Here is a 144179-nt window from a genome sequence, read left to right as displayed (position 1 = left end):
TATTTGCCCCTCTTCTAAAGATTTCAGAAAATATATATATATATTTTCTGCAATAAACAAAAATGACACCAGTTTTCTGAGCACTTTTTTTTTGCAGAAAATACATACATACATATATATATATATATAATCTCCATGGCTAGACACAAATTCCCTACAGAGAAACTTCCCACTAATTATCTAAATTTTACACTAACATTGGTGACATAATGTAAGTTCCAAATTTCAGCAACTCTTCTCTTGAATATTTTTATGTAACATATTGGAGGTTGTAGTTTTTCTCATTGGGTAGGTGTTTCCCAATTATAATCTTACTTTAAATTTTCTTTAAGTGTAAAAATGATTTTAATTGATAGTGTCTGTGCGTAAAACAATTTTGGGTAATTAAACATACCTGAATGACAGTAGATCATATTGATTGGTCAGCAATTAACCATAATTAGAAACAAAACAAAATGAAGCAGAAGATAAAATGATCAATTTGTTAATATAAATAGACACACCTTAAGATTTCATTTGTTCTTGAAAATCCTATCTGTCCTAAATTCAAAGGATGATGTCGAATATTATAAAACTATCCTAAACAATCTCTAGCATTCTCTCTAAATTATCACATAAATTATTGTGTATGGAGTAAAGACAACCAGGCTCTGTCTAGGTTTAATGGAAAAGTCCATTCTGAGAGGTAGCTGGATCAATGGGATCTTCAACTATAAATAACATATATTATCCTTCTGAATTTTTCTACCGATTGGTTTATAACCCTTCATATTCATTATCTTGTTTCAAGCTCACAAAATCCCCAGCATTATTCAGAATAGCCATTGCATCCTGTTTTGTTTAAAAAAGAAAAAGAAAAATAAAAAGTGCTCAGAAAACTGGTGTCATTTTTGTTTATTGCAGAGGAAAGTCTAGAACCCAGGTGTTCTGCTGCTACCACATTGCCTTGTACTTTAATTCTCTAAAAAATACACATTGCCTTTTTTGGCTAACAAATAGCTCATACTTCAAAAGTTCCAAGGGCATATTTTTCTTTCAAAATCCTTAACAATTGAAAAATCCATCTGGTCTCTGAAAATTGGTCTCTGAATATAAGGACAGTGCTGGTCAGAAGTAGATTCTGGGCTGGTGGGCTGCAAAAATCTAGTCTCATGTCCTATGCAGAAGACACTTGTGCTACCTAGTCTGATTTTCCATGCAACCCAAGTGCACAGTTTCCAATCAGCTTGGAACCCAAATAAAACCCAAGAAAAATGCTCAAGCAAGACTTTCCCAATGGTTACTTCTAAGCAGCCTGCTCATATGCCACTGCCATCCTTTAGCATATTGCCCTAACTTCATTAAACACTTTTAGGAGTGTGTGTGTGTGTGTGTGTGTGTGTGTGTGTGTGTATGAAAAGTATTTAATAAAACCTTATACTTTAGGCATTATGTTATATTTCCAAGAACTTTAGTCATTTTTCACATTAAAGTCTTGAACTTTCCTAATTAAACTGTGAATATTAAAATAATTCTGTGTAAATAGCAAATAACTGGGAGTGAGTGACATTCAGTGGACATTCATAGTCAGTTATTGACGAACCCTTAAATACACACACACAAATACAATCTCCATAATGTTCCCTACTCTATCGTTCAATACATTTTATGCATCGATTATTACATACTAATGGGCTGTGTAATATCCTTTCCAGATTTCATTGTAGGTATTTTATTAAAATGAATAGATTCAATTATAGAAAAAAAATTAAGTCCTTTCCTACTGCTGTTCATTTTAATTGTAAGTAGTTAAGCATTTATATTTTGCACTCTTTGGTTTGCTACATGTGTGATCTGATTCCCATTGGTAACTCCTTGCATATTACCTTTATATTGTAGGTAGTCCAGGTTGTGAATTTCTGAGGTTATGTTGTACACATTCCATTCTTAGCACATACATAAATATTTGCCATCTTCAGAGTTTGCAACAGGAGAAAATAATTTCATTCATTCATTCATTTATGCCACAAATATTTATTGTTTGCCTACTATGTATCAGGCACTGTCTTAGTCACTGATGACAGATTAGTGGAGGAAAAAAGAGAGAGATAAATATCCTTGCAGTGAAGATGTTCTAATTTGGGAAGACAGACTATAAAGTTAAAAGTAAAATGTATAATATGACAGATGGCGATACATACTAAGAGAAAAGTAAAGCACAAAAAAAGCTTGGAGAATTCCAACGGTAGGCAGATTTTAAATAGATTGTTTGCCATTCCAGGATGGTATCCTTTCTGAAAAGACCTAAGGAAGATGAGAAAGCAAGCCATACAGATATCTTGAAAACACCACATGCGAAGCAAACAGTAAGTGCAAAAGCTCTGAGGCAGAAATGTGCACAGTGTCCTAAGATTAACCCAGAGGCAGGTATGTCAGGAGCAGAGTAAACTAAGCGGAGAGTAAAAGGAGATAAGAGCAGTGTTGATGGCCATATCACTCTAAGCATGCCTGATCTTGTCTGATCTCAGAAGCTAAGGAGGGTCTGGCCTGGTTAGCACTTGAGTAGGAGATTTTAAGATCGACACACAACAATTAATTATATTTCTATATACTAATAATAAACATGCAGAAACTTAAACACATAATACCATTTATAATCACTCCCAAGAAAATAAAATACTTAGGATAAAAGGGCATGGAGGTCATGGTAAAAATTGGATAGGGCCTGAATGCTACTGTAAGGACCTTGATTTTTACTCTAAGTCAGATAGGAAGCCATGACTTGATATACATTCTTTCTAAATAAATGTTAAGTCCAGTGACGCTCTAGACAGAGCATCCCTGCATGGTGAGTAGTGCTGCAGAGTCTCCTGCATGGTGACTCAGTGACCCAGGTGGCCTCTAGTTGTGGCTCTACTATTTCAACACTCAGTTGGCATATTCACTGAGATGGGGAAAGTGAACTGGAAGGTCCACAGGGGACTTTTTCTTCTTTTCCTTCTTTTTTTTCTTTCCTTTTTTTTTTTTTTTTTTTTTTTTTTGAGACAGAGTCTTGCTCTGTCGAACAGGCTGGAGTGCAAAGGCCCGATCTCGGCTCACTGCAACCTCTGTCTCCCAGGTTCAAGTGATTCTCCTGCCTCAGCCTCCCAAGTAGCTGGGATTACAGGCGCCTACCACCACACCCGGCTAAATTTTGTATTTTTAGTAGAGATGGTGTTTCATCATGTTGATCAGGCTGGTCTTGAACTCCTGACCTTGTGATCCGCCCACCTTTGCCTCCCAAAGTGCTGGGATTATAGGCATGAGCCACCTCACCCGGCCAGGACTTTTTCTTCCACTCACAATCCATTGTCAACAACTAATCAGAAGCCCCAGAAAATATAGTTCTCCCAGGGGAAATGGAAAACTAAATTTCATTGAGCACCAGTAATGTTTACTATTTGGGGCAAAGGTAGAAGCAGTAAGGCCAGGTAAGAGAAAATTGCAGTTAGCCAGAAAAGATGATGACAACTGCTTGAACCATGTTGGTAGCTGAAGACATGTTCTGAGTATATTTTGAAGGTAGGAGCAATAGGATTTACTGATCAATTTTGAATGGGGGATTTTAGAGAGGAGGTAAGTTGGAAGGATGGAGTTTCCCATTTACTGAGCAGAGAAGACTTCAGAAGTAGTGCATTTAATGGGAATATCAAGAGTTTGGTTTTGAAACACTGAATCTAAAATTTCCATGGAACGCCCAACTTGAGATGTTGGGTAGATAGTTGGGTATATGAGCGTGGAGTTCAAAAGATAGATAAATGTAGGTATCATCCACATAGTGACAGTATTTACAGCCATATAACATAGAGAGATACCTAAAAAGCATGTGTAGATTGAAAAAAAAAAGAAAGAAACAAAGAAAAAGTTCAAGGACTGAGGGCTGAGATCTGGGGCATTTAAACTTTTACAATTTTGGTAAATGAATAGGACAAGCAAAGGATCTTAAGATAAAGCAACTATGAATCAGGAGTAAAAAAACAGCAATGTGCAGTGTTGCATAAATGAAGTGTAAATAATATATAAAGGAGAGAGTAATCAACATGGCCCAGTCCTCCTAATACACCAAGTTAGATGAGGACGGATAATTGGCCATTGAATTTAGCAACATGGAGGTCATTGCTAACCTCAACAGAAGCTATTTTGTGGAATGGCAGAGAAGAAAGCCAGTTAGAGTTCTTCAGGAGCAGAAAAATGGGTGGTAATTGGAGCAGGATGTGGGAGAAATTTAGTATGTCTGTATGCTGATGAGACCAATCCAACAGAGAGAGAATCGAGGAATACACAGGCAAGGCAGGGGATATTCCTGGGGTGATATGTTTAGTAAAGGACAATAAATGGGTTCTGACACTTTGGTGGGGGGTTTCTCTCTGAGAAGAGCATCATAGTTTCATGCATTGAAATGGAGAGAAGTCAAAATATCTGGGCACAAATGCGAGTAGGTGGGAAACCGTGATGATAGGAACCAGGGGGACATCTTTCTGATAGCTTCTGTTTTCTCAGTGAAATAGAATCAAAGTCACCATCTAGAATTAGAATGAAAGAGGTTTGAGAAGAGAGAGGCAGGCTTGTTGTCTAGCGTGTTGTAGGAGAGTGAATGAACTAGGGGATGGAACACGATTTCCAGACTGCTCTGGGGGACACTTGTTAGTGATCATGAACTTGAAGTTAGGCCAATCAGCATTGCTGGATGTTTTTCTCCAACCATGGTCGACAGCGTAGGTACAGGGGCAGGTGTGAAATGGCCAAAAAGTTCGGTTTTAAGAAGTCTCATTTACATTGATCATGATCTTGCCACTAAAATTCTTGATTATGTTAACCATCTCCTTTCCCACAGATGCTCCGAGACTGGGGAATCACTGTAGAGTCTGCCTTCCACACTCCAGTCTAAATCTACTCGCTCTTTGGTTCCAAACGCATTATCTATACCTAGTTTCCTCTTAGTGCCCACTGCCTCTGCCAGGACTGTTTATCTTATTCCTACTTGACTGTGAAGGATAGGGCTCCAATTTTTCTCAAGTGCTCAGCAGCCTCTGGGCCAGTTTCTCACATCTCCACCTCTCCCTTCATGTTAAGGCCTGTCTGCAGCTCCCAGCCTGGATCAGCACCCTGAGTCAGGGTGTTCAGAATGTGGATTGGAGTGAAGTAGTCCTATCACAGAGACCTGTTCTCTGATAAAATAAGAATGAACTGAACACCACTGAGAGAAGAAGCAAGAAATCTCGGGCCCCGTCTTACCACTCTGAGCCCCATCTGCTTTTCTGCTTCATCCAGGAGCCAATCCAGAGACAGTTTGGATTGCGAGTGACATGGGGTGACAGATTGCATCATAGAGCCTTTGCTCCTTACCTCAAATTAGACCAATTCTTTCACAGTCCAGATGGTTAATGCTGCTGCGAAGACCTCAGCAACATGTTGAGCTTACCACCCAAATAACTTGCTCCTGGGGAAATTTTAGAAACTGTTATCTAAACAAATGGGAGGTCAGCTTATTTAGTTGGAAAAAAAGAGTCTCTACAGAAACATTTGGGCAGGTTTCAGTTTGGGCAAAAAGCATTTCATTCATTTCATTTTAATGGTCTCTGTTGAATAAGCATGAAAAATGTTTTTCATTAGTCCTTCTTCCATATTATACCTGACATGCAGAGGAAAACATGAATTTTTCCTGTGCTTAACAAATATTCTGTAGTGATATGGAGCAGCAGGAGAGATGCAAAAGGAATGGTAATTTCACAAAATGAAAAGGCTTGGGCTAAAACAGCTCATTTATTCCCAGGAAGGAGCAAGACCATGCTAGCACATGATAAAAATAAACTGATGAAATTTCTAATACTGGAGATTATGATTAAAGACAATTTATAATCGGTCTGAAAATGAAATGGGGAGGAATGCTTCATTTTTGTTATTTGCTTCAACCTAATTTATTTTCTCACACCCCATTCATTCAACAGGGGACCCCCAACAGTCTCTCCATAGGTAGAACTTTTTGCCTCATGCCCTGACTAATGCTTATAACCACACAAATAGCTTATTTTGCCAGCTTCTTTTATTGCTATGTCTAGGATTTTAACACTAATGTGATTTTCCTTTATTTTTAATGTTCTGAAATTAATCGTACATGTGTAATATCTAGTTTTGAAATGTAAATGCCTTTGACATTTTGCTTTAATTCCAATGTGAATGGTAATTTAAGGGTTTTATAATAAAGATGAACCAACCTATACAATGAATACATAAACAGGGAACAGGAATATATAAAAGTAAAAGAACGTTTTTGTAATGTGTTCTCTGTAGATTCCACTGGAGTGGTAGAATAGTGTGTGTTCATTTCTAATACTTCATCACAAAATTAAAGATAGAAAAGACCTAGTTCAGAATGTTACCTGTTTAAATAACTTATTTTAGGCTAGTCAGTGGTTGTGAATACCAGTAATAGTAAGTAGAAAAAAAGAAAATGGTGGCTACTTTGACGAAAGAATGAGAAAAGCAAACAAGTAATTGACATCTAAAAGGAATACTTACCGGACGGGCGCGGTGGCTCTCGCCCGTAATCCCAGCACTTTGGGAGGCCGAGGCGGGCGGATCACGAGGTCAGGAGATGGAGACCATCCTGGCTAACACGGTGAAACCCCGTCTCTACTAAAAACACAAAAAAGTAGCCGGGCGTGGTGGCGGGCACCTGTAGTCCCAGCTACTCAGGAGGCTGAGGCAGGAGAATGGTGTGAACACTGAAGGCAGAGGTTGCAGTGAGCCGAGATGGCACCACTGCACTCCAGCCTGGGCAACAGAACAAGACTCCATCTCAAAAATAAATAAATAAATAAATATAATTTTAAAAAAAGGAATGCTTCCCTTAAGCTGACATAAGCAAAAACTTGCTAAAGTGTAACATGGAATTTGCATTGAGCACTAACTATGAGCCCGGGAATATGCTGCATACTTTACCTGAATTGTCTGATTTATCCTCATACAGCTGTATGAGCGCTCCTGTTATTTTTTCTTTATTTGCAGATGAAGAGACTAAAGTTCAGAGAAGTGAAATAACTTGCACAAGGTCACACAACTAGTAAATGGCAGGGGCATGATTTAAACTCAAGTCAATCTGACTCCAGACTTATTTTATACAAAGATAATTTCTTAAAATATGTATTTTTCATAAAAATCTTCTTAAAATGTATAAATAGCAAACAACTTTTAAAATGTATAGAATATCTTCTTAAAATGTACAGAAGAAAAAGAATCTTCTTAAAATACATACAATAGCAAAAAGTCTGATAATAAAAGTGCATACCCATTAAAAGTTAAATGACATCTGATGTTAAAATTTTTTTAGTACAGAATGTGACATAAAATAGCACTTATTTTTCTCCATGAGCTTTGCAGTATGCCCTGATCAACCTTCAAAGGAATCCTCCTGAGTTTACATGAGTTGGAAAATGTGTTTTCCTGGCTCGTTAAAGTGGAACCAATCTCCTCCGTGTGGTAGAGAGAGGCAGTACATGATTCCCTAAGTATTTACCCTGAGGTTGAAATAGCATTTCTACAATTTACTTCGTTCCTCTTAACTTATACCTCTCAGAAGCTCACTGGAAGCATTGGAAAAGGTTAGTACCTTACTTCTAATTCTGCAATTTTGTTCCAAGAACTGGAAGATCCACTCTGGACTGAATCCTATGAGGTACACAAAGGAAAATGATCTCATCTTCTCACTGTGGAGACATCCATTCTCCAACTCTTTGGGGATAATCTGATAGAATGCATTCCTTAGGTTGTTCTGGTGAAGGAGAATTAGAGTAATAGTTTCAGCTAACACAGTCAAATTGCATTTTTCTTCACATGAACTGATGTATCAGCAAAAGACTGACAGTGTTTTTTTTAGCCAAACAGGAAATATAAAGTTATTTTTAAAAGAAACTTGGAACATAAATAGGGAAAATAAGTACATAATAAGTTATAAAGTATTAATAAGCTTTTGACAGTTCATACAATTCTTTCAGATAAAATTTCATTTATTTTGATAATGATCCCTTGAGTTGAGTAGGGCAGATATTATTATATTCATTTAACAGAAAAGACAATGGAAGCTCAAAAAGGTCAAGCCGCTCATCTGGGGTTACATGGATTGAAATTAACACTTCTGAGCTACAGCACAGGTCTTTTGACTCTGTCAAGATTTAATACTGATAAAATGTTTATTATAATATCTGGAAGCTTTTTTGGACAATTATTTCATTAAACAGAGAGCTTTCCTGGGGTTTTTCCTGCAGATTAATACTTCTTACTGCATGTCTACCCACGCCACAATATTTCACAGTATAAAATTCCAATGATAAGACATCATCACCCTTCTTGTCCCTAGGATCACAACAAACATCAGTCAGTGCCTGTGATGTGTTACTCTGTATCTGATATTTTCAAATATTAACTGTTTCAATAATCAGGAAAATGCTAATGAGGTATATATCATTGTTCTTTTTTGTACAGAAGAATCTAGGAGAGGAAGCAATTATCTTAACAATGCTATTAAGTAACTATATCAATCAGGCAGATAGCCTAGCACCCATGCTGTGGTTAGTAACAAAATCAAAGACCTCAGTGAGTTACAATCTCAAAGGTACGTTTAGAGCCAACAAGTACTAATGTACTAAGGAGATTCTGCACAGCAAAAGAAACTATCATCAGAGTGAACAGGCAACCTACGAAATGGGAGAAGATTTTCTCAATCTACCCATATGACAAAGGCCTAATATCCAGAATTTACAAGGAACTTGAACAAATTTACAACAAAAAACCAAACAACCCCATCAAAAGTGGGCAAAGGATATGAATAGACCACTTCTCAAAAGAAGACATTTACGTGGCCAACAAACGAAAAAAAACGCTCAACATCACTGATCATTAACAAATGCAAATCAAAACTACAATGAGGTACTATCTCATGCAAGTCAGAATACTGATTATTAAAAAGTCAAGAAACAATAGATGCTGGTGAAGCTGTGGAGAAATAGGACTGCTTTTACACTGTTGATGGGAATGTAAATTAGTTCAACCACTGTGGAAGATGGTCTGGCAATTCCTCAAGGATCTAGAACCAGAAATACCATTGGACCCAGCAATCCTATTACTGGATATATACCCAAATGAATATAAATCATTCTACTATAAAGACACATGCACACATATGTTTATTGCAGCACTATTTACAATAGCAAAGACATGGAACCAACCTGAATGCCCGTCAATGATAGACTGCATAAAGAAAATGTGGTACATATACAACAAGGAATACTATGCAGCCATAAATAGGAATGAGATCATGTCCTTTGCAGGGACATGGACGGAGCTGGAAACCATTATCCTCAGCAAACTAATTCAGGAACAGAAAACCAAATACTGCATGTTCTCACTTATAAGTGGGAGTTGAACAATGAGAACACATGGACACCAGAAGGGGAATAACACACACCAGGGCCTGTGGGAGGGTGGGGGCCATGGGGAGGGAACTTAGAGGACAGGTCAATAGGTGCAGCAAACCACCATAGCACACTTACACCTATGTAACAAACCTGCATGTTCTGCACATGTATCCCAGAACTTAAAGTAAAATATAAAATAATAAAATAAAATAATGGAATCATTCTTATCTACAACAATGTATAAATTTTAATTAACTAGTTACCAATATATTTTATACAAATGGGCAAAAAATATTTTGAACTTGATATCTCAATAGGTTAAGTCCTAAGTTTTGTACATTTAGATCATAGATTATAATAGTTGATTAGCCGGAAACAAGATATATGAGGGAACGATTAGAAGTTCTGAAGGTTATTCTCTGGAAAAGATATTCTCCCTTAAAAGTCCTCTCTTAGTAACATTTTAATTAGTCTAAGCTTGGGTATTTTAACTGAATTCAGGGGACCATGTTTTATATTTTTCCTAGATGAGCAATTCACAATGAATTAACACTTCTGCTTTTTTGGCTTACACATAAGTTTATTATGAAGTAAAGTCAAGATCTGAGGTAATTATCCAGAAATTTAGAGCCTTAGCTTTCTTAGACATATTCTAATAACAAAATTTTCTGGTATGAAAATCACTAGCATAAAAAGTAACTGAAAAATGTAATCAGTTATATGTTCATCATGTGGAAACATTAAACATGCTGGCCTCACAAATCCTTGACCTCTTGATTTTCCAATAAGTTCCAACTGTGTTTTTAAATATTGTTTCCATCATCCTTTCCACTGGCCTCATCATCACTTGATTTTATTTATTTCGCTATCTCAAATGGGGAAATACTCTTTTCTGACCACAGCCTCTTATCTTTCCATTTCTTCCTTTCATTACCAAACACTTGGGCCTTCCCTTTCCTCGTTATAGTTTCCCAATGTCCAGTTTGAATCGGATGGTGATTTCTTTCTAGTTTAATTTCAATGGAACCTCAAATTGCTCTCCCTTCTTTCACCGAAACTGCAGCATAAAATGTGTCAGGCTGAGATAACTTGTTGGCCAAGTTGTTTGGGTGGTGGCAGAATGAATGGCAATAATGCATTCTGTACACGATCCAAAGCTCTCACCAGGGGAGAAAGCATACAGTAGGGGAGATTTAAAAGCTACAGCTTGAAGTATGTATGTTCTGAAGACTTTGATAGGGAGGGGAAGAGAGAGACTACTTGGGATCCTATTCATTGGCTTGAATAAGGAATAAATAAAACCAGGAGGAACAGGTTGGGACACCATCAAGCAGACGTGGACAAATATGGATCTGTAGCAGTAGATCACAATACCAGATGGTGACTTTATTGAAACCAAAATGCCTTGGCTCTTCAGCCTTCATTTCACAAATAAAAGAATTCCCAAGGGTGAAGTGGAGGATCTAATACACCACTCCATAGGTTGTTGATCTAGTATTTTGAGGAGCATACTAGGTTGCATTACAATACCTCACCTTAAATGTATACAATGGAGTAGCATCTCTTGATGGGATCTTCTCCAGCTGATTGTCTCCAGCACCTCTGAGTCAGATCTGGTGAGATGTGCAGCTACTATAGAGTACGTATGTGTACAGATGCACCACAGAGCAGGACACAAGAGATTCAAACACGAGGGGAATGTCCTTGTTCACAATGAGGGATTACCAGATCCTCTTCCCCAGTTTATAGCCAGGAATGTTGCCTTCCACTGGATCTTCCACACACTTCTGTTTCCACAGATCAATTTGTTCTTAAACCAATCATGACAGTTTAGTTGTATTAAAGCTTCATCATTTAAGTAAAGAGTATGTATACTAATAAAATGTGAATGTGGAAAGAAAGAAAATTGTTTTTATGAGTAGTTAAATGCTTTGAAAAGATAGGTTGGTAAAAAATAATTCCTGATAAATTAGACATTTGTATTAGAGTTCTCCAGAGAAACAGAACTAATAGAATGTATTATAAAGAATTGTCTCATGCTGTTATGAAGAATAAGGCCCAAAATCTTCACTCAACAAGCCAGAGACCCAGGAGAGCTGGTCTAGTTTGGATATTTGTCCCGGCCCAAATCTCATGTTGAAATGCAATCCCCAGTGTTGGAGGTGGGGCCTGGTGGGAGGTGTTTGGATCATGGGGGTGGATCCCTCATGGATGGCTTGGGCAATACTCTTGGTGATAAGTGAGCTCACGCTCTGAGTTCACATAAAATCTGGTCATTTAGAAGCGTGTATGTTTAACAGCTCCTCTCTTTCTCTTTCTCTCTCTCTCTCTCTCACTCTTGCTCTTGCTTTTACCAAGTGATGCGCCTGTGCCCACTTCGCCTTCTGCTGGGATTGTAAGCCTCCTGAGGCCTCCCCAGAAGCAGATGCTGCTATGCTTCCTGCACAGCCTGCAAAACTGTAAACCAATTAAACCTCTATTTTTATAAATTACCCAGTCTCAGGTATTTCTTTATAGTGATGCAAAAATGGACGGATACAAGATCCAATGGTGGCGTTTCACTCTGAAATCCAGCAGGTTAAAGGTCCAAGGTAATCCAGTGTTTCAGCCTGAGTCAAAAGTCCAGAAAAGATCAATGCCCCAGCACAGTCAGGCAGACTGAGTTCCCTCTTACTCAGCCTTTTTGTTCTATTCAGATCTCTATCTGGGAGATTGAATCAGGCCCCCTTACATTACTGGGTTTGTGGGGAGTGCTGGGGAGGTGGGGCAATCTGCTTTACTCAGTCTATAATTCAAATGTGAATCTTATCTGGAAACACCCACCCAGACAAACCCGTAATAATATTTAGCTAAATGTCTGAACACCCTATTGCCCAGTCAAACTGCCACATAAAATTAACCTATTGCTGAAGCATTTCTTTTAAAAAAATTTAATAATTCCTAACTCAGATTCAATGCATGAAAATTATAGATGATGTATTATTATATGTGCAATTTATGGGAAAGAGAGGATAAAAGATCTTTTGAATATGGTTAGATTTACATCCACCTAAAAACATGTCTGTGTTCTGCATTCAAAATAGTGGAGAAGTTTTAAGGTAAAATAAAATGATGTTTGCATACTTCAATTTTTTAATGATTCCACACTTTAATAGATTTTTTTCAATTAATCCACTAAATAATTCTCAGATAATATAAGTTAACAGTGATTCTAGTGTATAAAACCATAAAATTGGCAAGTACAGTCAAGGAAATGAGATACATGAAAGTCAGAACTACTTATGAGGACAGCTTAATTTTGCCTCAAGGCATCATTTTTCCCTGTGCATTCTATATAGCGCCAATTCTTGCTATTTGGTGTTTTAAAGGTCACTCAGAACCTGGAACTATCCATCGTGGCCATTCCAGCCTTTAGTAATGTCAATCATCATATCACTCCTCTCTTACTATTGACTGCTGAACATGTTAGAAAAAGTCATGCAGTGATGGCAGCTGGAATGACAGCCAATCCATGTTATCTAACATCAGCTGCCCATCAAGCCTCCTGGGCAATCATTTATCTGCAGTTGACTCTCACTTCATGCAATTTGTGTTATAAATGTTTCCTGTGTTTCCAACTCCTACAAAACCCTCAAATCCATGTGTATCTTCTTCACTTTCAGCCAATAGGAATCTCGCCTCCTATATACTTGAGAAAGTAAAGACCATATGATATGAATTGTCTCCATTTGACCACAACGTACCTGCGATAACCCTCTTGCTTTCCTCTTACCTCAGAGTTTTCTCCTCTCTCTCTTGGAGATGTCATTCATTTACACAATGTGACAACACATAGATCTCACTTCTGCATCCTCCCCTACATTGTCATTCAACTAACTACTGAATGTCCTCAACTAGATTTCCTGCAAATGCTTTAAACATAGTACCTTTAAATTCTTTAGGATTTCCTTCAATCCTATAAAATTTTGTGGATCTATAAAATTATCTGGATAGTTGTCTTTATTCTCCAATTCATTTATTCAGGTCAAGATAGGTGAACGATTGATTTTTTCTCTCTCTCTAGCACTAAAATTCCATAATCTTTTTACTATGTCGAGTTTAACACCCTATCAAATTCTTCCTCCGGGATTTAATCCCATAATGCATTCACTTTGGCCGTCTTAATCATGAGCTTATTCCTGTAGTAAAATGAACTTGCATTTTCCTGCTTCATCAAATGATAAGCTAATGAAAGATCCTTGCCAACAGAGTTTTTAAATGATAACTGGAACTTGCCAAAATACTCCCCTGACAGAGTCTCCCTTCATTCGGACAGAATCTAAGTTCAACCAGCAGGGGCTCCCTGAAGGCCAGACCTGCCAGCTGGCACCAAGGGCTTCCAGGTGGTCATCTCAGCTAATTGACAACGCCACTGGAGAGACTGCCAACTACACTGACTCATAGAAAGGAAGTTTACCTTTCTTTCAGGAATGGAAAGACGAAATGCCAAATGCAGCAGGTTGCATAGCTTTGCTCATAAAATGTATAATTTTTCAGAATCATTTTTCTTTAAATGCTTTAATGGAAATCCTTGGCAGGCACATACACTAATGATTCCCATATTAATTCAGTCCTCAGTCGTTCCATTTTATCCCTAAACTCTTTGCACCTCTTAGGTAGTGCTATTATTTTTTTGATTATGAATCACATGACAAGGCCATTTTTCCAAAGAAAAGGATATCTCTGCTACATTTGAAAGTGCTCTGTGACTCTTCTTAGATGGCCTGTGCTGAAATTAGTAATAACAGGTGGGATTGACTGTGGAACCATATATAATGTCTTCACGCAATGTTAAATTTTACAGCCCCAGAATAATTGTAGAGAAACATTACAAAGCAAAGAGAAAGTAGAGTTTTCAAAGCTGAGACATCTCTTTTGTCAAATTTATCTTATTAAGAGTGGTTTTCCGATTTGAAAGATATTAGAATATCATTTGTTTTACTGCCAACTTTGATTCTCATTAGATATTCAAAAATTTTCCTCAAATAAAATGTTGAAGTTTAACCTAACCCCCTAATGACAGGGTTAATTTGGCTGCCAAATTTATACAAGAATAGAGAAGAAAAAGATATGTGCTTCAAGAGGGGAAAAAATCACATTCTATTATAATAATGCAGACAAGGAGTGTAGGTTTTGGGTTCTGAAGTCTATGTGAACTCCAGGAGTGGTCGTATTAAAATTCATATCACATCGCAAGTTTGTTTCTACTGAAAACTGCTCTGCTTAATCTGATATCCTATCAGTCAGATTTTAAGCACTTCTCTTACCTTTAAGAATGTGATAAAATGTCCTACTGAGCCATCAAACTGCTTTCATTTTGTTTAATCCCTCAAAATGCTGTTGCTAAGGGAGAAGGGAGCCTAGGTGAAGCCATTCTGTTCATGCAGGTGCTGGCCGCCCAACACCACCCCTATGCCAGATGTGCAAAGCCCTTCATATTTTCCTTGCCAAAGGTAGGCTATTCAAATTTCATAGGCTTAGCAGTTTTACTTCTCCTTTTCTCTCCTTGCCCTCAAGATATTCTCAGAGGGGTTTTATTCAACACCATACCGTGCTGAAGTTGTATGGGTGATACAGTAATTGCATGTAAGATACAGTTAAGGCCTAATGAACATTATATTTATGAAGAATGTAGCTCTGATTTCTAAAAGCACTTTGGTAAATTATACAAATTAAATATTCATTACCTTGTACTTCATTAGTTCACACTTGGAACACTTTTTCTTCATTATGGTAGCCTGGAGTAAAAGCTTTTTTTCTTCTAACACATTTTATTCTGCTATTTTTCAAAAACCCTTTATTTACAGTATTTGGGGAAAACTGTATTTTTTCTATGGGGGCCATAATATTTATCATTTTCTTTTTTTTAAAAAACTGCATCTTTATCTCACACAAAGAAAGCAAATATCTGTTTCAAGTTCTTATTTCAATAGTCAGCATAAAAATGTGCAAACTTTTACCTCTGGCTTTCACTCATCGCTAACTTCCTGCTCTTATTCCTACAAAAGAAAGTTATTTCATTAGGGAGAAACCTTGGCACTAAGCTAGAGGTACTGCAGAGTTATAAAGATGTGTATTTTCCATACTGGAATAACCTTACAGTGATTTATTAGTCATCACGCTCTGAGAAGTTAAAAATCCTTTAAGTGGTAAGGTTGTTTGTCTGAGGTAGGTGATTAATAGCCTTCCTCAGCACATGCAAATTAAAATAGAAGAAGGAATTATGATTGGAGCTCTCCTTTTCCACTTCTAAACACGCTAGTCAGCTAGGATGTATTCTTTCTTTGATGTATTCAGCAAATGTGTGTGTGAAATACTGAAAATGAGTCACCCTCCTAGGAGTTTATCAATTGAATGTCTGTTGCAGGTGGTCATACAGTCTCAAACAACTGAAAACAGGTGACTACAAGATGTACTTGTAGACAAAATAAATGTCTCCAACTTTAAAGCTCTTTAGATTTTGTTCTCTTAAGATGTACATAAATGGCAATTAATGATGGGTTTTTACTAAAGGATGTCAGGGAGAGACCTGAATTGTAAAAGCATTTTAAAATCAGGTTTGAAAAGATAAAATGGTCTCCTTGAATTTTAAGGGCACTTGACTAGAAAACAGGAGACTTGAATTTGAGTTCTGGATGCATCATGTAGTCTTACAATCTTCATAAAAATCCCTTACTCTTTTTAAGCATCAGTGATCGAATCTGGTAAATGGGAATAAGAATACTCACTTTGCCCATTCCTCTGATTTGTAGTGAAGATTATAAAACGTTTTTTAAAAACCAAACGTGAAAGCTTTTACAAAGTAAAATAGGTTAATGATATTAAAAATTCAAATCATGTGCTCCATAATTTCCATACACTAAAATATCAACCAAGACCTGAAACCGTAAAATTTGTAAAAGATAACATTGGAAAAACTCTTCTAGACATTGGCTTAGGCAAAGAGTTTATGACCAAGAACCCAAAAGCAAATGCAACAAAAACAAAAAAATAAATAGATGGAAACTAATTACACTAAAAAGCTTCTGCACAGCAAAAGAAATAATCAGCAGAGTAAAAAGCCCACAGAGTGGGAAAAAGTATTTATAAACTATGCATCCAACAAAGGACTAATATCCAGAATCTACGAGAAACTCAAACAAATCAGCAAGAGAAAAACAAATAATCCCATCAAACAATGGGCAAAGGACATGAATAGACAATTCTGAAAAGGAGATATACAAATGGCCAACAAACATATGAAAAATGCCCAATATCACTAATTATCAGGGTAATGTAAATTAAAACCACAGTGAGATACCATCTTACTCCTGCAAGAATGGCCATAATTTTAAAAATCAAAAAATAACAGATATTGGCATGGATGTGATGAAGAGGGAACACTTTTACACTGCTGGTGGGAATGTAAACTAGTACAACCACTAGGGAGAGTCCTTAAAGAACTAAAAGTAGAACCATCATTTGATCCAGCAATCCTGCTACTGGGTATCTACCCAAAGGAAAAGAAGCCATTCTATGAAAAGCACACTTGTACCACATATTTATAGCAGCACAATTCGCAATTGCAAAAATATGGAGCCAGCCTAAATGCCCATCAACCAATAAATGGATAAAGAAAATTTGGTGTATATATATGATGGCATACTACTCAGCCATAAAAAGGAACAAAATAATGGCATTTGCACAACCTGGGTGGAGTTAGAGACCATTATTCTAAGTGAAGTAACTCAGGAATGGAAAACCAAATATTGTATGTTCTCACTTATAAGTGGCAGCTGAGCTGTGAGGATGCAAAGGCATAAGAATGATACAACTGACTTTGGGGCTTCAGGGGGAAGGGGAAAGGGTGAAAGGTGGGTAAGGGATAAAAAACTACATATTGGATACAGTGTACACTGCTCTAGTGACAGATACACCAAAATCTCAGAATTCACCACTGAAGAGCTTATCCACATAATAAAAAACCACTTGTTCCCAAAAAACTATTGAAATAAAATAAAATTAAAATTAAAAATAAATATTTTTATACTATAACAGTATAGTAAAAAATAAAATAAAATATGGTCTCCATTTTAAAGCATGCAAAGTGAAGAAAGAATAGCAGTCCAGGCAATCATCTTTCTTGAGTGCTAACATGTATTCTATCAGCATGCTTTGGCAGGCTGGTCATTGTATCACTTGGGTGAGAGCTTATCCATGATTCTTTTTGCTTATAGTGTCTATTCTAACTAACTTCTCTTCCATAGGTAACTTAAAGAAAATAATACAGTCATAGGAATAAGCTTTCCGCAGGAACTTGGAAGAAATGACAATAAGTGGCTTTGTAGGTATTAAATCTACTTATGTCAAAACTGAAAGAGTCCAGAGAATATAAGGGAGACATGAGGAAAGGAGGAACGTGGTGACACAAGTAGCTTAGAGAGCAAAGTAGAAAATAGAACAGAGACTATGAAAAAGGTGTTGGCAAATTGTTTTGCTTGCATGTTATGTTGGAAAAGAAGCTCTTGAAAGCAACCAAGAAAAAAGGTAAAAGTAAAAAATCTGCTTCAAAAAACTATGTAAAGATTTGACTGGGGTAGCAGTATTTTGCATGTATCAAAAAAAAAAGTGAGTAAAAGAAAGTCCTAGAAGCCAGAAAAACAATCTGCAAATTGACTCTGACATTCTGAGAATAGGAAAAACAAAAACCCAAAGTATTATCTTTCCTAACCTCTACTCTCTATTCAACACTGAATGTTTCTGTGTCCCTACATGTGTGGAGGGTTTTCCTCATACACTAACCAAGCAATTCTGCAGTGGACACCAGCTGGGTGTCCTCTAATTCAATTCATTCTGACACCATCTACCTGGAAACAGTGTAAGGTCCCATAGGTTGCGGGCTTGGTCCCACAAGATTGCCCCCCACTCCAGATGCCTATTGCAAGCCCCAGGTTGACCAACCAGCTGAAAATAGAGGTTCCCCTAGTGCCTTCCTTGGGTTCAATGTATTTGCAAGAGTGCTTCCCATAACTCAGAGAACCACTTTACTCACATCGAGCCACTTATTATAAAGAATATTACAGGCTCATGTCTGTAATCCCAGCACTTTGGGAGACCAAGGCAGGCTGATCACCTGAGATCAAGAGTTCAAGATCAGCCTGACCAACATGGTGAAACCCAGTCTCTACTAAAAATACAAAAAAATTAGCTGGGCAAGGTGCCAAATGCCTGTAATCTCAGCTACTTGGGAGGCTGAAGCAGAAGAATCACTTGAACCCAGGAGGTGGATATTGCAGTGAGCCGAGATCGCGTCACTGCACTCCAGCGGGGGCAGCAGAGTGAGACTCCGTCTCAAAAATAAATAAGTAAATAAATAAATAATTTTTTTAAAAAAAGAATATTACAAAAAATAAAGCTAAACAGCCAGATGGAAAAGACGTTTCGGGCTAGGCATGAGGGAAGGGCTGTAGAGCTTCCATGCCACCCTCCAGGAACCACCATGTTCAGCTATCCGAAGTTTTTCAAACCCAGTACCTTTGGCATAATTGATTAAATTATTGGCCATTGGTGATCAACTTAACCTTCAACCTCTCTTCCTCTCTAGAAGTTGTAGGGGTGGGGCTGAAAATCATCACCCTCTAATCATGACTTTGTCTTTCCTGCTACCAGCCTCCACCCTGAAGCAATCTAGGAACCCCCAGCCACAGGTCATCTTATTAGCATCCTCCAGGATTTTAGGAGCCATATGCCAGAAGGAAATTGGGACATGTACCAAATATATATTTCACAATATCACTGACATGTTAAAAAGAAATATCTACATTTGTCAGCCAGATTCATTTGTGGAGAGAATGGTAATTGCAAGGAATCAAAGATAATGGGAAAATTGCAAGTTAAATTAATGGGATATATAAGGGGTTTCCTACAGGATAAGAATGACAGATTAGAATAAATATTAGGACAAACTCAAAGTTAAGCAAAAATGCCTATTCCTGTTCCCTACTGATCTGTGTTCATTCCTGGCATTAAAACTTGTTTAAAATTCACTTTATTCAATAAGCCTCTTCAGAAAAATCAGAGAATCATGACAGCTAGATATTTCAGATAATTCATCCAGCCATTCACACCTTGAATCACTTCAACAACATCCCAGCCAACTGGGTGCCTGGCTTATGTGTAAAACACGTCCAGAGATATTCACTGTGTCCTGAAACAACATATGCCACATTTGGTGAATTTCGTACGTTAGAAAAGCCTTCTTTATATTAAGCTGAAATGGATCTTCTATAGCTTCTTCCCACTGAGCCTATTCTACCCTCTTAGGGTATCAAGGCTGATGCACACCTGTTCTGCTCAGTTCTGTATGCCTTACTTTCTCATACTACTGTATTAAACAAATTTTGACACTAACATTATATACTGTGCTATTATAAATTCATCTCCCCTTTCATCCTCACAGTGGTAACAGAGGCTTCCCCCACCAAGCCCCATGTATTGACATTACCACAGGCCCAAGGTTCTATGACAAACACACCCCTTCCCAATTTTCCAAGAAGAAGGGGACTTACACTTGATGAACCTTGTGATGTGCCAGAGATTTGAGATAGATTCCATTATTCCATTCTCTTATCAACCCTACAAAACAAGTTGATATTGACCTCTTCAAAGAGATAGTTTTATTCTTTTATACTTAAGACTGACCATCTACATTATTACTTTCCCAGGTACTGATTTTCTATGTATACTCTTACATTCTCTAATATATATTAATATATATAACATTTATTATATGTAATACAATATATAGTAGTGTTTGTATTTTTATTATTTTTTATATTAGCTCTTCTAGAAGCGTTTTCCAATGCTTTCTTGAATGAGGCAAGATGTAAGTAAAATAAATGGTATTTTAAATTGACATTTCACAGCTGGACTGCCGAAGCTCAAAGAGGGTGAGTAACTTGACCAAGAGATGTTCAGAGTCTGGAAAATGGATTCTCGGTAACTGAACTCTCGAGAATCTGATTTATGAACCCAAAGTCTCATTTACTTCTTTTAATGGAAGGTCGATGTGGAAGAATAACTGATGCCCGTCATTGCACAAAGTGCTCAAAGATCAAGTCACAAATCAAACTGCATATGAGAAGATTGCTTAGTTAAAAGCTCTGAAAAAAAAGTGTCTTTGATGCCAAAATGAAATTTGCATAAATACAAAATAATGGACTGTTAATCTTCTTTGTCTAGGGATGTTTTAAGCTTAGGAGTTCTTCAAAATAATCATTAAAATTATAGCACCAGGTCTTTTAGACATTTTTAAAGCTAGTCCAGATTTTATTTTCCAGATTTCTTATCTCAATGTTACTGATTAGCTACTTACATTTTCAGGACAGTGGTTACTATATAATTTCAAAACTTACTTTTAATTGATTATACCTTAAATATGGTTTTTTTTTTTGTTTAAGGACAACATTTTGCAATTAAAAATACCAGAAAGATATTATCACATCTATTTAGGTAGAACCTTATTGGTTACCATTTCAAGGGATGATAGTTTATGATTTCATTCCTGAATACTATAGCTATGCTTTGTCTTTCACAGGTACACCCTGTGAAAGTGGTGGGATATTTCCCTTGAAGAAAATGGTTGTTCACTGTGTGATGGGAAAAGTTCTGGGACCAGGAAAAATGGGACCCTGGTGTCCAAAGAGGAGGACTTGCTCACAGAGACCAAGCCCAGGGGAGTTAAGTAGGCTGCTATAACGAGGGCACAGTCCTGGGACCAAGAAGGAGCTCATCAGTGGAGCCCATTAAAATGAGAAGGGCCAGGGGCTTCCAGTTTCCCATCCCGCATGGAAGGAGCTCAGAAGTTGCCACTCTGTCTTCACAAGTAACAAGCTGAACAAACTGAAAAATCAACTCTTCTAAGGTCTGTCAGAGATGCAAAGTCACAAGGAAAACCTCTGCCCCCAAAATTGGAAGGAAAGGCAGATACAGGAAATCACAACTTACCAGAGCAGAAAACCATGAGTGGATACCTCTGTGGACACCATTGCTGGGATAGGCAAACCTAAGATGAAATTCACAAATTGCTGGAGGCTCAGTGTGAACAAGCCTGGAAGTTAAAAATAAGGGTTGGGAGAGGGACAGTTCTGATTGGTGGGCTGGGGGTTGCAGGGAGGACCGGACAGACTAGTTCTTTTTTTGAGTTTACCCTACAGCGTCTCTATCAGCCTATGGTGAGCTTCATAGTCCAGGCCACAAGCTCACCAAGAGGCTGAGACCTTGGACTTCGGAGACTCAGAGGGGTGAAGATGGGCGGGATACAGGATAAAAAACTATATATTGTGTACAACATGAACTGTTTGGGTGATGGGTACACTAAAATCTCAGACTTCATGACTATATACTTCATCCATGTAACCAAAAACCACTTGTACCCAAAACGCTATTGAAATTTTAAAAAATAAACTTTTAAAAAAAACTATGACCTAATCAGAGGACTATACAATGCTTCCCTTCTCCCCACCCCTTACCACCACTAAAGGCCTATTTGCTGCAGTTCTTTTTACTTAGTACATTATGTCCTCCTTTCAGCAAGAAATTACAAGGCAAAAAAAAAAAACCCTAGTTTGAAGAAATTGAACAAGTATGAGAATCAGAGTCAGATATAGCAGGAATGTTGGCGTTATCAGACCAAAAATTTTAAAAACTATAACTAATATGCTGAGGGCTCCTAGGGAAGTATGCAAGAACAGATGGGTAAACATAAGCAGAAAGGTGAAAATTCTACAAAAGAATAAAAAAGAAATGCTAAAGGTCAAAAACACTATAACAGAAATGAAGAACACCTTTGATGGGCTCATTGAGTAGATTAAACACAGCTGAGGAAAGCATCTCTGAAATTGAGGATATGACAATAGAAACTTCCAACACTGAAAAAGCAAAAGTTAAAACACAAAACAGAATATCTGAGAATTGTGGGGCCACTAGAGATGTGTGGCATATATATATAGCATATATATATAATGGATATACTGGAAGGGAAATAAGGGAAGAAACAGAGAAAAATTTCAAGCAATAATGACTGACTTACCCCAGATTAATGTCAGGCACAGATCCAGGAAGCTCAGGGAACACCAAACAGAATGCCAAAAAAAAAAAAAAAAACTACACCTAGGTATATTCGATTCAAACCTCAGAAGATCAAAGTTTTTGAAAATCTTAATAGTAGAAGAGCCGGGGTTGATAGGCTCTAGGAGCACCAATTTCTCTCAAAACTCTTAAGTTTTCATTTTCTGTTGTGTAACTCTATAATGGAACTTCTTAGTGATAAATTTGGTTGATTTAAGGGAGAGTTCCTTAGGAAGAAAGAAAGAGATAATGAAAACTGTATAAGCAACTAACAATATCTGTCTCAGAAACTGAACCACAGAAACAACTGGATAAAACAACAAACTAGTGTTTCTCCTGGTGGTTTCTATAAATATTGTTTTGAATTTCAAGTTTTGACAGTCCCCAGTGAATTTTTCAAATTATGATCATAATAAGCCAAGCTCCCAAATGGATACATTATCAGCTATGTAAAATCAGAAACATAATTTCAGAAAGAAATTTCAGAAAGAGAGATAAGTATGGCAATTTGTTACGCTTACATTGATAAAACAATGCAACTAATAGAAAATATACTTCTCTTTCTGTTTCATAATTGTGCAAATGAATAATAAATGAGCATAAAATGGTCCTTATAGCCATTTTAAACTTATTATAAAACTATTACATGTTTTGAGATTTTTTTAAACTAAGGCATGTTTTATATTTAAGATCAGGTTTTTTAGACTCTCAAAAATCAATGAAAATTTCACATTTCTAAAATATGATTCACTAAAACTGATTTGAAATTTAAAAAAATCTTCAACCATTAGACTTCAGAAACATAATAAATTATATTGGCTTATATATCCTCTTTAACTTATAGGAATTGGAAACTTTAAATTTTAAGTCAATTCAGTTACATCAGAAAGCTAATCAGTGCTTTCAACTCTTTCTTTCTTAGTCCTGTCAAAAAACATACGTTATTGAAAGTATTAAGGTCCTGGAGGTAAAATTATAAAATGAATACAGATTTCTCAACTATGAACTCAAATGTGCAAATAATGTCAGTTTGTTTTCTATAATTATGCTTATTTTTATCTTGAACTTCTGATATGGTTTGGCTCTGTGTCCCCACCCAAATCTCATGTTTAATTGTAATTCTCACATGTTGAAGGGGGGACCTGGTAGGAGGTAATTCGATTATAGGGGTGGATTTCCCCCCACAGTGTTCTTGTGATAGTGAGTGAGTTGTTTTGAGATCTGCTGGTTTAAAAGTGTGGCACGTCTCCCCTCGCTCACTCTCTTTCTCTCCTGCTCCAACATGTGAAGACTGTGCCTGCTTCCCCTTTGCCTTCCACCACAACTGTAAGTTTCCTAAGGCCTCCCAGCCATGTGGAACTGTGAGTCAATTAAGCCTCTTTTCTTCATAAATTATCCAGTCTCAGATAGTTCTTTATAGCAGTGAGAGAATGAACTAACACAAACTCCATTCTACCTGATGGCAGCAGCTTACTCTTTGTAAATTCAGAGCAAAAAATGATAATAATAATTCAGGGTTTTCTGTCAATTGACACTTTTTATGAGTAAACTTATACCTCCCTTCCAGTCCCTGTGGTTGTAAACAAGTTTGGGGAAATTTACACAATGGCCCTTACATACTCATGTCAGCTCCTCCAACTGTCCTTGTGTCTGGTCAGTCTCCAGATATTGGAATCTGGAGTATATCTCATTCTTTATCCAGCCTCCATTCACAGATTGCAGGCGGAGTTGCTGCTGCCTTATTCTAACAAATGCAGTGCTACTTCTGGTCTGCAAGGGTCTTCTCTGCTACTGCTGTGTCCCTCTTTGGAGCACAGAAAATATTCATATGCTTTCCAAAACCCCCTCTGGGCCCAAGGAAAAACAATGAGCTATCTCCATCCTTCTCTGACCATTCATATGGAGGTTAACCCCTATGACCTAGGTTAGGGCTCTTAGTCGCCTCTAAGAGGTCTGGATAATTGACCCTTGATCTTACCCAACTGAGTGGGGTTCAGGAGTGTGCTCACAGCAGGCTGCAACTGGGTGGGGAGGCTGAGTCCTCAGGATCCTCTGTACTGTTCTCCAGTAACCATAATGTGCTAATGAGAGCACACCTGGGAGATTCTGGTGGCACAGGTCCAGATGAATGGTTAATTTCTTACATCTAAGAAAAAAATGAAGCCCTTCTTACATATTCACTAGCATCTAAGCTTCCTCTTGCTCAGGACTTTTTCCATAGTCCCCCTCTGTGGAATCTTTATCTTCTTGAGGGTAGGGGGAGAAACCGCTCTGAAAACATCATGCACTTCTCTCACATAGATGTTTTTGGAAAAATCTCTTGGCCATAAATCCTCCAGGGCCATGGATTTTGAGACCAAAAAGGAAAGGCATTCAGACTCAAAATATTGTCTGTCAAACTTTGGTCTCTGCCATGAATTTCAAAATTCACTAGATGATTCAAGGAGTTATTGGATTTTTAAAAATACTCTGAAATTCAAAAGACTACAATTTATATAATTTTTCATATTTTGACTTTTAAATATTTCAATCCAGCCAATTTCATTATGAAATAAACTCTTAGCTTAATAACCAGCAATTGTGTAGATAATTTCCTCTTAATTGTCGGTAACTTCAGTTTATATTTGACATTGTGCTTACTTGATTAGAGAAAGTACACTCTCGTTAAAAAAATGTTTAAGTCAATCTTCTAACTCTTTTTAGCATAAGCTCTTTGCCAGTATTTAGAATAAATCTTTCCAAACCAATGGAGTTTTAATAATAGAAATCAGTTTCATAATACAGCTTGAAAAATACTCCATTGAATCTAATTTTTAGACAATATTCTTGTAATTTTCAGGTTCTCACATAATTAAACTTGTACTCTCACTCCCACTAGTGTTTCTAGTATTTTTGGATTACCTATGCTCTTACTCCTTTAAAGGATTTATTTCATTTTATTTCAGACTAACTAACCTATATACAGAAGGACAAAGCCCTGATTTTCCTATTTAATAAGACTAGGAGTTAGGATTCCTGTACTACAATATAAAAATGACTTTCCCAGTCACTTTATGAGACGTTAATCTCAAAGTACTCTTAACACAAATACACTCTTCCTGCAAAAGAAAAAACATGCCATGCTTATATATGTCATCAAAGAGATTACATGACCATGAACTGTAAATAGTTTGTAGGTGAAAATCACTGCTGATGAGGAAAACAAATGGTAACTTTAGTAAGTAATTCAGCAGCATCTAGGAAAATAGAAAATGTATTTACCCTAAGACTCAGCAAACCCATATCTAGGTAAATATCTCAGAGACTTAAATATGCACATGGTAGATAGACCCTTTTAAGTATGGCATTGCAGCATTATGCCAGTAGTGAAAATGTGATTCATTCTCAATGACTTTCAATAGAGGAATAAGTAAATACAATATCAATATCATAAAGCAGCTAAAATGAACTTTATCAACATTATTAGATCTCAAAAACACAATGTTGTATGGAAAAAGCAAGCTGTAGTTTCAGATTAACATATACAGTATGATGCATATTATATGTATTCTGAAAGCCATAATATTCAAAACAGTGTGGTATTAGCATAAAGACAGATGTATAGACCAAAGAAATAGAGGAGAGAGCCCAGAAAACCCCCACATATATTTTTATAAAGGTGATTTTTTATAAAGGTGCCAAGACCATTCAGTGGGGAAATGGACCGTCTCTTCAACAAATGGTGCTGAGTAAACTGGATATCCACATATGGAAGATTAAAGTTGGACCCTTATCTATCACCATACATGAAAATTAATTCAAAAGGGATCAAAGACCTGGAACTATAAAACTCATAGAAGAAAATACAGGAAAAACGTCTCATGATATTGGATTTGGCAATGATTTTTTGGATATGAAAACAAAGGCACAGGCAACAACAAAAAATGGACACATTGGACTTAATGAATATCTTAATAATCTGTGCATCCAAAGACACTATCAACGGGCAACCCACAGAATGGAAGAAAATATTTGCAAACTATGTGTATGATAAGACAGGGGACCCCCAACTCCCAGTACTGGTCCGTAGCCTGTTAGGAACTGGGCCACAAAGCAGGAGGTCAGCATGGGCCAGTGAGTGAAGCTGAGCTCCACCTTCTGTCAGATCAGAGGCAGCATTAGATTCTCACAGAAGCATGAACCATATTGTGAACTGCGCACATGAGGGATCAAGGTTGCATGCTCCTTATGAGAATCCAATGCCTGATGATCTGTCACTGTCTCCCATCACCCACAGATAGGAACATCTAGTTGCAGGAAAACCAGCTCAGGGCTCCCAGTGATTCTACATTATGGTGAGTTGTATACTTATTTCATTATATATTGCAATGTAATAATAATAGAAATAAAGTGCACAATAAATGTAATACACCTGAGTCATTTTGAAATCATTCCCCTTCCCCATCCATGAAAAAATTGTCTTCCACAAAATTGGTCCCTCATATCAAAAAGGTTGGTGACCATTGTAATAAAGGATTAACATCTGGAATATATCCTAAAGCTCAACAACATGAAAATAATCCAATTGAAAACTGGGCAAAGGACTTAAATAGATATTTCTCTAAAGAAGATATACAAATATCCAATAAGCACATAAAAATATCCTTAACATCACTAATAATTAGGGAAATGCAAATCAAAAGTACAATGAGATATTACCTCACACCCATTAGTATGACTACTATTAAAAAAAAAAAAATAGAAAATAAGTGTTGGTTGGCCGGGCACAGTGACTCACATCTGTAATCCCAGCATTTTGGAAGGCCAAAGCAAGTGGATCACCTGAGGTCAGGAGTTCGAGACCAGCCTGGCCAACATGGTGAAACCCTGTCTCTACTAAAAATACAAAAATTAGCCAAGCATGGTGGCACACACCTCTAGTCCCAGCTTCTTGGGAGGCTGAGGCAGGAGAATCGCTTGAACTCAGAAGGTGGAGGTTGCAATGAGCCAAGATCGCACCACTGCACTGCACTCCAGCCTGGGCAACAGAGCAAGATTCCATCTCCAAAAAAAAAAAAAAAAAGTGTTGGTGAGGGCAATGATGTGGAGACATTGTGGAATGTAAAATGGTTCATTACAGCCACTGTGAAAAACAGTATGGTAGTCCCTTAAAAAATTATAAATAGAGTTACCATATTATACAACAATTCCACTTCTGGATATATATCCAAAAGAATTGAAAGATGGGTCTCTAAGAGATAATTTGTACACTCATGTCCACAGCAGCATCATTCACAGTAGCTAAAATGTGGAAGCAATCTACTTTCCATCAGCATATGAATGGATAAGCAAAATATGGCATATGCATACAATAGAATATTATTTAGCCTTAAAAGGGGAGAAAATGCTGACATATGCTACAACATGGATGAAACTTGAGGACATTATGCTAAGTGAAATAAGCCAATCACAAAAGGATAAATACTGTATGATTCCACATATATGAAGTATTTAGTGTAGTCAAAATCATATAGACAGAAATAGTGGAAGTTGTTGCTAAGGGATGGGACAAGGGGAAAATGGGGAGTTATTATTTAATGGTTACAGAGTTTCAGTTTTATAAGATAAAAAGAGCTTTGGAGATGGATGGTGGTGATGACTGCACAACATGATGAATGTATTTAACGCCACTCATCTGTACGTTAAAAACAGTTAAGGTGGTACATTTTATGTGTATTTTACCACAATGAAAAAAAAATGGGAAAAAACATACAGAAAGAACATATTATTCATGTGTATAGATATATATAGGCATGAATAATAAAAATGAATACTTATCAAATTCCTTCTCTAAACTGTAAAATATTCTCGGTTAATAATATTTTTATTGATGTATTTCAAGCACCTAGAACTCTGCCTGGCATATAGTAGGGACTCACTAAATATTTGGCGAAAAATGCATTTGTGACAGTGACTGGCTAGGATAGGGTCTGGGAGGAAAATGAAGCTAGAAATGAGGAAGAAGAGCAACAACTTTATCTGTAATGTGATATTCCTCTGGTTTAGAGAAAGAAGGGGAAAGAGACTTAAAGCAAAAAGGAAAAAAAGTTACTTTTCAGTTGTTAATTTGTACATGAATATCTTTTATAACCGTCTCTATACTTTCCTGCATTGTTTAACTTTAAAAACAAAGCAGGTCTCACAAACTGTAGCTCACATTTTTAGAAAGCATACACCTTAAAAATTAATAAGAAATTTTAAAGGAAATTTAGTGAGAATACTCTCATCCTTAATTCCAAACTCTCGCCCTCTATAATTACATTCTACTTGTTTCATGTGTATTCATTTTGTTTTCTACTTTATATTGTGAGCAATTCATGTAGAAACTCTCTAGCTTTAATATTTGTCATGTTTCTCCTAATCTCTTGACTCAGAAGTTAGAATATTTGGTTTTAGACTTAGTTCCACATTTAACTAGCTGTGTGACTTTCACCACATTACTCAATCAGTATAGAACTTTGCTTCCTCATTTGAAAACTGGAGATATTGCAAAAGAAGACCCTTAGTGTCCCTCCCATATTTAAGATTTTAGGACTTGATGAGAGTCTTCAAAAAAATCATGAAGAATGCATATAATAAAAAACCTATGCAAGTCTTCAAAAATTTTTTGCACCAAAATAATTTCTTAGTAACTTGTTATAACATGGCTAAACACAATCCAGCTTGAGGCACTAAGAAAAATAAGACATCAGTTTGAAAAGAGCCCCCTGGCCAGGCACGGTGGCTCACCCCTGTAATCCCAGCACTTTGGGAGGCCAAGGCGGGCAGATCACGAGGTCAGGAGATCGAGACCATCCTGGCTAACATGGTGAAACCCTGTCTCTACCAAAAATACAAAAAATTAGCCAGGCATGGTGGTGGGCACCTGTAGTCCCAGCTATTCAGGAGGCTGAGGCAGGAGAATCATTTGAACCCGGGAGGCAGAGGTAGCAGTGAGCAGAGATCATGCCACTGCACTCCATCCAGCCTGGGTGACAGAGCGAGACTCCATCTCAAAAAAAGAAAAGAAAAGAGCCCCTATCAGAGCAACATGCATTTTGCTAACATTAACCCAAGAACAAATATCATAATTAAGGTGCAGTTTGGATGGAAGAATGGTGAAGTCATTGATGCTTTATGAAAAGTTTATGGAGACAATGCCCCCCAAAAATCCATTTCCAAGTGGATAGCTTGTTTTAAGAAGGGATGAGATGTTTTAAGAAGGGACAAAGGCTATAGGGGCAGACCATCCACATCCATTTGCAAGGAGAAAATTAATCTTGTCCCACCCAAACAGTTTTGATGGAGAATCATTAGGCATCCACCTTACAGTCCTGATTTGGCTTCTTCTAACTTCTTCTTGCTTCCTAATATTTAAATAGCCATAAGGGCACCTATTTTTCCTTAGTCAATAATATAAAAAGGACTGCAGTGCCATAATTAAATTCCCAGGACCCTCAGTTATTTAGGGATGGACTAAATGGCTGATAGTATTGCTTACAAAAGTATCTTGACCTTGATGGAGCTTATGTTGACAAATAAGGCATGCGATAGCGATAGACTTGCAGTGCTTATGCTTGCATTAAATATTATAAATATAGCTACTGTCAAGACAAGATAGATAATTAAGGTTTGGATAGTAATGTTTGGGTTATATGTTAAGATTGCAGTCATTCAGCCCATGTGAGCAATTGATGAACAGGCTAAGATTTTTTGCAGTTGCATTTGGTTGAGTCCTCAGTCCCCTACTAGAACAGATAATGTTGCAATTGCTACTAAAATGTTTAGGTCCATTGAGAAGAAAATTTGAAATATAATGGAGATAGGGGCTAGTTTTTGTCATGTAAGAAGACATGTAAGAAGGATTATACCAGATGTTAGTGAAATTCCCTGGGTTACTTCTGGGACTAAAAGTGGAAGGGAGATATGCCTAATTTTATTGTTAAGGCTATTAATATTATTAAAGATGCTACTTGATTGATTGAGTTTATGATTATTCATTGTCTGGAGCACAGTATATCAGTAATAACACCTGTTATGAGGATTATGGATGCAGTTGCTTGTGTAAGAAAATATTTGGTAGCTGCTTCTGTGGAGTGAGGGCTTGCTTTTTTATAGAATCGGGATAATGGCTAATATATTTATTTCTATGCCCATTCAGTTGAGAAGTCAGTGTAAACCTATTATTGTGATGACAGTTCTTGTAAAGATAGTGAAAGAGATGATAAGTTGGGTTACAGGGTTGATTAGTGTGAGAAAGTGTATAAACCAAGATTTTTGGGATATTGACCCTATAGCTTATTTAGCTGACCTAACTATAGGATATGATGTATTAGGTAGCATGGAGAATTTTTGATTCTCAGGAATACACTCAACTCCTATAATTCTAGAAATAAGAGGGTTTAAACCTCTATTATTTACTCTATCAGAGTAACTCTTTTATCAGACATATTTCTTATGTTTGAGGTGGAATACTAGATATTATGATGGGCACAGAGATACGTTATTTGCAAAGTGCTAGTGTGAGTGGTGAGAAGTTTTTTCACAATATATGAGCTGATCATAATGAAATAGAGGGTATGATGCTGGAATTCATAAAAAGAGGGTCGTTAAAAGGAGGATTTTGCTGACAAAATTTATGGTGTAGAGTTCTGGTATATGAATATCATGTACTGCTCCTAGGAAGATACTAGTGATTAGGGCATTCATTATAATGATATTTATATATTTTGCTATAAAGAACAGGGCAAATGGACCGGAGGCATATTCAACATTAAATCCCAAGACTAATTCCCCTTCTGTTAGGTCAAATGGGGCTTGGTTAGTCTCTGCTAGGGTGGAGATGTATCATATTATAGCTAGAGGTCATGATGGTAGGAGTAGCCAAATAAACTTTTGTGTTACGATGAATGTGGGTAAATTAAATGAGCCACTTATCAAAAGAACTGAAGGAGGATAATAGCTAGGGTAATGACATATGAAGTTGTTCGGGCTACTGCTGGTAGTGCGCCAAATAGAGCATATTTTGAATTGAATGCTCATCCTGATCCTAAGATAGACAGCTAGGCTTGATGTAGCTAGTATAAATAAGGGACCTATATTAAGATTAAATAGGGGGTATGGTATGGGGAGGGGGATTCATACAAAGAGTGCAATACGTTGGAGCAATAATATATGGGGAATGACAGATGCTAATGGTCATAGTGGTTCTTTAATAAAAAGTTTTATTGCATCTGCAAAGGGTTGAAATAGTATGTACTGACCTACACTGTTAGGTCCTTTGCAGAGTTGTCTACAACCTAAAATTTTTCTTTCAATTTATTTGAATGAAATAAATAAATTATTTTAATTTCATTTTCCATGAACTTTTTAAAATCCCTTTATATAATCTACATTTTCTTTCAGTTCTGAAATTTGATGTGGATTTTCCCATGAAAATCCATTACATTTGTTTTGTACCTTTACTACAGTGTCAAGCACACTCTCTCCCGCAACAATTACAAAGTACAAAAAAAAAACCACAATAAATGTTTGCTGTTTTATGGTGAATAACTTCACTTTAGGGTGAATAGCTTCTAGAATGCCAATTAAGGTTCTTAAAAGAATCAAGTCTAATATCGCTTCTGTGTATTCATAAATGTTGCATTTGCTTAAGCCACAAAATTATGAGAAGAGACTGTTCATTGGTTTGTTCGTTTATAGCAGGTTGATGGTGAAATACATAGTTCTGTCTTAATGCCGCAATATATTGATATGAACACACATATTGCCTGTCTCTTCACCCATGCCTTTGAACAATCATAGATCAAATGGCATCTAATCCATGAATCGTTCTCCCTCTCCCCTACACGGTCCTTTTGAAGCCAGTGTAAGGTAGACCTGTTTCTGCGTGACTTTTGAGTTCCATTTCAACAGCCCTGCTTGAAAATCCAGTTACTATGGTGATATGTACCACTGCAAATAATCTCCTCCTCAACAACTGAAGTTATACCCTACTCAGTAAAAGTGATATCTACGGCTTAATGGTTTAGCAAAAGGCCGACAGATCTATGGTCTTATTTCCAACTGAGAGATTTTTAATAAGTAGTTTGAGCTCCTGGAATCTGAGAAGACTAAACAGCCTCTGTCTAAATTTAGCAGGATCAATCTTAAAGGACATTTCCTGGACAGATCAAATACTATATTCATCAGAATATGGTGTATCAGCATGCCGCCATTTGACCCTTTTCTGAGGCAGGAGGCAAAAACAGACTGTCCCCTGAGTCTTTCAAAAGAAAAGAAAACTGACATCCAGGGAATGGACACCTCTCCCCAGTGTCATTCTCCTGTCAAAGGCCCCCATCAGTCCATCCCCAACTCAGCCAGGTGCTCCCCCAGCAGGACTCCCACCAGCACTTCGAGGCTGTGGTTTTAGCTCTTACTCTCTAAAAAGGTAGGGCCAGTGGCAGGAGGGCAGGTTTTCTATCACTGCTGAGATGTGATCTTCTTGGCATTCTGGTGGCATTTCCAAATGCATTTTCCTTAAATAAATATTGTTCTAGACAAAGATTAGGTTCAGTAACAGCATATGTCAGAAGCTATATAGGATTGGAGTTGACTTGCACATTAATACCCTCTATGTTCTATTTATATGACAAAACCATAATGCATTCTCAGTTCTGGACAACTGTCTTAAAGTAGAACTTCTGTAAAACAAATTTTTATATTATATAACTTTGTAAACTGCTAAAATATGAATACTTCAAAGGATAGAAATGGCCTCCTTCTTCATATGCATCCAGCCTTCCTAGCATAATAACAGGCATGATGCTTAGTAGTGTTTTGGGTGGTGAATGAGTGGGTAAGACATTAATAAATTTAATTCAAAAGTCTTCTGTATGGGAACATTTTAAAATATGTGACACGTATTTATCACAGTTCATCTTCAGCTGTTTTTGGGAGAGATGTTCCCAAAGCCTAGGTGTAACCACTAGTCAAGCCCTCCCATAAAGGCACTAACAAATAAGGAAAACAAGAAAGCTATGTGTTAATAAAGTGAACCAGTAAGAATTATTATTACAATCTCAGACTGAAAATTAACAGGGTCACAGTCTGCAAATAAGAACATCTGATGACATAAGCAGTAACATCCTAAATTCATATCTGCTCTGGGGTAACTACACAGCTTGAGGCAAAATGCAGCCTGCTGGCAATTCTCTGGTGTGCACCGTTGGTAATAAGGCTGAATCAGCAAATATTTTTATCATTAGATCCTTCTACCTTGGAGACTATAGTTTTAATTGTGATCTCTGTTTGTAATTACTAATCAAAATGTTATGAACCAAATCATTATCTCTTAATAATATGGCACTGTATTTTTGACTCTGATAAAAGATTTAGTCCTTCGCTCTGTGTGTGTGTGTGTGTGTGTCTGTGTCTTTGTGTCTGTGTGTGTTTGAGGTTGGCTACAAAGTCTCAGTTAACCATGAGTCATTGTTTATTTGAAACCCTTCCTTGATTGCTAAGTTGTAAATAACTCCAGATCAAAATGCTGAGAAACTCGTTACCTAAGCTCAGTGGCCATTTTCCCGCCTCATTTAGAGATGATCACAGTTTCTTTTAATCTAACTTAAAAAAAATGCTACTGAATATCAAATTCATGAATTGTATTGTTTTCCATCAAATCATTTTGCAGAGCATATTAAAAATAGGGTTCTAAAGCATAGAGTTAACTTGATTTTTCTCCTTCCTTAGATCCCCAAGGAGCCTACCGTCCTAGTTTTCTTTCTTTTTTCTCTTTGCTGTCTCTTGCTGTGGTTGCTTTTCCTCTAGTTTCATAAATATAAGTGTTACTTAATGCTCTGTCATATAGCTCAGTTCTCCACATTTTTCCCTGTGTGATCTCAACAACTGCTCACCTCTTCCACCATAGCACTGTGGACATGACTCCCCAAATCTGCATCCCTCACCCTACGTTCTCTTCTAAGCTCCAGGCCTGCCAGCTATAAATCTTTATTAAAACACTATAAACAATATGTATCTGTTTAATAAAATACTCTGAACAATATGTATCTGTTTTTCCCGTCTTGCCCTCAAACAATCTCCTCTTGATATTTCTTGACATTATAAATACCTCTTTTAGGTGCCATAGCCCCAAATCTCAGAATTATTTTTCATTCCTTCCCCTCCTTGTATCCCACATCAAATTAGTTCCATCCTTCAGGTTATTTCTAGAGTTTCCTATTTTTTTCTTCCTGGTCTTTTCTAGTCGAGCTGTCATAATTTTAACTCCCATCACCTTCCACTTGCTGTATTAATGTGACTGGTCACCGAATTCTTTACTCCAGTTAACCAAACTAGCACTTCTTAAAGTGACTGATGCGCTTAATATACAACACCATATACAGCATTGAATTTTTAAGTTTTTCCACCGGTTGTAAATGTGTGTGCGTGTGTATATGTACATCTCTATTTAAACCATCTGGCCGTTAGAAGTTTTCATGTCATTTATTCCAATAACTGGAACTTTCATATATTGCTGGTGGGAATGTAAAATAGTATAACCAGTTTGAAAAACTGCTTCATAGTTTCCTATAAAGTTAGATGTATAACCTGCCATATGTCTCTGCCATCCCATTCCTGGTATTTACTCAGGAGAAATGTTTTAAGTCATTTTGCTAGTCACTGTAAAGCATCAAATTAATCAGTCATTAAACCAGTGGTTTTCAACATATAACAAAGATGCATGCACGCATGCACTTTTGTAATGTTTCATAGCTTTTAAAATCAAGCATTTTAAAGTTCTTGGAAGAAAAACAGAACTCAGAGAATGGTATGTTTGAGGAAAACAGATCCCATCCCCTCTAATTACATTAAAGAAACAGGCAGGACAATTTTTTAAGTGTACAATACATACAGATTGCTAACCACAGGCACACTGCACGACTAATCTCTAGAACTTATTTTGCATAACTTTATACCCATTGAACAGCAACTGCCTCTTTCCCCTTACATCATCCCTTGACAAGCACCATTCTACCTTCCATTTCTATGAGATTGACTATTTTAGATACCCCATATAAGTAGAATCAATCATTATTTTTCCTTCTGTGACTGGATTATTTCACTTAGCATAATGTCCTTCATGTTCATCCATGTCATAGCATATGGATGGATTTCATCCATGTTGTAGCATAGGAAGGATTTTCTTGTCTTTTAAGACTGAATAATATTCCATGTTGTCTTTATCCATTTATCCATTGATGTGCTTTTAGGTTGTTCCCATATCTTGGCTATTGTGAATAATGCTACAATGAGCACGGGAGTCATATATCTCTTTGAGATCTTGATCTCAAGACTTTTAGATATGTAACTCGAAGTGGAAGTGCTGGATCATAAGATAATTCTATTTTTAATTTTGCTGTTTTCCGTAAGAACTGCTGCATTTTACCTTCTTTCCAATAGTGCATACAAGGTTCCCAATTTCCCCACAGCCTTGCCAAAACTTATCTTTTTTTTTTGGGTGAGGGGGTAATAGCCATCCTAACATCACCTTCATTTTCTAAACAGCTTTATCGAGGTATAATTTACGTACCATAAAATTCAACCATTATAAATACAAAATTCAATAATTTTAGTAAATTTATGTAACTGTGCAACCATTCTAAAATCCAGTTTTGAACATTTCCATCACTCCAAAAGTGCCATCGTTCTTTATTACAGTTAATTCATGTCCAAACCCTAGTCCTAGGCAACAACTGATCTGCTTTCTTTATAAATTTGCCCTTTCTCTACAGCTTATAAAAATAAAATTCCACAATATATAATCTTTTGTATCTGCCTTCTTTCACAGAGCATAATGTTTTTGAGAGTACTCCATATTGAAGTGTATAAATGTAGTTCATGCCCTATGCCCTTTAACTTCAGGATATTATTTCTTTCTTTCTTTCTTTCTTTCTTTTGAGACACAGTCTTACTCTGTCACCCAGGCTGGAGTGCAATGGCGTGATCTCAGCTCACTGCAACCTTCGCCCCCCCCCAGGTTTAAGCAATTTTCCCTGCCTCAGCCTCCAGAGTAGCTGGGATTACAGGTGCCCACCACTACCGCACCTGGCTCATTTTTTGTATTTTTGGTAGAGATGGGGTTTTGCCATGTTGGCCAGCTGGTCTCGAACTCCTGACCTCAGGTGATCCACCTGCCTCGGCCTCCCAAAGTACTGGGATTACAGGCGTGAGCCACTGCACCCAGGCGTAGAATATTATTTCATCATATGCATATACCTTGTCTGATTTTCTCAGTCACTAGTTAATAAACATTTGGGTTGTTTACAGTCTTCAGTTATTGTAAAGAATGTTCCCATGAACATTTCTGTACCGGTCTCTGTGCAGATGTATGTTTTATTTCTCTTGTGCCTATTCTTAAGAGTGGTTGCCTTCATTTTTGATAAATATTTTTACTAAATAGAAAATTCTAGTTTGACAGGTTTTTCTTTTCTTTATTTTAATGATGCACTGCAGTCTTCTAGCTTGTGCCCTTTCACAGGAAAACTCTGCTGCCATTGTTTCTGTCTACATAAAGTGCCTTTTTTCCTCTGGCTGTTTCTAAGATTCTCTCATAATTAGTTTTAAATCATTTGATTATGAAGTATCAGTGTAGTTTTCTTCATGATCCTTGTGCTTCAGGTTTGGTGACCTTCCTTAAACAGTCAGTTTACCTTTTTATCAAATTTGAACACTTTTGGCCATTATTCTTCAAAATTTTTTGGCCACATCTGTCTCTTGCATCTCCTTCATGTACTCAAAATACATGTGTATGTGACTGCTTAAGGTTCTCTCAAGCTCATCACTAATGGTCTGTTCAATTTATTTATTTATTTATTTATTCATTTATTTATTTATTTATTTATTTTCAGACAGAGCCTCACTCTGTCGTCAGGCTGGAGTGCAATGTCACGATCTCGGCCCACTGCAACCTCTGCCTCCCAGGTTCAAGCAATTCTCCTGCCTCAGCCTCCCAAGTAGCTGGGACTACGGGCATGCGCCACCACACCCAGGTAATTTTTGTATTTTTAGTAGAGACGGGGTTTCACCATGTTGGCCAGGATGGTCTCGATCTCTTGACCTGGTGATCCGCCCGCCTCGGCCTCCCAAAGTTCTGGGATTACAGGTGTGAGCCACCGCGCTCAGACAGTCTGTTTAATTTTTTTTTTTTTTAGTCCTTTTTCTCTCTGTGTTTTATTTTGGATAGTTTCTGTTGCCATTTCTTAAAGTTCACTAATATTTCCTTCTTGAAGATTTAATCTGCCTCTTATTCCATCCATGTATATTTTGTCTCAGATATAGCTTTCATCTATAAAATGTTGAGCTTGTTTTTTATGTCCCATGTCTCAACATGTGTTAAATCTTTCTGCTAGTTTCTTGAATGTATGAAACACAGAATTCTTTTTAATAGCTTCAGCTACAGATTCATTCATATCTTTCATTTCTGGAACAGATTGACTGATTTTTCACCTAATTATGGGCTATATATTTCTGGTTCTTTGCAACCCTGGCAACTTTTAATTGCATGCTAGTCCTTGTAAATTCTACCTTTTAGAATATTCCATGATGTCAGGGAATACGTTTTTCCTATTTTCCATCTTTGCATCTAGCATAGTTGCTGACTCAGCAAAGACTAAAATATTTGTTGAGTAAGGATCCTAAAAGAAAAGAATGAAACTCAGCTATCTATTTTCCTTCTATTTCTACTGGGGCAAAAGTTAGTATTTTTTAATATAATTTTAACTTTTATTTTAAATTAAGGAGATACATATGCAGGTTTGCTACATGGGTATGTTGCATAATGTTGAGGTTTGAAGTATGAATGATCCATCCTATCACCCAGGTAGTAAGCATAGTACATAATAAGCAGTTTTTCAGTCCTTCTCACCTCCCACCATCCCCACTCTAGCAGTCTCAAGTGTCTGTTAATCCTATCTTTATGTCCATGAGTACCCAGTGTTTAGTTCCCATCTATAAGTGAGAACATGCAGTATCAGGTTTTATGTTCCTGCATTAATTCACTTAGGATAATGGCCTCCAGCTGCATCCATGTTGCTGCAAAAGACATTATTCCTTTCTTCTATGGCTGTGTAGTATTCCAAGGTGTATATGTACATTTTCTTTATCCAATCCACCACCAGTGGGCACCTGGGTTGACTTCAGGTCTTTGCTATTGTGAATAGCACTATGAAGAACATAAGAGTGCATCTGTCCTTTTTGTAGAACAATTTATTTTCCTTTGCTTATATACTCACTAATGGGATTGCGAGTGGAATGGTAGTTCTGTTTCAAGTTCTTTAAAATATGTCCAAACTGCTTTCTGTGGGGGCTGAACTACTTTGTATTCCCATCAACAGAGCATAAGCATTCCCCTATCTCCACAGCCTCACCAGCGTCTGTTAGTTTTGTTTTGAGAAAAGCCTAGCTCTATTGCCCAGGCTGGAGTGCAGTGGCGCGATCTCAGCTCACTGCAACCTTTGCCTCCTGAGTTCAAGCAATTTTCCTGCCTCAGCCTCTGGAGTAGCTGGGATTACAGGCGTGTGCCACCACTCCTGCCTAATTTTTGTATTTTTTAGTACAGATGGGGATTCGCCATATTGGCCAGGCTGGTCTTGAACTCCTGGCCTCAAGTGATCCACCTGCCTAAGCCTCCCAAAGTGTTGGGATTACAGGCATGAGCCACTGCACCCAGCCACTCTGTTAGATTTTGACTTTTTACTAATAGCCATTCTGACTGATGTGAGATGGTATCTCATCATGGTTTTGATTTGCATTTCTCTAATGATCAGTGATGTTGAGCTTTTATTCATATGATTGTTGGCCACATGTATGTCTTCTTTTGAGAAGTGTCTGTGTCCTTTGCCAACTTTTTAATAGTGTTGTTTGTTTTCCTCTTGTAAATTTAAGTTCCTTATAGATGCGGGATATTAGACCTTTGTCAGATGCATAGCTGGCAAAAATTTTTTCCCATTCTGTAGGTTGTCTGTTTACTCTGCTGGTGGTTTCTTTTGCTGTGCAGAAGCTCTTTAAATAGCCAGTGTCCAGAATGGCATTCTCTAGATTTCTTTTTTATTTTTAAGAGATAGAATCTTGCTCTGTCTCCCAAGCTGGAGTGCAGTGGGATGATTTAGCTCACTGCAACCTTAAACTTCTAGGCTCAAATGATACTCCTGCTTCAGCTTCTCTAGTAGCTGGGAATAGGTGCATGCCACTACACCTGGCTATTTTTTTTTCTTTAATTTTTTGTAGAGATGGGGTTTTGCTTTGTTGCCCACATTGTTCTCACAAACTCCTGGCTTCAAGCAATCTTCCCACCTCAGTCTCCCAAAGCACTGGGATTACAGACATGACCCACCACACCCAGCCAAAATTAATATTTTTATAATGGTAGTGCTAGAATTCATTTTAGAAAGGAACTATCTTTGTTAGCCTTAAGGATAGAAATTGAGACTCACAAAGCATGAGTTAACAGTAAACAAAGCAATAATGGACACAGCTAAATTTATTTTTATGATGAATAATCAGGGAATTTGAGGGTGGATTTTGAATGAAGAAAAAATAGAAGAGGGGAGAAAGAAGAGATAAACAATTAAAAATGCAGTAGAGAGTTTGAATGACATTTAAGATCAGGAATGATTAACATTTAAAGTTCTTTGCATTACTAAGAAGTAAATCTGACACCTCTCCAAAACTTCAGTAAAGTCTGATGCTTGCATGTCTCCTGAAAGTGTTGCTGGTTGTTGTTGTTTTTGCCAAAGAAATAAATGAAGGACTAAGTCCTATATTTGCCCTATTGACAAAGCAGGAATAAAAACATGCAGAAGGCATACAAGAAAACAAGGATTCAGTGGAGACCGATAATGAAAGCCAAACGGATGATGAGAATAAACTTTTCCTTGCCTCAATATTCGTCAGGAATTTGAGGGAAAGGCATGGAAATTTTATCGGGGCATGAATTACTGGTTCAATTCAATTTTATTACCACTTAAACAGCTAAAAAGATATTGCTGTGCATAGATTTCTAGATGGCATAGATCTCTCTACCAGGCAACACCTTCTCATTTTCACCAAAGGCGTTTACTTTTACTATCAGCATTAAAAGCACCCATAATCATTAATTTGTCCACAGTTTTACTTTTCAACAGTCCTAATGTACACTCTTTCCATTCCTCTTCCTTTTCAGATGCTGCCTCTGCTCACTACCATCTCATCACAGGCTTTTCTGCCTACCAGATGGTGGTGTGTGCCTTTCCTTCTTTGCATTCACACTCCCTACAGTGAGCACTGCATAAACACTGAATACAATAAACATTTCAGCTGCTCAAAAATTGTTCTAAAATTTATGGCAGAGTCCTTTCCATTTAGGAAAGGCAGCACACATGTATTAGTGTGACAAAAGACATAGTAAAATAACAATACCAATTAACAGGGCTAAAATTCGCAACATTCCTTCACATTTTGTTTTCTGCACCTCCCCCCACCTTCATATTAGTAGAAAAACCAAGGATGCTGGGAATGTAATAGGTCTGTTAACCATGCTGGTTGTCAAGAGATACTGAGCCTTGGTTAACCCTGATGACCTCTCCAAATGATAATAATTAACACCTTTGAAGAGAGAAAGTTAAGTACTCAAACAGAGTGCTTAACATACCAGAATGAGTAACTCTTGACATGGAGTTGTGGAGGATTTTATTAGGGAAAGTCTCATAGATGAGGTGCCATATGAATTGCATCATGAAGGAAAAGGAAAAAAAGTTTGCCAGACAAATAAAAAGGGGAGAACTATTCTAGGCAGAGACAGTACTGCATTCAAAGACTCACAAACGAGAAGAAACTAAACATCTTTAGTGGACAGCAGGAAGTTGAAAAATTCTGTTAACATGAGGAGAGTTTATAAGGGCAAGTTGTTAAAGAACCTATCCCAATGACAGTTCTCGGAAATCCCCTTTAGAGAGTTTGTTCAGGCAGTGGTGTGAACCAATTATTAAACAAATAGACAAACAAAAATAGGCATTGTAAGCTTTGCACTTTCGTCTCTGGAATTTCTCCAAACTACAACCTCATTGCCCACTGAAGATAATTCCAGGACCCTGGAAAGTCCAGACATTACTACCTCATTCTCTCAGGCTGCCCTTTGTATCAACAACTTGCCTCATCTCATGACTCAGACCCCACACTGATCTCCTTGACTTTGGGTATATGCCTTCTGGTTCTGTTCACCATAATCTCTGGAAAGAGCTTTATGCCCTCCTCTCACCACTCTCACCCTACACACACACACACACACACACACACACACACACACACACACACACCCTACCTTAGGTTACAAAGCAGTTACCTTCTGTGTCTCCACTTCCCAAGCTGGCCTCATTACACACTGGAGTCAGACAATTAACAGTGAAAAGTCAAAGGATGTTTTTAAGCAAAAGAACAATGTGCTAGAATTATCAAGAGTACTGACATTGGACATTTTTCTTATTAAATATGAAAGCAATAGTCGTTAAAAAGTTGGAGTTCAAAAAAAATAGCCAGATAAAATTTTAGCAAAAATTCTCAGATAATTGGCATATGAGTGGCGAGGTATTACAAACTACTTAAGGGTGTAAGAACGCAATAAAAATAGTAAGCTCTTCAGATTTTTCAGAATTAAATACTTGTCTAAAATCCATCTTATTCCCCCCTACCATTCATCTATGTGAATTTTATTAACCAAAGTAACACATAAAACGGAGGGAAAGAGACAAAGAAGGAAGGATGCAGTGCAAGATAACAAATGAGTACTCATTACAGGATTGCAATGCAAACTAATGTTAAAACCTAAATCTCCATAGCATGAACTTCGGGAGATTTGCATGGTATCAAGAAATCATTTATTATTGGTTTTTCTGCACTTATAGATAAATGAAGCCAGGAAAATCTCCATTTTCCCAGCTGCAAATTTTCTGAGTATTCAGCTATTGAGTTGAAGAGTGTTGTTCACTGTAACTACTAGTTTTGAATATAATATGAATAATCAGCATGAAATAGCATTCTTGGACCCCTCTTTGTAATCAACATGTCATTGTTACAATATTATGGTACCCACATAAAGTAGAGTCTCCTCATTCTAATTTTTGAATGTGTTTAAAGAATAAATTATAATAATTTCCAAAAGCATGAAGGACAGCTTTGTGAGATTGCATCTTTCTCCTAAAAATGATAAGAAATTCACTAATGAGTCCTTTAGACAGAGTCCATTAAAGGTGACAGGACAAAGATCTCTTGGAGACTTCATCAAGTGGAGACAATATGCAAAATTAACTCAGTGTCCATTCGGCTTCCCTGTGCTCAAACAGGAAATGAGGTTTGAGTGACGACTTTATTTAGTGAGTCAAAGGTGGCTGAAAATTTTATGAAATGGTGCAACTCACATGCAAAACAGAGCAGATATTTATTAGAATAATTTGATGTGGTACAGTGAAAAATGTGAATAATTCTCATTAGATATCAGTTAATAAAGGGCATGAAATATAAATCAGCTGCAAGCTTGATGTGCATGAAGTTGACTTTTGTTGGCAATAGTAGCCTTATCACTGTATGTTCATTAATATGGATCTCATTTATTGTCCTGTCTCCTTTTATAGTCAACTCATTTGAAATCATAATAGTTCCTATTAGTTAGGCTTCATTTAAAACTATCACTGATTGTTTAGACATCCATCCTTAGAAATGTATTTATAATTGCAATTCTTGGGGCCCAGAGATTTTGTTTCAGTCAAGAACAAATTTTTATTTTCAGAAAATGTGTCATATACACAGACATACAAAACAAGGGTTACTGACACTTGGACAACTCAGAAGATAGAATTCTACATTTTAAAAGGGTTAGGGGAAATATTTTCATGTGAAAAACCATGAAGGCATGTGGCCTAAAATCCACTGTGGATAATAATGCACATGTATAAATTTTATGATAAAAATACAAACATTAATATTTTATATATATTGTTTCATTGTTATTTAACATTATTATTAAAGAAACTAAATTTTTAAGAAAGAATATGAAGACAAAGTCTAATTTTATTAAAGCCCTGCTATTGTAATGATGACAAGACTCAACATTCACAGAATAATAACCAAACATTTACTAAATGTTTTACATTTTTTCATATCTTACCAATACATAAATTCAACAGATATTTGTGTATATTTAGGTTGTTTTGACAAAATAATTATCCTTCTATAACCATATCTAAATTGTGAATATGTTAACCAAAATAGTACTTTTTAAAAAATAGGGTGTAGCTGGCAAATTCAGTATATTCTGGTTTCCATTATTTTAAAATTAAATGCTTAATATGCTTGATGTGAGTTCCACTTTGGGGTACTTCCGTTATTTGACTATGGCAACCCATGTGTCTCGTAAACTAGCATGTTACAGGAAACAAGCCCAGGATACATAAGCCTAGGAATTACAATGAATCACCTTCACAGTGGTATCCCCAATCATGAGAGTCTGCTTCCCCAGCTGTTTAACCATCAAGAAGTTTAGATCAAACCAGTTATCTGATGAGTGTCCCCCAGTCCAGACTTTTTCAGTTTTTTCCTGGTATCATTGTACTGCTTCCTCTAGCTCCAGTATTTTTTTTTTTGAATAGGTAGTGAATTCAAGTTAAACACATTTGGCAAGAATATTTTCTAAGGGATGCTGTATACTGCACATCACATCACATTAGGAGGCCCTTTGTGATTAGCAAGCCATCTACAGGTTGACTGGTATTACATGAAATCATTTGCCTAATGGATTAGCATCCATTGATAATGATTGCTTGAATCAAATAGTTTATTAGAGGGTTAACAATGATTTTTAAAGCTACATAATTCCTTCTGCATTTCAGGTGGCATTCTTCTGTAAAGTTTCCTCATCAATAGATCTATTTGCTGACCCCGAACTACAGTCCTACGAAAAGGGAGGATAAATACTTAATTCTTTCCTTTTAATTACCAACTTCTAAAGACGTTGATTTAATAGTACTTTCCAATAGTGGCAAGTGAAGGCTTATTCTTTTTTTTTTTTTTTTTTTTTTTTTTTGAGATGGAGTCTCGCTCTGTCCCCCAGGCTGGAGTGCAGTGGCGGGATCTCGGGTCACTGCAAGCTCCACCTCCCGGGTTCACGCCATTCTCTTGCCTCAGCCTCCCGAGTAGCTGGGACTACAGGCGCCCACCACCATGCCCAGCTTATTATTATTATTTTTTTGTGTGTGTGTATTTTTAGTAGAGATGGGGTTTCCCCGTGTTAGCCAGGATGGTCTCGATCTCCTGACCTCGTGATCCACCGGCCTCAGCCTCCCAATGTGCTGGGATTACAGGCGTGAGCCACCGCACCCGGCCTGGTTTATTCTTTTGCTTTTTTGTTGTTGCTGTTAGTATCAATATGCACTTGTGAATTTTTATATATTCAATGACTTTCACTTCATTGCATTATTTGTTATGATCAAACTTTTCAAATTCGGTCAGCTGCGGTCCTTTCAAATTGGTTCCCATGTCCTTTTAATATGCTTTTGTTGATTACTTTCTCACTTTCTGGTACAGAATATCCTAAACTTGGAAACAACTCTTTCTCCAAGAATTTTTTAGTATCAAAGGTATTTAGAAACCGAAATGTGGGCACTAAGAGCTTCAATGTTCCTGAGGTATCAGTGATTCTAGGTTTTCATCAGTGGGCAAAGCTAAAAACTACATATTTTTCACATCATGGGTCCATATCAATATTTCCTATTAAAATTGATCATTTCAAGGTTATTTCATTTCTTTGATTTTTATACTTATGTCCCTTCTCTTACACTTCGAATTTTGTTTCCTAACATTATATTACTCTTGCTCTACACTACAACAGTAATAAACACAGTTTCAAAATAATTATGTCAATACTAATAGTAAAACTGACTGAAGTTTAATATTTTTACTGTTTTGCTTCTTTATTTTTGTTCTTACATACCAATACATGTATGCAGAGTTCTAAAATTGTTTGAAATTATTATTTTCTCTCTGTATGGTTATGGTTCCAATTTGGCATAGAGCTGGGTTCATTTGTTTCTATTTGCATTCACTTCAAAGCCGTGCCTTAGCTACAGCGACATACTGTTCCACTGGGGGACATAGCATGGTTTGCCCAACTGCAACCCTGTCAATGTCCATCTGCATTGTTTCCAATTTTGTGTTATTACAAACAATTTGCCTTTAATTCAATTTTCACAACACATCTTCGGTATTATTGCCTCCATTTTAGTATTATGAAACTGAGGCTCCGAGAAACTGAGAAATTTGTCCAAGTTTGCAAAGCTGTCTGAAGCGAAAATCTTGCTGTTAATTTCTAAGTACAGTGCCTCTTCAGCATTCCCCGTCACCACACCCAGTGACCATTTTCTGCTATCCCTTGCTTCCACACATCTCTGTGAATAAGAACAAACCAATGGAAGGACAAAGACAAGTCACCCCATGCATCCTTGGATCCAGCTGAATATTGAAGAGGGCCTGGGCAGGAGAAGGATTATCCAGTGCTAGAGCTAGCTGAACCTCTGCTCCTTCCTAGCCCCATCCTGGTACAAAAAATAATTCATTCTACACCTAGTCATGTGCTTAATCAAAATGCCACATATAACTGCCAAAGAAGTGGGGTTTAGTGTGCAAATCCTTTGTAAGAAAGGATAATGATCATATTTGCTTTGGTGTCAGTGTGCAGGGTGATATTAAATAATACAGTTTTATTAAAATTTTAATATATTCAACAGTGTGAGATCCACCCATAAAACACCTACTTTGGGTCTCAGTAAAATACATGAAAAGACAATAGATTATCAAGAGTTTGCCTTTGAAGCTCTAATGAATTGTCTTGATCTTGGAGTATTTTTGCTCCACAACTTTGAAGTGACCACTCAAATGCACTCAAATGTCATTGTTTAAAATGTAGCAAGAAAAGCCCGCCCTGCTATATAGGAGTGGCTTGCTTCTCTGGAGAGGGAAACTTTGGATGGCTCCATGAGAGCATTCTGGGGGTTTGGGGGATAAGGATAGGAAACTGATTTCTCCTCTGCATATAGAAAGAGAATGAAACTCTTTTCTGTTTGAATTTACATTTAATTTTCATCAAGCTGACTTTGTCCTGGAAGTTGTGGATGTTACAAAGTTTTCACCTCTGGGACCTATGATGACAATCCATCTCTTTTCCCCATATTTAAAGGCAGAATTGGCAGCATTCTCTTTATTTCATGAACTGCTTTTAAATGACATGCAGGAGAAGAAAGACACCACAGTTAAATATATAAAAATAAATTTTCTTGGCTTACTGGGGTAGCAAACAAATATCTATGAGTAATGCCCCTATATCACCAGCTAGCAAGGCACTTAATAAAATCCAAACAACTGTCACACACAGGTTATAAGGTCATTCCTCACATATAAGATAAACTAGAAATCTATCCAAAGGATAGAATCAGGGTGAATGTTATGAAGTTTGCTGTAAAATAACAAATGAGTTTCACATGTTATTTCATTTCCCAAGGGCACTTTGATAAGCATACACACATATTGTCAATGCATGCTGGGACCTCAGCGCATGTGGCAGACACAGAAACAAGCAAGTTCAAAACCATAAATGTCATTTAGTAACAAATTAAACATTTGTCACAAGTGACAGCACAACAAATAAGTAAAAAACACAGTATACTTTTTGGCTGCCAACGATGTGGAGAATGATGGAAATGCAAAATATGAAGACACTGTCCTTCACGAAGGTAATGATAAGGTTTCTATTTATAACACTTTTATAACATTTACATTTAAAAGAGTCACAGAGGCTTGAACTTATCAGTATGGTGAATGAATGAATGAATGAATGAATGAACAAAATTAAATGCTGTAGGAAAGTGAGCGTGTATGGGTTGTGGAGAAGAAATGAGAATTCATAGACATGGTTTAAGAAGCAACTAACCAGGCCAGGTGCAGTGGCTCACACCTGTAATCCCAGCACTTTGGGAGGCTGAGGTGGGTGGATCACCTGAGGTCAGGAATTTGAGACCAGCCTGACCAATATGGTGAAACCCCGTCTCTACTAAAAATACAAAAATTAGCCTGGCATGGTGGTGGGTGCCTGCAGTCCCAGCTACTTGGGAGGCTGAGACAGGAGAATTTCTTGAACCCAGGAGGTGGTGGTTGAAGCGAGCCAAGATAGTGCCACTATACTCCAGCCTGGGCAACAGAGCTCAAAAAAAAACCTGGGCAAGCCTGTCTCAAAAAAAAAAAAAAAGAAGCAACAACCGTATTTCCAAATGAAGTCTAAAGCTAAAGAAACCACTCATTTTTAATACCTCTCAAAACTGTCAGTATGTGCACAGACGCACAGCAGAAAAATCCTAGCCTAGTGGTATTTAAGCTTCAGTGTGCATTAAGATTCACCGGGAGCGTCTGCTAAAAATGTAGATTCTGATTCAGGCTCAGGAATTCCTATTTAAATGTCTTATGTGATCCTGAGAAAAAGTGGTACAAAGAGAATTTTGAGAAACACTGTTCCCTGCCAAGTGGCAGGCCTGCGGAGAATGGTTTGGTTCCCCCCTCCTTTTCTCTATGAGCTTTCTTAGATAGTAGTTTTTGTTGTTGTTGCTTTGTTTTTACTGTCAGTAACACACCTCACCGTCCTAACACCATAGCTGAGCTCATCCTTCTTATAGGGAAATATTATTTTTTACCTCAAAATTCAAATTTGAAGTATATTTCAAATTAGAGTCTTTGCCAAAAACACCGATATTTAAATAGAGAAAAGTAGTGGATCTGGGGTTTTTATTCTGTGATAATTACATGGAACTTGTGGGGTAGGAAGAGCAGAGAGTAAGGACTAGAAAGATGAATTAAGACTTTACTTCAAATAAAGACACTGCAAAGATGCTGGAAAATATCAATATATAAAAATATTTCTCTGGGTATTAAAACTAAAAATGCATATTAAGTTTGCTAGATAAAATATAGGATGGCCAGTTAATTTTGAATTTCAGATAACAAATACATTTTTAGTATACATATCAAATTTAACTGGGCATCCTGGATTTTTATTGGTGAAATCTGATAACTCTAATGCTTATTACACAAAGCAAGTGTTAAAAATTACTTTACTGTGTGGCAGAGAATGAAAAGCATGGATTATGTAGCTTTGAGCGGATCATTGACATATTGAGGCCTGACTTCTGCTTGAAGAAAACCTTGCAAGATATTTCCCGTGCCCTGGGAACCACCATTTATATCAAACCTCTGAGAAATTTCCCCAAAGACTATTTTACTCAATCAATATGTCAATTTGCTCCCAGCAAGAACCTCTTAATACCCCACAGACCTTTTAAGTGAAAGATTGTAGAGGGCAGTTCAGTGCACATAACTACATTCGTTTTCTAAATGTACATAATTATCTAATAACAATGCTGTATATATTATTTCTCTTCTTTCCCATAGGAAACTCATTTGTGCCTTCTGGCTTTAAACATTAAGTTCTGAGTTTTGGGGGTTTTTTTGTTTGTTTTTTATATCTCTAGTTTTCTCAAGGCATTCTATTAGTTTAGTTCTTTACAAGGGATTTTTGTGGGGTTTTTATGTTGTTGTTTATTCCCTAGTACTATTCACGTTTTTGGCCAGATAGTTATTTGTTGTCAGGGCTGTTCTGTGTATTGTAGGATGTTTAGCAGCCTCTCTGACCTCTATTATCTAGATATCGGAAGCACTCTCTAAGTTGTAACAACCAAAATATCTCCAGACATTGCCAAATATCCTCTAGAGGACAAACCACTCCTAGTTGAGAATCACTACATACAAGAATAGTTCGTAATTTGGTGCAACTTGACTTTTTTTCTTTTTAAAAAAATGGAAAAACATAATTAATCTAAGGTCTCTCTTCTTTTTTTTTTTTTTTTTTAAAGTAGGGACATGGTCTTAGTCTGTCACCTCGGCTGGAGTGCTGTGGCACAATCATAGTTCACTGCAGCCTCAAACTCCTGGGTTCAAGTGACTCTCCTGTCTCAGCCTCACAAGTAGCTAGGACTACATGTGTCCAGCTAATTTTAAAATTTATTTTTATTTTTTGTAGAGACAAGGTCATGCTACGTTGCCCAGGCTGGTCTTGAACTCCTGGCCTCAAGCAATCAAAGTGCTCCCAAAAGGTGTGAGCCACCATACCCAGCCTACACATATTCTTAACAGAAAATTTTGTAAAAATTTTTATAGATTTAAAATTTTTAAAAATATGCAGTCAAGTATACCCAAAAATGCGTTAGGAAAACTATCAATAAATGATATCAAAATAGACCAATAAGCAATTCTTAAAAATAGGTCACCAAATAAACTCTATATCTACTAAATAAAATTTCCTAAACTGAAATACATAAAAACTGTTGAGAACAATCTTGGGTATTTATCAATATTGCATATTAATAACCTAGTAAACTGAGGTAATAGAAATAAATCATAAAGGAAAAGACTGAAAGATTCAGCTCCATAGACATTAAATATCTATGTAATATAAATTAAAAAAATGAAAATGAAAATACTGCAAAAATATATCTTACTAATATAAAGGATGTATATGGTGGAATAAAAAGGTATATAGCTATAATTTAGTATATAGTAGATGCCCTCCCAGCTGAGGCTATTGGGATAGCAGTTAGTGAGTTAATCAAAAACTTAAAATTCAAATTACTCCTAAGTACCTTAAATACTTTAACTTAAACCATGTAAATGCAAAGTTATTAGCAATCTTTGATATAGAATCAACCCTTTTATTTTGAATATTAGTTCATTGATAGGTGTTCCATACACACTTTCTTTCAGAAACCACACCCATAATGCATCTGCAATGATTTCCTGCACATTATTTTTTATTGAGAGTTTTTTAAAATCTGAGAGCAAAGTTATTTTCAATGCTTATGTCTTTCAATCTGTTGCAATTATCTACCCATCTTCAGTTCAACAGCATGATTCTCTCGTTAATTAATCTTTATTCCATCTTTCTGATGCATTCAACTTAGTTTCTATAGAAATGCCTCTCTTTCCACACTCGTATTTCACTACTTTAAATAATATAAAATTGAACAATAACTTCACATTACAAACCAGTTTCAAGCAACATGAACAAGTGAGGGAAAAATACAGCTGACTCTTGGTAAGAATACAACAAACATACTTTAAATAGAACTGAGGCAGGAAAATAGGATCTGGAGGCAGGGAACCTAAGGTAGATTCGCACTGACTTCTAGAACTAGATCAAAAGGAAAACCCCAACTTTTCACGCCCAAGTAACAAAAGAACAGAGGCTACTCCCTTTGCAACCCCCACCTCCCCCGCCACACACACACACACACACACACAAACACACAACTTTCTGTACTGTAGATGAGAAATGGAAAGTACATCTGATTGGTCCACTCCCACAACCAAGCAGACATTTGCATGGGGTGTAACGTTGTAACTTTAGCCTCTGATTGGTTGACCAATCAGACTGGTTGCAGGCCTCTACTTCATTTACATAGGGTGTAAACCAAATAACCAATGGGAAACCTCTAGAGAGTATTTAAACTCTAGAAAATTCTGTAACTAGTGCTCTTGAGCCTCTATGCCTCAACCCCGTCCCACTCTGTGGGGTGCACTTTCATTTCAATAAATCTATGCTTTCATTGCTTCATTCTTTTGTTGCTTTGTTTGTGCCCTTTGTCCAGTTATTTGTTCAAAATTTCAAGAAACTGGACGACTTGTAGTCAAGACCCTCCAATGGTAACAGACTGCACACTTGATTTTTTTTCTTTATGAATTACGCTTTTGATGTCAGATCTGTGAGATTTTTGTCTAACCTAAAGTCACACTGATTTCCTCTTACAATACCTTCTGGATGTTTTACAGTTTTTATCTTTACACTTAGGTCTATTATCCGCTTTGAGTTAATTTTTGTATATTGTACAAAGAATTAATGGAATTAAAAATTTCTGCTATTCAAAATCGCTAAGAGCATGAAAAGACAAACTACAGACAGAATTTAATGTTCAGCTTCTTTCAGCAATTTGTGTGTGATTTTCATCCATGTTGTTGCATAAAGCTGTAGTTCACTCATTTGTATTGGTAAATAGTGGCCTATTGTGTGACAAGACCACAATTCATTTCTCCATTCTATTGATAGGCTTTTGGTTGTTTACAGTTTTGGGTGCTAAGAACGTTATTTCACATGTCTTTTGGTGCATAAGAGAACACTTTTTTTGCTGTTGGATATGTTAACCAGGATTGAAATTGCTGGGCCATACATAGCGATGCGTTTGTAAACCAGCTCACTGAATAAGAAAGCCTTGATTAGCATTTGCTAACATCTGTGATGTTAATACTCCTACCATGGCCAATTTCCAGCTACCAATAATGTAATGACCCACTCACAGAAGCCCTTTTAACAACAGCTCTCATGAGCTGCTCGGAACTGGCTCCAACAATGCTGACTCAACCCACCATACAACCCACACTTTACCTGTTCTTGACTTTAGCAGACGATGTCAAACTGTTTGTCCAAATGATTGGATGAATTAATACTCCACCAAAAATGTATGTGTTCCCCTCGTTCCATAGACTCACCAACCCTCAGTATTGTCAGTCTCTTCCATTTTGGCCTTTCTGTTGGGTCTGAATTGGTATCACTTTGTGGCTTAATTTGCTTTTCTGTGGTGACTAATGAGGTTGAACAACTTTTCAGATGTATCACAATGGCATTTGGATATCCCCTTTTATGTTATGCCTACTCTTGCACATTTTTCTATTGGGCTTCTGTCTTCATGGATTCACATATTCTGGATATGAGCCCCTTGTCAGTTTTGTGTGTGTCAAATACCTTCTCCCACTCTTCTTTTATATTTTGACTGTCTTGTGTTTTCTAATAAACAAAAATTCAAATTTTAACTTTGAATTTAAACATTTTTCTCTTTATGATTAGTACATTTTATGATTAGTACATAAGCAATGCCATGTTTAAAAAGTATTTCTGGCCAGGCACAGTGGCTCATGCCTATAATCCCAGCACTTTGGGAGGCCAAGACAGGAGGATCACATGAGCCCAGAAGTTTGAGACCAGCCTGGGCAACATAGTGAGACCTTGTCTCTACAGAAAAAAAATTAAAAACTAGCCAAACATGGTGGCATACACTTGTGGTCTCAGCTGCCTGGGGAGACGGAGGTGAAACTATTGCTTGATCCCAGGAAGCAGAATCTGCAATGAGCCAAGATCACATCACTGCACTCCAGCCCGGGTGAAGGTCATAATGATATGCACCCAAATTATTTTCTAGAAGTTTTATTCTTTGTCCTTTACATTTGATTTTATAATTTATGTGAAAATAATTATTGTATGTAGTATAAAAACGGACCTTTGTATTTTTCCTAGATGAGTAACCAATTGTCACAATACCATTTGTTGATGAGCCCTTCATTCTCTCAGTTCTGTAGCTCTACCTTAATCATAAATCAAGTGCCCATGTCTGTTTCTGGGTTTTCAGTTCTATTCTACATACTTGTTATTCTTAATTAAATACTACATTGTCATAATCGCTGTAGCTTTGTAATATATCTGATATCAGCTAGATCAAGTTCTCCCATATTATGTTTCTTCATTACCATTGCCTAGTGCCAGGGCTCAGAACATGATACCCCCAACGTATGGTGCCTTGGCATGCTGAGTACTTCAAAGTGAGGGAAATCAAAAGGGTCACAGTAGCAAGATCTTTCTGACCTTCTCCTACCCTTCTTTCTCCTGTGCTCCCATTTTCCCTAAGGCAGGCCATAGAAACTACGACTCTTCTTCCCCAAAGCCAACCATAAACAGAACCATAAACAGACGTTGCTGGGTGCCCTTGCCCCCCACCTATTGCCATTAAACCATACCCTTTTGTCCAATCACATTTCTACCCAGCTACGCATTCTTCATCAAACCTAAGCATAAAAATGGACAGTTTTCCCTGAATCTTTGGGTCTTCATTTCTGAAGGCTCCTGTGCTGTATAGAACTTTGATTAAATAAATGTGGATGTTTTCTCCTCTTAATCTCTCTTTGTCAGATTTATTCAGACCTAGCCAGACACTCTAGGATGGTTTCACTCCCTACTTTAGTCTTGCCTTTTACATTTTCATTTCATTTTAGAATCAGCTTGCCAAGTTCCACAGAGGAAAAAACAAAACAAAACAAAAAAAAAACAAAAAACAACAACAACAAAAAAGAAACATTGGATTTTGATTGGGATTTTACTGATTCTGTAGATCAATTTGAAAATAACTGACACCTCTAATACATTGAGTATTCTGAATAATAAATGCTCCACTTTTTAGATTCTTTATTTCTCTTAATAATGTTTTACAGCATCATACATGGAGGTCTTACAATATTTTATTAGATTTATGCATAGATATTCAACATTTTTATTTTATTATAAATGTTACCTTTCAAATTCTTTTTCCTGCATATTTCTGTAATTCAGATATAGTCTATATTTTTCTAGTATATAGAGATTAAGCACTTATAAAATAATTTAAATTAATTTAATTATAATAATTTATCCATATTTTCTTTTAGATTTTTAGTTATATAATTATCGTCAAATGATGATAGTTTTATTTCCTCTTTCCAATCTTTATGTCTTTTTTTAACCTTATTGCACTGGCTAGAACATTTAGAACAATATTCAACAGAAGTGATGACAGTGGAAACTCTTGTCTTGTTCTTGATCCCAAAGGGAAATTTTCAAATATTCTTCATTAATTATATTTTTGTAGATTTTTGAAGATATCCTTATTAGCATAAGAACATTTTCTTCCATTCCTAGTTTGTTAAGGGTTTTTATTGTTAGTATGTATTAAATGTTACCAAATTATTTTGCTCTTTTCTTCTAATGCGGTAAATTACACTGATTTTTTTAAATGCTAAACTAAACTTACATTCCTATAATAAACCCAATTGGTCATTATATACTTTTATTACTTTTTATACTTTTTTATTACCTTTATTACTTTTTTATTACTTTATATACTTTTCATTATATTATATTTACACTATATACTTTTGAAACCTAGTTTCAGTCTGACTATATATTGTTTAGAAATTTAACATCAATGTTTATTTAAAAAATTGGCCTGTAATTTTTTTTCTTTTAATGTGACTTTTAGGCTTTGATATCAAAGCATATGCTAGTTTCATGAAATTATTGGGATTGTTTCTTCTATTCTCTGCAAGAGTTTGTGTAAAATTGGTGTTATTTCTTCTTTAATATTTATTAGAATTAGCCATTAAAACTATCTTGGCTGGAGTTCTCTTTCTGGTTTATAATCACAGAATCAATATCTTTAAGTATTATAAATCTCTTCTAATTCTCTATTTCTTCTTGTACCAATTTTGGTAAGCTAAATTTTTTTAGGAATTTGTTTATTTCATGTAAATTTTCAAATTTATTGTCATAAAGTTTTTCATAGTATCCTACTAGAATATTGTTAATTTCTATAGTATCTGTAGTAGTGTCCTTTCTATTTTTTATTCCTATTACTGATTATTTGTTCTGCCATTATTCTTTACCTGAGTAGTACAGTGGGGGTTATAAATTTTATTAGTTTCTTAAAAAAGCTGTCATTGAGCTTAACTGATCCTTGCTGTTGTATGTATTGTCTATTCAAATTAATTTCTATATTTATCTTTTTTCTTTTTCTACTTTCTTCTGACATAATTTGATGTTTTTTCCCTAATTTATTATTATGCATTCTTAGCTCATCAATGTTTAGTCTATTTTCTTTTCTAACATACACATTTAGGGCCATACTTTTTTTGCCTCTAAGTTTAAATATGCAGCATTTTCTTTTTAATTTAGTTCAAAATATTTTCACATTTCCATTGATTTGTGTTTTAACTCATGCATTGCTTATAATTGTACTTCTTAATTTACAAAAAATGACAGTTTTAAATTTTTGTTTTATTATTTGCTTATTGTTTAATATCACTCTGGCCAGAGAATGTACTCTATAAGTGTTTAAATATATTGAAATGTATTTTATAGCTCAGATTATAGTGATATATTATAAATATCCTTTGTACTTACTTCAAAAAGAATATGAAATCTCCAGATTTTGTGAACAGTGTTCCACATATGTCAACTTTGCTAATTATCTTATTCAGTTATGTACTTTCCTTGCTAATTTTCCATCTGATTGTTCTATTATTTAATGAGAGGAACTACTCATACAGCAGTCCGTCCCCTTATCTACAATTTCTCATTCTGGGGTTTCAGTTACCCATGGTCAAACATGGTCTGAAAATATTAAGTAGAAAATTCCATAACTAAGCAATGCATAAGTTTTAAACTGTGTGTGCTGTTCTGAATAGCATGTTGAAATCTCACACTCACCTCCCCACCTTCCCAACTTCCTCTTATACAGGACATAAATCATCCCTTTGTCCAGCCAATCTGCTCTCTATACACTCCCCGTCACTCAGTAACCAACTCGGTTATCAGATCTACTGTTGCAGTATTGCAGTGCTTGTGTTCAAGTAACCTTTATTTTAATTAATAATGGCCCCAAAGCACAAGCAAAGTGGTGCTGGCATATTGTTATAATAGTTCTATTTTATTATTAGTTATTGTTTATCTCTTACTGTGCCTAATTTATAAATTAAACTTTATCATAGGTATGTATGTAGGTATAGGAAAAAACATAATCTATATAAAATTAGGTACTATCTGTGGTTTCAGGCATCCACTGGGGGTCTTGGAATGTATTCCCCATGGATAAGGGGGGACTACTGTGTATACTATTTCCATTGTTTTTTGTTCCTTTCAACATTATAATCCTCTACCTACAATTTTTTGTCTTCCGCCTTAAGAACACTTTTTCTTACTTTCTTTAGTGTATATCTGCTGTCAAATAATTACTTTGTTTTTATTTATCTAAAAATGTATTTTGTCTTTTTTTGGAGTTGTTTATGGAATTTTTGTTGCTTTCATTGTTACTGTCTGCTTTGCATATAGAATTCTTTCAGCACTTTGTAAATATTTTATTATCGCATGCTTTCCATCGGTTCTACTGAGACGACAACTATCAACCTAAATGTTGCTTTGCTGAAGGCAATCTGTTGCTTTGTTTTCCTTATCTGCTTTTAAGATTTTTGTATTTGTCAGTTGGGGGTAAGGTCTCATCTGCTATCTCTTTAAATATTGCTCTGTCTCATCACTTCTCTCTTTTCCCACTGAGACTCCAATCACATAAACATGATACCTTTTCACCCTCCTCTGTGTCTCCTAATCCTTTCTTCTGTATTTTCCATCCTTGTACTTCTCTTTGCTTTATTCTTGATATTCTTCTCATCTATATTCCTGTCCATTAAATCTCTCCTCAGTTACTTCTAGTCTGCTATTTCTCCATCTTTATGCTCTTAATTTTGATTATTACATTTTGTAGTATTAGAATTGGCATTTAATTCTTTTCCGTGGCTTCCAATTCTCTAAAAAAAAAAAATCATTCTGTATTTTGTCATCAATTACAGGCATATGTATTTTAAAATACACGTTTAATAAACTTAGTCCTCCAATATCTGAAGCCGATATTTATCTGTTTTTGTTGTTTGTTGTTTCTATTTAGTTCTTTCATGATTTATTGTCATCCTGCATGGCTGATTTTTCTCTATTGTATACCAGATAGTATTTGCAAAATTATTTATAAAATTCACTTGAGTCCAAAAATTTGGTGATTGTTCTTTAGAGAGAATATATGTTGCTTCTGTTGATTAGGGGCTCTGGCAATCTGAGCCCACCTCTTTTTAGTTTAGAATTAGACAGGATTTGCAGAGAATCCAGGCTTTCTCAGGTTTAATTCTGATCTGTTTTCTATTCTTGGAATGCAACCCTATGGGATATGGGTCAGGATTTTCACTAGGGCCCTTTTACCTTTTTTCCAGGCCTGAATTCAAATTCTTACTTTCTTTGAAGGCTATCCAGAGCAGCAGCCAAGCTCTCAGACTCTGATTTCCTTTTTCTAGAAACAGCAACTCAACTCATTTCAAGGAAGGCAGCTTCAAAAAGAGAACTCACTTCCCCAGGTCTTGGTCCTTCCTCCATTCTAGCCTGATTTAACTTTATTCTTTTCATGGCTCTCTGACATCATCACTGATAACATTGTATGTGTGCTTTGGAGTTTTTGAGCCCAGGGGAGGCTGGAGCCTGCTCCCCTCAATAGTTCATAAGCAGAAAGCATTATTGTAACACTACTGACAGTGGGAGCTGAAGATGAGTTCTTCCCCAATTTTCTTTGACCACGTAAAGCCATGTTTTCTCTTTGTCTTCAGTGGAAGAATCTCCTAAATTATTTCATACACCATTAACAGAAGTAGAAGCCAACTTCTTTATGGTTTATGCCTTTTTGGTTTCTTTTGTTACAACATTTAGGTTTCAGACTAAGGAAACAGTTACATATTTTACCCAATAATTATATTTCTTGAGAAAAAATGATATGCTCCATAATATTTATTTAGCATTTTTACATGGCAGGACAATATACTGAGGTATGGATGTGAGCCTTATTCTCTGAGAACTTAAAAGAATAACATTTTCTTTCTTTTCCTCTTTCACACAAAGGACATGCATGCCTGTATTTTATAAATTCTAATCTCTTCTCGGGGTGGAGCTCCACGGGGCTTAACAAGCTCTTTTTGGTCTTTTTATTTCAGAAGCTTCCCTAAAGTCATCCCCACCGAAGCCTTGGTTTGAGAGGTCTTGGTTTATACAAGAAATAAATTAAAATTATCTGACAGAGGATGGAAATGGAAGCTGGAATCACCAGGCAATGGAGTTAATCCTAGGAGACTTCCAGGGCAGGTTTGGGTTTGAGGTTTTTTGGATAGGAAAACTAATTGAGTATAATGTGAAAACTATGCACATGGTTGAGTATAGTCCTCAAGAAGTGACAAAAACCTGGGGGAAGCCAAAGGAAGGTAGTGATTACATGTCAGAGCTGCCACCAATGGGCAGGGCTTTCATGAATGGGCTTTACTACTGCCATTCAGAGCTACCATAACTACAAGACAGTGAGGACCAGCCCTCCACATTGGATTGTAAAGAAAAACAAAAGGAACAAAAGTGAGATGGAATTAAGGAGCTGGTTCTCCATTTTCTTGAGTCATATAGGCCCCAGGTTTCTGGTAAAACCAGTGAAAGTGACAGAAGCTGTTTGAAAAAGGGCTGAGATTGGATTTCTCATTAACCTTCACAGGTGGGAGCCCTAGCCATATTTAATTTGATTTAGAAAAATAAAGAAACATGACCTTTCTTGCACTGGAGTGTCATGAAACCATTCATTTAGGTTAGACTCATAATAGTAAAATATAGAAAACAACCTAAATGTCAGACAGCAGGGCAAAGAGCAGTCATGATATATCAACTCTACAAAATTGTACGTGGCTATTAGAAACTGTAACTATTCAGAGTATTTAGCAGTAAAAGGAATGTTTGTGCAACATTTTCAATGTAAAGATAAAGCAAAATTTCATCTATTTAGAATAGCAATTTTTGAGAAATTGTGTAGAAATAAAGATGAAGTCTAGAATAAAATAGAAAAGAATGAAGATTTGATACTTTGGGTGACATATTTTGGGTACATGTATTTCCTCTATGCTTCATTTATTTTTACTATTATTATTATAATATTTCTTAGCCCAAAGTTAAGTGATTTTTATTTTTTAATGATACATGATCAATTCATTTGCAAAGATTCAGTACAGCTCAATTCTATTATATCGTTGATCATTAATCATTCATTTACTCAACAAATGTTTATCAAGCACTTACAAAGGCACCAAACACAATGCTAGTTGATATTATTACAGTGGCAAATAAAACAGAGCAAATCCCACATCAACCACATGCTGAGAGAGAGGTAGACCTAAACAAAAGCACAAATATGTATTTAAATCAAACTTTTAACTCTCTTAATCAAATTACTCCTTGGTAAGAATGACTGGTGCATAACACTCTTCAGGTAACTTTGGAATTAATATTTAAGCTGAGCTTTGAAGAACGGGGAGCCAGGTGAATAGGAAAGGGAAAAGACAGCCTTAATGGAGATGCACCAGGAAGCATCAGGCCCTAAACTTTGGAGATTCAGAAGGGTGGGAGGGTGGGAGTGGGGTGAGGGATGAGAAATCACTTAATAGGTACAATGTACACTATTCAAAGTCCAGACCTCACCATTCCACAATATATCCATGTAACAAAATTGCACTCGTACCCCCTAAATACATAAGTATATATATAAAAGAAAACTTTTTAAAGAAAGTATCAAGCCCCATTTTGAAACTAGCAGAAGGAGCAGAGCACAATAAGAAAATGAGAGCTGCTTACTGGATAACATTTCAGTGGTATGCATCATGTTTTTGCCAATGAAATATTAGTTGAAGTGCAACCTCCATGACCCTGCACTCTCAGACAATTCTACTTCCTTTCATCTATGAATTGGTCATTGAAAGAGAGTTTAATAACAGAACTATGTGTAGGGACTCATAAACACAGTAGACAGGGAGTCACAAGGGACAGTGCAGTACTCCAGGACAAGTAGCAGTAGAGGCTGTAGGTAACTCCAAGCATGAAGGAGTCCAGGAAACAGCAGCTTCCAGAACCTGGAGTGAGTATCACCTGGAGAGGGCCACCTGAAAGGGGCTGTGTCCCTAGGGCCCTGGACACATCCAACTTGAAGCAACCCCAAAGGGAGGGAATAACTACTTTCACTTTCCACTCTTTCCTCCCTCTAATCTCCTGTTGTCCTCCATTGGGCAAACCCAACCAAAAGCCAGAAGACAAGAGACAACCAAGATATATGCCAGGCAGGCCAGCCTCCATGGCACAAAGCAGTGGGGAGAAGGATAAAGAGTGGATCTGGAAAGGCAAATGGAAGATGCCCAGCATGGATAGTAAGTTGACTCAACTTGACTTCTTGGCTTTGCTGTTTGATAAAGAACCTGAAGAAAATGGCCCAGCAGCCATGAAGCCAAGCTCCAGAAGAGTCACTGCACTGTCATTGTATCCTTTGCTGGCCACATCCAATCCAAGATCTAACTGGTTGCTACTGATTTCAGAGATGAAAGATCAGGAGAGAGGCGGTCGTTGTCACCTCTACTTTTTCTTTCCTTGGAACCCCTTATATTGGTTTCCTTTCTGTGAACTAACTCTATTCAATTGGCCTGCATGACAGGTTGGGGAGAATTAGGATAAACTGATGCCCTCAACTTATCCTTCCAACAGAGGGCTCACTGGAGCACTCCAAAGTTCTCTTTACTCCTAAACTTGGGGACATAAATATCTTTACCTTTTGCTATCTTCTTAACAGTCCTCCTCTCAACTATTATGGATGCATTTTCCCTTCATCTTTACTTACATAGATTCCAAAGTGATTTTACTAGTTCATACCAGGGTACAAAAAAAGCCCATTCAGCTTTGAATGTCAAAAATTAAATGATTATATCAGTTTATATTAAAAATGTATCTAATTTTAATATACTCAAATGAGTTGGCAATAAACATGATCCCTATACCCCTTGTGGAAAAAAACAAGAACAATCCCACAGCAACTGCCATTGTTCCCCCAGGAAAAAAAAAAAAACTTCTCCCCCATAACTACAGGAAGAATTTGACTCCTTGAATAGAGTTTTCAGAGTTAGTCAGACTGCTGGTTCCCTGAAGGGAATTTGCAAAATATTCACAGAGCCACATTCAAAAAAACAGGTCCCGTCTGGTAATGAGCAATGATTTCTTAAATAGAACACAAAAAGCACTACCACAGAACGAAAATATCGATAAATTTTATCTCAAATAACTTCCATTATTGACAGATTCTATTAAAAGACTAGAAAGACAGGCCATATAGACTAAGAAAACAATATTGGCAATCCACATAGCTGACAAAGGACTTGCATCTAGAATAGACAAAGAACTTCACACATTAATACAAAGGAGATTAAACAATAAATTTTTTTCAAAACATGTGCTATAAAGATAATTTCCAAAAAACCTAAAATGACCAACAAATATATGAAAGGGGGTTAAACAACAATACTTGTCAGGAAATGTTCCCTAATTAGAACTCAGGAATATACCACCAATTCCTCATCATAATGGCTACATTTTAAAAAGAATAACAGTACCAAATGTTGGTGAGGATGTGGAACGACTTGAACTCTCTTAACAGTACTGGTGGGAATGTATACTGGAGCAATCACTTTGGAAAATTGGCAATATTCATGAAAGCTAACATATGCCTGCCGTATGATCCAACAGTCCCAGACCAAAGTATATATTCAAGAGAAATGACTGCGTATATCCATCAAAAGGCACATTCAATAATATTCATAGCAGCTTTATTCATAGTAACCTCAAACTGAAAACAACTCAAATGTCCAACAAGAGAATGGATAAATGAGCTCTGGCATTTTAATATACTGGAATGCTACTCAGGAATAAAAGGAAATAAGCTGTTACATGCAACAATGTGGATGGATGGCACAGACATTATACCAAGTGAAAGAAAACACAAAAGCTCATATAGTATAGGATTCGTTTATATGAAGTCAAAGAAAAGGCAAAACTAGTCAATGACAACAGAAGTCAATATAGTGGTTATCTCTGGGGCTGGGAGTATTAACTGGAAAAAAACACAGGGAAACTTCTGGGATGCAGGAAATGTTCTCTATCTACATGGACTGATCATGATGGTTGTATACATATGCAAAAATACCTAGAGCTATATACTTAAGATCAGAGCACTTTTTGTCTATTAATATGTGTATGTTATACTTCAATTTTAAAGAGTGAAACACAGGATCGGGTCCCACTCCCTGAATTTCCTCAATCGGGACAGCCTCATGTGGATACAGCAAAATTAAAATGAATGCACTTTGTAGTTCCCTGGGGTGAAACTCTAACATGACAGACCACCACAAATTCCAAGGGTAATTGAATTGACTCAATGCTCTCTCATAATGAAATTCTGCAAGTTTGGATTTAGCTGAGAGCACAGAGAGACTCCAAAGGAGCTGTTAAGAAGGATGGTTGAACAAGCTGTTATATTCCTTTTTGAACATATTTTTTAATGAAATAGGTGTTTTAATACCTATCTTTAAATGAAATAGGTATTTAAATGCACCAGTTAGGTAGGTCAATGGAGATCCATTATTGTCTAATAAACTAAATCAAGGACTCTACAATAGGAAAGGATAAGAAAAAAATTTTTGAAGGTGCTTTGTGCTCATTTGCAGCCAAATTCAATAGCTTTCATGCAGAAACCCAGGGGAGTTTTTATTGAATTCAATCCTTGAATTGTTTCTAGCTAACGGGCTCACTTCTATTTACAGCATTATTTTCTATTAAAGGACAAGCCTGGAAAGTCAAAGAATTTAGAGCTACTGTTTTACTTGAATAATCAACACTTCCTAGGCTGCCTTTATCGTTCTGTTTTAAAAGGATGAAAATCAAACAGATTGCTTTTTATCAGCTAAGCTGAAATCTTCCAGGAGCAGAGATTTACATAAATATATATAGATGGTAACTATAAAAATGTAATCAGCCATGAGAGGAAGCCAGTTATGGTCATATGATGGAAACTACTAGAATCAGGGGTTTCTTCATGCTGAAAGATGGTAAAAATGAAACTCGGTTATAAACTCAGCATCCTCCAAGAGAGTGGATCTCACTTGAAGACATTTTGACCTAATAATGCAATCAAAATATTGGACTTAACTTACCTTCTAAATACTGAAACAAGTTTAATTTAAATAAGCAAAGCTCAAAGTAAACCACCTCTAGTCATGCACTAATCTAGAAAAAAAAATTAAAGAAAAATTCAAACAAGATTTCATTTTTGCCAAAATCTGTCACCTTCCCACTGAAACCTAAAAGCTGTCAAAAATCACATCCCTGAACATTTCCTTCGAGAGACTTATCTAGGTCTTTATATCAACACCTTCTTTTTATTTTTAAGGGAATTATGCCATTATAAAGTGCAATCAAACTCTGGGTTTAAGTGACATTTCAGAAGGAATATGCAAAATGCCAAAGTGGACATGTATCAGGACTTCAAATTCTGTCTTTAGAACATAGAATAGTTTTTACTTAACTGTCAAAGCTGGAACTAAAATATAGATCTGATAATTCTCAGACTATGGCTTTCTCTACAACCACAATGACCCTTCCCCCAAATGTCTCCACCATCGACCCTGAAATTTCTGCCACGTTGAAATGCAAAGAGTATCTGTGATAAGGAATTTATTGAGGCATTGCCCAATGTTATACCCTGATCAACTTCAGGAAAGCAAATGGTTCTTGAGGCATTAAAATCTATTGTTTTCCAAGAGTGGGTGTCTGACCCTGGACAGAATTGAGAGTAGCTGCCATTAGGAAGGTGAACAAGTAGCTCCATTGTCTGAGGAAGGAGGTGCAATCAGATATTTTTGTATTTTTAGGATCCAAAAAGAGATACCACCAGACCCTCATGGAAGAGTAGAAGAAGGAAAAGTAGCTGAGTTCTGGTGGATCCTGGCCTGTGCTCTGAAGCCTGAGTATGACTATGGTTCTGAAGGTTCTGTGTACATGAACAGAGACCTTGTGTAAATAGTCATTGAGTCTGTGACAGTAGCTATAATGGAAGGCCCAGCTTGATACTACACTGTACCCTGATTATGTTATTATTAAATACTATTGCAAGACTATCATTATTATTATTTTTACTACTGCTGCTTGTTCTAGACTATCTTTCGTCAGCACAGAATCACTACCATTTCTTCTCAGGAGAGCAAGCAAGAACTACGTTTTCCAAAATGCCTTTCATATATGGTTTCAGGTTAGCATCTGCTAATGAGAGACACTTACATGGGACTTCAAAGGTGGAAAGAAGTCACTGTGCTCCAGAGATAGATGCAAGCAGATGTGAGCTTCTTTAAGCAGCTTCTAGAAAACCTTTTAAGAACTGCCCTTTTCTTTTCTTTTTTTTTTTTATTATACTTTAAGTTCTAGGGTACATGTGCACAACATGCAGGTTGGTTACACAGGTATATATGTTGGTGTGCTGCACCCATTAACTCGTCATTTACATTAGGTATATCTCCTAATGCTATCTCTCCCCACTCCTGCCACCCCACAGCAGACTCTGGTATGTGATGTTCCCCACCCTGTGCCCAAGTGTTCTCATTGTTCAATTCCCACCTATCAGTGAGAACATGCGATGTTTGGTTTTCTATCCTTGTGATAGTTTGCTCAGAATGATGGTTTCCAGCTTCATCCATATCCCTACAAAAGACATGAACTCATCATTTTTTATGACTGCATAGTATTCCATGGTGTATATGTGCCACATTTTCTTAATCCAGTCTATCATTGATGGACATTTGGGTTGGTTCCAAGTCTTTGCTATTGTGAATAGTGCCACTATAAATATATGTGTGCATGTGTCTTTACAGCAGCATGATTTATAATCCTTTGGGTATATACCCAGTAATGGGATGGCTGGGTCAAATGGTATTTCTAGTTCTAGATCCTTGAGGAATCGCCACACTGTCTTCCACAATGGTTGAACTAGTTTACAGTCCCACCAACAGTGTAAAAGTGTTCCTATTTCTCCACATCCTTTCCAGCACCTGTTGTTTCCTGACTTTTTAATGATCGCCATTCTAACTGGTGTGAGATGGTATCTCATTGTAGTTTTGATTTGCATTTCTCTGATAGCCAGTGATGATGAGCATTTTTTCAATGTGTCTGTTGGCTGCATAAATGTCTTCTTTTGAGAAGTCTCTGTTCATATCCTTCGCCCACTTTTTGGTGGAGTTGTTTGATTTTTTCTTGTGAATTTGTTTGAGTTCTTTATAGATTCTGGATATTAGTTCTTTGTCAGATGGGGAGATTGCAAAAATTTTCTCCCATTCTGTAGGTTGCCTGTTCACTCTGATGGTAGTTTCTTTTGCTGTGCAGAAGCTCTTTAGTTTAATTAGATCCCATTTGTCAATTTTGGCTTTTATTGCCATTGTTTTTGGTGTTTTACACATGAGGTCCTTGCCCATGCCTATGTACTGAATGGTATTGCCTAGGTTTTCCTCTAGGGTTTTTATGGTTTTAGGTCTAACATTTAAGTCTTTAATCCATCTTGAATTAATTTTTGTATAAGGTATAAGGAAGGGATTCAGTTTCAGCTTTCTATGTATGGCCAGCCAGTTTTCCCAGCACCATTTATTAAATGGGGAATCCTTTCCCCATTGCTTGTTTTTATCAGGTTTGTCAAAGATCAGATGGTTGTAGATGTGTGGTATTATTTCTGAGGGCTCTATTCTGTTCCATTGGTCTATATCTCTGTTTTGGTACCAGTACCATGCTGTTTTGGTTACTGTAGCCTTGTAGTATAGTTTGAAGTCAGGTAGCTTGATGCCTCCAGCTTTGTTCTTTTGCCTTAGGACTGTCTTGGCAATGCAGGCTCTTTTTTGGTTCCATATGAACTTGAAAGTAGTTTTTTCCACTTCTGTGAAGAAAGTCATTGGTAGCTTGATGGGGATGCCATTGAATCTATAAATTACCTTGGGCAGTATGGCCATTTTCACGATATTGATTCTTCCTACTCATGAGCATGGAATGTTCTTCCATTTGTTTTTGTCCTCTTTTATTTCGTTGAGCAGTGGTTTGTAGTTCTCCTTGAAGAGGTCCTTGACATCCCTTGTAAGTTGGATTCCTAGGTATTTTATTCTCTTTGAAGCAATTGTGAATGGGAGTTCACTCATGATTTGGCTCTCTGTTTGTCTATTATTGGTGTATAGGAATGCTTGTGAATTTTGCACATTGATTTTGTATCCTGAGACTTTGCTGAAGTTGCTTATCAGCTTAAGGGGATTTTGGGCTGAGACGATGGGGTTTTCTAAATATACAAGCATGTCATCTGCAAACAGGGACAATTTGACTTCCTCTTTTCTTAATTGAATACCCTTTATTTCATTCTCCTGCCTGATTGCCTTGGCCAGAACTTCCAACACTATGTTGAATAGGAGTGGTAAGATAGGGCATCCTTGTGCCAGTTTTCAAAGGGAATGCTTCCAGTTTTTGCCCATTCAGTGTGATATTGGCTGTGGGTTTGTCAGAAATAGCTCTTACTATTTTGAGATACATCCCATCAATACCTAGTTTATTGAGAATTTTTAGCATGAAGGGCTGTTGAATTTTGTCAAAGGCCTTTTCTGCATCTATTGAGATAATCATGTGGTTTGTCTTTGGTTCTGTTTATATGATGGATTACGTTTATTGATTTGCATATGTTGAACCAGCCTTGCATCCCAGGGATGAAGCCAACTTGATTGTGGTGGATAAGCTTTTTGATGTGCTGCTGGATTTGGTTTGCCAGTATTTTACTGAGTATTTTTGCCCTTTTCAATGCTTCAGATTGTTAACCGTGCTAGAGGCTTTCTTGACCTTTGTCCTTAGAGCCTTTCTAAACATTGCATAAGACTTTACTTTCCTTATGAAAATCTTTTGTATTTGAATACATATAGTGTCTTATGTTTTATTTGACATTTCAAGGTTATGAGATGAACTTCTGTAACATCATGAGATGTCGATTTTTCTTTATGAAGCAATTATACCTTCAAATTTCATCATTTGCAGTAGTTATGTTCCCTGAAGTCTCCATGAACATGGAGTTAGCAAATACTGAACTACTGCTCCTAGGAGAAATACAGGATTAGGTTCCTGTGAGTCTCTGGTCACATGTACATCAAGCAATCAATATATAAGCTCGTTTTATGTGTGTTTCTGTTTTAAAATATATTACTTAGTATATATCATTGTTCAATTAACATTTAAATCATGGTAACCGCACTATAACTCATGCCTAGATGAAACTTATCTAACACATATTTTCTCCAGAAGGCATATCACGGGCTTAGAAACACTAAACAGCACTTCAGCCCTACAGAGGGGGCTGATAAACAGCAAAGTCACCAAAAAAAGTACAAAACTGCCCAAAAAAAAAAAAGTGGTACTATAAAGATGACTTGTTTATAGTATGAGAGCTGAAACAAAAAGACAGAATGTCGTCTTGTTCAGTCTCAGCTAGGAAGGCATGTTTCAGGTGGCTCACATTTTTTATTGCTCTGTGCATGCTCAGAAATAATTGTGAAAGCACCACAACTATTGATTTGGGTGTTACAAATAAATTTTAGCAATTAAGTGAACTGGCAACTATGGAATCTGCAAATAATCAGAATCAACTGTTTTTGAGAAATTAAATGACTTCCTTATTGACACATTCAAGCAGTGACAGAATTAGGACCAGAATCGGTGTCTTCTGCTTCCAAATCCATGTGCATCCTAGGCAATTTTGGTATGTATTTTTTCTTCTATTTTTATTTGCATCCTGCTGAGCCAAAAAGCAGTGCTTACTATGTTTCCAGCTTTAAGAAATGAATTCATAACAAAATTACTCTGGAAACAAACAAATAAAAGAAGGTCACTCAAGGCCATTCACTGGGAAAGCATGTGGACAGCAATCAGCAATGCCACAGATCTGAGGCAGCTTTTTTCACTGTTCAATCAAGGAATGAACAAGGAAATTACAAATTAATAGGAGTAAGTTCATGCCAATAATCCATTTATTGGCCCATAGTTTCATAGGTATCCAGTTTATTCTACTACTAAAAGACGTACATGCATAACCAGTTTCCCCAGCAAATGGAGAGAGAGTAGGCCAGAAATTCCCCAAGCCCACCAAGAGAAAAGGCTGGTGGACTGTGGTTCTCCTTCATACCACATGTAATTAATCTAATCTATACATTATTCACTACAGCGCCTAAAGCAGGACCACAATGTCACTCACATTTTCTTCTAGTTCTTATCATCCATTCCCCTAAAATCAAAATAAAACTTCAGTGTTTTTTATCAACTAGTAACATGGTAGTTAAGGACACATTTATTATTTTGTATCTCTATTCTGTGGAATTTCAGAGAGCTATTTTAATGCTTTGGGGTCAATTGCACATATAAAGTATTTAGAACCAATTGCATTCCAGCTCTCTGATAGTTGAATACTAAAGGAGATCCTGTCTATCCAGCTAAAACCATTTAAAATCTGTGAAATGCAATGGGATGAATCTGTCTAGAACCAAAAGAAAACCTATATTTATAGCAGCTGATTTATTTTGTTGATATACAGTATGTACTGTGGTTTATAATTTTTAAGGCATGTGAACTGGGACATATTGGATATTACAGAAAGAGTGAGTTGATGATTTACAAGACTTCATATCAGGCCTATTGACCTTCTCAATAAGAAAGGTTGGTTGTCGTAACAGCACTGAAAAATGCAGCCCTCGGGAGTCAATTTAATGTAGAATAAACTCTTTAACAACCAGCAAGATGGCCGTATCAGCTGCTCCAACTGCAGATTATGCTGCTGCTGTAAAAAGCACCTTTTTAAGAAAAAATGCATAGGCCTTATTTTTGAAAACATATGTTTCTCCCTTCAAACAAACCAGCACTTTCTCCCACATAGGCACCCTTGCACTATAAGAATATCAGGTTTCACAACAACAACAAAAAGATGTGAGGAGGGAAAAGACCACACCCCACCATCAAAAGAATGCTTGCAGCTATTCTCTTAGTGTTCTTCTAAAAATTAATCATGCACCACAAAACAAAAATGTAACTGTGTGCCCTTTATTCTAATTAAATATGTTTTTCTCATCCTCAATGCGAATGATATTAGTCCGTGTACAAGCCAATACAATCAATCAATAGACTTAGCAATTGGTGATACTTCATGTTAACACCCTCCCTCTGAAACTGATCTTTTGAGAACTAGATGCTTCACTTAATTACTGGAGTCATATGTCAAGGGAATTCCAAAACTAGTCAAGCTAAGCATAGTAAGTCAAGTAACTCAAACATAGTAAGTCAAGGTAAAAAATAATAACAATAATAATAATTCTAAATGTGCTTTTCTATTAGCACAGATTTTCTGGCAAATTGTTTACCTCATACCACTGAAAATGAAAGAAAAACAGATACAACTTGCTTGTTATTTGCCTGTGTTTTTTGGTTTTTTATTTTCTCTTAGTATTCCATAAGCAATTAGCTGAAATCACTCAGGGGAAAAAAAGCAGGATAAGACACTATTGAAAAAGTAAAGCTTTAAAAATAAAAAATATTTGTGTTTATGAAACCTGATCTTACTCAGCAGTCGAGACTGAATCTATAAAACAGTAAAACAATGGGAGGCCAAGTGAAAACCTTAAACAATAGATAGGGCAGTCTATTATCTGCCAGGCAATTAGTTTGATTGAGTCTTCCTACTGTGCCAATCGTTTTGATGATAAAAACAAAAAAAAAATAGAATTTTGTCTCAAAGTTTTTCTTTTATTTGTAAACCCTCCCAAATATAACTGTCTCCTAAAACCTAAGCCATTGTATAATGTCATCTATTTGTGTCACTGTCTCCCTATGACTTTGTGAAGTCTTTGACAGCATGACCATTTCTTAGTAATCTTTGCATTCTCCAAATCTGGTATAGTATCTGGCACATAATAATCATTCAATAAATACATTTTGAATTGAATTAACTGTAAATGTTCATGTCCTTTAAATACTAATAGTCTTCAGTAGCCAAATGCTGATAGTCACCAAAGGGTTTCTGAAACCCAAGTGTCCTTTTAAAAGTATCCAGTAAGCAAAAATCGACTAGTATTTAATCATTTGACGTATATTTATGGAGCAACTACTGTTTGAAATCATTCTAATTGGCCATGTGGAGGATTAAAAAAACATTAAAATGTAGCTTTTGCTTTCAAAATTTATCCCTGCCTTTACTCAGAGCAGGGATATAAAGTTTAAAATCTAGTAAGGTAAAGAACACAAAGACCTGAAAGTCACACAGGAATGCATGAATCATGCCTGGTGCAGAGTACAGGTAAGCATCACCAAGGCGCACAGACAAAGAAGGCATTTCCTTAAGCTGAAGACTGGGTGACTAGAAAAAAACAGGTAGCAAGTAGGATTTGATGTAAGTCATAAGGGGGAAATTTGCTATACTTACTAAAGAAAGGAAAGAGATGAGTCGTTTGAAGGAATTTTATATCATCTCACCAACTTCCCTTTCCCCTTTGCACCCATTTTTAATCAGGCCTGAAATGGAATGGCAGAAGGAGAGTATAACACTATGGTAAGGATGTAGGTGAAAAATGTATGCTGTGCTGGTTGTGTGGATTCTCCTTCAACCACCGCACTGGTATAAAATGTCCATCATGGCACTGCCTTCATGGCAAGCTCTGCAGGGTTGGAGAAACTCTCTCTCTGTGCTTGCTGGAGCTGGGCTTCCTTCAGCATTGTCCTGTAGCTCCCTGAGGGGTCTTCTAAGGTCTACTTTTCTAACATGAATTCTGGTTACAGAAAAGCTTCCAGAAAGGCAAATAACATAAAATGTGACGTTTTGAAAGATAAAGTACATGCATTCTAAAAATGTTTCGTTATAGTTTGGACAAAAGCAGGCTGGCAAATACATTCATAATACATCCTACAATACAGTTTTACAGAACATTTTTTGAATTGGGCACAGAAAATATTTTCTTCCCAATTCAACTACCTTAAATCAATCTGTCTCTCTTCCCCTCTCTCTCTGTCTGCCCCCCTCTTCCTCCCCCCTTACCTCCCTGTCCCCCCTCCACCCCACACACACACACACACACACACACACTCACAGTCATACAAACACATCCAGATTTCCTGGAATGAACATCCAAGGATTTCTACAAATTATTATGAATCCTTAATGACATAGTAATAAAAAAAAAGACAGGAAAAGTGGGAAGGGCATTTGATTACTTTTTAGAATGGTCATCTCCAAAATATTTTAAGTTCTGCGCAAGTGCACTAACTGATATTTAAATTAATGTTTAAAAGCTCTTAACTCAGATTTCATCTAAGATGGCTCTTCTACCCAAAGAAGCCAGGTCAATTTTCATGATGCATGTTACTAGACATTCCTTCTGGGATAGTCTGACCTGATTTTACTTGATTACCTGATTCTGGGTTTGAAACAAAGTTATCTTAAAATAGCGCCTTGAAGTAGCCCTAATGACAGAGGGTGAACCCATTCCAAAAGGGGCCTGAGAGCATAAACGGCTTTGAAGTCTCCTGTTTCATGAAGTCTCCTGTTTCACTCATTTCTTGCTTATTTTAATATAAAATCAATTTTCACTAGAACTTGGGGGAAAAAATGTTCCTTAGGATGTGCTCTATTCTACCTTGCATACAGAGATACCGTAGTGTTTTGTGGTCATCCCAAGAGCAAGATCAACCTTCCTCCAAAAATTGTCTAGGATGTTGAGAATGATGACACCACATCTCACTAATAGGGTGTGAAATGTTGATTATTCACATAAAAAGGCTTTCTGGGGAGAGCAGGGCAGCTGGTGGTCCAAAATGATTTTAACAAAGGAAAAGGTGAGTGGTTTGGGGTTTTATTGTGGTTAGGGAATGGGGCCAGGTGAAGGTTTCCACCTGAAGTCCAGGTCTTAGGTGGTGTGAACTTCTGGCCAACCCAAGAGAAGGAGAATAGGGGCTTTCTGATCATCTGCCAGATTTGGAGCAAGAGAGGAAGAAGGAATGTTGAGGCTTAAAGGATATCAACAGTCAAGTATCAAAAATGGAGTCAGATTCTTCATTAAAATTCACCCTGAAGTTTGATGGATGATGGAAATGTGTCACGTCTCATTTATTTGAATTGGAACTGGCTTAAAAAAAGCCGTTGTGGTGTTCTCTGAAGCCTGTGGCAGGAGGTCAGGAAAAGTCCAGCACTGCGGATTTTTAGAAGTGAAGTGACTGCCTTTGGGGATGAGTTTCCCACTACTGCTATAACCAGTTGCCACAAACTTAATGGCTTTTAATAATTCCACAAATGTATTACCTTATAGTTCTGGAGGTCAGAAGTCCAAAATCAGTCTCACTGGGCTAAAATCAAGATGTTAGCAGGGATGGTTCCTTTTGGAGGCTGAGGGAAAAGTCCGTTTCCTTGCCTCTTCCAGCTTCTAGAGGCTGCCTGTGTTCCCTGGCCGTGCCCCCTCCCTCCACCTTCAAAGCCAGCACTGCAGCCCCAGCAAATCTCTCCCTGACTCTGACCTCCTCCTCCATCTCCACATTTCTTTCCCTAACTCTGACCTTCTCACTTCCCTCTTATAAGGACCCTTTTGATTATATTGGTTCCATGGGTAATTAAGGATAATCTTCCCATTGCAACATTTGAAAATTAATCACATCAACAAAGTCCCTTCTATCAGGTAACATATTCGCAGATTCTGGGAATTAGAAGTGTACATTTGTAGAAGGCCATAATTCAGCCTAGTGTACTTCATAACCATCAATCATGTCTTGAAACTTAAAGGGGCTAAAAAGTGTTTTGTTGAGGCTTTGTATTTTGGCTTTAGTATATGCAGACACATGCGTAAATTTAATTTATATTTGGGGTATCTGTGAGACAAGAAACTTTTAGAGGTTTTTTTTTTTTTTTAATCTCAAAAGGGGAGGGCCTTGGATATGGAATTGTTGTTGGTGGTGCTTAGATTAGACAACCAGATTATTCTCAATTGTTCAAAAGTCTAAAATTATACAGGTAGGGCTGATTGTCGGCCAGGGTATCCTCTAGTGCAGTGGTCCCCAACCTTTTTGGCACCAGGGACCAGTTTCATGGAAGAAAATTTTTCCACAGATGGGGGGAGGGGAGGGTTTTGGGGTGATTCAAGCACATTACATTTATTATGCACTTTATTTCTATTATTATTACATTGTAATATATAATGAAATAATTATACAACTCACCATAATATAGAATCAGTGGGATCCCTGAGCTTGTTTTCCTGCAACTAGATGGTCCCATCTGGGAGTGATAGGAGATAGCGACAGATCATCAGGCATTAGATTCTTATAAGGAGCATGCAACCTAGATCCCTCACACATGCAGTTCACAGTATGGTTCATGCTCCTATGAGAATCTAATGCCACTGCTGATCTGATAGGAGGTGGAGCTCAGCTTCACTCACTCACCCGCTGGTCACCTCCTGCTGTGTGGCCTGATTCCTAACAGTTACCAGTCTATGGCCTGGGGGTTGGGACCACTTCTGTAGTACTAGGGTAATTTCCTGAAGTCAGGGCACTGTGCTGACCTTTGGGTCTTGTCCTTGAACAGGGAGGTCCCAGTTAGGGGGTGGACAGCAACAGGTGGCCAACAGGCTCCACTGTAAGTGATAGCACTGCTACTACTATCACTGGAACTACCATCCAGTGGCACAACCATCCAAAAGTGCACAAACTCCCTTTCTGATTATCCTTTTGGTCCCAAGGGCTTCCCAGGTAACCAATGGGCCCAGGAGAGGAGTGACCTCCTTTTGTGACATTGTACCTATCAAGGAACTGAAGATGGGGGAAGCCATTTACTCCTGTAAGTTGAATATGCCAGGAGGCCCAGAATTTACTCTACTCTGTAAATCTCATTTTTATCTCAATGAGAAGGGCTTTGTGGCCATGACAGCCTCCATGACCCAAGACATAATGGGCAGCTAGCTGCAGAGAGTCACAGGAACCATGGGAGCCTCCATTTCCAGAAGCGCCTAGTATGTGGCCAAGAGCTGTCATTCCAGCAGTGTGTTATGTAGGCTGAAAGGGCAGTTTCTTGCACCCATGAACAACTTATGGACTTCATGATTGTACAGAATCTCCAGGAGCCTTGAAAGAAGCTTACCAAAATATCTACAGGGAAGGAATCTCTGGGGGGCACTAGTGTATGTACTGCAATTTGGATAGATTTTAGAGCCTTTTGTTTTAGGGGATCCCAGTCAAAATGGGCTGATTTACAAGTAACAGTATAAAAGGGCATAAGCAGAACTTGTAAATGAGAAATATACTGCCTCTAAAACCCGCAAAGACCTAAAAAATGTTGGGCCTGTTTTCATATTGAAAATGCTGGGAGGGACAAGAATTTCCTCTGTTTAATTTTAATTAATTCAATATTATTTTTAAAGATGGGATCTCACTATGTGCCTAGGCTGGAGTGTGGTGACTATTCACAGGTGTGCCATCATAAAGCACTGCAGCCTCCAATCCTGGCCTCAAGTGACCCTCCTGCTTCAGTTTCCCAAGCAGCTGAGACAACAGACACACAGCACCATACTCAGCAAGAGTATGCTTCTTTCTTTTTTTTTTTTTTTTGAGACGGAGTCTTGCTCTGTCTCCCAGGCTGGAGTGCAGTGGCACAATCTCAGCTCACTGCAAGCTCCGCCTCCCAGGTTCACACCATTATCCTGCCTCAGCCTCCCGAGTAGCTGGGACTACAGGCGCCCGCCACCAAGCCCGGCTAATTTTTTTGTATTTTTAGTAGAGACAGGGTTTCACCGTGTTAGCCAGGATAGTCTCGATCTCCTGACCTTGTGATCCGCCTGCCTCAGCCTCCCAAAGTGCTGGGATTACAGGCATGAGCCACCACACCTGGCCAAGATTTGCTTCTTAACAGTGTTAGGGATAGAACATGGAGCATGTCAGGGGTGACCAATAATTAGTTGGAATTTTACTCAGCTGTCCAAATTCTGTACTTCGTGTGAATCAATGGCCCATCCCTTTTTATGAGAGCTCCTTTGTGAGTATTTGTAGATCCGGTATGAGTGTGCTAAATGATTCTCCTTGGAGGAGAATGTCATCAGTATGATGTCATACCTGCATTCCTGGAGAAAGTTGGATATGGTTGAACTCTTGCCAATGATGATTGTGTACAGTGGAGGTCTGTTGATATGCCCTATTAGTAACCAGGTAAGCGCATATTGTGTCCCTTCAAAAGTGAAGACAATCTGTGGTGAAGAGGCTGTTCAAACAGGCACTAAATAGAACAATATCAGCCAAATCTACAATAGCGGAATATTTTTCAGTTGCTGATTGGATGGAGTCAGTAATTTTAGTAATATGTCTTTTTTTTTCTTTTCTTTTTTTTTTTTTTTTTTGAGACGGAGTCTGGCTTTGTCGCCCAGGCTGGAGTGCAGTGGCGCAATCTCGGCTCACTGCAAGCTCCGCCTGCCGGGTTCACGCCATTCTCCTGCCTCAGCCTCTCCGAGTAGCAGAGACTACAGGCGCCCGCCACCACGCCCGGCTAATTTTTTGTATTTTTAGTAGAGACGGGGTTTCACCATGGTCTCGATCTCCTGACCTCGTGATCCGCCCGCCTCGGCCTCCCAAAGTGCTGGGATTACAAGCCTGAGCCACCGCGCCTGGCCTGGAAGTCTTAATCATGATATCATAGCATTAAGGCTGTGGTTAACGCTATGAGTAACATTCATTTTACCCAATGTTACCTACTATTGGGTAGCATTCATTTTCATCAGATTTGAGCACTGGCCAAGTTGGACTATTAAAGAAGAGGAAAGTAGGAACGATGGCTTCTTCCTTTAGTAGGTCTTGTATGATGGGTCTTAATTCCTGTAGTTCTTGTTTGAACACGTGGGTCATATTAACTATTTTAACTGAGACAGGAGACAACAAGGTTAGCTATGTAGGGTTCCATTTTGTTAATTGTTAGTGCCAAAGACTTATTTTTATTTCAGTTTGTTACTCAATGCATCAGATCATTCATGCCCAAATGCTCACTATGGGATATTTTAAGACAATAGACAAATGAAGCAAAATACTACTTCCAGTGGTTAAGGTGAGGCATACCCGTTTGCCTTTGCTTTATGCCTGCTCTTTGAAGTCTGTACCGCCCCTGCAAGTATACGGGGTGCCTTGTTTAAAGCAATTTCCAGGTATAACTGTAATTTGATCCCTGATGTCAATTAAGGCCATGAAAGTTTGTCAATTGGCACATGTCAGCAGATGTTAAGGTTAATTTAAAACCATATTGTAGAGGTACAAAAACCAATTGGCATCCTTTTTACCTATTTTAGTTTTTGTTTCCTTCCCTTCTATCAAAGTTTTTGTTCTGTTTTATTCAAATGGTTACTGGATATACTTTGCAAGAGAGGGAGGGTCCTTCCTACCCTACTCACATTTACAAATGTCTTCCTCCAGAGAGTACCAAATTAGTGTCATCAGAGTTATGGGCTTTCGTCATGGCAATTATTGCTTTCCTGGGTTTAGGGACCCTAACCTTAAGTTGGGTTTGAATTAACTCCTTATCATGTTGACAAGTTGCAGCACTTGATTAAACCCAGTCTTTGTCAGTCCATTTTACAATTTCATAGTTGTTCAATAGGGCAATGGAGTCTTCAGGCCTCTCAAAGGCACAGAGTGAAGCATTTGTAGCTACTTTTCATAAGAGTCTGTACCAAGGGTGCATTCCCTTAAAACCCTGAGGATTATGACCTTTTTAAATGACAGAGACATAGGTAGCAACAGCGGAACCAGCATTTTGTAGAGTCCTCATAAACCACCAGTTTTTTGGAGAGTGGACCCCAGCACTCCACCTAGTGACGACTCTTCCTCACGTCAGTGATCACCTGTTGAGCCCATAGATTAGAGAAGGTGTAGTCATTCTCCTGAGCAGTCTGTAAAACAAGGGCCAATGCCCGCTTGAGACATGCAACCAATGATCATAAGCAAAGAGTCATTCCCAAATCTAGTGTTGGCCACTGCTTATGCTGAAATCCAGGCACACAATTCAATCCAAGACTCATGCAGAGATCCGAGCCACAAGGCATGGCCCAGAGCCACCTTAAGGAAGGTGCTCACCTCATACTCCTGTCCCTAAATGACAATTATCAAAACTTCCAACTTAGGTCAGTGAAATCCATGACAGAGGCTTGGTTGGAGTTAGCAAATGTAGCATAATGTTACACAGCTCAAAGCTCATGCCAACCAGCAAGCAACAGCTAAAAGTGCAAGCTCTCCAGTAGGCAGCAGAGCCAGTTAGCAAGCCAAGAGCAGGAGAAGACCCCCAGGTGGTAGCAGTCCAGATGGTGTGGCCTAGACCACCTACTCATAGCACCAATAATTTTGTGGTTGCCCTTAGACAGCAGGATCAATCCTCCACCCAAAATTGGCTCAGATGTTGAGACTGGTGATATAACACACACTCCAAGAGGGTATGAAAAAGGTTGATTATTCTCATAATGTGGTTTTCTGGGGAGAGCAGGGCAAGCACTCAAGCTGCTCTGAAATGGCTTGGCTGGAGGGAAGGATGAGTAGCTTTGATTTTTATTATTGTTGGAGAATGGGGCCAGCACAAAAGTTGCCTCTCACAAGGGAGGGCTTGCATAGTTTAACTTCCTACTGGTGCCAAGGGAAGGAGCTCATGAATTTTCTTACTGGCTCGTCCAAATGTGGGGCAAGAAGAGAAGAGAAAGAAATGGGCCTCAAAAGCAGTCAGTAGCTGAGAAACAAAACAGAAGTCAGACTCTATCAAACCTAGCTTAAGAACTACGATATTAAAACCTTTTCTTCGTTTATTCAGTAATAAAAATTTTTCCCCTCATTTCCCTGGAAAAGTAATGTCTAAGGGATCTATCCTTTGATTCCTGAATCTCCAGAAATATTCCTAGTGCCAGGAGCAGAGATTCAATCTCTACATGTGCAAAAGATAAATGATTAGAAAAATATCTGAAGGCTTCAGCAGAGTGCAACTCGGTGATTTTAAATACCCCAAATTGATTTACCCTATGCTTAGGCTAGAATCAGGAGTAATTAGGAATTGCTTTTGCACTTTTTCTCAATCAAGAGTGAATACATTTTTTTAATTTTAAAAGGAAAGTTAGAAACTTACTATTTTTTGTGATCTAGAATCTGGATGCAAAAGAATACAAAAACTTTGAGAGAAATAATACATTTTGTTGTCATTAAAGCAATTACCCTTCTCAGAGGGAAAAAAAAAAAAATAACTTTCCAAATTAGATACCTCAATAAAGACAGAAAGTTGGTCTGTAAAGAACACAAGTCTTGTTTTTATGCCATCACCGACTCTGAGGGTTTCCAGCCTAATTGTTTTTGATTTTTTTCTTCCCAGCCAACTTAAAAGATTTCTTCACAATCAATGAGATCAACTATCTGGTCAATTCAATGTAGTTATTATGAAGGCAAAAACAATGAATTGACTACATTTTCAATCCAGTTTTGTTATGGGAGATATTTCAGTCAGAGAGACATGCTTATAAATTTTCTTTGAGAGGAAATCTGGGTGGGAAAAGAAACGACGGTGTTAGCCAATAAATGTTGCTTTTCAAACCTGCTGAGGCTCCCAGATGATTTATCACTGTTTGAAAGCTTTGGGCTATTTTATAAAGGAAAATGTATTTTCACTTGCAGTTGTGTAAAAATTTTTTCAAAGTCACATTTATAAAACTCATACCACCTGAAACTAGAAAACTAAAGTACTCTGGCCAATCAATAGCTAATGGCCTTAACCAACAAGGAAGCCCTGAAGGATCTTCTGCTTGTCTCATTTCAAAATGTTGAATTTCACATATCAGAGATCTCCAGATGTTGGCTTCACATGTGCCTTTCTGAAAGGAGTCCAGCTGAGGGTGGGTATTTGAATGGTGTCCATAGAAGTCTCCCCAGTATTCCTGGAGTATTCACCCCTATCTGATGAGGGAAAGATGAAAAATAGCCCTAGGAAATCAGCGACTTTGGAAGGCACTATTTTAAGAGTTTCTATGTCATGGCCTGTGTGGTTTGCAGAGATAAAGTGGCTCTGATCACCCACAGCCCTGTTGAGTTAACAGGCCTGGTGAAGGGTGGAAGATACTGCAATGAGATACTCCATGGAAGGGCAAAGGAATGTAAACCAATTCGTCACGCTTCATTTTTAAATCAATGGTGAGATTTTTAAGTGAGACAGTACAGCATTTAGCAAGCCTGGTTTCTAACAGTAGCTTCAGAGAAAACTTCAACCCCTTAAAATGAAGCAGTCCCTAATATTGATCATCCACTGACAGTTCACTGATATTCCATGGCTTACCCTTACTAGACTTACCCCAGGTAAAATCTATCGAAAATCTTCTTGACCTCCAGAATTTGTGTAAAGAGGCCACTCCTTCTGTTTGAAAAAGGAAAAGCCTCCAGCCAGAAAATTTAAAAGGACATGTGAAAAATGGCTGAAGTGAGATTTTTAAGCAGATAAGCTTCCTCACTATTTCCTCTGCAAGTCCAAGTTTAGAAATCCCCTTCTTATTCAGTAATACATAATTATTGAGCACCTACAATGTGAATAATGTGAGGCCAGGCTCCATGGAGACACACAGATGAAGAAAACATAAAGGCAGAAGATGGTGAGTCAAAGTGGGGAGAGGAAAGAGATGTGCTCTTTTGATTCTTTTATTCAGTTTATTAGAAATAATGACTCATGAACTCATGGCTATTTTAAAAAATTTGTTTACTTAATTCTATGGATTAAGGCTTAACAGTGTTATTATTTATTTTGTTGCTAAAATTATTTCAGCTTTGGCCATTACAGGTTCCCTTAGGCTGGTTCCTGTGTTCTTTCAACAAGCACCCCTCCATCCCACACTCTTCTTTTTGGGTGTGAGCATTTCTTTATTTTCTGGCACCACAAGACGTTCCAGCCTCATCTTATCTTTTTCTTGCACCAGCCCTGGAATGAATCACTTCTTTAAGGAGCCCGTTTTTCAAATTTTATTTTCAATTGAGAGATAATAATATTCATGGAGTAAAATGTGATGTTTTGATACATGTATACATGTGATATATATACATACATTTTGATACATGTATACAATGATCAAATCTGGGTAATTAGCACATTCATCACCTCAAGTATTTATTATTTCTTTGTGAGAACATTTACAATCCTCTCTTTTAGACATACATTTTCAAATAGACATTATTATGAAGTATATTCACCTTGCTGTGCAGTAGAGAATCAGATCTTACTCCTCCTAGCTGTAACTTTGTAGTCATTGACCCATGTGCTCTCCTTTCCCTTTCCATCTCCCGCCCCCACTCTCCCAGTCTCTGGTACCTACCATTCTATTCTCTACTCCTACAAGTTTGACTTTTTCAGATTCCATATATAAGGAGAACATACAATATTTGATCTCTGTGCCTATCTTATTTCACTCAACATAATGTCCTCTAGGTTCATCCATGTTGTCACAAATGACAGAGCTTCCTATTTTCTTGAGGCTAAATAGTGTTCCATTGTGTACTAATGCCACATTTTTGAAATCCATTCATCCATTGATGAACACTTAGGTTATTTTTGTGTCTTCACTATTGTGAATAATATTGCAATAAACTTGGGAGTGCTGATATCTCATTGATTGGCATATTGATTTCAATTCCTTTGGGTATATACCCAGTAGTGGAATTGCTGGATCACACAATAATTCTATTTTTACTTTTTTGAGGAACCTCCATACTGTTTTCCACAATGGTTGTACCATTTTATATTCACACCAGTAGTACAGAAGGATTCTAATTTCTCCACATCCTCATCAACACTTATTTTTTCTGTTTTATTGATAGTAACCAACCTAATGAGTGTGAGGTGGTATCTCATTGTAGTTTTGATTTGCATTTCCTTAATGATTAGTGAGTATCTTGAGTATTTTTTGAGTTACTAAAAAAGTTGAGTATATTTTCATGGGCTTATTGGCCATTTTTTTTACCTTCTTCAGAAAAATGTCTACTTAAAAGTGCTTTGCTTGTTTTTGAATCAGGTTGCTTTTGTCACTGTTGTTGAGTTTTAGGAGTTCTCTATATATTTTGGTGATTAATCCTTGTATTAGTCCGTTTTCATGCTGCTAATAAAGACATACCCAAGACTGGGCAATTTACAAAAGAAAGAGGTTTATTGGACTTACAGCTCCACACGGCTGAGGAGGCCTCACAATCGTGGCAGAAAACAAGGAGGAGGAGCAAGTCACATCTTAAATGGGTGGCAGCAGGCAAAAAGAGAGCTTGTGCAGGGCAACTCCCATTTCTAAAACCATCAGATCTCTTGAGACCCATTCACTATCACAGGAATAGCACAGGAAAGATCCACCCCCATAATTCAATCATCTCCCCCTGAGTCTCTCCCATGACACATGGGAATTGTGAAAGTTACAATTCAAGATGATATATGGGTGGGGACACAGCCAAACCATATCAATCCCTTATCAGAAATATAATTTGAGGCTGGGTGTGGTGGCTTATGCCTGTAATCCCAGTACCTTGGGAGGCCAAGGCGGGTGGATCACCTGAGGTCAGAGTTCGAGACCAGCCTGACCAACATGGAGAAACCCCATCTCTACTAAAAATAGAAAAAATTAGCCAGGCATAGTGGCACATGCCTGTAATCACAGCTACTCAGGAGGCTGAGACAGGAGAATTGCTTGAACCCAGGAGGCAGGGGTTGCAGTGAGCCAAGATCACGCCATTGCACTCTAGCCTAGGCAACAAGAGTGAAACTCCGTCTAAAAAAAAAACAAAAAGAAATATAATTTGAAAATATTTTCTCCCAACCTGTGGGTTGCCTTTCTAGTCTGTTGATAGTGACTTTCAATGCACAAACTCTTTTAATTTTCATGAAATTCAATTAGTCTATTTTGTTGTTGTTGTTGTTGCCTGTGCCTTTGGTGTCATATTCAAAAAAATATTGCTAAATTCAATGTCATGAAGCTTTTTTCTTATATTTTTTTCTAAGAGTTTTATAATTTTATGTCTTATATTTAGGTGTTTAATCCATTTTTAATTGCTCTTTTTATATGGTGTTAGGGGCCAAGTTCATTCTTTTGCATGTGGATATCCAGTTTTCCCAGCACCATTTGTTGAAAAGACTATCCTTTTCCCAGTGAATGATGCAGGCACCCTTGTCAAAAATCATATGATCATATATACTAGCGTTTATTTCTGGACTTTCTATTCTATTTCATGGTCTATATGTTTGTCTTTGTGTCAGTACCACACTCTTTTGATCACTGTAGCTTTATAGTAAGTTTTGAAATCAGAAAGTGTGATTTCCACAGCTTTGTTCTTCTTTTCTAAGATCAGTTTTGCTATTCTGGGTCCCTTGGGATTCCATATAAACTTTAAGATGGGTTTTTCTATTTCTCCAAAAAACAAAAAAAAAGGTATTTTTTATTTTGATAGGAATTGCATTAAATCTGTAGATAGATTGCTTTGAATAGTATTGAAATCTTAACATAATTAAATGTTCCAATCTGTGAATATGAGAGTGTTTTTCCATTTATTTATGTTTTCTTTAAATTTGTTCAGCAATGTTTTACCATTTTCATTATACAAGCCTTTCCCTCCTGGGTTAATTACTAAGTATCTTGTTTTTTTATGCTATTGTAAGTTGAGCTGTTTTCATAATTTTCATTTCAGATTGTTCACTGTTACTCTATAGAAATGCAACTGATTTTTATATATTGACTTTATATCCTGCTACTTTTCCAAATTCATTTATTATCTCTAATATTTCCTTTTGTGAACTCTTTAGAGTTTTCTACATATAAGATCATATCACCTGCAAACAGATAATTGTACTTTTTCCTTCCCTAGTTGGATTTTTTAAATTTCTTTTTCTTGCCTATTTGCTCTAAATAGAACTTCCAGCACTATTCTAGAAGTCACAAAAGTGGGCATACTTGTTCCTGATTGTAGAAGAAAAGCTTTCAGTCTGTCACCATAGAAGATGATGTTTGCTATGAGTCTTTCATATATGGTTTTTATCATATTGAGGTAGTTTCCTTCTACTTCTAGTTTGTTGAGTGTTTTTATCTTAAACGGATCTTGAATTTTGTCAAATGAATTTTGTGCATCAATTAAGATATTCAAGGCTTTTTTCACCTCTAATCTGTTAATATGGTGTATATATTGATCAATGTTTGTCTATTGAACAAATCCTTGCATTCTACAAATTAATCCCATTTGGACATGGTATATAATCCTTTTAATATGTTGCTGAATTCACTTTGCTGCTATTTTGTTGAGGATTTTTACATCAATGCTCATAAGAGATATTGGTTTGTAGTTTTGTTCTGTAGAGTTTTTGGCTGGCTTTGATATCAGGGTAATACTGGCCTCATAGAATGAGTTGGAAAGTCTCCCTCCTCTTCAATTTTTGGAAAAGTTTGAGAAGGATTGATATTCTTTAAACGTTTTGTAGAATTCACTAGTGAAGCTGTCAGCTCCAGGGCTTTTCTTTGTTGGCAACTATTTGATTACTGATTCAATCCCCTTAAATTTATAGTTCTACTTAGATTTTCTATTTCTTCAGAATTTCGTCTTCATACGCTTTGTATTTCTGACAATTTGTCCATTTCATCTAGGTTATCCAACTAGTTGGCATACATTTGTACATAGTACCCTCTTATAATCCTTTTTATTTCTGTAGAATAGGTAGTAATGTGCCCACTTTCATCTCTGATTTTAGTAATTTGAGTCTTCCCTTTGTTTTCTTATTCCATCCAGCTAAAGGTTTGTCAATTTTGCTGATCTTTTCAAAGAACCAACTTTTAGCCTTATTAATCTCTCTATTGTTTTTCCTATTTTTTAATCTCTTCTTTAATTTCCATTATTTCCTTCCTTCTGCTAGCTTTGGGTAGTTTGTTCTTTTTTTCTAGTTCCTTAAGTTGTAAAGGTAGGTTGTTGATTTGATGTCTGTCTTGTTTTTATAATGTAAGTATTTACAGCTATAAATTTTCCCATCAGCACTGCTTTCACTGCATCCTGTAAGTTTTGGTATATCGTGATTTCATTTTCATTCACCTTTAAGTATTTTCTAATTTATCTTCTAATATCTTCTTCAATCCATTTATTATCTAAGAGTGTGTTGATTAATTTTCATAAATTTATGAATTTTCCACATTTACTTCTATTATTGATTTCTAACTTCATCCCATTATGGTCAGAGCAGATAATTTTTATGATATCCAAGACAATTTGTGGCTTAATGTGTGGTTTATCCTGGAAAATGTCCCATGTGCACTTGAGAAGAATGTGTATGCTGTTGCTGTTGGATAGAGTGTCCTACATATGTCTGTTACATCTAGTTGATTTATTATGTTGTTTAAATTATCTATTTCCTTAATGGTCTTCTGTCTCATTGTTCTAGCCATCATTGAGAGTGGGGTATTGAAATCTGCAACTATTATTGTAGAACTGTCTATTTCTCCCTTCAATTTTTTCAGTTTTTGCTTCACACTTTTGACTGATCTATCATGAGGTACATAAATGTTTATAATTGTTGTACCTTCTTGATGTATAGAGCTTATTAAGACATAATGTCTTTCTTTGTCTCTTGTAAAAAAAGTTTTTGAGACAGTGTGTGGCTCTGTCACCCAGACTGTATTGTGGTGGTACAGTCTCAGCTCACTGCAACCTCTGCCTCCAGGATCAAGCCATCCTCTCATCTCAGCCCTCTGAGTAACTGGGACTACAGGCACATGTCACCATGCCTGGCAAATTTTTGTTTTATTTTGTTTAGTTTTGTTTTTTGGTAGAGACGGGGTTTCACCATGTTGCCTAGGCTGGTCTCAAATGCCTCAGCTCAAGCAATCTGTCTGCCTCAGCCTCTCGGAGTGCTGGAACTAATAGTTTTTGATTACTATTTGCATGGAATATATATATATATATTGTTTATCTTTCACTCTCAGTTATCTGTATCTTTTCATCTAAAGTGAGTCTCATATAGAAATCATATAGTTGTACCATGTATTTTTATACATTCTTCTCATTTCTGTCTTTTAATTGAAGAGTGCTATGGTTTGGAAATTTGTATCCCTCCAGATTCATGTTGAAACTTAGTCCTCAGTGCAATCATATTAAGAGGTAGATCCTTTAGGGTGTGATTAGGTCATGAGAGCTCCACCCTCATGGATGGAATTAGTACCTTTATAAAAGGGCTTGAGGAAGAGAGTTCATTCCTTTTGCCCCTTCTGCCAAATGAGGATGGAGCAAGAAGGTGCAACTCCTCACCAGGCACTGAATCTTCTGGTGCCTTGATCTTGGACTTCCCAGCCTCTAGAATATTGAAAAATAAATTTCTATTATTTATAAACTAAAAATGTCACCAGTATGTGATATTTTATTATAGCAGCAGGAATGGACTAAGAGAGAGAGTTTCATCCATTTACATTTAAAGTAATTATGGATAAGGAGAGACTTCTGTCATTTTGCTATTTGCTTTTTATATGGCTTATAGCTTTTTTTGTACCTCATTTCCTGCATTACTGTCTTCTTTTGTGTTTAGTTGTTTTTTTGTAGTAAAATGTTTACATTCCTGTCTCATTTCCTTCTATGTATATTTTATAGCTATTTTCTTTGTGGTTACCATGGGGATTACATGTAACTTCTTAAGGTTATAACACTCTAATTTGAATGTATACCAGCTTAATTTTAATAATGTATGAAAACACCACTCCTTTACAGCTCCAGTCCCACCTCTTTCAGTTGTTGATGTCACAAAATTACATCTTCATACCTTCTGTGTTCCAAAATAAAAATTAATTTTCTAAATGTATTAGTTTCTTAAATTATGTGGAAAACAAAATGATGTGGAGTTACAAATCAGAGTTACAATAATAACATCTTTTAGGATGATTTTTAAACAGATTAGTTTCTTAAATTACATATAAAGAGTGGAGTTAGAAACTATTATTACAATAATACTAGCTTTTATAAATGCACATGTATTTAGCTTTATTTACTGAGATCTTTATTTCTTCATACATCTTCAACTTACTTTCTAGCGTCCTTTTATTTCACCCTGCATAACTCGCTTCATCATTTTTTGCAGGGCAGATCTAGTGGTAACAAAATCTCTCAGCTTTCATTTATCTGGGAATTTCTTACCTTCTCCTTCACTTTGGAAAAACAGTTTTGCTGGATATAGGATTCTAGATTGACAGTTATATTCTTCTAGCACTTTTAGTATATCAGCATACTGCCTTCTGGCCTCCAAAGTTTCTGATGAGAAATCTGCTGTTAATATTGTGAATCTCTTTTATGTAACAAGTCAGTTCTCTCTTGCTGTTTGCAAGACTCCCTTTTGTCTTTGTCTTTCGACAGTTTGAATACAATGTGTCTCAGTGTAGGTCTCTTTAAGTTAATCATTCTTGGTATTTATTGAAATTCTTGGATGTTTATATTTGTGTTTTTCATCAAACTTGAGAAGTTTTCAGTCATTATTTCTTCAAATATTCTCTTTGCCCTATTCTCTCTCTTCTCCTTCTGTGAGGACAGGGTCTTTTTTGCCCACTCTGACTTCTGCAAACAGTGTGCAAGCTGCTTCAGGAACGTGTGGGGATGGGTAGCTGCCATTATGCTAAGGGCTGAAATTAACCACCATTTGCCTACTATTCAAGCCTTCCCCAGGAAGTTGCAAGTCTTCAATAGGTTTCAGAGTTCCAAAACGTTACATCAGCCAGATTCTGTCAATGAAACTGCTGTCTAGGTGGGGAGACAGATTCCTGGTGCTTCCTACACCACTGTCTTCCCAGAATCCTATCACCATGGCTCCTTTTATTAAAGATTTGTGTTTAGAAACCAATATCTGGCAGCTAAACATTAGAGTTTCTTGGTTGTCTTGGTATATAGAGCTAGAATATGAATGTATATATTCTAGCCCACTGTATTAGCCTGTTCTCATACTGCTATAAAGATACCATCTGAGACTGGGTAATTCATAAACAAAAGAGGTTTAATTGACTCACAGTTCTGCATGGCTGGAGAGGCCTCAGGAAACTTACAATCATGGCGGAAGGTGAAGGGGGAGCAAGGCACATCTTATATGGCAGCAGGAAAAGAGAGAGAGTGCACAGGGGAAACTGCCACTTTTAAAATCATCAGATCTTGTGAGAACTCCCTCATTATCATGAGAACAGCATGGAGGAACTGCTCACATAATTCAATCTCCTCCTGCCAGGTCCCTCTCTCAACACATGGGGATTATAATGGGAGATGAGATTTGGGTAGACACACAGAGCCAAACCATATTATTTTGCCCCTGGCCTCTCCTAAATATTATGTCCTTTTTACATTTGAAAACCAATCATACCTTCCCAACAGTCCACCAAAGTCTCAACTCATTCCAACATTAACTCAACAGTCCAACTCCAAAGTCTTATCAGAGAAAAAGAAAGTCCCTTCTGCCTACGAACCCATAAAATCAAAAACAAGTTAGTTACTTCCAAGATACAAAGGGGGTACAGGCATTGGATAAATGTTCCCATTTCAAATGTGAAAAAAAACGGCCAAAACAAAGAGGCCACAAGCCCTATGCAAGCTCAAAACCCAGCCCAGCAGTCATTAAATCTTAAACTTCCAAAATCTCCTTTGATTTTATGTCTCACATCCAAGGCATGCTGATGCAAAGGTGGGCTCCCATGGCCTTGGGCAACTCCACCCCTGTGGCTCTGTAGGGTACACCTCATGCAGCTGGCACTGAGTGGCTGTGGCTTTTCTAGGTGCAGAGGGCAAGCTGTCATTGGATCTACTATTCTGGGGTCTGGAGGACAGTGGCCTTTTCTCACAGCTTTACTAGGCAGAGCCCCAGTGGGGACTCTGCGAGGGGGCCCCAACTCTACATTTCCCCTCCACATTGTGCTAATAGAGGTTCTCCGTGACAGCTCCACCCCTGCAGCAGACTTCTTCTTGGACATCCAGGCATTTCCATACATCCTCTGAAATCTAGGCTGAGGCTCCTAAAGCTCAACTCTTGTCTTCTCTATACCCCAGGCCCAACACCACATGGAAGCTGCCAAGGTTTGTGGCTTGCACTCTCTGAAGCAACAGCTTGAGCTGTATATTGGTCCTTTTTTTAGCCACAGCTGGAGCTGGAGTGGCTGGGATGCAGGGCACCAAGTCCTGAGGCTTCACAGAGCAGCAGGGCCCTGGGCCCTGGGCCCAGCGCACAAAGCCATTTTTCCCTCCTAAGCCTCTGGGCCTGTGATGAGAGGTCTCTGATATGACCCGGAGACATTTTCTCCATTGTCTTGACTATTAACATTCAGCTCCTCATTACTTATGCAAATTTATCCCCCCAAATTTTTTTTTTCTATCACATGCTCAGGTTGCACATTTTCTGAAACTTTATGCTCTGCTTCCCTTTCAAACATAAGTTCCAATTTCAAACCCTCTCTTTGTGAACATATTTAACTGAACACTTTCAAAATAAGCCAGGTCACATCTTGAGTGCTTTGCTGCTTAGAAATTTCTTCTGCCAGATACGCTAAATTATCTCTCTCAAGTTCAAAGTTCCACAGATCTCTAGGGTAGGGGCAAAGTGCCACCAGTTGCTAAAGCATAGCATGAATGATCTTTACTCCAGTTCCCAATAAGTTCCTTATCTCCATCTAAGACCTTCTCAATATGGACTTCATTGTCCATATCACTATCAGCATTTTGGTCAAAACCATTCAACAAGTCTCCAGGAAGTTCCAAACTTGCCCACATCTTTCTATCTTCTTCTGAGTCCTCCACACTGTTCCAACCTCTGCCTGTTACCCAGTTCCAAAGTTGCTTCCATATTTTCAGGTAGTATCTTTAGAGCAATACCCCACTCTGCAGGTACCAATTCTCTGTATTAGTCCATTCTCACACTGCTATAAAGATACTACCTGGGACTGGGTAATTCATAAACGAAAGAGGTTTAATTGACTCATAGTTCTGCATTGCTGGAGAGGCCTCAGGAAACTTACAATCATGGTGGAAGGTAAAGGTGAAGCAAGGCACATCTTACATGGTGGCAGGAGAGAGCATGCAAGGGAAACTGCCACTTTTGAAACCATCAGATCACGTGAAAACTCCCTCACTATCATGAGAACGACACGGGGGAACCGCTCCCATGGTTCAATCTCCTCCCACCAGGTCCCTCCCTCAACACATGGGGATTATAATTGGAGATGAGATTTGGGTAGGGACACAGAGCCAAACCATATCACCCACCCATCCACATATACTTATATTTATATTTCCATCTGCGTGTGTGTATAGTAAATTTCATTAGTTTGTACTGATAACTAATTTTAATCAAACACCACAGGATTTATTTTAGCCTTAGTATAAATACAACATGATTTATACTAAGTTCCAAACGACAAGCTCTAATTTCTTCCTTCTTTCTCTTTTTTTCCCAACTTATATTTTAAGTTCAGGGATATGTGTGCAGGACGTACAGGTTTATTATAGTTTAACATGTGCCATGGTGGTTTGCTGCACAGATCATCCCATCACCTAGGTATTAAGCCCATCACTCATGGGCTATCTTTCTTGATGCTCTTCCTTTTCCAAACCCCAACCCTCTGACATGCCCCAGTGTGTGTTGTTCCCCCAAAGTGTAAATGTGTTCTCATCATTCAGCTCCCACTTATAAGTCAGAACATGCAGTATTTGGTTTTCTGTTCCTGTGTTAGTTTGCTGAGGATAATGGCTTCCAGCTCCATCTATGTCCCTGCAAAGGACATGATCTCATTCTTTTTTTATGGCTGCATGGTATTCCATGATGTATATATATGTACCACATTTTCTTTATCCAGTCTATCATTGATGGGCATTTAGGTTGGTTCCAACCTACTACTGTGAATAGTGCTTTATGTGTGCATGTGTCTTTATAATAGAATGATTTATATTTCTTTCGGTATATACCCAGTAATGAGATTTCTGAGTCAAATTGTATTTCTGCCTCTAGGTCTTCAAGGACCACACTGTCTTCCACAATAGTTGAGCTAATTTACATTCCCACCAACAGTGTAAAAGCATTCCTTTTTCTCCACAACCTTGCCAGCATGCTCATGGATAAGAATCAACATCATGAAAATGGCCATACTCCCCAAAGCAATTTACAGATTCAATGCTATTCTCATTAAACTACCCCTGACATTCTTCACAGAATTAGAAAAAGCTATTTTAAAATTCATACGGAACCAAAAAAGAGTCCAAATAGCCAAGACAATATGAAACAAACAAACAAACAAAAAGCTGGAGGCATCATGCTACCTGACTTCAAATTATACTACAAGGCTACAGTAACCAAAACAGCATGGTACTGGTACAAGAATAGACACATAGACCAATGGAACAGAATAAAGAACCCAGAAACAAGACCACACACCTACAATTATCTGATCTTCAATAAACCTGACAGAAACAAGTAATGAGGAAAAGATTCCCTATTTAATAAATGGTGCTGGGAGAACTGGCTAGCCATATGCAGAAAAATGAAAGCTGATCCCTTCCTTACACTGTGTACAAAAATCAACTCAAGATGGAGTAAAGACTTAAATGTAAAACCCAGAACTATAAAAACCCTAGAAGAAAATCTAGGCAATACCATTCAGGACATAGGCATGGGCAAAGATTTCATGATGAAGATGCCAAAAGCAATAGCAAAAATTGACAAATGCGTTCTAACTAAACTAAAGAATTTCTGCATAGCAAAAGAAACTATCATCAGAGTGAACAGAAAATCTACACAATGGGGGACAAATTTTGAAATATATCCATCTGACAAAAGTCATCTAGCATCTACAAAGAACTTAAATTTACAAGAAAAAAAGAAACAACCCCAGTAAAAAATAGGCAAAGGACATGAACAGACACTTCTCAAAAGACGACATACATATATGACCAACAAACATATCAGAAAAAGCTCAACATCACTGATCATTGGAGAAATGCAAATCAAAGCCACAATGAGATACTGCCTCACCCCAGTCTCCTTTCTCTTAAACACTTGTGGAGCACCTACTGTGTGGCAGACACTGTTCCACTGTCTAGGGATACAGCAGTGAAGAGGAAAAAACTCTACTTTTAAGAAGCTTACAGTTCTGTGGCAAGAGAAAGACCATCAATCAATCAAAAAATAAAAAGTCAAAACACATTAGCTATCAGACAAAGATAACTGCTTTGAAGGAAAATAAGCAGGACAGAGGGATAGAGGTGTTTGGATAAAAATACAGTAGTGAAGTCTCAGAAAGTTCTTTTGGAAAAGCAAACACCTGAAAAATGTAAAGACTGAGCCATCTGGGTGAAAGCACCAGGCGGAGGGAGCAGTCTGGAAGAATTTAGAAGAAAAGAAAATCACTTACAGATTTGTTTCCAGGGAAACTTCACACAGAAGGTGGGGTTTAGCTAGGCTTAGAAATATGGCAGGACTCTGACACATGGAGAGAACAGGAAGGGAATTCTAGATGAGCAGTAATAGAGCACAGGCAGGGAGGGCCAAATAAGTCAACCCATCTATCTGTGAAAGAGTTCGGATAAGGCTAGTAAAGCAGTTGGAGAAGGTTATGAGGGTTTTGAATGCTGGACTAGAGTAGTCCTTTCCCCAAAGGCATTGGGGAAATCATTAAAGGAGCCTAAAAGCAGAATACACAGAAGTGTATATAGTTTGAGACCATACCCTTTTATTGGCAGAAGAAAATCACACATATGTACACACAGATATGTAAGACCACAGGAATACACCCAATGGTAACACCTGTTATTTCTGGATGATGAAACGGTGAGTGATTTTTATTTTTCTTTATGCTTTTTATTGTTGTTGTTGTTGTTGTTGTTTTTGAGGCAGAGTCTCGCTCTGTTGCCAGGCTGGAATACAGTGGCACGACCTTGGCTCACTGCAACCTCTGCCTCCCAGATTCAAGCAATTATGCAGCCTCAGCCTTCCAAGTAGCTGGGACTACAGGCACATACCACCACTCCCAGCTAATATTTGTATTTTTAGTAGAGACGGGGTTTCACCATGTTGGCCAGGATGGTCTCAGTCTCCTGACCACATGATCCACCTGCCTCAGCCTCCCAAAGTGCTGGGATTACATGCGTGAGCCACCGCACCCGGCCTCTTTATGCTTTTCTGTATTTTCCAAATCGTCTGTAAATTATCATTGTTACTTTTATAAGCAGGAAAAAGTGAAAGAATAAGCATTGTTATCATCAGAAAGGAAAAATTTAACATGGGAATGGCCCAAGGGAGTGTTTGGAAAAAATTAAGTGAACAGTGGATACCAATGGACAAGAAAAAGAAAGAGAAGCTTACTCAGTAGCCTTTGAGCCACACAATACAAACTCTTTTCTCTTGTAAGGTCAGCCCCAGTTCTGTATTTGAGAGTAAGCAATAGAGACAGCTGTGTGTATGGGTGACATTTCTCTACATTTTGCTCAGCTGTTGGCAGCAGCCCTACTTTCTCTCTCCACAAGCAGAGAGAGGGAAGCTGCTAAATTGCAAAAAGAAGAAAATCCAAAATCCAAGATGCATTAAGATACAGTTTGTATGTTTGTTCCTTCTACATATTTGGGTGTCGCAGCTCAAATCCAACCTAAAAATAACAGGAGAAGGAGCATTTTTTTGCGAAGTGAGATATAAGCTCCACTTTGTGAAATTATTCCTCTGGGAATGTCCACAGAAGCTATCATCTTCTTTCACATAATCCCAGGAAATGAGATGGCATGGGAGAAGATGTCTTTCAAGGGATCTGTCCAGGAATGAAGGGCACTGAATTAGCAAGTCTTTGTTTCCAAACCTAAATCAGCAGTGCCCAAAACTTACCTTCTGTTATGGACTGAATTGTGTCTTCTGTTCCCACCCCCCAAATTTATTTGTTAAAGCTCTAACCCTCAATGTCATGGAATATGGAGATGAGGCCTTTGAGAGATAATTAGGTTTAGATGAGGTCACCAGGGTGGCGCCCTTCTGATGGAATTATGCTCTTCTAAGAACAGAAACCAGAGAGCTTGCCCCCTCTCTGCCATTAAGGACACAGACAGAAGGCAGAAGTTTTTAAGTCTGGAAGAGAGCCCTCACCAGAAATCAACCATGCTGGCACCCTGATCCCAGACTTCCAGACTCCAGAGCTGTGAGAAATAAATGTCTGTTGTTTAAGCTACCTCAGTCTATGGCGTTTTGTTATGGCAGCCCAAGCAGACAATGACAATTTCTCTCCCTCTGAGTTCCTCGTGGACCCACTGTTTGCACCATTACTTTAACTGCATCCTAGTCTGTCTTACAGTCTTGTGTGTTTTAGGGGTAGATCTAGAGTCTCTGCTATGTTAGTGTTTTGAAATCAGGAACTATGTCCTTAAGTTCTGCTACCTTCTGTATTGGCCCCCAAAGAATTATACATACATTCATCACTCAGTCAAAAAGTATGTGTCAAGTAACTACCATATACCAACCACATTGATAAACTCTGAGGACTAGAGAGATGACAAAAAAGAAGTTTTTAAGCGTTGAGCAGCAGAGCAAACAAAACAGGTACATACATAAACAAACCTAACAAATGCAATAAGCACAATTCTAGTGGCAAGTGAAATGCATGGGCACACAAAGGAAGGAATGACTCTTTTACCTGGTGTCAACTAAAGAGAAAAAAAATCAGACTATTTTTCCTTTGTTTGTTTGTAGAGACAGGGTCTTACATATTGTCCAGGCTGGTCTCCAACTCCTGGCCTCAAGTGATTCTCCCACCTCAGCCTCCCAAAGTGCTGAAATTACAGGTATGAGCCACCATGCACCGATAAAAAAAAATCAAGCTTTTAAAGATTTAAAGCTAATTTTATTTAAAAGTCTTACTAAGGACTATAGACTGAGGCCTATAGCCCAGAAGCAGCCCTTTAGAGAGGTTGTATCAGAGGTTCTATCAGACTGCGCCAGCCCAGTATTTTAGCAGTGGGCTATATAGATAATGAAGGTTTAGTGTGTGTAAAATCATATCAAACTTGTTCAGAAGTTACAGTAAAGAGGAATCACATCAAGGGTGTAAGAGTATATCTGGTTGTAGATATATACATTTGGGTGTAAGAGTATATCCGGTTATAGATTATAGAGGCATAATCACTAACCTTGTCAGACATTATCTTACGCGTAGGAAAAGGCAAGAACTAGGGTCATTTATCTTTTAAGAAATATAGTAACTCAGGCAAGAGATGTGGGGCACCGTGTGCTCTATCCTGTTTGGTTTGCAAAGCATCTCTCCAGAGAACTGCATGTGGTCACAGAGTCAGAGTCTTTGTGAAATCACACTGGCAAGCAGAAATGAGCAAATATGACTTCTTACCTATGCTACTTTGTCTCACACTGGGAAGTACAGATGACTCCCCAGGTGAGACGGCATTTGATTGAGAGCTTAGAACAAGAGTTCCACAGATGAGGAGAAGAAAGAAGCTTTCACTCCAGGCAGGAGGAACAGTGTGAGGGTGAATACAGAGTATGGTAGAGGAAACAGAATGGTCTGGTGTAGTGTATGCGAGTGGGGAATGGGAAGAGGGGTTAGAAATGTGGAGAAATCAGACTAGACAAGTAGGTTAGATGCAAATCATGAAGGACACTGATTCCTGAATGAAACCCTAAAGAGCTTCTACCTAATGTTCTAAATCTTAGTCTGCTCTCAGGGATTTTTAAGCAGGGAATGAGTGATCTAATCTGCAATTTGGAAAATAATCCCTAGAAAAAGAAAATAACATAATATCAGAAATAGAGACTCTAAAGGAGAATAGTGAAGAGACTGTCGTAATGGTCTAGCCAAGAGATAACAAAAGAGGAACAAGGGGAGGGACAGAGAGAATGGAGAGGAGGGCAGCATCATGGAGCCAGCTGAGTGTAGAAACCATGTCTGGAATTCAAGCAATTACCACTGTTACATGATTTTCCTCTAACACATTCTGTAGCCCTGAGCAAGAAAGGGTAACAAACCAGCCAACAAATGGGAGGTTTTTCCTGAGTGCAGGATGAGAAAGGCAGGTGCCACTGGAAATCACCGGGTTATTGGGACTAAGAACATTGGTGAGAAAATCCGGATGGGAGGAAAGGAAGAATCTAAAGGAATAGCAAGGACTCACAAGAACAGATGTCCAATGAGGCTAAAGAATGGGTTACAAAAAGAAAAAGAAGGCAGAAAAAGGATTTCAAAATTCAGGATTTCAAAGACTGAGTCATTTTATATGTGACAAGGCTCCAGGTATAGCTACTTGTGATTAAATTAATTCATTAATGTAAAAAACAACAGAAAGTTCTTAGATGAAATAATTTTAAGGAACTGAGAGATTCAGTTGTTAAATAGGTAATCAGAATGGACATTGAAGTCAACCAGGGTAATGACATGGGCTAGAGAGAAGCAGCAGACTGCAGGAAAACTGCTGCAGTCCTCAGAGAATGGATGGGAAGGCTAAGGAGGCATATAGATAAAGTTCTATATCAGTAAAGGAATTCTAATTTAAACAGTTTCAGAACTGCCAGGAAAGCTGCAGAACAAAGGCCTGAAAACATAAGAGAAGCCAGGAAAATGCAAGTCCTTCCTCCTGACACTAGAAAATCTCTGCTGCCAAGGCTGGGACTCTGCTGCCAACTTCAGGCCTGGGAAAACCAAGACTCCAGGAGCTCTACCTCTAGGATTCTTCCAAACATCTCACCATGTCCTCTGATACCTCTGTAGTCATCTGCCACAACCTACTTCTGAATAAATCCTACATTCCACCTTTCTGTGCCTGTACCCAAGAAGCCAAATGTTGATGGAGAAGACCACAAAGGTAGTTAACTGGTCAGTACTGCCAAAAACAAACAAAAAACCAGGCAAACAAAAACCAACCACATTTCTTTAGTAGACTCATATTGCCCTCCACTACGCAAACATTTTATGTCTCGCTCACTCTCTTCAAATTTATCATAGCCCAACTTGACAGTCACTCACTGCTCATGACCTTGGTTATACTCTAAGGAAAAAGAAGACATCACATCTGAACACATACATCTGCCAACCCCGAAACTACCAACTTAAAAACACATGTACTCATCCTCTTTCTCCTATTGCAATGGGGGGAATATCCCCGCTTCCATTAAAACACAGCTGCACACATCCCTTTTTTTCTTCTCAGAAACTTGGCTTCTTCCATTTCCCCCATCATTAACTTTCCCTAATCTGTACTGGTATATGTATCACTCATTTTTAAAAAGGGTATGTAACACACACACACATACACACACATGCACATTCCCATATCCATTGCCATCCAATGGCCCATTTCTCCACTTCATAGCCAAATTTTGGGGAGAAAAACTGTCTACTGAGGCTCTCCCTACTTCATCTCCCATGCACCCTCCAAGCCATCATGTACCAACCTCTATCCCAGTCCCACTGAAACCCACTTTGTCAAGGTCATCAAAGATCTTCATGTTGTGAAGCCAATGGAAACTTCTCTTTAGGCTGAAATGTTACATGAATTGAACATTTCCCATCAATGCATAAACCATCTGTATGCTGATGAGTCTCACATTTATATCTCCAGCTTAGATCATTTCTTTGAGCTTTAGAATTTACTTTTTATTACCTAGTTGATACCTTGCCTTGGATGTCTCACGGACTTCTGAAAAAGCCCCCCAAACTGCCCTTCCCCTTCCTGTGTCTTCCTCTCCTCAGTAACTGGTATTATTTCCCACTCAATTCAAGTTGGAAACATAGGGAACATTCTGTTTTTCATTTGCTTCACTCCTGCCATCCAGTCTCTTCAATTTATAATATGAATGTATCTAAAGTCTGTGTTCTCTGCTCACCTCTACTGCAACTCCCTTACTACAGCCTGTCATCTCCGTCCAAGGCAATAACAGCATTTTCCTCACTTGTATCCTTTCTTACCTGTCTCATTCTCCACTTGCCTGCCAGGATGAACTTATTATAATAGAAATTGGATCATATAAGTCTGTCCCTGAAATCTTCCATGGATTCCTATTCCAAATGCACGATTCTGTCTCTCCTCTTCTCTCTGACTTACATCTCAAAAGCACTTTCTCCACACTCGCCAAGCTCCAGCCACAATAGTGGTCATGGTCATGCAATTTCTAGAAAAGACCCACACTACCTCGCACCTCAGGACTCTTATCTATGTTATTTTTTTTTTGGAATGCTCTTTCCTCCCTCTTTAAGTGGACAAACTCTTTCTCGTGCCTTATGTCTCAGCTGAAATTGTATTTCTAAAAGGACTTCTGCAATCACCCCAAAATCTGTTGGTCTTAGCTTCTTGTTTGTTTCCTTACATACTTTTATTATGACTTTAAGTTATCGTATTTGCTTTTTTATCTGAATTTCACTCATCAGAACATAAGCTACCTGGGAGCAGGAGCTATTAGAGTTATATCTTTATTAGCATAGTGGCTAATATATTAGTTTCTCAACATTTTTTGAAAGAATGAAACTAATCTTCAATTTTATGATATTGAGAAACATATGCAACCAACTTTCAGTTAAGACAAGGATGTAGAGGGAAGAGGAAGAACAATGAAAGCAAGTGAAGATAATAAACAAAAATTAATGACCCCTTACTACATATTGAGTGCTATCTCTTGACCAGATAGCAGAGGTGCAGATGGAAGCAAAATGAGATTTAGATTGGGGCCAAGGAAAGGGAAGAAATGAACAGGAGTTTCTACCTTCAATTGTCATGCTAATCACAGGGATAGTTGCCAGAGAAGGAGGGAACCTGATAAATGAGCAAGAGATTGACTGACATGACTGACCAGCCTCAGAATTTCATCTGGAATTTTACTGTTGAATCATGAGTTTCCCTCCAGTTGTTGGGGGAGGAACATGGGCTGGATGAGGAGTTGTGTGTACAGGCCACATTCAGATATACTTTTCTGAGGTGGGAGAGGCATACCTGACTGGGCACAAAAAAGGCAAGAGGAATGGATAGATCAAAAGCAAAGACATTTAAACCCCAGCCCAGAGTAACTGCTCAATAAATATTTGTGCAGCCCTTAGCACAATGAATGTCCTTAGTAATTCTGAGAAAATCTTTCTAATACTGCAACTGACCTTTCAAAATTAAAGTTGCATGGTTCTAGGTGGCCACATAAACTCACCTTTTAAAAAATCAGCAACTAAAATTTTTGCTTTGAATGATTAACAATACTTTGTTTTCCATTTTTTTTTTGTGCTGACAGTATTTCATCAAGCTACAACTTACATACAGCCATATGCACATCCTTGGTGTACAGCTCCATGAATGCTAACATATGAATACACTGCCCAGCTCAAGAGGACAAAGCAATACTAATACCTCCATTGGCTTCAAGCTGAGAAACAAAAAATCCTTGTGCTAGATAATGCCCATTATCAGTGCCCCTCTCCACCCTCAGTCTAAGGGAGCCAAGGTAATTTTGGTGTGGTTGAGTTAATGGCTGGAATAGAAAAGCCATTTCTACTAAAGTTATCTTTACAATGTCAAAAACACAAGGGATATGTATTGCTTCATTCTTTTCCAAAAGAAGTGTCAGCCATGATAGTTCTATATTTAGAGGAAAATAAGAAAAACATTATTATGCTTTGGAGAGTAACTTGTGACCCTGCTTCTCTGAAAGGCATTTTCCTTGGTTAGTTAGTCTGTTCCTGAAAACCACTAATAACCCAATTCTTCCGATTTGCTTTACTCCTGTGTCCCTCCAGGGGAACACACATACAGTCCCGTCAGGTATGAAATCAGAGGGACCAGAGCCTCAAAAAAATCTGTTCTCACACTGCTTTTGCTTACGTGCCTCCAACTCTCAAGGGATGGTCTATGGTTTCCATGGCAATACCTGGCAACAATGCTGGGCAGCCTTCCAGGAGCTCTGTTTGGAAGCGATGGGGCTAAAACGCGTCTGTCAGAGGTAATAAAGAGTTCTCTGTGTGAACATTTCTGTCTGACTGCTCCACTCAGACACCTGCGCAGGTTCAGAAGGTAATGAGCATGGAGCAGGGTGGGAATCTGGGGTGGGGTGAGCCTGTCGTATGGACAGTCTTTAGCACATGTCATGATGGGGCCACGATCCTCACCCAACTGGGTGGCTTTGACCAGATAATAAGTTAAAAGCTGACACTGTGTCTGACCTCTGAAGTCTTTACTAAAGACTACATCGATTCTCAGACTCATCTTTAAAAGTTGAATTTCTCATATTTTTACTCTCTGCCATCTCTAATAAGTTCCTTTTGCTGAATTTCCCATTTCTGTTAATGCTGTCACCATCTTCCTCAGCACGCAAAGCTTCAGGTTGAGGCTTCAATCCATTCTTCAAATTGAATCAAAAAATCCTCTTAGTTTTTCATTCTCATTTTTTTCTTACGTCTATCCTTTTATATCCATTCATTCATTCATGTATCCATTCATTCAAAATATACTTATGAGCCCTTACTATTGACTGAGGATGCAACAAAGAACAGAATGGAAAAAAAAAGTTCAGTATCTTTGGATGGGCTTAGAGCATAGAACCAGTTGATAGGTTATGACTCCCTATTGTGACAACTCAAGTCAGATTTCTATCCACTACACTAGGAATTTTTCCAGTTATAAAGATCAAGTAATACTCTGGTAGGCTGCCAATCTCTTTCATTTCTATGGATAGGTGATTGATTAGCCACCACCAAAGACCTTGTAGATCTAAGTATCCTGACTATCAATATATCCCTGTTGCTATTAACTACTTCTACTTTGATGATACCTTTTTACTGGCAATTAAATGCTAGTGCTTGTGCTCTGCCCCCGTAGGATCCCTTCATCCTCATCACAACGGCAACATCTCCCACTATCACCCCAGCTTAGAGAGGCAGCCACTGCTGAGTTTTTATAGTATGCTGCTGCTCCAATCACTGCTTTATTTATGATTTCATGAAATGAGGGTGTCATGGGGTCATCAGGGAATATCTGCTACAAGAAGAGGCTCTCAATATTCAGATATCCCAGGTGACATGTTCTGTGGCAGGAAGTCATTTTCCCCAGCCATCCAGAGTGGCAGACAGAGAGTGTGGAGGAGCTTGGCAGCAGGGAATCACACTTTCCAAGGCTGAACTGACAATTGCTACTACTAAGTGTCTAACCTGCCAAGAGCAGAAACCAAAAGGGAGCCATTAATATACTATCATTTTTCCAGGAAACCAGAGAACCACCTGGTAGCTGATTACTCATATTGAAACTCTTCATCATAAAGGGCAGCCAGCCACGTGTGCTCATTAGAAAGTATATGTATTACAGTACAGATTTCTCTTTCCTGTTATGTTTTTGCCATCTCATTATCCTTGGACTTATATTACATCTTATTCATCATCATGGCATACCCAGACAATATTTGCTTCTAAACAAGGAATTTATTCCATGGCAAAAGAAGTACAGCAATGGGCCCATGTACATGGTCTTACCATGGGCCACATCTCCCAGAAGCAGCTGCTCTGATCAAATGGTAGAATGGCCAATTAGAGGCCAGCTGGAAGAGAAAACCCTGAAAGGTTGGGGTTCTATCCAATAGAGTGAAATACATGCTTTGAACCAGTGATCAATGTGTGGTGCAATTTATCCCACAGCCAGAATCAAGGGGTAGAACTTGGGAATGGATTCTCCTACAGCTACACTAGCAATCCACTGAGATAATGTTTGTTACCTGTCTCTACACCTTTGAGCTCTGTTGATTTAGGAATCTTCGTTTACAAAGAGAAAGTATTCCACGTAGGCGTAGATGACCATTCGAAGCTTCTAATGCTACTAAACCAAAAGGCTAAAAAGGAATTTTATACTGGCTGGGAAAATTGGGTTCTACTACTCAAGAAGACAGAGAAAACTAGTCCCAGAGCCTGTGGTCTTCTAAGGGTGTCTCTTATACTCCTCGGTGCAACATTTTGGAAAACCATATCAACTCGATAAATGCAAGACCTCTGGGAATTCAGGCCCCTTAAACAATGAAGGCTTTCAGGTAAGAAGTCTTGGCCGGGTGCAGTGGCTCACACCTGTAATCCCAGCACTTTGGGAAGCTGAGGTAGAGGAGAGCTTGAGCCCTGGAGTTTGAGATCAGCCTGGGAAATACAGGGAGACCCCCATCTCTGAAAAAATGGAATTTTAAAAAATCTATCAGCTGGATATGGTGTGTGCACCTGGGCAACAGAGCAAAAGCCTGTATCTTAAAAAACAAGAGAGAGAGACTCTACAAGCTGAATTGCTAGCTTACAATGAATGTAACATCAAATAGACAAATAGACAGTGGAAGAGGAGTTGATATTAGTGATGACCTCATGAATAATTATAGAAATGTGACTCTTATGAATGTCTACCTTTGCTTAATTTGTGTGTGTGTATCTATCTATCTATCTATCTATCTATCTATCTATATATATATATCTAATGTTAATTCGTTTCTTCCCCCTCCTTTTTTCCCCTATTATTTTACTTAAGTTCTACTGTTCATGATTAAGTTTATAACTTCATCTTTAGTTTACAGAGTATTCAGATAGATATGTAGATATGCATATGATTGTTACAGGAAATCTCTTTTGGTTATAAGGCAATACAGTCTTCATTTGTATGAGGGATAATTGCATCTTATTAGGCAGAGCACGGAGCTCTTATAATTGGTTAGAAGGATGGGGACTGATGCTGACTAACCAAGAGGATAGACAAGACTAGTTATTTGCCTACTTTCTCTGAGCTCCAAGTCCTGCTATACTTTGCAGTGGTGAGCCTAGACTAGCTTGCCAGCTGGCCCTCTATTAGGTTCTGCTAATGAGAGGCACCAGAGGGATTGGAAGGTGGGAAGAGGAGAGAAGGGACATCCCTTCTGTTTCTAGTCCCTTCTGGCAATGCTCCAGCAGCCACAGATGGCTGTCTCAGCCTCCGGGTTCTTCAGTACTCCCAGTGCCAGCTTTTCCATGCCCCTGCAGAGGCACCTGCATGCATGAGGCCCAGCACTTTTGGGAGTTCAGTGCTAGCCATGCCATCCTTCCCCACCCATGGAGCCAGGCCCTTCCATTGTCTGCATTCACCAGATCATGCCCTCTCCTCAGAGGCATAAGCACCCATTAGGCCACACTCCTCTGGAGGTCCAGCACTCACCTGACCTTGACCCTTCTTGGGATTCTGATCGCCAACACTGAGGGGTCCCCAGATTCTGCTAACCCAGCTCTTCCTTTCTCTTTCCTAGTCCTAGATTAGTAACTGATTCCTGTGGTTATGCATGTCAGTCACCTCAGCACTTCTTCCAATGGTGTGCAATTAATGACATCTATTCCCCTTTGCTTTAAATATCCAGTTTGTCAGGTTTCTTGTTTATGGTATTTTTTCCCCCTAACTGGACCTTGTTTGATACAGAGAAGAGCAGGTTTGGAGGGAAAACTGATTAACACCACTATTCATGCATTGTCGCTCCGTTCATTCATCCATTCACTCTTCCACCTATTAAATATTTCTTGAATTCTTATTGGGCACTCCACTAGGCTTTGAGATAAAAAGGTGAATAGGCATGGTTTGTCCCAGCCAGCAAAGATTTCCTTTAAGGCCTAGGGGAGGAAGCAGGCCATCCAACCAGCAGTAGCCAGAGAGTGCCACGGTGGAAGAGGAGCACTGACCTCAGTCAGGGGTTGAGGCAGACTCAGAAACAATTCCAGAAGCAGTGGCATCTGCACACACAATGCATGAAGGGAGGAGATGCTCCAGGCAGAGAGAACAACAGGGTTAAAGAAAAATATGTTTGAGGTAAGGTGGCAGGTTTAGTCCTCTGATTGTGATGGAGCTCAGATTGCAGAGCATATGACGTGGAGAGGAAGACAGATGAGAAAGCGGAAGTGGGGAAGACAGCCGAATGAGAGCCTGGCAGCTCCTGTAAGCCACAGCGCCTTTCCCTCTCCTGTCTCCTCTCTTGCTCCATTCGGTGATCAGTGTTGGGCACACATTGCTCCTCTGACCTGTGGAAAGGAAAGGAGTGTGGAGAGTGTCAACTCCTCAGCCTCAATCCAAAAGTCCCAATAACAACTGTTTCCCAGTCAATCATCTCACCTCTAGGTTGCACGCTTTCTTGCAAATTTGGCTCTGCACTCCAATTTCCTTCTAGAGCTCTTATCTGGGCTCTTTTCCTCTCAGTCTCCCCACCTTCTTAATGAACAGCAATTTTGTTCTCTCAGCTTTTTCGAACCCATCTCATCACCCCCATCAAATTCACCCATGCGGTTACCAGGGCCCACTCTCCTTAGCAGGCACCAGATTATATGCAGCAGAATCTTTTCTTATCATGGGATGAATACAGTGAATAACATGAGTAGGTGTCAGAAGTGTGAGTGAAAGAACTGCCCCTGCTTGCTAGGGCCACATTGAGGTTGGAGGTGGGAGGAGATGCTCTTGATGACCTGGCCTGTATTCTCAGTGCCAGGAGGAGTGTGCACCCATCCAATCATTATTTAGTAAAAATATTTTTGTAAATAAAATACAGCCTAAGTACCTTGAATAATTTTAAATTCATATCAGATGCAGCTTTTGAAGTTATAAGATTCTTTGACTTATGCGAACAATGTAACCCATGTATAATTAAAAATTTTTAATGGAATTGTATCTCCCACTGATTGCCATGTTTATGCTCTCTGCATATTCCCACACAAACTACACTCTGGCACCAATATCTGAGCACTGTCATAGCGTCAAAATGTGTAGCCATCATTCTATCACCTCAAATCCAGAACACACGCAAAACTACACAACTATCCTGTCAATGTTATAAAGAGAATCACAAAAGGAAAATGCAAAATTATGTGTGTACAAAAAAAAAATCTATTCATGTCACATGATCTCACATTTAGTTTCCCTCTCTCCACACACTCTATATTATCATGTAATGGGATAATGAGTACATTTTTGAATTTTCCAAATTTTCTACAATGCAACTGTATGCCTTTTATAGTTATGTGTTAGAGCTTTTACAAGAGTTATTCAGATACCTGGGAATATCTGGCAAACCAATGGACCTAGCCTTTCTGATGTGTATTTGCACAAAAAATTGAGAAGACTTCTTAGAGCCAAGAATGATAGGAATGATAGTTTTGATCCAGTACACAACCCTTGGTCATCAGAAAGGAGGGATGGTCCTGATCACATTCTAAAGTGGGTCTCTTGGGTATGTCTGTGACTTTGGTTTCATATCTACATTCTCTGGAGAAAGAGAGGTAAGGTAAAAGCTAACATTTCTGTATGACTAAACATCCTTTATAACTTCGGGGCTCAGGTATCACACAAAACAAACATTCTTCTCCTATTCACGACAGAACTGCTTTGACACCTGGAAGAATCTGGCGGGAGATGGTGGTGCCCAGCAAGAGGATGTTGATTCTAAAAGTCCCAAAAATGCTCACCTGCAAAGAGAAATTACTCTCTGCAGAAGCAGCAGTATTGCACCATGGTTCTTGCAGAAGAGGCAAGAGTGCCCACTGGGCAGAAAGTGGTGCCAGTTGGACCCAAAAGTGGCATCCAAAAAAAAAGTCAGGCACAAGGCTAAGCCTGGCAGACTTGGTAAACCTGAGGGAGGAAGACAGTGACAGAGGAAGATGAATAAAACCCCCAAGCCATCTGGCAATATGTGAGACACTGTGGGGATGCCCAGGATAAAACCGAAAGAATTTTGAAGAAGCTGGAGCAAGAGTTAGAGGTGAGAAAAATACATCTCAGGGTGCCTCACACAGGGTAGGCAATCAAGATTTTCCTTTTAGAAAGGTGGGTTTAAATGCCAGGAGAGAAGGTATAGAGTAGAATAGAATAGAATGGAATGGAATGGAACGGAAAGGAACGGAACAGAATGGAATAATGACTCAGTTATAAATGTATTCTCTCCATAGCGTTACAATCTGTCTTGAGTAAATTTCTATCTGCTGGTCCTTGCTCCGTCCTCTATAGCAAGCGACTCACTTGTCACTATAGCAGGGACTTATTGAACTATGTTTTATGGCTTCCTGGGATTCAATCAGAGGTGCCTCAGAGACAAAGTGGGGATTTGGGGGAGGGGCTCTGGTGTGGTTCCATCCATGATTGTGCTTGGGGGAAAAAAAGGATTTCTCAACTTAAAACAAAGTCACTGCTCTATGGCAATATCATATAAGACAAGTCATCCTTCAAAACAATAACCCTTCAAATATTTGGAGACAGCTGTCGCATCTCTGCTTGTTCGTTTCTCCTGAGGCTAAACACGTCAGACACCTGTTCCTCAGCTAAGGCGCTCCAGGTCCTTCATCCTCCCGGCTGCTTTCTCCCACTGCCTTCTGCTTAGTACCTGTCCTTTTGAATATGTGTGTGGCTGGATAGAAATTCACGGACTTTGACCCAGATATGCTTTTTTAAAAATCGTTATTATCATGATCATGTGAGAAAAATTAAACTTTCCAGATAAATTCAACTTCCAATTTAAAGTACACACTGTTCTGCTAGAACACCTGTTTCTATAACACCAATCACTCACACACAATTGATCGACAGAAAGATGATGTCAGTATAATGCAGAAGTTGCTTTGGTTTATATGTGGTTTTCACTGACAAGGGAAGAGGAATTAGCAGGAACAGCATTATATCTATCAGCAGGAAAGGACAATGCCTCAGTTTGACAGTTGTACAGGCAGGAGTGTTTTAATCTGCATTTTAATAAAATAAAAAACGAGCACCTACTAAAGAATTGTGGGTTTTTTAAAATAAGCATCTTCCTAGCGGGAAACAGTAGCTCATGCCTGTGATCACAGCACTTTGGGAGGCTGAGGCAGGCAGATCACTTGAGGTCAGGAGTTCAAGACCAGCCTGGTCAACATGATGAAACTCCATCTCTCCTAAAAATCAAAAAATTAGCCAGGCGTGGTGGCATGCGCCTGTAATCCCAGCTACTCAGGAGGGTGAGGCATGAGAATCGCTTGAACCTGGGAGGCAGAGGCTACAGTGAGCCAAGATCACACCACTGCACTCCAGCCTGGGCTACAGAGCAAGACTCTGTCTCTAAATAAATACATAAATAAATAAATAAACCAGCATCTTCCCCAAGCTCAGAACTCCCCTTCCACCTGCCTTGTCTCAAAGAGCAACCTCATGTATTTGCACTCCTGTTTCTCAGATGTGTTACGCCCTGAAGCAACCCAAAGCCACTGATTTGCCTGCCTGCCCGACAGTCTGTGTTAGCCCTGAGATACACATGATTGCTTGGTTAGTGCTCTCATTACCCAGTCATAGCAATTTTTGAATAGTTTGCCCCTAATCTTATTTTGCTACAAAGCTTGCTACTCTTCCTGAGCAGTTTTACAGATAGCAAAGTCTTTTGCATGGAGTTATAACAGAAAGGCCTATAGTTTCCTTCAGGCCAATATTCAATCAGTTCAAAATTTAAACTCTTCATAAGAGTGTTTCTCCACTCTCAACCCCCTTCCCCGACACTTCCCAAAATGGTTTGTAAATTCGGAGGCAGCTTATGTATCCTAATGGCAGTGGGAATACAAAAGGGCCTCTGATCTCATTCGGTACCCTGAGTCTTCCCTGTCCTCTCTTGAGATGTCCCCATCCATCTAGTCTCAGGTCCTCTGGGCTGGTACTGGGCTGCCCCCACCTTCCCTGGCATCTCTAGAGATTGTACAATCACCTACTGCTGAAAAAAAAAAAAAAAAAGTTTTTTTTTCCTACAGCTTCCGGTTGCAAAGTCCTGGCCGTGTTCTCTCCTCCACCTGAACTCCGAACCTGCCTAAAGCATGGGCTTCCCAGCCCTTCTCCACTCCCCCAGGGAAAGAGGCAGGGCTCTCTGTTTACATGATTCAGCCTATGACAGGAAGAAGGCAATGAAGGGCACTATTTTAGGCCCATCAATCTAGCCACCTCCCCACCAACGCTGCTCTTCTTCTCTGCACTGTATAAATGAGAGCATGGCAGGGACTTTTGCTCTCTTATCCTCCACCTCCCAAGGTTTGGCTTCTCCTATAGCTCTATGTGCAGACTGCCATGCCTGACACTTAATACGTAAGGGAAACTTTAGAAAATGGGAAATCCCTCTGTGTCTCAACACAGCCTGGTTTTCAAGATTATTATCTCTTTATAATTTCAAGAAAAATCAAATTTGAGTCTCAAAATTGAAAAGTATTTCTCTCACTATTGTAGGCTGTTATTTTCTCTTCAGCTGAAGCAATGATTATCAGTGATTTGGAGCAGAGAAGCTGTGGTTCAAGAGGGAAACTAGGAATGTTGAAAATCAAGATAACTTTGGTTTACCATTTTTAACAATTTCATCAAGTTTTCATGTGATGTCCAGAATTAAACATGTAGGCTGACCAGCAAAGAGTTCAGTGGGACTAGAACTGGGAATGAGTCAAACTCTACGAAGGAAATTCCTTTTTTGTTAGCCCTATCATGGGTTTGAATCATGCAACTGAGTTAAAAGGCTGTTGGAAAAGAGGAGATGGGATCCATCCTTGGTTCCCCAAGGTCACACATCGGCAATTTCTGCACCAAGAATGCTGTTGGGAGAGCCCTGTCTGCTCTTTTCATCTCTGTGAGGGTCTGCCTCTGCCCCAGCTGTGGCCCTAGTAATGTCTCTGTTGCTTTTACTTATCCTATTACCTTATGCCTCTAAGATTTTTTGCTCAAAGGAGTTCCCTGCAACTACCAAGCACAGGAAATAAATGGCGCCGTCTTCCTCGACAGATGGCTGGGCCCCAAGCCTCACCACACTGGACGCCTTGACCAAGGAGGTCCTGCTCCTGTCATTACGAAGGCTGACTCACACCGCTGAAGTCATCCTAACAGGCTGCACTGCCCCCACAGAGCACCTTCTAGTGCCTTGCCCTCTCCATTCCTACGCAATGTGATAAAATGCTCCTGCTCTTTCTTCTCTGTAGTCAATTAATACACTTCTGGAAGAGGGTTTCACCTCCAGAAAGGGATACACCAAGTGGCAAACATACCAAATTTCTCTGCCCTGTGTGCACATTTCATCATTTCTACTATATCTAGAGTCTTATGTACCAATGGTAAACAGAGAAACCAAGAGATGAAGGTGGCAAGGATGGGGCGAAGATTTATCCAGGCCTCTGAGCAAGTCCGGAGCTAATGTATTCTACTTTTGTAAATCAGTTTCCCATAGACAGTTCTCCAACCTACAGCTAGATGTTCATTTGAAAGTGCAAATCCTGTCACATATCACTCCTCTCCTCAACACTGTCCAAGGCTTCTCTTCAATCTCACAACACAATTAAGTTCCTTACTCTGGCCTGTGAGGCTGTACATCATCCAAATCTGCTTCTATCCCTTACCTCATCTTCTACTCAGTACACCTCGCCACACCGGCCTTTTACTGCTCTGGGATTCCCCATGTTTGTTCCTGCCTCAGGACTTCTGCCCTTTATTTTGCCTCTTCCTGGAACACACTGCCCTCAAAACAACTCACTGCTCACTCTCTCACAGTAAGGAAGAATTTCCAAAACTTCTTTGGTTCATGCAATGAAAGTTCAGCAGTATTTTCATGTCTACTGTTGGGCAAAAGAAATACCGAACAGTTCCGTGTATTAAGGAGTTCAGTCCACACAACATAGTAAGCATTTATGGCCATTTAGAAAATGATATGCATAAATTGAAATTTAAAATAATATTTTAGCCTGGGCATGGTGGCTCACACCTGTAATCCCGGCACTTAGGGAGGCCGAGGCGGGCAGATCAGCTGAGGTAAAGAGTTCAAGAACAGCCTGGCCAACATGGCGAGACCCTGTCTCTACAAATACACAAAAAATTAGCTTGGCATGGTGGTGTGCGCCTTTAGACCCAGCTACTCGGGAAGCTGAGGCAGGAGAATCTCTTGAACCCAGGAGGCAGAGGTTGCAGTGAGCCAAGATCATGACAATTCACTCCACCCTGGGGGAGAGGGTGAGACTCTGTCTCAAAAATAAATAAATAAATAAATAAATAAATAAATAAAATTTTAATTTTCTTTATAAGTAACATAATCACTTACTGCATTAATTTCCTAAGACTACTTCCTAGCCTATTCTTATGGTAACAAATTGCCATAAACTTGGTGGTTTTAAATAACAGAAATGTACTCTCTCACAGTCCTAGAGACCAGAAGTCTGAAATTGAGGTGTCATCAACGGCCCGCTCACTTCAGAGGCTCCAGAGAGTAAATTCATTTCATACCTCTGTAGCTTCTGACGGTTGCAGCAATTATTGGCATTCCTTAGCTTGTAGCCAGATCACTCCAATCTCTGCCTTCATACCACTTTGCCCACTGTGTGTGTCTGGGTCTAATCTCTCTCTGTCTCTTATAAGGACACATGTGATTCCATTCAGATAAGCCAGGATAAATGCATTCTCTCAAGAGCCTTAACTTAATTACATCTTTTGCCACATAAGGTAATATTCACTTTTTCACCATATGAGGTAACATTCACAGGTTCTGGGAATTAGGAAGTAAATGTATTTGTCTCTACACATAATAATCTCCACGTTTTTTCTGTCTCTACATGTACTAGTGGGTTGTATGCACCTGTTAGGCACTGCACAATTCCTCAAACTTTGAAATCACGTTGGACCCTGCCACCTTCATCTCTTCCTCTTGGCTTTCAGTGTGTACTCACTCATTACCACAGCAACAACAAAAACTCAGCTTTGCAAAGATAAATCACCATTGAAAGGAAAGTAGCATAATCTGATGTGAAACTGTGAGAATGACCTGAAGCTAGTAGTTTGTGCAGTATCTAACAGATGTTGAATAATACTGCGTTTCCCTCAAAACTCTGAAATATCTGGTAGCAACCCTGTGAGTTCCTCGGAAGACAGTTTGGAAACTGTAGGTTTAAGGTATTTGCTCAAATATCATTCCTCAGAAAGACTACTGCTCCCAGCCATTTTCTCTGCTAGTTCACTCTACTTTATACCAACTGAGCACTTAGCACCACCTTATATTACATTATAAATTTGCTTATATCTGCTTCTCTACTATGATGTAAGTTCTATAAAAGCAAACACGTTGTCTTCCCCACCATCACTGTACCTTCACTCCGTGATGCAGTGCCTGGCACAGAACAGGCACTCAAAATGCTTGCTGAATGAGTGAATAAGTGATATAAATGGAGACCTGGGGTCTCCACATCACAATACATAAAATACTGTACAGGTAATAGGTCTCTTCCATGTGCCTTTCAGGTACATATTTCCTGACTCTCTTCAGCTTCAGCGATGTCCAACCCTTTGAATGAGAGGAACTTTTTGCTAATCTGTGGTGATGGAATACACAAAAATTACGCACTGACCCTTTTTTTAAGCTCAATCAGCCATCCTTAGTGTATTTTATGTGAGGCCCAAGACAATTCTTCTTTCGGTGGTCCCAGGGAAGCCAAAAGGTCAGACACCCATGATCTACATCTTTAAAAAGTATATGATCTCTCAGTGCAAAATATCTTATAGTTCTCTTTTAAACTTTTATTTTAGGTTCAAGGTACATTCAAAGTTTCTTCAGCAAATAAAATGTATTTCTCTGAACTCTACAGGTCAGTGGTTGATCTCACAGTAATAAAGTAAAAATGTAAGAATACTGACTTACGGTTGTCCTGTCTGTACACCACCATTCTGTGACATTAGAGGGGCAAAATTTAAGACTCGATGAAAGAAGAGTTGGAAGTTCATGTTAAAGGGGAAATAAGAGAGACATGCATGCTTCTATGAAAGGTGAGAGGCTCTGGCCGATTTTCCCTGATAGCCTCCTTTCTCTGTCCCTAAATATGGAGACTTCGGGACATTTCCGTGTCCTAAATATGGGCCCGGCCATCAAAGAGCTTGAGTCTGACATTCAGATGCCTGTGTTCTCTGGAGCTAAAGTGAGTTTTCATAAAGTGCAAAAAGCTAATTAATAACTTACATTGTGTTAATTTTAGCAGATAATTTCATTTCAGGTGAAATAATTGCCCATTTTTTTGGCTAGTCTTCGTTTAACTGGAACCAATATCACAGGAAGGAGAGGGGAGGCCTCAGGTCAGGAAATGACAGACTTGTGCATTCATCTTTTGACTCTCTTCCTCCATGTTCCCTTGAAATGGCAAAGGGAAAAAAAACGTGTAAAAGAATTAACTGTTTAGTGACAAAATGAAACCAAAATGGGATTTTGCCCTCAGAAGTGAACTCTCGAAGCCCAAGAACTGGGCTCGAACAAAAAGAGTATGTCATCTGCCTGAAGAGGAAGTCAGGGTGCTTGGCGAGGGAGCTGGGTCCTGAGAAAGATGCCAAGTCTGTGGTAACTCTGGACCTCCAGGAGAGATAATAATGAAACCTAATGAAACAAAATGGGAGAAGAAAGGCAGCTTGGGAGTGAAGCCGACTAAAGCACTCCATTCACAGAGTCAAGTTCCGCTATTCAGGGGCCCCATAAGGAAAACTACTGTACTGATGTGTGCCCCCAACCACACAGACTCCACAGCCAGGCCTCTTCAAAAGCAAAGCCTTCTGGGTGAGCAGCCACCCACATCTACCTGTACTAATCATACAGTTCTCCACTCGTGAAAATAAACAAACAAAAGAGCATCTAACACCCAGGGAAATCCAAAAGAATAGGACAAAGACCAGGATGTACCACAGAAACAAAAAACACTGACTCCTAGTGGAGTCATTTCTCCTATGGAGAAAACAGACTTTTAAAATATTTAATTGATATCCTAAAAAATATTCAAGAAGACATTTTATCCTTAATATAAGGATAAGCTGCCACAAAAAAGGAATAATCCAAGAGCTTAAAAAATTAGAAATTTGATGGTCAACTTAAAATAATGAATGTGCTAAATGATAATATGAAGATAGTCACAGAGTTAGAGATACATGAAATAAAGTTTAAGAAATCCTCAGAATGGAGAAAAAATGACAAAATAGTAGAAAATGTAAGAGAAAAAAGTAAAGGGTGATACAGTTTAAATGTTTACTATTCATTTGATAAGCTCCAAAACAGATGATGGTATTGGGAAAACTATGAACACAAAAAAGAAATAATAAAAGGAGATTTGCCTTAGTTGAAAAGGCCAAGGTCTTAAGATTCACACAACTGGCCGTCTCCTATTAAAATTTCAAGGCAGAATAAACTATAGATCTAAGAAACTTCCAAAGAGAAAAAGAAAACAGGCTAACTGCAAAGGAAGAAGCCACAGTCAAAACTAAAAAATAAGGAGCAAAGTCCAGAGATGAAAGTTCTCTTGAATCTTTCATACAATATTATGAACAAAGTGTGAGGATTGTTTTAAAATGTTTTCTGATGTGGAATATCCCAAAGCTTACAATTTGAAAAAAAAGAAATGTATACCAGCAAAAGTTTAAAAAATAAATAGCATCTCACAAAGAAATGACATAGTATATGAGGAACCAGAGAAATTCTGACACAAAAATAGTGAAGAAAGTGAAATGGAAAACAAAACAAATTTCTTTGTCAAACTTTGAAAATTTCACTTCCAACAGCAAAAATCTAACTTGCTTAATTATTTTACCATCCACCTGCATCAAATTGTTCTACTTAGTTCTGTAGTAAATAACAGTTACATAATTATAATATTAAACATGTTAATTATTTTGTTTATTTGAGAACCATAGAATAGACAGAATATAAAAGATTTATTTATAAGTACAGAACTGCAGAACAGAATGTAAATGTTATAAATAATGTACAATAATAAAAATCAGGAAATAGATGGGAAACACTAGATGACAGTAATGTAAGTGCACTAAATTCCCCATTTTCATAGGAAAGTCAAAATATAATGTTGATAATTGATAAATCAAGAAATAGAGGCATAAAAATATTATTTCAACTTAAGAGGAAACCTCCAGAAACTCTAAAAACAAATAGTGCCCAACACAGTTGCCTCTGGGAAGTGAGTCTAGGGACAGGGAGTGGAGAGACAAGGAGATTACTTTTCTATTTGATACTCTCCTGTACTGTTAAAACTATTTACCATTCGGATTCATTAGTTCTAGTATTTACTAAAAAAAAATGTGGAAAAGGAAACATTATACATGAAAAGCATATTCTAGATCCTGAGGGCATATATTTTCACCATTTAAACTGAAAAATGAAATAGATATCACTGTCTTTTTAAATTTTTGTTTTTACAAATTCTGAGTTTTCAGGATAAAGTTTTGGAATCTTTCCAGCAGGGATCCAAGTAGCTCTGGGTCTGCTACACCTGGTTATTTAGTAGCTCCGCTGTTATTTGCTGCTTTGGATTTAGAAATGGAAGGCATTGGCTAAAATATGAAGTGATCCGGAAGAGCAGGTTAAAATTGATATGTAACCCTTTGTCAAAGGGTTAAAAACACATACAGGCCAGGCACAGTGGCTCACATTTGTAATCCCAGCACTTTGGGAGGCTGAGGTGGGTGGATCACCTGAGGTCAGGAGTTTGAGACTAGCCTGGCCAACATGGTGAAACCCCATCTCTACTAAAAATATAAAAATTAGCTGGATGTGGTGGAAGGTGCCTGTAATCCCAGCTACTTGGGTGGCTTAGGTGAGAGAATCACTTGGACCTGGGAGGCGGAGACTGCAGTGAGCCGAGATTGCGCCATTGCACTCCAGCCTGGGCAACAAGAGCGAAACTCCATCTCAAAAAAGAAAAAAAAATTACATACATTGATCAATCAGATCAGCTAATGAGTCACAAGGACAAAATGAATTCTAGTTTTCATTTGGAGACAAGTAAAACAGTAAAAGGGGAAAGCCAGTCCAGAGAGAATGCCCTAGCAGGGACCCACAGGATGCCATAGAGTCATTTGGCATCTAAAGAGGAAAAAAGGAATGAAAGAAGTTACCTGTTTTCACAACAGTGTTTTGGGTGGGCCCTGACTATTGATGAAGCTAACATCTTATCCAAGGTTTGAAAGTCAAGGTTTAGATCACTCCACTAAAGATGTCATAGACTGTACTACCCAGTCCTCTACTACGAAGTTTTATGCAGACATCCTCAGGAACCAGGGCAAAAGTAACCAGTCTAGCCAGGCACAGCAGGATCCATAAAGACCAGAGGCCGGTATGTTTGATAAACATCAAAGCTGACCCAAAAACACATTTAACAATGAATCTTTTGTAAGAATAAAGACTATCAAGTACACCACATGAGGTATTGAAATACTATTCACCCAATATTAGGTAATTGCTCAAAATGTCTTGAGGAATAATAATATTTACTGACCTTCTAGTATGTTGATTTTAGGTATAATTGTGTAAGGTCATTTGCATAGAGTTCTTTTTAGTTTGTAGCTTCCAGTGTTTTTTTTTTTTCTTCTTCTTTTAAAATTCATTTCAGCTATGTATCTGGCAGTGACTAGGTGTACACAAACAGCTAGGTCAATCTGAGGGTAACACTCAGCACAACAAGAAAACAGGTGACAAACACAAAACAAGGGTGTGAATATAAATAACATGAGGTCACTTGAATGAGAGATTTGTTTTTAATTTTATCATCCATATTTAACCCAATGCATCAGAAAAAGAAGTGCTGGAAAAACTCGATTCTGAAATTTCTAAAGCAAAAACTGCACCTTGACTTAATGGGCAAGGGAAGAAATCTAAAGGCATCTTGCTATCAAATGCAAACAAAAAGGAGACATTCCCTGAGCCATCAATAAAGTGACAACCCAGGTAGGACTGGTCAGGGCTGACTGCTACAAACCCCTCAGCCTCCATCCAACTCCTCAGGCCTCATGTCAACCTGTAATAACATTCTTCCACCACTTCACAGTTGCCTCTAGGGTTCATTGGAACCCTGCTTTCTTTTTTTAGTTACTTACTCTGGGAACTCACCTCCCACCCAGATCACCTGCAGGAATTCTTGAAAAACAAATAAAATAGAATATCTGATTGGCAGACAAAATTTTGTCAATATGACAAAATTTAAAGAGAGAGCAACTTTTGTTCCTCTGTTGTTCCTATTTCCTTTGGTTTCATGTTGAAGGTAAATGGGACATTTTTTTTTTTTTCTGTACTGCAAGGATAGCATAGTTTTGAAATTTGCTGCTGCTAGATTGAATACTTGCTCAGTTTCTCTGACTCTTTCCTCTGACAATAGTTCCACTCACAGGATCTGAATTTCTATATCATATTTATTGGATAGTTCACCACAATGCCAGTATCTCGTGAGAACACAAGAGCCCTACTAATTACAGATCTAAAGCATTCATTAAACTATTCTGAAACATGATGAGTACCACTCTATAACATAAAATAAGGTACAGTGTACACATGTATGCCTGCTTATTTAGTGGTAATATAGATTTCGGTGTGCACTTGTCACTCAATTTAGGTTCTCATTATTGTCCTGCTTGCCCTAATTCAGTGATGTATCATCTTCTTGCATTTGTCTAAATCAGTTCAGCAGCAGATAAATCAAAGCTTTTCTTGCCCTTGCCCTTCCAAGCTGTTCAAATCATCCATCTGACCATGGAAGAAAGGACATAATCACTTGCTTGGAAGGAGAAAATATCTACATTAACTCTACAGCAAACCATTCCTGCATTAATGTGTGCAAATATGCACGTAGTGTGACTGTGTGTGCACTTACGCATACACACTAAAGCCACAGATCTTGGAACAGAGTCTGAAAGAAAACCATGAAAGCTACAGAATGCTGCTCTTTTTTTTTTCTTTTTGAAAAGAGAAAAGCAGGTTTCAATTCTCTTCTTTTAAGAAGAGAGTATATGTCCCAACATTTCAAAGGCCATATAAGATCCTATTTTTATATCCTCCTGAGCTGTGGGAGCTAAAAATTAATTGGTTCTCTAACTGGTAAATCCTTTGACAGACAATATAGCCTGGAATTCAGAGTCCTAATACGTTTTTTTCTTTGTGGTTCAACAGAGAACCATAAACCAGGAAAGATGTCCTGGGTAGACCTAAAGAATGTGGCACTCCCTCTTGCCTCTTTTAATTCTTTTCCTCAATCCACCTCCACTTTTTGATATTTTATTTTACTTTCTTTTTGCCTTTGGACATTTATCTCTTCTTCTAGGAAGTATGTTATTGGAAATTATTTTTAATGTAAGTAGCAAGAGTTATGACTGTGACAGAGAGGCTAAGGAGTGGCTGGAGTTTCCACCACAGCCTCCAACTGCCCTGCAGGAATATGCAGCTGAGAAATGGAGGCATCAGCTCCACTTCCAACATTTCTCTCTGGACAGGGACTATATCAGCTCTTCACTCTATGGCAGCATTAACTCTGTTGCTCTTAGAGCATTTGCTGGCACGTCAAAAACAAAACCAGGGCATTTGTCTCCTTTCACATTCTGCAGAGTATCATGCAAAACTCCATTTTTTCCAGAAATAATGAAGTAAATAGACAGGAGTCTTCTTGTGTTGTATAAGTAATCAAAACTTGCTTCTCTGAACTAGTTTTACTGTACATTTGTGCCTAGGGTAGAATCTAAGTTCAGCACTGTAAACTTTCTAGTAGGATTCTGAATTTCTCTGGAGGCAAGAGGTAGCCGAATGTGGTTATACCTTCAATTATTTCCATTTATAATTTTATTTAAAATAGCACTCCTCTCCCCACCCTGCTTATTTTTTTCATTTTTAACATAATTTTTTGAGCTATGAGCCTAATTTTTTAAAAGTTGGTTGATAAAAGTAATGTCATATATTAGGTTGGTGCAAAATTAATGGTGGTTTTTGCTTGCAATTAATTTTGTTTGCACCAATCTAATACTTTGCTGTGTTTGTTTGTCTGTTTTTTGTGACAGAGTCTCGCTCTGTCACCCAGGCTGGAGTGCAGTGGTGCGATCTTGGTTCACTGCAAGCTCCGCCTCCCAGGTTCACGCCATTCTCCTGCCTCAGCCTCCCGAGTAGCTGGGACTACAGGCGCCCACCACCAAGCCCGGCTAATTTTTCGTATTTTTAGTAGAGGCGGGGTTTCACCGTGTTAGCCAGGATGGTCTCAATCTTCTGACCTTGTGATCCGCCCACCTCGGTCTCCCAAACTGCTGGGATTACAGGCATGAGCCACCGCGTCCGGCCCTCTAATACTTTGTTTAGAGTTTCCATGTAATGTGTCTAGGAGTATAGTGCTGGGTGCACACACACATATACACAACCACATCACACCAACACATGCACTCTCTCTCACTCTGGTTTTGATTCTTTGCGGTTTCATCAATGTCCCTAGGTTCACTGTCTCTGTAGTATTTTGTCTTATACTGATTTTGTCTCCACTTTCTTGTCCTAAGAAATAATGTCCTGATGTTTCATTATGCATCACTCAGAGGAGAGAGAATCTGATAACCCTAGAGGTTCATTTCCTCCTCTGGTTTGGTAGTTTAGGAGAGAGCTGGCTTAACAGAGAACAATCTGATAGAAAACACTGGATTCCAGAAGGTTCCTCTTTCAAATAAAGCCATTTCTCTGATCAAGGAGCATCTGGGATTACATAATGGCATAGATGTAAACTGCTCCAGCAGTCCCTATGTATGTGCAGTATCACAGGTCCGGGATTCCTCTCCATGACACGTCAGCCATGATACATGCAGTCCTCCCCTGTCCAGCACAAGCCATGGTATGCTGAAGTTTTGAGGAATTGTGTGCACCCTGCTACTTCTCTGCTTATAAATTTTTCCTCAATAAAACCTATTGTATATTTTCATCACCAGTGGCCCTTGCAGTGCATTTCCTGATTCCCCCTTGCACAGCTACTCCAATCTCTAGCTGGTGCCTCTTTACCTGGCTTGTCCTCACGAGGTCTTCCTCATAGTCAAGAGAGATGGTTTATAAGCCACATTATACAAGTTTCTCAGGTTAGTGCCAAGGCAAACATAAGCATTAATGTTCACCTTACACAATCATCTTGTTTCCAATACAGTTTTCTGATAACACCACTTGCAAGTGTATCATCAAGGCAAGTCCCATTCTTATAAGAACTTGGGGGATTGTGAGCCCAGAATGGATGAAGTAGGCAGTGTAGTTTTTGCCCTACCATAGCCATGTGCAGATTAAAAACATTTGGCTCTAGCTACTCAGATTTCTGCCCTAGTTCTCCTTTCCCAGTTGGCTTGCTCTCCTCTCCTAGGGCGAATGTATGTGTGTTGGGGGCAGGGTAGGATGATAGAATATACTAGTTGTGACTCTAATGTTATTTCAAATCATCAAAGCAGGTATTTAGAACAATCGCCAGTTATTGCCTGCTGGATCTAAAATTGAATACTCACCAAGGAATATTGTAAATAACCAGGCAGAACAGGAGGTCACAATGTTATGGTTCATTCTCCTTTATGTAATAACCCCAATTAAAAACCATAATTAGAGATGTCAAGCATAAAAATAAAAAAAAACAAGTAATAGTCTATTTTTTAAAAAGTTTAAATAAAGGTATCAGCAACTCACCAAATATTTTATATACTAAAGGGAATTTAAGAAAACAAAATCCCTTATTCTTTATACATTTCAATGAAATCTTACAGCAGCACATGTTCTGCACAATTTAGTCAGAGATCTCAGAGGATTCAGAAATATAATCATGGGAAGAGTGCTGTTTCAGAATGGAGTCTTGACAAGCAGTGAAAAGAAAATAAATGGATTACAACAAGCATACCAAAAAGGAAAAATAATGTTAGATAAATTTCCCCAAGAAACTAGTGATAAAGGGATAGATTTTCAACTGTTTTCTTTTTAATCTGCTTGTTTTTTATTTCCAAATAACATGTTCAGCTCAAAAATAAAAGATAAAATCAAATAGAATTATTTGCCAGTTTATTTCAGGAAAGCTGAGTATTTTAAAATAGCAATAACAAACGATACTATATTTCAGGGCTTAGAGTTGGTTTATTAAGAGGTTCAAGTTATAGGCAACTAAAAGCAGGGGTGGAGACAAAGGGCATGGTACATTAATAATACTTTGTAAATAGCAAGCTTTCCTAATGGGAAAATAATTTAATTAACATAAAAGTACTGAACAATTAGTGGTCCTTATCTGGCTTAGGACCCACCAACTCAATTATGGCCAGTAAGCCCATTAGTTGAGTTTAAATTTTAGAAACTTCAGAAACTGTTTAATTTTTCTCTTAAACCTTTGAGAAAAAGGACAGTCTGTTGTGTACAATCAGAATATACAATCACTAGCAGGAGCCTAATTGACTATATTCTGCAGAGAGGAATGTGATTGAACTTCAGTGTTTACTGAGTGTGAACACAAAGCAGCAGGTTAGGGAGGGCAGAGCCCCAGCCTGCATTTTCATTTCTGTATGGTACGGCTGAAATGTAGCATTGATGCCTACCAAACAGGGATGAATTCTCCAGCAAGGGGTGGAAAAATGTGGGGGGAGTCACAGTGGATGCTTTTTTTTTTTTTTTAACCTTGAGAGGTGAAGATTTGGAAGACAGGTATGACTACCTCAAAAAATTCTCCACTAACACAAGCCACTATGATTTCCCTGCAGCTTGTTTGAGAGCCATCCTGAAGGCCCTCACAACCTCTGTTGTAACCCTGGTGTAGAAATCACTGGTTGGATGGCAGGAGCCAATGGAGAGAGTGTTGGGGTTTGTGTGCACAAGGGTAGATAAAGTGTATGTAAAACCTTCTATTGAAGAAAAATGGCGTGAGTGTCACCACTCTATAATATCAGAGAGCCTTGTCTGCTGTGCTGAAGATTTTGGTTGTCCCAAAAGCATCGGTAGCCACTGAAAGGTTTATGTGATGTGACTCCATCTCGTTGACGATTTATTGGGTGTGCAAATAAGTAGTTTAACACATTTAAGTCTGCCTGCAGATGTGCCATTGGAATTCTGCCATGCTTCATGGAGGGCCGAGAAGCCCAGGCTGCCATCCCTTTAGGCAACATAACATGTGCTGCTTGTGGAAGATAACACGCCCACAATAGATGTTAGCAAATACATCCGTGCTCCAGAAATGGAACCTGAGGAACAAAGCCCATCTGGGTGTCATTGCCATGCATGATTAAGAAAATCAGACACAGCCATGATAATGGCCACCAAAGCACTTCAGAAGCCTATCCACATCAAGAACACATGACAGGCAAGATTGCAGAGCAGGTGGGACTCCCACAGGGACAATGCTGGCCTCACTTTGAGCACTCCACCACCCTGACACCTTTATGGTGACACAACACAACATGTACAGGATCTTCCCAGCCCCTCTTCAAATCCACTCCACCATTGGCCCATGGTCTGGAAATGGGGCCATTTTTCATAAAAATTGAAAACTGCTTTTCTGAAAAATGGAAGAATCAGAAGAGTAAAATTCTTAAATCATAGGGTTTCATCTTTCAAATTCAAGCTAATTAACAGCAATCCTGTAACAAAGTTGCTTTTCTACTTGTCATGATTTTCTTACACAGTTCATAAGGATTGTTTGGATTACAGACAATAGGTACTGTTTTTATATTAGCTTGGCTAATATATATTTTCCTGATCATATTTTCCCTTATATTGACTATGTAAAATTCGTGTCTTTCATGGTTTTAAAAATTAATAGCAATGACAATTGCCTTTTCCAAAAATCTCTTAAATATGTGACACTGTATCTTAAAAATATTATCAAAGACCAAGGTAGCAGTTTGAGCACAGTTGCCCAGTAGTGACAAAGTATCTGTTTTCGAGACAGATCTTCCCTCTGTCACCCAGGCTGGAGTGCAGTGGTGCAATCTCAGCTCACTGCAAGCTCCACCTCCCAGGTTTAAGTGATTCTCGTGCCTCAGCCTACCGAGTACCTGGGATTACAGGTGTGCACCACCACGCCTGGCTAATTTTTGTATTTTTAGTAGAGATGGGGTTTCACCATGTTGGCCAGGCTGCTCTCAAACTCCTGACCTCAAGTGAACCACCTGCCTTGGCCTCTCAAAGTGCTGGGATTACAGGCATGAGCCACAAGTGTCCAGCCCTAAATTCTCTTTTCAACCATGCTCCAACCATGGCTCTGTCCTTGGCTCCCTTAGTCTAGTTTCAGCAAGAATCAGGCCAGGTCATTTTAGCAAAAATTCTCCACTCTTGACATGTGATCAAATTTCTCATGCCCCATCCTTGATATCTGATCACCCTGGCCTGCCTTCATCAAGAATCCTGTCAAGTTGGGTTAGCTAGAATCCTCCCTCACCCCTGAAGTTTCCTGTTAGTAATTTTCCATCCACTGACCCCCACCCTGTTCCTTGACTATAATTCCTCACTTGCCCTTGCATTTGGAGTGGGCCTCATCTGTCTCCCCTACTGCAAAACCCCCATTATAGTAGTCTCCTTTGAATAAAGTCTTTCCTACTCCCTTTAACAAGAGGCATTTTCTTAAATACTAGGACTCTTCAAAATTCATGCTGAAATGGCCAGAAAAAAATGCTTAGAGAGAAAAATTTTCACCCTTGCTGCAAATCAGGAGTAGCTTCACATATAAACTAGAAATTTGGATGAATTTCAATTAGACGCAGTTCCTGTGGTGTAAACTGGCAAAAGAGAATGACCCCCATTAGTAGAAGTAGGTGCTGTTGTATACCACCAATGCCAATACTTGCAACAGCAAGTTTTGGAGCTAGGGTGAGCTCAAAGGGAATGAAAAAGGTAATGGAGAAGCCTAGCCCTTTGGCTTCCTCTGGCCTCTATGGTAATATGAGCCCACCAATCAGAGAAACAGGCATGACAGGACCTTTCTCTGGAAATACTACCTGTGTGAATGGCCTTGTGAAAGCCTCCCGGCTACGGCTGTTATTCTGCAGTCTCCCAAATCCCCCAAACTGCTAGACCAACAGATGGGCAGCTCCTGCTTTTTTCCTTTCTCTAGATTCTGGATCTGGAAGTCTTTCTATAAAAAAAAATTGGTAGAGAAACACACCTATGTTTACAACCCATCCTAATCCTACTTTTTAAAAAGTCAGTAAAAGTACAGCCACTTTGGAAAACAGTTTGGTCGGTTTTTATAAAGTTAAACAGGCTGGGCATGGTGGTTCATGCCTGTAATCCCGGCACTTTGGGAGGCCAAGACGGGCAGATCACGAGGTCAGGAGATCGAGACCATCCTGGCTAACACAGTGAAACTCTGTCTCTACTAAAAATAAAAAAAAAAATTAGCCAGACGTGGCAGCGGCCATCTATAATCCCAGCAACTCAGGAGGCTGAGGCAGGAGAATGGCGTCAACCCGGGAGGCAGAGCTTGCAGTGAGCCGAGATCGCGCCACTGCAGTCCAGTCCAGCCTGGGTGAAAGAGCAAGACTCCGTCTGAAAAAAAAAAAAGTTAAACATAAACTTCACATGGCCCAGCCATCCCACTAGACCCATGTATTCATCTCCATGACTACTGTTACAAATTACTACAAATTCAGTAGCTTAAAACAACCCAAATATATTATCATACAGTTCTGTAAATCACATGTTCAAGCACAGCTCTCACTGGGCTAAAATCAAGGTGTTAGTGTGCTGAATTTGTTTCTGGGATTTCTAGGGGAAAATTCATTTTCTTTACTTTTTTAGCTTCCAGAGAATGCCTGTATTCCTTGTCCCTTCTATCTTCATTTCAAAGCTAGCAATGGTGGGTCAAGTCCTTCTCAAGGAGCCATCTCTCTGTCTCTCTACAGTAGCCCGGGAAGGCCCTCTACTTAAAAAAAAAAAATTAAATTTTAAGTTCAGTGATACATGCACAGAATGTGCAGGTTTGTAACATAGGTTAACATGTGCCGGGGGGGTTGTTGTACAGATTATTTTTCATCACTGAGATATTAAGCTTAATGCCCATTCATTATTTTTCCTGATCCTCTACCTCCTTCCACCCACCACCCTCCGATACGCCCCAGTGTGTGTTGTTCCCTTCTTTGTGCCCATGTGTTCTCATCATTGAGCTCCCACTTAGAAGTGAAAACATGCAGTATTTGGTTTTCTGTTTCTGTGTTAGTTTGCTAAGGATAATAGGCCCTCCACTTTTAATAATTTATGTGATTAGATTGACCCAGCTGGAATACAGGACAGACTCCTCACTTTAAGGTCAGTTTATTAGCAACCTTGATTACATCAGTATTAATTCCATTTTGCCATACTGTGTAACATAGCCACAGTTTCCCAGATTAAGGAATGGGTATCTTTGGGGGGTCCAATGTTCTGCTGCCACAACCTAAGAGAAATGAAAATAAATATCCACACAAATAGTCATATTCAAATGTTCATGGCAGCTTTATTCATAGTAGCCAATAACTGGAACCAATCTAAATGTCTACCAACTGGTGAATGAATAAACAAATTGTGGTATACTCATACAATAGAATACTACTCAGCAATGAAAAGGAATAAACTACTCATACACACAACCACATGAATAAATCTCTAATGAATTATGCTGAGTGAAGGAAAACAGACACAAACAGCTATAAACTATTATGACATTCATATGAATTTCTAGGAAAAGCAAAACCATAGTGACAAGAAGCAGATCATAAGTTGTTAGGGGAGAGAGAGGGAACTTACTGCAGAAGGATGAAGAGAACTTTATGGAATGATGAGGATGTTGTATATCACAAGTGTGGTGGTGATTAACACAATTGCTTACATTTGTAAAAACTCATCAAGCCGGCTGGGCGTGGTGGCTCATGCCTGTAATCCTATCACTTTGGGAGGCCGAGGTGGGTAGATCACAAGGTCAGGAAATCAAATCTTCTTCCAACACATGGCTGGACTGGAGTCTCCGTGAATCTGCTGTGATTCTGGAGGCTTTCCGATCCACCAATTGTTCATTGCTCAATTAAACTCTTTTAAATTTAATTCAGCTGAAGTTTTCCTTTTATCACCATAGATAATACACCGTGAATGTCTTGAGCAGAAAAACATACATATGTATGCAAGACCTTTTTGGACAGTATTGAGAACTGTATACTTGGCCTACAAGATGGCACGACAAATTTTATGTATCCATTTGAAATAATTAGTTTGGAGACTGGAAAGAAAAGTAGAAAGGGACATAGAGTTTCATCATGGTTTTCAACAAGGAATGATTTTGCCCTTCAGGGGACATCTGGCAATATCTGAAGACATATTTGATTGTCACAACTGTATTAGATGGGGTACAAGAAGTTTGTACAGGGTAGATCCAGTGATGCTGCTAAGCCTCCTACCGTACACACGACAGCTCCCTGCAAGGTATTATCCAGCCCAAAGTGTCTACAGTGCTGAGTTTCAGAAATTCCAAGTTAGACAACACTAAAGTTTTATGTAATTATATCCAGAAATCAAAAATATTGGGGGAATTTTTTATTTGTTGGATATATAATATTAGTGACTCTGCTGTGAGATCACTAGCAGGTAATTGGGTAATCCTGCCAACATTTATATACTACTTCCAATGACCACACTTTACAAGATTTTGAAGGACTCAAATGTCTACACTAACATCAGATTAAAACCTGGAAAGATTGCTTAGCTCAGTGCCCTGCATGCTGCCTGGAAATGAGATAATTGGATATACAAACAGGAACGGTAAGAAGGAAGATCTGTCTGATTTGTCTCAGATGTGATATTTATCCTACAATTACAGATTCAGAGGTGAAGAGGAGGAGAAAGAACACATCATTGTCTAGGGACATTTTCCAAATAGTATTTATAGTTCCCTGCAAGTAACCTTTTGCTTGGTAGATAATAAACTTTGTGCAGCTTGCTGAATCTGTCATTAAACATTTGCCTGAAGATCTGAGTGTTAATATCAGTGACAGGGTTTCCTAAACATGTCACATTTCCTCTGCCTGTCACGAAGAATTATAGCTTCTGTGACCCTCACTATAATAGCAGCTATTTGTGATATTTTAACCTAATGTACAGCCTCAGAAGAAAAACAATAGGAACAATAAAACATCTGCCAGGAACTTGCTTGAAGGAAGGGATTCTAAGTGTTAAGAGGATTCCAAATAAAAGAGCAAAACCTTGGGTGTCGAATACTACAAGATCTGAGTTCATTAACTTCCCTGTAATGTATGTCTTGATTATTTCCACATCCCAAAGGGAGAAATTCTAATTCACCTATGTTGGCTTTTTTTGGTAAAATTGTAGGCAAAGCCAGAAAATGTAGAGCTTAATTTTGTTTTTCTACCTTTATAGGCTGGGGCAGGAGAGAGGGCATACTATAATCAAACACAAAGGATTCTCTTTAATGAGAGTTTTATTCTTCTGTATAGATTCTTGCCATGGCTTGATTTTTGTTTTGTGGCAGGAACAGAGGGTGGCAGGGGAATTGGCTGTTTTCCTTTTTAATGAGAAACCCAGAGTCAAAACTATCGTCAGGATTTCTCCTTTCTTCCCCTCCAGCCTATCAGAGTCGAATGCTCACAACAGGCTCAGGAGCAATGAGCACCAGCTTTGTAAAGACCAAATCGACTAAACAAAATAAACCGTGTCATTTCATGCTAATTCAAAGACTCATTCCAACTGCTGTGTGATGAGGAAGCCAAGAACTGAACTGTAACCCAAACACAAACACATTGCATTGCCAGGAAATGGCTAATGCGGCCTCCCATTACACAGAGCTTTCAAAATGTTTTAAGCGTTGATGAATACATCATTTTGGAAAGAGTTCAAACATATGCAGCATTAAGTCTACAAATATATCTTTCTTACAAAAATAATCCCACTTGCCTTTGAATGTGAATGGGGAAATGGAGCATTGGAGTCGAGGCCTGGAACTAGTGTTTCATCGTAATTTGCTCATCCATTGGGCTGCCTAGTTGCTGTAGCCTCATCAGAGCATCTCCCCCTCCATCTATCTCCCTCTCAGAAAAGCAGCACAGCTACTCTAGAGTCTTACCTTCAAGAATGAGAGCTACATTGCAAATCTCTTTAGAGTGCTCTGCGCTGTCATAAGCTTCAGTGGTAAAGACCCGAGTGTTTTAAAAGTCATTTTTGAAGAGAAAGAAAGATGATTCCCTCCTCCCATAGAAGGGATACGATGAAGACTGAAAATCCCCTTTGTGCCCATTTGTGGGACTGTACAGCAAAATCCGGATAGGCTATGAAACATAGTTAGGCTCCAGGTACTAACCATTTGCAAAAATAAAGCTGCCCTTAAAAATGGAATTGGTCATACGTGAATCAGCTTAACAAAAATATTCCCTCACCGGGGCCCAAACACTTATCAATACCAGCCCGGTTCGTTTGAGCTGAACTCTTGACTTATGTTAGTCTCGACCTAGACAATGAGATCTATTCTCAAAACTCCAAAACACCCAGGAAGGCCTTCTTCCTAAAGGGCTCTAACTGGTTACTGTCAAAGCAGTGGGAAGACCGCAGCCAGGGCCCTCTGCTGGAACTGAGTTAGCCATGCAAGTTAAGGGCTGCTCCTGCAGTGGAGGGGTGAGAGTTTCCAGGGATGTCTATGCCAGCTATTTACCTGTTTTTTCTCAGCTCTAAGTTCATGCTTCTATCCTTTGCTCTATGAAGCCCAGGCCAGAGCTCTGCCTACTGGCTTCCTATTAAGCCCGGATGATGTAAGGAGCAAAAATGAAACCAGAAGGCAGGAGGAGATAAAAAAGACTTCTTTCCTATTATTCCAACATGTTCCTGTCAGAGTCACTCGAGCAGGGGCTGTGGGTCTAGCATCAGCATGTGACTACAGCCAGCTTCTCAGCCACTCTCAGACCAGCCTTGGCAGCCTGGGTCCGGCGGCTCATCAGAAACCTGAATACCCACTGGATGCGGCTTGCATTCCCAGCTCCTAATTTGGGGCGATTCCTTTAGTTTTCCTCAGTTCCAAGGGTGGTAGCTATTTTTTATTATTATCTCAGTTTTGCCTTTATGCTCTTTGAGCCCACTAACAGCTGTGTAATGTATTTTCTATATGAAATCCTGACTGTCGGCAATTCCTCGTACCACATAAGGTGCTCCACTTTCCAGGCTGGATCCTGACAGTAAAGCATGGTGGAAGGTGAAGGTTTAGAGGAGGGAATGGTGGGGTGTTGGGAAAGTAAAGGAAACCTGGGTCTGTAGAGAGGTCTGAGTCTTCCATCTGATGATCAACTAGAGGTGAGGATTAGACCTGCAGTGTCCAATTGGGCAGCCTTTAAAACATGGCTAGCCTGAGCAAAAGACTGAATGTAAATTATTTGTCGATAATCGTTTTGGTTATTGAAAAACTTTTTAGTGTGTTTGGAACAACTTAAGTAAGTGAATCTACTTTTTTAACTGTAAGTTTTATGAAATCTATGTAGATAGCAATTATCTCTGATGAAATGTTACCATACAAAAAGATATGCTATGAATAAAAAAGAATGTAAACACCTCAATTTTTTACAAGAATTTTATGTTGAAATGATACCATTCTGAATATAGCATGTTGAATTAAAGGTATTACTGAAGTTAATTTCACCTTTTTTAACTTTTTGAAAGTGGCTACTAAAAATTTTAAAGTTGCATCTGTGGTTTGCATCATACTTCTACTGGAAAGCACAGCTCTAGGCTCTTATTTCTCATACCCGCAATGTTCATGTTTTTCATCTAAACACATTGTATTTGTTACTGTTCATTTCTTAGCATATAACAAAAGCCAACTCTGGATAGCTTAATAAAAACAAATTGCAAGATACACAGACAACAACAGCAAGCAGAGTTGAAACTTGAATTAAGAACAGTCCTATAAGAAAGCCTGAAGCACACGGCACTAGGCTGAGTTTGGTACCAAAGGACTCAACCTCTACATACTTTCTAACTTCCCAACACGTTATTGTTTGGCCAGATGGCGAGCCAAATAACAGAAACACATAAATAGCAGAAACCAGATAAAAGACTATCCCTCTATATTCAGTCTAACAATTGCAGATAATTAGCTTATGATGTCTGAATCATTCAATATGCTTTCAAATTTCACAACAAAGCCATCCACATGATTACAACTCATTTGTTATAAGTCACGGTTCGCCAGTAAAATGGGAGTGAGGATTCTGGATTTGAGGTTGTGAGGAAAGAAATATAGAAAGATAGCATCAGCAATGATACCATACCCTTAAATCGTATGTTTCTACATATTTCCACAAGACAGGCTTCCTATTAAGGTTGTCTATTTTCTAATTACAAGAAAACTAGTTTTATACATAAGTTTTCTATGTTATAGCCAATATGTCTCCATTACAATTCTTTAATTTCTGTAACAACATAAAGACCAATCAAGTAATATGCAAATTCTTATTAAATGTCTACTATGAAACAAAGCACTGGAGGAGGGGATATGGGCATTGAGGAGACAACAATGTGTTCTTGGCAAGAAACTTGCAAACAAGAGAAAGAGAAAATACAGAATACTACAACTTTGGCTTTGGAAGGGACTTTGGAGGTCACCTAATACAATCTTCTAGTCTGTGGATAATTCAACCCCTGCAACTCTCCCCAGGAGTGTTCAGCTTCTGCTTAAAGCTGCTTAAACAGGGAAACAGAATTCACTGCCTTAGAAGCCTGTCTATTCCATTTTTGTACTGCTTTTATTTTTAGCCAGATCTTTGTGCAAAATCAAAAAATGCACCATTACAATTTCTACTCACTGGTCCTTTTTCTTTCTTTACGAACAATAGCCCTTCAAGTATTTAAAGTCCCTATCATATCCCCTGTCCTTTTTTTATGGACGGCATTGCCATAGGATGCTTTGTGATGGAAAAAAAAAAAAAGAGTATTCCATGGTGAAATAAACTTAGAAAAATAGAGTATATTCTAATCCTGTCTTGAAAATACACTTTTTGTTCCTTGAAACTATGAGCATTCTAGCAGTAAGAAAACCCATCTACCTGCACTACAGCAAGCACTTTCCAAACCCATTTGACCACAAAAATCTTATTTCTCCCAATTTCACCTTAACATCACACAGAATTACAGTGCAATAGAAAATTTAGCACTTCATTTTTCATTCAACAAATACTCATTAAGCACCTACATTGCACCAGGCTTTGTGATATGTGCTGGGATCACTACAGTAGATAAAAATGATTTTTGACTTCCCAGAGCATAAAGTCTAGTATGAAAGATGAACAATTAAATGAGCAATAATATAAAAAGTCAACATAGAAATTGCTGGGGAAGTGCAATTTTATGGGAACACACTTTGGGCACTGCTGCTGTGGGCTGAACAGCCTCAGATTTTCCCTTGGTTCTTTGGACAGCATGGTTTCCAGACTCTGCCCTTCTGGTCATTGCCGTTTCCCTACTCTGGTTTGTCGACATCCCTCAGAAAGAGGACCCAAACTAAACCCAATACTCCAGGAATGATTTGACCAGGAGCGCCTCAGACAAGCACTGGATGAGGGGATTTGGGTGTTTGTTTAGGACATCGAAATTTTCTTGATGCAGCCTGCTGTACAAATATAGAATGCTAAAAATAGGCCAGGCACGGTGGCTCTCACCTGTAATCCCAGCACTTTGGGAGGCAGAGGAGGGTGGATCACTTGAGGCCAGGAGTTCAAGACCAGCCTGGCTGACATGGCAAAACCCATCTCTACTAAAAATACAAAAATTAATTGGGTGTGGTGGTGCATGCCTGTAATTCCAGCTACTCCAGAGTCTGAGGCACGAGAATCACTTGAATCCAAAAGGTGGGGGTTGCAGTGAGCCGAGATTGTGCGACTGCACTCCAGCCTGGGTGACAGAGTGAGATTCTGTCTCCAAATTTTTTTTTAAATGTTAAAAATAACAAAACAATAGCTTATTACAATAAAATGAGATATTCCAAAAAAGTTTATTAATGATAGACCAAAGAAAGCTAATTTCCATTGTGAGAGACTAGAAAAGGCTTCAAGAAATATTTGAGTTGAATCTTGATAAGAAAGTAGAATTTGGATAGGAAATTCCTTCAGAATGTTCACAGAAACATAAAAACTAAATGAGATCTGGGAAACTCAAACTTGACTATGGGCCCCCATAAGCTGCTTAGAAACACTGAAAGCAAACTCACAGTTCAGAAGCAAATTTGTGGCATCTAATCATAGATTCCAAGCTTTACAATGAAAACACACGGCATATTAGAGGATTTATGTTTAGGGTGGCATTGACTGACCTTTCAGATGTCCTCCAGAGATCAAAGAATCTGCCTCCTCTCACCTAGTGAAATCTAGCTGGGAGTAGAAACCGAGACTGCTCATGTTGACAGTGGCTCAGGATGGGAAAGGAACACTCAGAAGACAGTGGTACCAGCTTAACTAGGAGAATCTGTACTGCAAGTAGTAGGAGGTTTAACAAAGCTTAACGAAGTGACCCTCTTATATATTAAGATGGTATCATAACTAACGTGTCATTACTATTAATAAGTAAAAGCAGCCAGGCACAGTGGCTCACGCCTGTAATCTCAGCACTTTGAGAGGCCGAGGCCAAGGTAGGCAGATCACTTAAGGTCAGAAGTTCAAGGCCAGCCTGGCCAACATGGTGAAACCAACTCTACTAAAAAAAAATACAAAACTTAGCCAGGTGTGGTGGTGGGCGCCTGTAATCCCAGTTACTCAGGAGGCTGAGGTAGAAGAATTACTTCAGCTCGGGAGGTGGAGTTTGCAGTGAGCCAAGATCATGACGCTGCACTCCAGCCTGGGTGACAGAACAAGACTTTGTCTCAAAAATTAAATGAAATTAAATTAAATTAAAAATAAGTAAAAGCAGCCCTGAGAGTCAAATGTGAAACAGGCTCAGACAGAAAAAGTCACAGAATGACTTCCCCCATTGCCCACCTATCCCTATAGAACCCAGTACTGTGCTTGCTAAAATTGTCCCCAGAATTCGCAAAGGAAAGAGTAGACAATTCAATCTATTCTTCTTTTTGCCCTGATTAAACACTAGAGGCTATTCAAAGCAATAGCTGGGAAGCATTTTTTATTATTACCATTATCATTCCGGTTTTCATTCCTCCATGCCTCCCATCTCCCCCATTAGCATGGATAATTGACAGCTGGCATTTAAATCAGTAATATTTAACACTAATAGCCCGACCCTATTGCTACCTGCTAACCTCACACCATCTGACTGCACTTGGTAACTTTGAAGGACACTAATGTCCTTAACATCATAATTGGCCACAACTTATTGGTTACACATGAGAAGCCCTACTCTGTTTACTTTTAATTTGAGTTCCAGAAATGATTCTATTTATCATCATCAATGGAGAATTCACAAGGGCAAACTAAAAGCTATATGCTCAACACCCTGATGAAACCGAAAAATTTCAACAATCATCTGCAGGGGGTTTCGATACCCAGTTAAGCCTTCTAAAGGGTGGGCATTTCTGAATAGCATTTTTCATATTTAATTTGGTTGTTTGACCTCAACATTTATTTATATTTTCTTACTAATAATATTAATTTGCTGTAAAAAGGACCAGTAGCAACCAGGTATATTTTACTTTCATCCATTTATTTTACCTGCTAGGTGGAAATATAGAAGGAAGGAGAGAAGGAAGGAAGGGAGGGAGGGAGGGAGGAAGGAAGGAAGGAAGGAAGGAAAGAAGGAAGGAAAGAAGGAAGGAAGGGAAGGAAGGGAAGGGAAGGGAAGGAAGGGAGGGAAGGGAGGGAAGGGAGGGAAGGGAGGGAAGGGAGGGAAGGGAGGGAGGGAGGGAGGGAATTGATGAAGTCTGATGAAACAGAGGCAGATGAAAGAGAAGAATGATGGAGGAAGGAGAGAAACAAAGCCTACGAGCAATGTTCAGAGAAAAGCATTTGTCATAGGTCTGACATATGCATGGTAAATACAGCAAAACCTGCATTAGTTTTTTTCTGTGTGTGTGTTCATTTAATTGATGAGCTTTTCTATTGAGCCTTTTTCTATGTATGAGCTGGCAATGTTAGAATATGAATGAATACAAAATAATATAAGAGCTTTTGTCTTGCCCTTAGATAACTGAAAAGTGATGTGTTCGAAATTTCCATCCCTATCTGTCAGGCTAAATAATGGTCCCCCAACCCCCAAAGGCATCTAGATTCTAATCCCTGGGAGCTGTGAATGTTACCGTGTATGAAAAAGACCTTTGTGGATGTTATCAAATTAAGGATCCAGAGATGAGGTTATCCTGGATTAGCCAGGTAGGCCCTAAATACAATCACATGTGTTCTTACAAGAGGGAAGTAGAGTGAGTTTATTAGACTACAGACAGAAGGTGAGAAGAGCATGTGACCAGGAGGCAGCGATTAGAGTGATGTGACCGCAGGTGAAGGAATGCCACAGTCGCCAGAGGCTGGACGAAGCAAGGAATAGATTCTCCCTCAGAGCCTCCGGAGGTAGCATGGCCTTGCTAACACCTTGATTTCAGTCCAGTGAAACTGATTTTTATCTTCTGACCTCTAGAACTGTAAGAGAATACATGTGTGGTGTTTTAGGCCACCAAATTTGTGGTAATTTCTTACAGCAGTAATAGGAAACTAATACACCCATATTTAAACAACAGCAAGAGGTAAGCACCCAGCAGCTTCAAAAACAATTCCAAGCTGCCAAGTATTCCTCAGCAAAGGGGTTCTCTCAGAGCCTTGAGCCATAGATCTCACAAGTTCCGTATGCATCCATTGCAAGACCCAAAGGAATGCACAATTCACCCTGAGAAAAGAGTTAGTACAGGAAGCCCATCCGCAGTGAAAAATGATCAAGGGGAACTGAATATATAAATACTAAGATGACACAGAATATATTTTCAAAGTCTCTTTATGAGTCAGGAAAGATAAAATACCACCAAAAAGTTATGAAATAATGAAACTTTAAGAAAGGATAGAAAAATAAATGAAAAAAGAAATGTTCAACGAATGGAAGACATAGGAAGAAAAAACGTTGGTATAATTATGCCAAGGATAGGTACTGATCAATAATTCTAAAGAAATTTCCAGTTTCCTTATGAAATCCTCCCTAAGGGTGAATCAGATTTTCTTTTTTATCTTCTTCACAATGCACCGAAATGTGTAAGTCAGTGATTGAGAGGTAGCTAATTAAAATGCACTGGGAAAAATCAAAAAGCTGTGCAGCTTGCCACTGGAGTTTTCAGTAGGAGTAAAGATGCCCAGACTTGAAGCAAAACATTTTAGAGAAAAGAAGGGTTATTTCCTGCAATAAATCCCCATCAGGATGGATTTTCACTCGTTCCAGCCACGGTGATGGATGGTGCTCTCTGGGCTGGCTGTGTGTATTGGATTTGGATGGGCCACCAAAAGTGCAGATGCTTATCTGAAACTTATCTGAACAAGCCAAATCTCAGAGGTCTGCAAAATTATGCTGGCATTCCTTCAAGATTAGTCTCTCTTGTGAGATGGCTGGCACTATAGCTTGGGGACTTGGCTCTATGTCCAGTGAGGATGGATTTTTTTTCTTCACATTTTTTGGCATTCCTGGTGCAGGAAAAATAAAGCATGTGTGCACACTGACATACATAATCAAGCAAAGTGAAAACTACATTACTAAGATGTTTAAACTACCTACATGTGCTTCCTGAGAGCCTACTGTGTGCCTTATGGTTCCTGCTCAAAAACAGTTTAGAATAAGGAAGCAAAGTCATTTATAAATTCTTATAACATTTATAATATTTACAAATATCAAAAGAAACTCCTCAATTACAAGTGGTCAGAAAAATGGAATAATCAATATAGGTCATCTGAGAAGTATAAAGGGCATCTAAGAATAGCAATTGTGCAACTTAAACTGGACCATAATTAGAGTAAGATTTGGTACTCCAGGTAAAGACCCACTTGTGGTAAAAAGAATAACTATTATTTGATGAATGCCTACAATATGCTAGGCAGTGTTTGAAAATACACATTATTTCATTTAATTATTTCAACAACACAGTATAGGTAAGAATCTTTATCCTCATCTTACCCATGAGAAGAGTCAAGATATGGAAAAAATCAATTTCCCAAACTCACTTAACCAATACACAGCAGAATCGGAATTTAAAGCTAAGACTCAAAAAAAAAAAAAAAAAAAAAAACTCTTGATCAATATTCTCTCCAGGTGTTTTACTTTATTGATGTTTGTCAAGATGGAATATCATGGTAGGTAGTTATTTCTGATGAACAAATCTGATGTAGTGTAGTGTAGACTAGAAAGATATAGAAAAAGGACACTAGTTTTTTTCTTTTTTTTTTCTTATGGCATAACAGTCACGATCTTCATTCAAGAAGGAGGATGTCGGGAAAAGAATCTTTTCTTACATATATGTTTTTCTTGCTAAGTAAATAAAATTTTTCCTTCCTGAGGACATAAAGTAAGAAAGTCCAGTTTTAGCATTGAGCTTGCTGCATTTGCTCCATTTGTTGTATAACTGTTTAAAGGACATTCTTTGTGTATCTCCAATATGCTACGAGTTGAAGGTCAATTTTGTAGTATTAAGTTCCTTTGCATTTGTGTTCATTTCTATTGCTGCTATAACAGACTACTAGAAACTTAATGGCTTAAGACAATACAACAGTATTATCTCACGATATCTGTAGGTCAGAAGTCCAGGTTGGCTAAGCTGCATTCTGTTCAAAGTATCACAAGGTCTAAATCAAAATTAGCAGGCACTAATTTCCTTCTGCAGGCTCTGGGACTGGATCAGCTTCCAGGATCAGACTGTTGGCAAAACTCAGTTCCATGCTGCTACAGAACTAAGGTCCCATTTCCTTACTGGTTGATGGTAGGGATGGGGGCAATTCTTTCTCAGCTCCCAGAGATTGCCCACATTTCTTGACTCATGGCACTGGCTCTCTATCTTCAAATATTGAATCCTTCTCACACTTCTAATCTCCCTGACATCCCCTTTTCCTTTTCCACATCACTCCTCTGCTACTTCCTCTTCCACCACATCTCTCTGACTTGACACTTCTACTTTCCTCCCTCTTCTACTTCTCAATGCTCTTGTGATTAACATTGGACCCATTCACATACTCCAGGTAATCTCCCTATTTTAAGGTCAGCTGATAAGTAACCCTAATTCCATCTGCAAAGTCCCTTTCCTGCAGTATGTAAGTTAGTGTTTGATTGAATAACGGGGTAGGAATCTTGGGGATACTGCTTTGGAATTCTACCACAGCATTTATTTGCTTATAGGAAATATTTTGTTTTATTAATAACAACAAATTAAATGTACTCAGTGCCACTGTGTGGTTTACATTTTTCCCTTCTACACAGTCCCACTGTCCTGGCCTCAGGAAGATTAAAGTCCTTCTATAAATATAGAGCATGAGTTTTCAGAAGATGGGAAATGTGCAAAAACAGTTACTATCAAGCAATTTTTTCAAGCAGGTAATTTAGAAAAAATACAACTTTAAAAACCAGCTTCTACATTAATTTTCATGATATTTCGTTTTGGAAGTCTTTATTTTTAATAATTTCAACTTGTCTTTTAGCTTTAGGGGGTATAAGTGCAGGTTTGTTACATGGATATATTGCCTGATGTTGAGATTTGGGATACAATAGATCCGATCACCCACATAGTGAGCACAGTACTCAATAGGTTTTCAAACCTTGCCCCCCTACCTCCTCTAGTATTCCCCATGTCTATCACTGCCATCTTCATGTTCATGTGTACCCAGTGTTTAGCTCCTACTTATAAGTGAGAACATACGGTATTTAGTGTTTTGTTCCTGTATTGATTCGCTTAGGATAATGGCCCCCAGCTCCACCATATTACTGCAAAGGATGTGATTTCATTCTTCTCTATGGCCACATAGTATTTTATGGTATATTTGTACCACACTTTCCTTATCAATCCACAACTGATGGGCACCTAGGTTAATTCCATGTCTTTGCTATTATGAATTGAGTGGCAACAAACATATAAGTGCATGTGGCTTTTTTTGGTATAATGTTCCATTTTCCTTTGGGTATATATCCAGTAATGGGAATGCTGGGTTGAATGGTAGTTCTGTTTTAAATTATTTGAGAAATCTCCAAACTGCTTTCCACATTGACTGAATTAATTTACATTCTCAACAACAGTATATATGTGGAGTTTTTTTCCTCCACAGTCTCACCAGCATCTGTTGTTTTTTTGACTTTTTAATAACAGCCATTCTGACTGGTGTGAGATGGTGTCTCATTGTGATTTTGATTTGAATATCTCTATTAATATGTTGAGCACTTTTTTTATGTTTGTTGGCCACTTGTATGTTCTTTTGAGAAGTATCTGTTTAGGTCTTTTGCCCACTTGTTAATTGGATTGTTCATTTTTTGCTTGTTTAATTATTTAACTTCCTTATACATTGTGGATATTAGACCTTTGTTGGATGAATAGTTTGTGAATATTTTCTCCCATTCTGTAGGTCGTCTGTCTACTCTGCTAATAGTTTATTTTGCTGTGCAGAAGCACAGTTGTCAAGTACACTTGTCAATTTTTGTGTTTTTTTTTTTTTTTTTGCAATTTCTTTTGAGGACATAGGCATAAATTCTTTCCCAAGGCAGATGTCCAAAATGGTGCTTCCTAGGTTTTATTCTAGGATTCTTATAGTTTGAGGTTTCATATTTAAGTCTTTAATACATCTTATGTTAATTTTTGTATATGATGCATTTTCATTCTTCTGCATATGGCTCACCAGTTATCCCAGCACCATTTATTGAACAGGAGGTCATTTTCCTGTTATTTTTACTGACTTTTTTGAAGATCAAATTGCTGTAGGTGTGAAGCTTCATTTCTGGGCTCTCTATTCTGTTTCATAGGTCTCTGTGTCTGTATTTGTACCAGTTCCATGCTGGTTTGCTTACTGTAGCCTTATCAAATAGTTTGAAGTTGGGTAATGTGATACCTCTGACTTTGTTCTTGTTGCTTAGGTTTGCTTTGGCTATTCAGGCTGTTCTACTTGATTCATATGAATTTTAAAAGTTTTTTCTAATTCTGTGAAAAAAATTATGTTTAGTTTGATAGGAATAGCGGTGAACCTGTAGATTGCTTTGGGCAGTATGGCTATTTTAATGATATTGATTCTTCCAATCCATGGGCATGGAATGTTTTTCCATTTGTTTGTGCCATCTATGATTTCTTTAAGCAGTGTTTTATAAATCTCCATGTAAAGATATTTCACATCCTTGATTAGATGTATTCTTAGGTTTTATTTTTTATGGCTATTGTAAGTGGAATTGTTTCTTGATTTGGCTGTCAGCTTGAATGTTATTGGTGTATAGAAATGCTGTTGTTTTTTCACCTCTACACAAATAAACTAGAAAATATAGAAGAAATTGATAAATTCCTGGATTCATACACCCTCCCAAGGATAAACCAGGAAGAAGTCGAATCCCTGAATATACCAATAACAAGTTCTGACATTGAGGCAGTAATTAATATCCTAGCAAACAAAAAAAGCCCAGGACAAGACGGATTCACAGCCGAATTCTACCAGAGGTTCAAAGAGGAGATGGTACCATTCCTTCTGAAACTATTCCAGATAATAGAAAAGAGAGACTCCTCCCTAACTCATTTTATGAGGCCATCATCATCCTGATTCCAAAACCTGGCAGAAACACAATAAAATAAGAAAATTTCAGGCCAATATCCCTGAAGAACATCGATGCAAAAATCCTCAATAAAATACTGGCAAACCAAATCCAGCAGCACATCAAAAAACTTATCCACCACGATCAAGTCGGCTTCATCTCTGGGATGCAAGGCTGGTTCAATATATGCAAATCAATAAATGTAATCCATCATATAAACAGAACTAATGACAAAAACCACATGATTATCTCAATAGATGCAGAAAAAGCCTTTGTTAAAATTCAACACCTGTTCATGCTAAAAACACTCAATAAACTAGGTATCGATGGAACATATCTCAAAATAAGAAGAGCTATTTATGACAAACCCATAGCAATTATCATACTAAATGAGTAAAAGCTAGAAGAATTCCCTTAGAAAACTGGCATAAGACAAGATGCCCTCTCTCACCACTCCTATTCAACATAGTACTGGAAGTTCTGACTAGGGCAATCAGGCAAGAGAACGAGATAGAGTATATTCAAACAGAAACAGAGAAAATCAAATTATCTCTGTTTGCAGATGATGTGACTGTATATTTAGAAAACTCCATCGTCAGCCCCAAAACTCCTTAAGCTGATAAGCAACTTCAGGAAAGTCTCAGAATACAAAATCGATGTGCAAAAATCACAAGCATTCGTATACACCAATAATAGAGCCAAATCATGTGTGAACTCCCATTCACAATTGCCACAAAGATAATAAAATACTTAGGAATACAACTTACAAAGGACATGAAGGACCTCTTCAAGGAGAACTACAAACCACTGCTCAAGGAAATAAGAGAGGACACAAACAAATGGAAAAAAAATTCCATGCTCATGGATAGGGAGAATCATTATTGTGAAAATGGTCATACTGCCTAAAGTAATTTATAGATTCAATGCTATTCCCATCAAGTTACCACTAACTTTCTTCACAGAACTAGAAAAAAAACTACATTAAATTTCATATGGAACCAAAAAAGAGCCCATATAGCTAAGACAATCCTAAGCAAATAGAACAAAGCTGGAGGCATCATGCTACCTGACTTCAAACTATACTACAAGGCTGCAGTTACCAAAACAGCATGGTACTGGTACCAAAACAGATGTATAGGCCAATGGAACAGAACAGAGGCCTCAGAAATAACACCCCACATTTACAACCATCTGATCTTTGACAAACCTGACAAAAACAAGCAATGGGGAAAGGATTTCCTATTTAATAAATGGTGTTGGGAAAACTGGCTAGCCATATGCAGAACACAGAAACTGGACCCCTTCCTTACACCCTATACAAAAATTAACTCAAGATGGATTAAAGACTTAAAACATAAAACCTAAAACTATAAAAACCCTAGAAGAAAACCTCAGCACTACCATTCAAGACATAGGTATGGGCAAAGACATCATAACTAAAATACCAAAAGCAAAATTGCAACAAAAGCCAAAATGGGGAAATGAGATCTAATTAAACTAAAGAGCTTCTGCACAGCAAAAGAAACTATAATCAGAGTGAACAGGCAACCTACAGAATGGGAGAAAATTTTTGCAGTTTATCCATCTAACAAAGGGCTAATATCCAGAATCTACAAGAAACTTAAACAAAATTACAAGAAAAATCAAACAACCCCATCAAAAAGTTGGCAAAGGATATGAACACACACTTCTCAAAAGAAGACATTTATGCAGCCAACAAACATATGAAAAAAAGCTCATCATCACTGGTCATTAGAGAAATGTGAATCAACACCACAATGAGATACCATCTCACACCAACTTAGAATGGTGATCATTAAAATGTCAGGAAATTACAGATGCTGGCGAAGTTGTGGAGAAATAGGAATGCCTTTACACTGTTAGTGAGAGTGTAAATTAGTTCAACCATTGTGGAAGACAGTGTGGTGATTCCTCAAGGGTCTAGAACCAGAAATATCATTTAACCCAGCAATCTCATTACTGGGTATATACCCAAAGGAATATAAATCATTTGACTATTAAGACACATGCACAAGTATGTTTATGGCAGCACTATTCACAATAGCAAAGACTTGGAACCAGCCCAAATGCCCATTAATGATAGACTGGATAAAGAAAATGTGGCACATATACACCATGGATACTATGCAGCCATAAAAAGGAGTTCATGTCCTTTGCAGGGACATGGATGAAGTTGGAAGCCATCATTCTCAGAAAACTAACACAGGAACAAAAAAACAAACACCGCTTGTTCTCACTGATAAGTGGGAGTTGAACAATGAGAACACATGGACACAGGGAGGGAAACATCACACACTGGGGCCTGTCAGGGTGTAGGGAGCAAGGAGAGGGAGAGCATTAGGACAAACACCTAATGCACACGGGGCTTAAAACCTAGATGATGGGTTGACAGGTGCAGCAAACCACCATGGCACAGGTATACCTATGTAACAGACCTACACATTCTGCACATGTATCCCAGAACTTAAAGTAAAATAAAAATAAAAATAAAATACTTCTGCTTTTTGTACATTGATTTTGTATCCTGAAACTTTACTGAAGTCATTTATCAGCTCCAGGAGACTTTCAGAGGAAACTTCAGGGTTTTCTAGGTATAGAATCATATCATCAGTGCAGAGAAATAGTCTGACTTCTCCATTTCCTATTTGGATGCTTTTTATTTCTTTCTCTTGATTGATTGCTCTGGCTAGGATTTCCAGTACTATGTTGAATATGAGTGGTGAAGGTGGGCATCCTTGTCTCATCCCAACTTTCAAGGGCAGTGCTTCCAGCTTTTGCCCATTCAGTATGATGTTGGCTGTCAGTTTGTCATAAATGGCTCTTATTATTTCGAGGTATGTTCCTTCAATGTCTACTTTGTTGAGAGTTTTTATCATGAAGTGATGTTGGATTTTATTGAATGTTTTTTCCATGTCTATTCAGATGATCACATGGTTTTTGTTTTTATTTCTGTTTATGTGGTGAATCACATTTATTGATTTGCTTATGTTGAACCAACCTTGCATCACAGGAATGAAGCCCACTCGATTGTAGTAAATTAACTTTTTAATATACCGCTGGATTCGATTGGGTGGTATTTTGTTGAGGACTTTTGTGTCTATTTTCATCAGGGATATTGTCCTATAGTTTTCTTTTTTCACTGTGTCTTTACCAGGGTTTGGTATCATGGTGATGCTGGCTTCAGAGGATGAGTTAGGGAGGAGTCTCTCCTTCTCCATTTTTTGGAATAGTTTCAGTAGAATTGGTACCAGCTCTTCTTTATACATCTGATAGAATTTGGCTGTGAATTCATTTGATCTGGGACTTTTTTTGGTTGGTAGGTTTTTTATTACTGATTCAATTTTGGAACTCAATTTTGATCTATTCAAGGTTTTAATTTCTTCCTGTTTCAGTCTTGAGAGGTGATCTCTTTCCAGAAATGTATCCATTTCCTCTGGATTTTCTAGTTTGTATGCACAGAAGTGTTCATAAGTCTCTGTTAATTTTTTGTATTTCTGTAGGATCAATTGTAATGTCTTTTGTTGTTTCTATTCTAGCTAGTGGTCTATACTGTTTATCCTTTCAAATAACCAACTTTTTGTTTCATTGATTCTTTATAGATTTTTGTGTCTCAATTTAATTCAGTTCTTCTCTGATTTCAGTTATTTACTTTCTTCTGCCAACTCTGGGGTTTGTTCTTTTTTTTTAATATCCTTAGGTGTGATGTTAGATTGTTTATTTGAGATTTTTCTAACTTTTTGAGATAGGCATTTAGTGCTATAAACTTTCCTCTTACCACGGCTTTTGCTGCATCCCAGAGATTTCATTATGTTTTGTCTCTGTTTTCATTTATTTCAAAGAATTTTTTGATTTCTGCCTTAATTTCACTGTTTACCTAAAAGTCATTTAGGAGCAAGTTGTTTAATTTCCATGTAACTATGTAGTTTTGAGAGACCTCAGAATTGATTTCTGTTTTTATTCCACTATGGTCCAAGATTATGGTTGCTGTGATTTCAATTTTTTTAAATGTTTTGAAACTTGCTTTATGGCCTAGCATGCGATCAGTCTTAGAGTATATCTCATGTGCACTTGAGAAGAATGTATATTCTGTGGTTGTTGGATGAAATAGCCTGTAGATGTTTATTAAATCCAATTGGTCAAGTGTCAATTTTAAGTCCCGAATTTCTTTGTCAGTTTTCTGCCTTGATGATCTGTCTTACATAGTCAGTGGGTGTTGAAGTTCCTCACTGTTATTGTGTGGCTGTCTGAGTCCTTTTGTAGGTCTAGAAGTACTTGTTTCATGAATCTGGGTGCTCCAATATTCGGTGTATATATATTTAAGATAGTTAAGTCTTCCTGTTGAATTGAACCCCTTATCATTACATAATGCCTGTCTTTGTTCCTTTGTACTTTTGTTGGTTTAAAGTCTGTTTTATCTGCTGTAAGAATAGTGACTGCTGCTCTTTTTTAATTTCTTGTTTGTGTGATTTTTCTCCAACCCTTTACTTAGAGCTTATGTATATAATTACATGTGAAATCAGACTCTTGAAGATAGCAGATGGATGGGTCTTATTTTTTTATCCAATTGGCAATTCCGTGCCTTTTAGGTGAGACATTTACATTCAAGGTCAATATTGATATATGGGGTTTAGATCCTATTGTGAAGTTCTTAGCTGGTTGCTTTGTAGTTTCCATTGTGTGCTTGCTTTATAGGGTCTCTGGTCTGTGTAATATTCCATGTCTATGGTCTGTGTAATATTCCATGGTGTATTTGTACCACATTTTCTTTATCCAATCCACAACTCATAGGCACCTAGGTTGATTCAACGTCTGCTATTGTAAATAGAACAGTGACAAACATATGACTGCATGTGTCTTTTTGGTATAATGATCTATTTTCCCTTGGATGTATACCCAGTAATAGGTTTTCTGAGTTGAATGATAGTTCTGTTTTAAATTCCTTGAGAAATCTCCAAAGTGCTTTCCACAGGGAACTGCTTTTCTACACTGTACTTAAATGTATTTCTGTGGTAGCAGGTATTGTTCTTTCTTTTCCACATTTTGAACTCCCTTGAGGATCTATTTTAAGGCTATCCTAGTGGTAAAAAAAAAATTCCCTTAGGACTTGCTTGTCTGGAAAATATTTTATTTCTCTTTTAATAAGCTTAGTTTGGTGGGATATGAAATTCTTGGTTGGAATTTTTCTTTAAGAATGCTAAAAATAGGCCCTCAATCTATCCTGGCTTGTAAGGTTTCTGCTAAGAAGTCCACTGTTAGCTTGATGGGATTCCCTTTGTACATGATCTGACTTTTTCTGTAGATGCCACTACAATTATTTCTTTAGCACTGACCTTGGACAATCTGGTAACAATATGCCTTGGTGATGTTAGTTTTGTATAGTATCTCACAGGCATTCTCTGGATTTCTTGTATCTGGATGTATACCTGTCTAGCAAGATTTGAAAAATTTTCTTAAATTACTCCCTCAAATGTGTTTTTCAGGTCGTTTACTTTTTCTCCGTCTCTCTCAGGAATGCCAATAATTCACAGGCTTGGTTGCTTTACGTAATCCTACATTTCTCAAAGACTTTGTTCATTTTTAAAAAGTTTTTCTCTATTTTTGTCTGACTGGGTTAGTTGAAAAGATTGGTCTTCAAGCTCTGAAATTCTTCCTTCTGCTTGGTCTAGTCTATTGATAAAGCTTTCCATTGCATTTTGAAGTTCCTTAAGTGAGTTTTTCAATTCCAGAAAATTTGACAGATTTCTTTTTAAGATGTTCATCTCTTCCTACATTTCTTGGATTGCTTTAGAAGTTTCTTTGTGTTAATTTTCAACCATATCTTGGGTATTGTTAAGCTTTCTTGCAAGCCATGCTTTGAATTCTTTATTTGTCATTTCTGAGTTTCCATTTTGGTTAGCAACCATTGCTGGAGAGCTAGTTAATCCTTTGGTGGTGTCACTACATTCAAATTTCTCATGGTGCCATAATTCTTATGCTGGTTCCTTTTAATCTGAAATTTCTGGCACTTCTGATTTGTGTAATTGTCTTGTGGGTAGGATTACTTTTTCTTTCTTGCTCTATAATATTATTGGATTTTTGTTTCCCCTAACCTCCACCCACCAAGGGAGTGTGACTGTAGAGAGTGTTGGGTAGGGTCTTTTGGCATTGCTTTTATAGCCCTACGCACTTCTGTTGGAAGATTGTATTCTGTTGGGCTGTGCAGTTTGACCTATAAGCTAGTAGAAAGTAGAACGCACTTATGGGTATATACTTATGTATATATTTGGTCCTTACTTACTGGGGGAAGTTCTCCATTGCCTCAGGCAATGGGCTGATCTATGGAGTGCAGAGTGGTCTGAGGTCCGTGTTCAGGGGAGTGGGAGGAAAGATGGGCAGGGCCAGAGCAGGTAGGCCCACCTACAGGTACCCCAATGACAGGCACAGGCACCAGCACAAAAGGAGAATTCAGTGAGCAGCC

The sequence above is a fragment of the Pan paniscus genome, chromosome 10 (assembly GCF_029289425.2).
Source record: "Pan paniscus chromosome 10, NHGRI_mPanPan1-v2.0_pri, whole genome shotgun sequence".
In the NCBI taxonomy this organism is placed as follows: Eukaryota; Metazoa; Chordata; class Mammalia; order Primates; family Hominidae; genus Pan; species Pan paniscus.
Note: the sequence above shows the minus strand (reverse complement) of the source record.